The following is a 141,035-nucleotide window of genomic DNA, read 5'->3' as shown; positions in this document are numbered from 1 at the left end:
CTAAGACTCTAATTTCAAAAGTTTTTAGGGTTTTAATCTATCTAAGAGTAGTCCATATATATGGATATACACCGCAACAATGATCTACATGTATAATGCCAGTACCAGTATCTATATATTCTCTATCGCTATCTATATATCTATTTATACAATTTCAAAATAAAAATTTTATTTTGATCAATTTTCAGAATTTTCTTTAAAATCAGAATATTTGTTTGAAAGACTTTATTGATAATTTAAATTTTTTAAAAACTCAAAAAAATGAGAAAATTCTATATATAAATGAAGTATTTTAAATCTGTCTGACCGGGCCCATCTCGTACATTACTTATATATATTTGATATCTATTATATGCTAACGATAATTCCTCGCTCACGAGGACCGTGCTGAACCAGACAAACCATCTCTAGGAGCGGTCGACATGGAGCGAAGAAACTCAGAGTTGGAGAACTTTTCTCTCAGTGCCAAAAGACTATTGCGACAGTTACGGACTTTGTGGAGCATATGCGAAGTGCCAAACAGACGAGCTTCCCTACTGCATTTCTCGACGAAATTCCCAGACAAGTGGGACGCCAATTATTAATTGGTCTCAGGGGTGTGTTCAAAATAAACAGTTGAGTTGTGAGAATACTGTCTGTAGAAGCTTGGACCTCAAGGAATGTAGGAGTAGATGCTTGAGCAACTGTACTTGATGTGGGGGTGGTAGCAGGTGCGTGATTTGGTTCGGTGATTTGATTGACATGACGGAGTTTCCTAAAGGAGCATGGCAGGATCTATATATTCCGACGCCTGCTTCAGGAATAGGTACCTTATGGCATTTTCATTTTGTTAGTCGGTATTAATTAGTGTTCTTCTACATCTAAAAAAACCTTACCGGGTATTGTTGATGATATTAATCTCACATGAAAAAAATAAAAGAATATCCATTGATTTATATGAGAATTTGATACCAACACTTAACAGTTTGAGCTTTTAAGTGGAAATGAGCTCAGACCCGTATAAGTCTAATGGAAATTTAATAGGTATGCTATCTGTCTTGGTAAAGATATCTTTACATTGCATTTTGGGAAATTTAAGCATGCCAAATATTTCTTCCTTTAATCTGTTTGTCCTGCAGATAAAAGAAAATTTCTTTACCCTCTATAGATTTGATTTCAATATAATTTCTAGTCCAAACTGGTATATGCCACTAGATCTTGTACTCTCGTCCGAGGATCAAGAAAATCATTGGCCACAGATCACTAAGCATTCGAGTGTTGCTGGCCCAGATGAACATAAACAAACTGATTTTGCTTTGTTACCTTTCCCGTCCTTGGAAAGAAGAGAAGAATGTCCAAAGATTTCGGATTTTGGCATAGTAAGAATGTCCAGAGGAAATGAGATGGAAGGAAACATTGTATGTGTCTTTTCGACTCTCTCCATCTTAATATATTCTTACCTGGTTTCTAATTGAAGTGGTTACATGGCACCTGAGTATGCAATTGATGGGCTTTTCTCGGTTAAATCAGACGTCTTCCACGTTGGCATTTTGGTCCTCGAGAGCATAAGCGGGAAGAGGAACAACGGTTTTTACGAATTAGACCGTGACCTCATCGGACATGTGGGTAACATTTATACTTCTTTGGCCCTCTTCATAAACAGGTTTGCGTTAAGCGCATGGCAATGTATTATATATTGTTAGGAAAAATCCACAGGGCTTACTTGAGACTCGGGCCCATCCGCAACCCAAAAGCTTAAGCCAATGGGTTGCTAGACCATTATCTCTTATAAACCTATGGATTTCCTCTCAATTTTTCCATGTGGGATTACTTCCATCACCCGCCCTCATCATTCTCCATATAGGAGAGAAACCGGCCCAACAATTCCCCCCATTCTCGACTATATGGAGGACTTCGAGCCGGGTTTTTTTACTTCCGAACTCGGATACCAATTATTAGGCCCTTACCATTCTCCATATAGGAGAGAAAACCGGCCCAACAATTCCCCCCCATTCTCGACTATATGGAGGACTTCGAGCCGGCCTTTTTACTTCCGGACTCGGATACCAATTGTTAGGTCACGGCCCAACAATTCCCCCCCATTCTGGACTATATGGAGGACTTCGAGCCGGGCTTTTTACTTCCGAACTCGGATACCAATTGTTAGGCCATTCACTAGCCACGAGTTCCACACTCGGGCCTTGGCGCGGTGTGGGTTTCCACGCATAGCGTGTGCACTTCTCCAGGATCATTACCTTGGGCTCTGATACCACTGTTAGGAAAAATCCACAGGGCTTACTTGAGACTCGGGCCCATCCGCAACCCAAAAGCTTAAGCCAATGGGTTGCTAGACCATTATCTCTTATAAACCTATGGATTTCCTCTCAATTTTTCCATGTGGGATTACTTCCATCACCCGCCCTCATCATTCTCCATATAGGAGAGAAACCGGCCCAACAATTCCCCCCCATTCTCGACTATATGGAGGACTTCGAGCCGGGTTTTTTTACTTCCGAACTCGGATACCAATTATTAGGCCCTTACCATTCTCCATATAGGAGAGAAAACCGGCCCAACATATATAGATATCATCCAGGCATGGATGCTGTACAAGGAGGGAAAGCTCTGGAACTGATCGATGCTTGCTCGATACCGCAAGTCTCTCGATCCTGTGCCTGCACGAGCATGCTGGGGACAGGCCAAGCATGGTATCGGTGGTGGTGAAGTTGACCAGCGAGGGGAAGCTTCCTCTGCCCCGAACATCCTCATTTCACTGAAGATTGAAAGCAGTACGGGGAGAACTCTTTGTCCAGCAGCCTTGGACTGTGTTCGAATGAGGTTACTCTCACACTTATCGAGGGCCGAGGCTCGGTAGAGGATCCCGTGAGAATCCTCTTTCCTTTCCTTCCCATTCTCTTTTTTGGGTACATGTTCTAGTCTATGTATCTGTTAGTTATTGTTCAGACAGCGAAATTGGCGGGTTTGTTTACAGCTCCAGCGTTAGAATGCCGTTGACAGTAGTATAGGTTGAACGGGTTGATGCAAACGTACGTTGGCAACGTCGAATGCGCGTTACTGCTGGAACCGGTTTTCTGGCAGCGAACAGTGTTTGAACAGCATTTGTTCCAAGTTCGAAAAAGTGTTACTCTGCGATCCAGATTGATTTCAGTTTCGGTTATCTTTGAGCAATGCAGCACTGTCTCGTAATTCTACAGCAATTTGGAAGCAAATCTGACAAGCCTAGGCATCTCAACTTCCATGATTGTCGGCACTTTTCAGCTCTATATCAGATGTTGAACTACTTTTCGTGACATTCTTAAGGAAATGCTATCAACACGTAGCGAAAACGAGACCGAACTGCTCGAACATTTGAACGGAACTGTGAGATACTGGCGGGAAGAAGAGTTCACGAACGAAGAGAGGAAACTTACCATTGCCAGAAGTTGGCACCGATCAGAGACCGGATTCGAGATTCAACTCGTCATCTTCCTCTTCATCTTCGCAGATCACAGAGATGCAGAGATTTCCTCTTGTACTCAATTGTTCATCCAGTAAGAAGTTGATTTCGGACCCGTGAGTTCGACTGGATCAGCTGGGACCCGCCGCATCCGGTTTGCTTTTCGAGGGAAAACGATGACAATTTTGGATTTGCGGTTATGATACGGTTCGTATCGACGGATCGAAGCTCAACTAACGAGGCCCATCATGGTGTTCATGGGCCGAGAAAGAAAAATAAGGCTTAGTTAGGCCTTAAAAAATAGAAAAATGCTATTCTTCTTCCCGATGATACGCGAAATGCATGGGACTAAAAGGGCTAGAGGAAGGAGAGTTTGATCGGTTATTTCAGAGTCGAGAGCACTGTCACCGCACTGAATTCATTTTTTTCTGTATAAATTATTATTTAACTAAGCGGTTCCATCAACTTTGATCGTACACATAACGAATCTACTTTGATAGTACATATAATAAATCTATGATCATACCCCAAATGAATCTACGACCACAATCTCCCGTGGGGTCATGATTAACCTTATGCATTGCTGGCGGCAGAACATTCCGTGGTGTTTCGGGTATCTGTCGATTTTATGCATGCCTCTGTCACATTGATTCTAGTGGGTCACCTGTTCCTTTTCATTAGCAGAAAATAAGGTAATGCCCTGAGGATTCTTTACAGATACAAATAAGAAAGCTTCAGCTTATACAAGAAGACATTTTGGGTGTTCAACCAAAGCAAAAACTGGAGAAGACAACACATATGTGAACTTTCCACATCTGTACAAACTCTTTTCATCCTTATTATCTCCAAACAACAAAAAATTCGCCAATCTACAGCACGAGTGATGGAACGGAAAACTTTTTTCTGATCAAACGGTGATTGCTCCTCGGGCTAATTCCCCATGGAAGACGTACCGGAATGTGGAATTCTCCGGTAACCAGTTGATGTATTTATCGAGCCTGCCTCCCTTCATTCCTGACTTGATGGCTTTCTGCTGGACTTCTGAGAGACACTCGTTCACTGTCTCCAAGAGCCCAGAAGTCGGAAGAGCCATGTCTTTTGCGAAGTAGTAGAGGATTCTTGGGAGGAATATCTTCATCTCCTTGTGGATGTACACGTTCGCTTGGATGAAGTCTTCTTTGGCAAGCTTCAAATAGAGGAATATATTCTTCGCCGTGTAAACTCGGACCTGCAGCCATAGATTGCGTGAATAATCGTAATTTAGTGGTACTCAAAATATTCTTTTGTGGCAAGTATCCCAGCTAAGGCAAGAGAGGCAGTGGTTAAAGAGTAAGCAGATCTTATTAAGTTTCACGAAGATTGTCGGAAGGGACAGATAAATGAGAACTATACCGGTGGGTCTGAGTATGCCCCAGAACAAAGAGCGAAATGAACTAGTGGCTCGGCGTATTCCAATGCGTAGACATGTCCTGAACTCCCATTCTTCGATTTTCTCGAGGGAGAAAAGAGTGTCTGTATCCACTGCACATATTCGTGTGGAGAAAAGGTAGCAGGATCATAACATGAAGCAGAAACTGTTCAGAGAATACAAGAAAGTCCCATATAGCAAGCCTGAGCTTACCGGCGAAGAGTTGTGAGATCGAATTCCAAGTATTGAGTTCTGTATCACGTAAGCGTTTATGCAGTGCCCTCCTATGCTATAAGCTGCCTGGGAATTGAGATCACCGTGTCATACTACAATAGAAAATCGATAACAAAGTAAGGCACATTTATTGGTAGATCTCCTAAGCAAATGTTACCTTCAAGATCGTGCTGCTCTTCACACGAGTGCCCGTTCCATAAGCTAAGTATGCCTGGGGAAGAGAAGATCTCTTTAAAGCCACAATAAATACGCAAAATTACTGTTTTCTTTCCAACTTTAATCCGCGTTTAATTAGAAGTAAACATCTCAAAATGATATGGCCATAGGAGAACTGAGGCTTTGATAATTGAATCCACAGTGATGCACATTATATGTCTCTTTACAAATTAAAGTAAGCTTCGATTTATAGGAAAGAGCCGTACATGCATCACCAAGGCATTGTGGATGTTGATCCAGAAAGCGAGCTTCTCCTCACGCTTCATCTTACTCGGGTCAACCTTCTCAAGACTCCGAACCAGTGACCTGTGAGAGAGGTAACACAGTAAGCAGGGAATTCTTTCGAAATTGAAACATTAATCATAAAAACCTCGGCTGCGATGGAGCACCTGAATTTCTGCAGCATTGCAGCAGCAAATTTGAAGCTATCATCATCTAAGCATATCCTGAGAACTTCCACCATGTCATTATAGGGTCCGTTCTCCTCTCTCAACACATGAAGTTCACGATGCATTGAACTGTCCTCATTCCGGCAGGGGCTCCAACTGTCGCGGGGGTTGTGGGACGAGAATATGCTCGAGGAGGAAAGTGATGAGGTCGGTGAAGAAGTCGAGAAGCCACCCTGCGTGCTGGTAGGGTTGGCGAGCTTGCAGTATATTGAAGATATGCATCTCACTATGTCCTCGGAGAGTCGGTCTGGAGAGATGAGGGAGGATTCTAAGCAGGAGGGTGAAAGGTGGTCTGCAAGGCTACGGTGGCCTGAACTTGCATTCTTGCGCTCCTGCAGAGGCTCATGGGTATCAGACAAGAGTGTGAATTAAGGTCAATATGCAATTCACGTAATTATGATAACGGAAAATTCGGGTTAGGGGAAGCTCCAAGCAGCACTTTCTGTTGATGGTGTCATTTATTGGTAATGGAGAGATCTCAATTCATGTAAAAGCTTAAGCAGCTAAAAATAGTTTTAAAAGTCAAAAGAGAATCCACTGAGAGTTGTGGAACATCTATACATTGTCTACGATTGCTTAAATATTAGAAAGCAGTGCCAGGGGCAGTGCAGACATGCTCACCCTGGTCAATGTTGTTTTAAAACTTGAAGCACAGCTCTGAGTATCTGAGCTGACCCAGCCGTGTGCAGGGGAAGATTGGTACTGACGAAGTAGGCTTCTCCTAGCGCGAGGCTCTATTTTCTGAGAGATTTCATTTCCGTCCCCAATCTTCCGTGGTGGCGATCTCATCTCACTGTTCGGCCGTGTTTCTGAGATGCTTGACAAGGAGGACATATGCTCCTCGAAAGCTGTTCGGTACAGCGAGAGAAGGTACTGCTCCAACCGCATGATCTCAGCCTCAAGCATCACGATCTCCTTCCTCAGTTCCACAGAGGACTGCATGATATAAAACCAAAGCTCAAATCAACTAATAAAAGTGACTTGTCTAACTATACAAGCAAGACTCTCAGTACATCATTGTGGTTGTAGGAAGGTTGAGAAAATACCTTATGACTCGGAGTTGCAGTAGTAGGAATATATTCTCTCGAATTACACCCCATCATTGTCTCCTCGGAGTCCCAATGCCACGTAGCGTGCCCACGTAGCGTCCTCTCCAAATGTACAATCTGCTGAAAGATTCGCATTAGTAAGAAAAGTCTCTTGACATCTATTCAGATCCAATTAGATGATAGAAATAGGAATATTCAAGGCAGCTCATGTTTCTGTCTTGTCGAACTAGAAGGAAACCATTGAGCTGCAACTTCTTGCATGCTAAAGAAACACACTTCGGAAGTTCGGATTACTCACAGGATGCGATTGGGATGACACTCGAGGGGACATGTTTAGCACAGTTTTTACCACCTCAGTCTCCGCTACGCTGCAAGCAAGACATGTCACCATCAACTATCTAATTTCTCAACAAAGCATGGAGTAATTCAACAACAAGTACAATACTAGATCTTTTCAAGCGTCCGGCCTCACCTGTGGTAACCCGGATGCGAAGGTGAAATGCAAGACGAGGACGAAGTCCGGCAATTGACACCCAGCATTGTGAACCTCAGCAGGAAAAGCTCCAGCAACTACTCACATAAAGAAACAGAGTCAGAAAAGGACTGCTTTAGACTGAAAAGGGAAACCAAAAAGAACATGAAAGATAAAGAAAAGGAAGAGAAGGTAACCTGTCAATTCAATTGGGTCAACACATTTTCAAGAATGCCTCAGTGGGTGATGTATATATTGTGATCTGAAATGGAGAAGAAGAACAAGAAGAAGATGATGAAGAAGGGGATCAAAGATTAGAAATCCTAGAATAATATAAAGGAAGTCAATGAGCTGACATTGCTAATGCAAGTGAAGTGAAAGATGGGTCTCTACCAAAGCAATCAAACAAGCAACCCAACCCACACAACAAATCCCCTTCCAAAAGGGTTATAAAAGCAAGTAAACATAAACAAATCGATAAAACAAGAGATTTGCTAATGCAAGCAAATGAGCGAGCGGGTGGCCGGCCCAGCTTCAAGACATGGAGTGGGTGTACTATCATGTATTCCTATTCCCTCCTTACAAAAGAAAAAGAAAAGGACACATCTTTTTGCCCAAAAAACACATTTTTTGCACAGAAAAACGACAGAAAGGAAGGGGAATGGAATTGTTTACCAAGAGCTCTCAAGATCACAATCAGAGAGCAATATCTGTTTCTGGTAGGGACAAACAGATGGAGGGAGAAAGGGGAGGTGAAGAGGTTGAATGGAGAAATTAAAGAAGGAGACTAATAATGAGCCATGAGGAGAGCAAATATTGCTGTCTGAGGATATCATCATCATCAATAAACAAAAGAACCCCTCAATACACTCATTAGATTAGGTGGTGGAAAGTAAACGGCCATGATTACTACTTTGCAGACTCCCTTTCTATCTCTCTCTCTCTCCCCCCCCCCCCTTTTTTTTCTTTTGTTGGGGGGGGGGGGGGGGGGGGGGGGGGGGGGGGGGGCGGCTTCTGTTCTGTTCATCTGCCTGCCCATGATCCAACTCATCACCCAGAACATTCCATGGCATGAATAACCCATCAAAATTTACCGTAAAAAATCCAAACTTTCAAGCATTGGGCTCATACCCAGAAGGCAAAAATTGACATTACACCAGAGCAATGGCCTCAGTAAAATTACAGAAGAAGAATGGGGCAGCCCTTGGAAAGCAGTTGTGGGGTGTGTAATAACAAAGAGAGTGTAAAGAGAGTTCATGGAAGGAGATCAGGGGAAGGGATCCAGTACATTACTGATTGCTCCACAACTGCATTTCCTTGCATTGAATGCAGAGATACAGAGAGTGAGTGAGGGGTCTAAATAGCCTAGCAGAGGAGGACGGATCGATCAAGTGGGCCTGAACTGAAACTCCTCTGGTTCAAGGAGTTGAAGAGGGTCTGATCTGATATATGTGCAGTGCCATGGTTTTCACTACTGTTGATGGTATGGAGTCCGTGATTGCAGAAGACGATGAAGATCGCTTGCACTGTGCGTTCATGGATCAAGAAATGGTAGTGATGTTTGCTTAAGTGTCCCAGTCAAGCAATATATGGGAAAATAACAAATATTTTAAAAAAAGAGAGAGAAAAGAAAGAAAAGGAAATTAAATGATGGCAATAATAGTTCTGACTTCTCCGTCTTCACTGCAGTCGGAGCAGCTGTGTAAAGACGGTGAAAGATTCTGCCTCACCACCTTCTTCCCCATTTCCGATTTCCATTCCTTTTTTTGTCTCTTTTTTGTGCTTCCTTTAGAAGTTTCTGCTTTAAGTTTTTTTTTTTTTAAATATATTTCTTTCGGTTTCCTTTTTCTCCGGCATATTGATAATTCGGCACTGGATAAAACGAACAGAATCATTTAGTGTAAAACGAACAACCAGTTGACATTATCGAGTGAATCTCTTCCGAGAGATGGTTTGAGACTTGCAATGTCCCCCTGAAGAATGTGGATTTCGTTTATCTTATAGGCTTCCCTAAGGCACGAATGATCGTCTCTGAACCAGATTATGCAGTAATTTACATGCAAAAGTAATATCTTCTTCTTTATTTTGGTGTTCGGAAGCCTAATTAAGTTTCGACTAATCTAATTGAATTGAAAAATGCTTATTAAAGGGAAATAAGCGACGAGCTGCTTAAACGAATCCACGTTGATAGTAATATCTTTCTTTATATTTTCGTATCATATTTATCAATATAAGAAAATTGAATAAAATACTGTCACGTTAGTAGTAATATCTTTCTTTATATTTCCGTATCAATATAAGAAAATGAAATAAAATACTGCGACACATTTTTCCTATTTATTAATTTAATAAATGACGCAATGGAGCATGCCCTCCAAATTTATATGTTCTTATCAAGGTGTCTTTACTGCATCCTATTTTTCGGATATAAATGATGCCTAAAACAATGAAAGATAAATCTTCTTAGATAATTAATAAAATGCACGAATAGCTTCACTAGGTATCGAACTTACAATATTTAAGTCACCGTGTAAAAGTATGCACCATTACACTACACTCTCTTTTGATTATTGCATTTTTTACATATAACAAAGATGGCACTGCAATAAATTTTCCAAATTTCTCCATCTTCGCCATGACAGTATCATCATTATTGCATCATCACACGAAAGCAGGCAAGAAAATAAATAATTAAAATCCTTATAAAATAATGTGCTCGTGTACTCAGAATATCATTTAGAATATCAAGAAATCCAATACTTTTTAAGTCCCAAATTAACTTATATAATAATTTCTTGTTTCTCTGATAACCACTGAATATCGTCGCATTAAAAACTGCCGACAAAATTAACTGGATTTGGAAATAAAATAACTGTACAATATTGTTTATTGTACATTCGATTATTCATTTCCTATATATATATATATATTTATGTAGAAATAATAAATGGGGCTTGGCCAGTCTCGAGATGTCAAATGCATAATATAAAAATGGGACCCATCGTGATCTGACGCTATTGGAGGAACAGATCCCTCTGCTTATGCTCGAAGCATTAAATGAGGGGAAATTTTGGGCCTTTCTGAGTGGGCCCAGCCCAAGGCTTAGGCCAGTCTAAGATTTTACGTGCAATCCATGAAGGCTTAGAAGAACAAATGGTATGGGTGTGCTCTTCCTGATACCAAAGAGCTGAAATATAATTATTTAAAAATAAGTGTTGATTTTTAAATAAATAAAAATATTTGAGAGGTAATAATTTGAAATTATTAAAATTAAAATTAATGTTTAAAATAAAAAAATAAGCGGAAGCAGTTTTTATATATACCTATTAAGTTGCTGGAGAAAATCACGCTTCTAACCGTTAAAATCAACAAAACCATGACTTTAAAACAGTTCACCAAACACTATTTTTACGTTGAAAAGAATAAAGAAAAAAAAAACTTACACAACTGTCACTAAAACTGAAACCTCACGTGGGAGGAGAAATGTGGTTGTGGAAAGCAAAAATATCTAATATTTCTTTCATCTTAAATTTCTATGAAAAGAAAAAATAAAAAAGAAAAAGAAAAAAATAAGAGATTAAATATAGCCCCAGCATTGTAAGGTTAATCCATAATATATATATATATAAGTAATTATTCAAGCATAATATGCGGCATCGTCACTTACATTGATCACAGAATTATTATTCATAACAATGATGTCGCGGTACGAATCTAGCTAGTGTAATATATTTCACGGATTGAGTACCTGGAGGGGGATCTTTTCCTTATTGAGACATCACTAATTATCAGGAAAAAGAAAAAGAAAAAGAAAATAAAGAAACTTGATTTTTATTTCATGAAATACAAACAACCTCAAGAATACATTTAGAAGGGCATGTCTCGTCTTAGAGCTATTAATTGGACTTAACTTTCACAGGTGGGTAGTCAAGGTCCTTGCATAATTTTGTTAAGAGCATTTATTTGCTCTCATTACCAAGATTTTAAGTTCATAAAATGCCAGGAATTAATATTACCCAAAAAGTGTACCATGAATCAATTAAATATGCCATTAAGAAGGGAGGCCCCTCAAGTTACCTCCTTCTGTGGCAAAAGGTGTTATCAACTTCTGTTCGACGGAAATTTTTCTGATGCATTAATTAAGATATCTAGTTGGACTTATAAAATCATTTCCTAACCCAATATATATCATTTCCTAACCCAAATTTGGCACCATAGAATTGAGATATCTAGTTGGACTTATGAAAATTCAAAACTATCTAGCAATACTGTCGAACCGCAAGCTTCTCTTGAATCGGTCTTAGACCAATATAGACGAAATAGCACCATTGAAGTCATTAATTTGCCTAATCAATATATATCATTTCTATGATATTTCTCTATATAAGAAGCTGAGGAAGATGTTATATCATCAATTGATGCAACTACAAGGAGAAGAAGAGTAGGTGATGAGGGGAACTGAGCAATGTGGGTTTGATGGATCTTTTTGGGACAGTTGATGGGTATAGGTTTTGGCAATTAATGATATTAATAATATTATGAAAAGGAAATGGCTGAAGAATGGGTTTCATTGGCTTCACCTACTTCAAGTTCATTACCCCAATAACGAGAGGAAATTCTATATGTATATAAATTAATATCTCCAGTTTCAGAACGACGAAAATAAAGGTATTGTTGACTTTGACATATCATTGACTCCTCTCGAGCCACCAAAACCACTAATCCTAAAGAAGAGAGGAAGGATTTGCATTCTCGAAATGCCAAGGGAATTAAGGATTCGACTCTCAAAGGATTCAAAAAAGAGGAGTCAATTGCTGATAGAGGAAGTATGCGTGGTAGTAGTTCGTGAAGTGGCGGATTATATTCACTTGAATCGCGAGTAGGTGAATTACCGATTAATGATTCGTACTTTTCATTTGAAATCAATTTAAATCATTATATAAAACAGATCGATACGACTAAGGCTCTTATCAAATATCACTATGGCACGAAAAACAAAAAAAGAATCCATGTACATAAACTATGCTATACCTATATGTATCATTGTACTGGCGTTTTTGAATACGTATTCTTAAAGAAATAGTGTTTTGAAAAAATGGGTTTAACGGCATCATACTTGACTCAAAATCAAGTGGTCTCATGTCATAATTTTCTCTTCACTCGTCCTCTAATAGGTTTATAAATATTCATTGTAATTGAAACTTTTTTTTTCCCAGAATTTTTTTATTCTATTTTTGGTTTTCTTAATCTTTTCATTTTTGGTTGGAGGGTAGCCCAAAAATTAGAAGCCCTCCCTCCATAAATATTTCACGGGAACAGCAAGGGCATCTCGAACTAATGAGAAGGCCCAGAATCTCACAACTAGGACCACTGTGCCATGTGGTTTACCCTTTACTCCATCCTAAATGTTCATAGATGGGCTTCAAATTAGAAGCCCTCCCTCCATAAATATTTGTCATATTATTTTTGAAAAACATATTGTATGATTGGGAAAGTATATGATAAAATATAATATTTCCACGTTTGGTATGAAAAATAGATCGTACGGAAAATATGAAATTTTACTTTACTACCCTCATTAATAAGGTATATATGCGAATAAAAATAAAATAGAATTAAACTATGCAAATTGCACGCTGAACTTTATCTTCTTCTTTTTTTCCATTTAATAATGTTCACAAATATATGTAACTCTGATATATAAATACATTTATCTATTTATCAAGTACTTATAGCTACTAAATTATTGATTTAATACATGAATTGTATAAATTTAATTATTGATTTGTTTTAACTTGAATTCCTTTTTTGCGTTTAAAACAAGTATAATACCTTTAATAAGTGACCTTTTTACGATATAACTAAAATTAATATAAATGAATAAATAATAAAAATAGTAAAATAAATAATTAAATAGAAAATGTTTGAAGAAGGTGACGTCACTAACGTGGATCCTTTAGCTTTGGAAAGTACCATGTAAAAACTCTACTTATCCAGTGTCAATATGATCTTCAAAAATCAGTTGTTGAAGTTATCTTAAGCATGAAGATGATTAGAACATGAGGAAGAGCATGTGGATGAGGAGAAAAATGAGAAAGAGCATGAGGAAGAGCAAGTGGATGACGAGGAACATGAGGAACCTAAATTGTCGTTGGTTTTTTTCCGTTGCTTGTCATCTTAGTCAATTCACTTTGTTAATTTATTTAATTGATTTTTCTTTTAAAGCCACATCAATGACCGTTCAAGGACAATTGTGCTTCTTATTTAAATCATTTGGCTACTGGAGCATCCACCTATTTATTCATCTATACTAAAGCTGGCTCTCCGGGACCGAGCGACAAGACGTCTCCATTCTTCCGACAATAGTGCCACACTAGCTTTTTCACTTCTTTCTCAGATTATCATCAACTGCAGAGCACCTCTTCGTCTCTTTCAATCTCTCCACAACTTCTGCCCTCCAAAGGTCCCGTGTGAAGAATGAGAGCTCCTACTTATAGGTGTGGAAGATGGAGCATTCAATCCTCGTGCTTGCATCCCATTGGTCAATCCAAAATCTATTACTTAATTTAGACCACAAATATTGCTTGTATGAAGACATTTCCAAATTTCATTGGATATATTCTTCTCGTTGCCCAAGATTACCATACATGGCTTTTTGACTTGTTTGATTTCCATGTATACGTAAATCTTGACATATTTTGTAGGAAATATTACCCCATTATTTTTAGGAAAACTTGAACCTATTCGGCAACGATGTCGAAACTCAAGGTCTTCCTAGAATCTGTCTGAGAACGATATATTCGAAATAGCACTATTGGAAAGTAGTTGATGGCCTTATCCATATATAATTTCTATCATAGTTTTCGGTAATTAATAACGAAGTTGAGGAAGATCTCATCATCAATAGAAGCAATGACAGGGAAAAGGAGAGTAGGTGGTGATGAGGGGAACTGAACAATGCGGGTTTGATGGATCCTTTTGGGACAGTTGACCGGTTTTGATTTTGGCAATTAATAATATGATAAGGAAATGACTAAGAAATGTGTTTCAGTGGCTTCACCTACTGCAAGTTCATTATCCCAATGAAAAAGAATTTCTATATGAATAAATATCTCTAATTTCAGCAATGCATGATGAAAATAGAGGTTTGTTGACTTTGACATTTCGTTGACTCCTATTCAGGCCACAAAAACCTTTGCACCTCCTTTGGAATCAATTCTTGCAAGAAATTATTTTAATTCAGTTCATTTCAGTCCAATTAGATTCATTTCAATTCAATTGTGAATGAATTATGATGTTTGGAAAACTATGGAGTTTAACTGAAACGAATTGAATAATCTCACTTGGAAAGCAGTTTTAAATAAAGTAATATTTAAAATTAAGTTTGGTGATTACAAATGAATTGAATTCTAGTTGAATCTTATTTATTTTGGCCCGATTTGAAATCCAACTTAAATCTTATATTTTTTAAAGAAATCATGTGAAATTTGCATTTCAAACAACAGAATTCAATTCAATTCTTGTGAAATGAATTAGATTCTCGCATTCTAGAGGATTCCAAGCAGAATGTACACCAATCCTTGAGAAGGGGAAGGATTTGCATTTTTTCTCGAAGTGCCCGAGTGTACTAAAGGATTCGGCTCTCGAGGAATTCAAGAAAAGGAGACAATTGCCGAGGAAGTGTGTATGGTGGTCGTTTTAGTTTACGAAGGGATGGACTATATTCTTTAGAGAATTGCGAATAGGTAATCGTTCATATGAATGAATATCGTGGTATCGATACTTTGGAAACTTTTCATTTAGAACGAATGAATATCGTGATATCAATACGACTAAGACTCTGATCAAATATCACTGTGGCACGAAAAATAGAAAAGCGGTTAGGTACACAAATTATGCTATATATATATATATTTGTGTCATTATATTGACGTTTATGTATGGAGCATGATCCTTAAAAGGGGAAAACTATTGCAAAAGAGAGCTTGATGGGAATGTCCTCGACTCAAAATCAAGTGATCTCATCTTATGTTCATTGTTTTCTCTCTTCCTCTACTATATAGGTACTTCCATTGTAATTGAAACACTTCTCCTTTTCCATTTTTTCTTTTTTATTTTATTTTATTTTACCTTTTCTTTTTGGGTTCTTTAATCTTCTCAATTTTTTGGTAAGACCCTAGCCCAAAATTGGAAGCCCTTCCGACCACTATGCGAATATCTTTTACTCCATCCTCAGTATTAGTAAATGGGCTTCAAGAGACTGCCTCATGGGCCGGTATGCCCATCTCGCCAAAAATAATATTAGCCAGCAAAATATTTGCTTTTAGTTGTGTTAATAAAAATAAAATAGAAAGAAAAAATGGAGATGGCGGAATCTAATTATATGTATGAGTTTGTGACTCTCGGAAGGAAGAGGCGGGTCCGGTTATTTGTATAATATCTACTGTTATCTCTCATGAACAATGGAAGCCGAGTTCGGACCTTAAACAGATACCGTCGACAGCAACGGCTATACAGATACAATATGTATGTATGATGTGAAATGGGAATGTTTTGCCTATCCATTGAGATCATTTCAGTTAGTGTTGGTCCATATTGAACATACATGCATTGTGATCTTGACTTGATTTGATCAAGGGCGGTATGTGTATATAATTGAAATCCGACAAGGCCGGGAGTGGCCCACAGAGCCTCCGATCAAAGGGGACGGACACATGCGTGTTATTGTCCTCTTTCGGGTGGCAGTATTGCATGCATGAGCATATAAGATACGATCTTAATGCGACTCATCGGGCACGGGATATGCGATGGGTGGACCCCACGACGAGACCTGCGATGCTTTGGCAACGGCTGTTTGGGGGGACGACTCGATGAGATGAGACCCCTCGTGTGCATGTCCGTTTTCTTGAGATTTTATCCACCTTTCTCGTGGATAACCAAACGCATATATAAGATGCGATTCTCATTCTTTTTCATCATTCTCACAGACGGTTTTCGATGATTTCTTCCCTCGAAAATTGGCTCACTTCTTGTAGTGTACATGCATCAAGTAGTTGTATATATGGTATGAAGAACTAGATCGACTACACTCGCATATAATTGCTATACGAAGGGATAAATTTTTCAATAATCCTGCCTCATCACATAACATGATAAAATATCAATTGCATTAGAATAATGAGTGGAAAAAATGAATAGCACTAATTAGTAAAATAATTGTGAAATCATTATTAATTTGAATAGATTGATTGACTCTTTATTTACGCCACTATACTGCGTGAGAGAATCATCTAAAATTTTCTCATACGAAAGAGTCGTGTTCCGTATATATGGTGAGCGCGTTACGTCTCGTTTCCAGTTTCACGTAGAAGACATGCACTAAGCGACTAACAAAGGTTGGTTGGTCATAAAGATCATGAGCTATTAATAACATCATTAATTATTTGATCAGGAGCCGTTTAAGTGTTAACATCATAAAGTAATACACTCAGAAAAAAAATCATAAAGTATTGATTGGTCGGATTTATTAAAAGCAAAAAAAAAAAAAAAAAGCACGCGTGCGTGCGGTGGGAGAGGGCCCAGCCAAAAAACATAACAGCTGAGTTGATGCGAGACAAGACCTATTGGTTCGCTTTTGTTATTTTTCATGTTGGCGTTTTTCCCTTTTTCATGAAGCCTCTGAGAGGCAAAATAATTTGGTCGGTATAAAAATTGGAACGAACACATATGACTTATCATTCGGTTCAATAATAAGTGTACATCGCGCCATACCGATCGCGGGCAAAATAGGGGTCAAACCCGATGACCCTCGATCCATAGTTGTCCATCGAGGTGGCGAGGGCCATGTTTTTCAGTGGCAGAGAGAGGGCCATGCATATTAAATTCCGTAAACTAGTTACGAACAATAACCAATCTATTTAACGATTGATACTTGGACCGGTCCAAGGAATCGAGTTTCGCTAAGACCAAAAGATCTTGCTTTTTTGTAAAAAGAAAATAATGATCCCTTGTAGGGAGAAAAAAATAAAGTTTGTTGTAGACTTTTTTTTTTAGTGTGCACTTTATAATTTGAAAGTTCAATGTGTCTCATGAATCGAATTGATTAATTAAAGAATAAAACCTTCCAAAATAAAATTTTTATATTCATAAAAACTCGAATCCCATGGCATGTAATTTGTGTGGTTAAACGTCAAAGATGGCTAGCTGGCCGATCATTCTATATAGCTGGCTTAATACAGCTTGGAGCTACCAATAATTTACAAATATCAAAGAAAAAAGTACATGAAAACTCGCAATCGTAGCAACGGTTTAGCTTCACATGTCACGAATTTCGTGCTGAATTGCGAATAACATATCGAATTATACGCTTTATTTGGTCTATGGCCACGATAAGTCCGTGCATGAGAAACATCCAATAAAATTGAGCGTTCATATATCAAAGAATCTACCGTAAAGAGCGATGGGATTGATTATGGATTTATCTTACAAGAGGTAAATGAGACTATTAAAGAGCAATTGGCGAACTTTTGGGGGGACGGGGCAGTGTTCCCCTTAACCGTCCCTCGGTCCATTCCTAATTTTGTAGTTAAACTGAAGTCTGAATGAAAGTAAAGTGTCTGTCAATAAATTGAGTTCACTTAATTAAGTTTATGGTTTCATCGAGAAAAAAAGGGTAAAAATATTTCTCAACCAAAATTAGAATTAACCATATACTAAGTGAAGATTCTATATATATATATATATATATATATTGGCAAATAGTGAAGATTCTATTTAAATATTGATCAATACATAATAAAATCTTTTTTCTTGATCAAAATCAGAGACATTATATATTACAACATGGCGGGGCTATATCAATATGCTTTTCATTTCATGCTAAATAAAATAAAAAACATCTGTGGGCCCACCCTCCACGTCATGACCGCAAGAGAAAGATGCTCAGCTCTTGACCCGAACTCCCGACTGGGTTTATCATGTGGAACGACTCCAAATCAGCCGACCCGACAACCCGCTCGAACCCGGCCCGCAGGTAGAGCAGGTCCCCGTCCTCGCCGCTCTTCGGCCCCACCGGGAGCACCCCGGCCCCAGCGGACACGGAACGCATCAGTCTCAGCACCGCCGCGTCACCACCGCCCACCTGACGCCTCACCGCGAACCCCACCTTCCTCCCGTTGCAGTACATGGTCCAGACGGGGACCTCGAACAGCGGCCCAGCGCCGCCACCGACAGCCCCGGCCCGGCGGTTGCACTCGAGGGTTATACGGAGGAAGCCGTACTGCATCTCCCTGGCGAGGTACGAGGTGGGGACGGCGAACTCAAGGAGGAGGAGTGGGGAGGAGTTGCGGGTGTCGTCCTGGAGGCAGAAGCTGACCCTTCCCCTCCGGTAACCGAAGAAGGTGCCGGTGACGGTGGCGGTGGCGGTGGTCGGGGAGCAGTGAGTCGTCGTGGACTCGGCAATGGAGGCGGTGGAGAGCGAGTCGGAGTCGTCGGAGGTCTGAAGACCGCAGCAGGGGACAACGCACTCCACGAGGGAGCGGAAAGAGCGACGGTAGCGAACCTCGCGGCCGCATTCGACGGCAGTAGCGGTGTCGATGACGCCCAATGGGCCTCTTTGGTTGGCCAAGTCTATCATCCTCATGGTGGCACCGCGGCAGAGGATAGTTATATGGTTAGGACAACTCTGCTTGGAGAGTGGAGTGGGAACGAGGAAGTGAATGAAGGTGGCCGTCGAGTACAAGTAGGGAGGGAGGGAATGTGTTAAAGCCTATAAATAAGGGAAAAAGAAATAAATTAAAAATGAAAAACAATAAAATATTTTATTTAATTTTTTGAAGAAAATGGAAAAGTTTATTGGACGGAAGGGCAGTGGGCCGAGGAATCAGGGGGGGCAATAATTCTGCCCACGAGGGCACGGGCGGGGCCAATTAATTTTTGGTGCACTTTGGGTCGTGGGGCACTGCGCGTGACAGCGGAGAAAATTCCGTGGTTTTCGCTCGGTTTGGTTTTGGTTTGGTCTTTGAGACCGGTTCTAAAGCGAGCAATCACTTTAAGGGGGAACTAAAATAGCCTGGTCTTGAAAAAAAGGGTATGGTGCAGTGGCTAACACTCTCACCTGGTAACTTAGAGGTTTCAAGTTCGATTCTCATCAGTGGGACTACCTGTGCTCATTTATTTAGATTTTCTTTTCATTTCCTTGTATTAGGCCATGAGCATCTTATGCTAACCGAAAATAGCATGGTCTTTGTAATCGGAAAAAAAAAATGGTTCGATAAGTACTCGTAATGCAGCGCAGAGATGGCTCAATTGAGAATGGATTTGGACTTGGGTTGTCACCAAGCCATGATAAGAAGTAGTGGCTAATTGAGAAATCGGTCGTTTGTCATTTCAGTCTTCGAGGTTTTTAGCTCACATGCTATACTAGCTTGATACGACCTTGATATAAGTTTTTGACGTTCCATCTAGATTAAAACTTTTCAAAAAAGAGGAAAGTACTTATTATAGAACAATATTTGGTGATCTTGTCAAATTCAGCACGACTTTTAAAGAGTGCATTGGATGGCATTAGGATTTTTCCATTGAAATTTGCCGGTTTGGTTTTGTTGATGGACTCTACATCTTGGAACCAAGTTAATTTTAGAGCAGTTGCATGATAACGGAACCAACCAACTAAAAGCATTAAGACTACAAAGAATAATTCATGGCGACACACGTACACATGGACAAATGGTCTGTTCCATGTGTACGTCTCAGTAAAATTGTTAAATTTAAACGAACAAATCGTGATGTACAAGATTTGACACAAAAATCAAACATTATGACATACAACACACTTTTTAAAAAAAATTGTGTTAAATTTGACAAAACTACCAAACATTGTAGCATACGAAATATATTTTCCCTTTCCAAAAAAGGCATTGGTGGCTACGTCAGAATTCTTATTTGTATCAGAGAAAGACGAGAAAGCAACCATTCATTTGGATATTTTAACTAGAAATTAGACTAGATTGCACCAAAGAAATTGTGGTCTTGAAATATCCGTGGCTTAAATTGTTCCTGTCAAAAATATGAATTCGAAAAGGTAGCTGCTAGCTGGGTGTACATGCACTTAGTATTAACAACTCCTCCAATAATGAACATATATACAGAGAGTTAGCATTGCCAGTCGGTCAATAAAGTGCCATCTTATTGCAAAATTTGTAATATATAAAGAAAAAAGACACAAATGATTTCCCATGGTTAGTGGTAGGATAACCTAAATAGTTTTTTGTATTTTTTCGATTAATAAAAAATGACATATAGCTAGCACAACAGTTCCTATTCCCGAATCCCGATATACAAGTATAAAATTTTGGATTCTATTATGAGTTATGAGCTATTTTGTTTAATTTTAGAATAAAAATTTTACTCTATTCAATTTAACCCCATTCTTTTACAAATTAAACATTACAATCATTATTATTTTATCTTTTTTTTTTCTTTTGATTATAATATCTCACTCATATTTTTAAAAATTATTTTTATAATTAATTTTTTTAATAATAAGTTATCTATATACTTTACATCTATATATTCATACATATATATATATATATATTCTCACACATTCATATATTTTTCAACATTTATAATAATTATTTTTTTTTTAAATTGAACTGAGTTGAGTTAAAATCTCAACTTAAAAACCAAACACACCATAATTTCTTTTATATTCTCTTGTCTCTCCATGCCGTGTTATTAGATTGCGTATGAACCTCTCATTGTCGCAAAAGCGAAATTAGCAAACATGTAATATCAAATCTAATGGCAAGATTTAAAAGAGACGAGGATGAAAAAATTTGGGGCATGACTAAATATAAGGAGGGGACAAGACAAGATCGTGAGAGAAATCTATGAGAAATTTTTTACAGACAAGGGAAATGGGTGACAGCATAAAGTACATGGAAACAGGCGAATATTGCAATTGCATGGTCAGGTCAAGTGAGGTGAGGTGGAAAAAAGTAAAATCAGACAATGGCACGAGGCAATGATTGGACTTCCTCAGTCATGCCTTGTCTCAGACTTTGTTCCCTTCCCGCCCGGACTGACGTCGACTTCTTTTTTTCGATCCATGTATAAAAAAGAATTAATTACAATCAATAGTCTGAGAAAATATCGTAACGATGTAACCTCACAAAATAAAAAAAAGTGATGTTTGAATTGCTTATTTGTGGGATTTTCGTTGGCTATTGAGAACTTGTGATATCGGTTTTGCATGTCAAAAGCACATTATGGGCATTTTGAGGAAGTTGTATACGGGATACTAACTTTGAGATCCTAAGGGTGTGCAAGAAGAAAATTCAATTATAAAGAACAGAGACATCCCGGTGGCAGGCTGATCGAGAGTGCATCATCATTCTTGAGCTGACAAGTAATAGGATTCCCTTCCCCTAAACATGGCGAAAATTTTACCTGCCATGTATGGGTTAGAATAGACCGGGTAGAACTCAATCTTTCATTGTGGAAGTAGTTTATATATATATTGGATGAATTACGGGGCCTAGGCCCGGAATATATGAAGATACTGAACTCATCATATATGAATGGATGATCGAATGGATTATGAAGCCGGCCATTATTAAGTAATGATAAACATTTGAGAGCTAATTCGAGTGGGTTTAATTAATAAATTGATTATTGGAAAGCAAAAGCAGGGAAAGTGGCCAATTTATGTTAATGATTGGAATTGGATTGGTACATCTAATGACGGTTCATGGGCACTTAAGACTTAGAGGACCACTCACTAATCTCTTTCTAAACATGGCACTTAATTAGTAGTAGTATACCTTGCAATATATAATATAGGGTTAATCGCCTAAAAAGCACGACATTTGCGCTTTTTCTTTAAATAAAGCACGAATTTTAAAAAATAACATAAAAAAGCACGACATTTGGATTTTTTCTAAATATAGCATGACCTCTAAATAGTAGCACGGAAAGGCATGGCATTTGCACTTTTTCCTAAATATAATATGACCTTTAAAAAATAGCACAAAAATACACAATTTTCAAGTTTTGTTGGTCATCTAACACAACGTTAATTATTTCGCCAAATTGTAATGATAACGGCTAGTGTGGAGCTAACGATGTTATGTGCCACAATATTTTTTTTATTTAATTAAAAAAAATATTTTTTAAATTAGAAGAAAAGAAAGGAGATTCAACTTAATAAGAGGAAAGGGATAGGGCCGACGGTCGCAGCTACGTCGGTAGCTATCATCCCCCTAATTAGAGTTGTCGGTCGCGGTAAGATCCCAATTATGTGGGTGGTGGCAGTAATCGGGGCACTCATCGCTGGAATCGAAAGAGCCCCAATTGCGCCCCCGCAATCTACAATCCGCTCCTTTTTTTAAGAAAAAAATATTCTTTTTTTTAAAAATTTAGAATTATTTTTTAATTAAATAAAAATATATGGGACCCATTCGTCTAATCATATTGTGCCACGAGATGCCGTTAGCTATTACCCTTTCATTTGATGAATAATTGACGCCGTACTAAATTAACAGCTAAACTTGAAAGTTGTGTCTTTTTGTATTATTTTTTAAAGATGGTGCTCTATTGAAAAAAAAAAAAGAAAAAAGCCATGCATTTATGTACCACTCTCAAAGGTCGTGCTATATTTAGAAAAAATGTAAAAGTCGTGTATTTTTGTACTATTTTATAAAGGTCGTGTGCTATATTTAGTAAAATGTGCAAAGACTATGCTTTCCTAGGTATACATGTGTACCTATTATGATGAATTTTGAATTGTTTTAAATTTCTTTTAGGGAAAACTTAAAATATCTTATCGAACAAAAGCTAGCTAGCTAGCTAGCTTGCACTTCTTTAACAATCATGGAAATTTAATTACATATATATCCATTCCTTCTGGTAAATGTATATCTATATATGCTGTAGTATGGAAAAATGTAATCGATTAATTATTATTTGCGTGCATGGTATGCTTGTCATGCACAAATATGTAGCACTTGTATAGAACGATCCTCGTACATCATAAAAGCAGCACAGAATACATACTTTGTTGGATCGTAACATAATGGGATGTATACATGCTTTAAAGATTTTCTTTCTTCTTTATTTCCCGAGATAAATTATTTGATCCAGTCGATCACATTCACCACTCAGCTGCCATTAGTTTGGAATTAATCTATATAGATGCTGGGCATAATCAATTCAGAAATAGAAAAGGTAGTATGCGTAGGTTGATTTCCTTATATATTTCTTGATGCAGGGGGGCCTCGTTTTCTCTGGTCCAACAAACGTTCTTTTTCTTTAAGAAAATGCCACATCTAATTCATCATCATGATTGACCAAAAAAAAAGGAATTATATAATTTATTACAACATAGAAATTGTTAATTTTTTTTTCGGTAATGAGAAATTATTAATTAATTTCTCGAGGCATTCAAAATTTGACAACGAATGTATCTCCACCTGCTTTTCGTACACACGAAGAAAAAAAGCATAATTTTTTTTTTAATTTAGAAAAATAATATAATGATAATAATTAGGTGGCAATCATATCTGTGGTCCAATCAAGAGGAGAAGTGTGCTTGTGCTTATTACAATAATTGGCGCATGAGAATATATATACTCATTGATTGATGGGGATATATGCTCCATACATAAAATTATTTAGCATTGCATCGAGTATGTAATATAAGGTCATCATCGTGATGATGTTCACTTCTCTATATTCGTGTGTGTGAGTGAACATATATATGTAATACCTCTTCTGAAAAGCATGCCAAAGGAAATGATGATGACGTGTTTTATTTTGTGCTTTTGGAAGGATCCAAATAACAAAAAAATTTTAAAAAAAATGCAACTAATTGAAGTTGTGCAAAAGGCATTAGTTCCTAATCAAGGGCTTCTACGATATTATAAAATGGACCACATGTACTGTTTCATCATAGTTCCATTTTGTGTGTGTGTATATATATATATGTATAAATTATCATCTGTAGTTGTGCACTTTATCAGTGTATTAATTCCAATCTCAGAGTATTAGATATGTAAATATGTATGTATATAATTGGCCAAAAAAATGTCTATGTAATAGGGCTTTAATGTTATTTTAGAACGGTTCCTAATTTGGGGCATAAATTAATACATAACACTTTCTCATCCTAATTAATACAAGCGAAACTGCTTACCTAATTACACACACAAATATGTGTGTATAGATTTGAATTATATTTTACATGTATTATATTTTCTCATCTAGTGGAGTGAGCACTTCATCATAGATTATATATATGTATGTACGTTAGATCTATAATTCTCTGTTTTCAAGTCAAATGGTGTACACATAATCGATGCCACTTAGACCATGGAGGGATTAGACCATTATAACACACGTATATACATAACAACACAGGACGCACAAGACAAAAAAAAAAAAAAAAGCTAAATTAGTCGGCCAAAAAACTAAACACTTTAAACAAAAAACACTTTTTGTGTGTCCTGTGAGCTCCGGAAATTAGTCGGATAAAGTTTAGACACCTTGGGTTAGAAAAAAAAAAAGACACCGGACACGCAAAAATATAGTGGCCACAACCACTTTAAAAATCGCTATACCGTGCAAACAAGTAAAATACTTTTTTTAATGAATAACAAGTAAATTACTTGAAATTATAATAAAATTGCTTAATTTTAACTAAATTGCACGTCTTTTGAGTAAGCTATTTTAAGATTTTAGTCGGTGTGAATTACTTACTTCCAAAGTTAATTCTATGGATTTTAAAGAGTTTTTACTTACCGTAATTATTAAATTATATGGATTTTGAGAAAATTTTAACTTCAATTTTTAGTAAAATATTCAAGTGCATTATACCACCATTGGTGGTTGCACGATAAAATTTTCAAAAATTATATTTATATGTATGTTATCCATAAGGATAATTAATTGATTGGGCATTATTCCTTAATCATTACTATTTCTTTTTTTTTTAAGGAAATGGAGAGATATGATTATATATTTTTTATGATTAACAACTGATGTGCTTGCAAATCATTTCACAGATTAAATAGTGATTATTGCGCATTAGGAGCGCAACCCGAGACACATAATTTTGACTAAAATTGCAATTTCGACTTTGAAAAGTGAACAAATTGAACATTCAGTGAGGGCAGACACTTTCAATAGCTTTCTGCTTTTTCCTCTGCCAATTTGGTAGGAGACACATAGTTAGTTGGTTGAGGTACGAAATATGTTGTAATTGATAAATTGTGCTTGTTTAGTGTGATGTAATCACCACGATCATACGATGCCCAAGTAGTATCAATCTCGGCTACCTAGTTGAGTACAATACGTGACCTCGCCTTTAGATAACTGTTGTTGTTTGGTCTTACTTAGAATAATTCCAACACGACATAACATGTTCTGAGGTAGCCCTCTTGCCCAACAGATGGAGAGACCTGGACAAATTACATTCTAAGGGCGAATGTTGTGATTGGGATCATTTGCCCCTCGGATCCTATCATATGAGGACGAATGAGATCAGTTAGTCAAAAGACTAATAATAATTAAATTGATAGAGAACTGGATTGGGATTTGAACAAGTAGCCTTGCTGCCAACCCGATAATTGAAATTCGCGATGCCTAGTTTACCATTTGGAAACAAATGGCCAAGTGGGTTCATCATCTTTAAAAGTATTGTTCTGAATTTGATTCTTGTAAGTAGGATTTTAAGTTTTCAAGATTTATTTCTTTCTCTCTTTAGTAAACTCTCGGGCACGGGCCATCTGTATGACCGGGAAATTAAAAAAAGAAAAAACGAAACTAAGATAGGCAAAATTAGCTAAGATTGTGATATTTGCATCCAGGGAAATTGAAAAGATGGCCCATATTGACGAAATGTTAGCCCATTTGAATGATGTTTGAGGTCTCGTTCCACCTTCGCACTAATGGGACCAAGCCTTAGGAATCAAATCAGCCCAATATGCAAAAATTCAGAATATATATATATATATATATATATGTATGTATGTATGTATTATTAAGCAAAACATACATGCAATATGCTTTATTGTAGAATATATCATTAACGATCTATTATAGGGATTTTCTTGCCACAAAGGGATTGTTTATTGGGAAAATTAATTTTCTTTGAATCATGAGATTGACCGACTACATATCTCCCCATGTGAGGGCTATTTGAACATGTCGGGGCATGAATAATCTGATTGCTACGGATTGCTATGACTGAAACGTGGAACATCTTTCCCATGTTTGATGAATATATATATATATATATATTTTTTTTGCGACAATATCTTTTCAAATAAAACTGAAAAAGTCAAATATTCGTTATGTATTCCCAACGGAAATATTTCTGGCAATTTTATTAAATGATGATCAATCAAATCATACCACCTAGATGAACATATATATATTTTCAGCCAAACAAAAAAAAGAAAGAAAGTTGAACATCTGTATACAAAATATAAAGCCGATGCAATGCATAGGTGCCACGTAAGATGAGTGTAGGCTCTTATTACGTTACTTTTCGAATTATAGCTTATGCAAAAAAATATTTTTTTGGTTAAAAATTAACTTTTAGCGGAAAAAATTGCTAAAATTCTTGAAGTATTTATATTATTGAAACTATTATCGATATTTTGATACAAATATAGAAATAAATATGTAAAAGATAAGAAAATGTTCTTTTTAAAGGTCCTACAACCTAATTTACATTTTTTTATTGTACATATACTCAATACCTAATCATTTCAAAATTTATTTATATTATGAAGAAAGAAGAAAAAATGGAGTTTTAGAATAATTTACTATACAAGTCCCATATGTGAAACTTGGCGAAAAGAGAGTTTCCTTAACTTAATATATAGATATATGTATAGGGATATAAATAGATTTCTTGTGGATCGTCCTGTTTTTGCCACATGTGATTATCATGTGAGCAGGCCTTGCACAAGTATCATTTTAAATTAATATTATAGACAAAGTGAGTATACTGCAGAAAATAAGTTTATTCTTTCTTTTGCTTAAGAAATTAAAAATTAAATATAGCAACCTAATATAATATAGGTTACATTCCAGCAATTTTCTATATGCAAATTTCACTAGATATATTCTTTCATTTGCTTATGAAATTAAAAAGAAAAGAAAATAAGAAAAAGAAGAACAGAACTTTCCATGAAGACTTCCTACTTTAACAGATACTAGAAAAGAGGACGGTGTATTGTCGCGAATAAATTTCATGAGATAATTATACTTCAAATTATTTACATTTAAAATATTATTATTACTATATTCTCCTAATAAATACTCAAAAAATTCTCCTAATTCGAAAATCCTATTAACAATAGTATACGATACGATTTTCGCAATTTTAAGGATTATTTAATATATGTGAATATTAAGATGATTATTATGTACATCTTTTAGATTGATTTAGTATCCTTGTTAGAATATAAAAAAAAATCGAGTTGAAATTTTCGGAACTTTTTATCTCTTGTTACATTAGTAATATAATCTCCCCTATATTTATTTATAATTCTATTCATTAAATAAATGAACAACATTATGCTATCTAAGGATAAAATTAATATTAAAAAATTAATTGGATATAATAATTAAAAAATGTGTAGTTGGGATTGAATACAAACATAGCAATATGTCAATAGAATTTTAGAAAAACTTCAGAATTATAGAACATTTATATTAGTAAAGACAGTGATTGGATAACTCTAATTCGTTGAAGGCATCTCATTTTCATTTTGTAAAACTATTTGCATCTTCTGATAAAGCCAACTCATAATCTCATAATTTGTTTTCTCTTTCATGGTTATTGCAATGATATAACTTTATAACAAAAAGAACTCAATTCGAAATTACTAAAATTAAAATTAATATTTGAAAGGGAGAATAAGTATAAATATTTTTCATAAGTACCTATTATTTGCTAGAAAAAAAATCACATTTCTAACCACATAAATTAATCAAATTATGATTTTGCAATAATTTACCTAACACTGTTTTTGTCTAAAAATTAGTAAAATAAGTACTCTTGCTCTTTGAACAACTAATGTGCCAAATCATTCACAATTAAATAGTGACTAGCGCATTAGGAGCTGAACCCAAAAAACATAATTTTGACCTAGATGTACAATGTCGACTTTGAAAAGTGACCTAATGGAACATTTAGTGAGGGCATACACTTAAAAAATTATTTTGGCTTTTCATCTGCCGATTTGGTAGGAAATAATATTGGTTCTTTGAATTACAAAATTAGTAAATTGGGTTTCATGTAAATGTTAACATAATATTTGAAATTTACTAAAAACACCTTATTAATATGAACAAGTGATCGACTCTCGAATGAGATTAATCCCACTTAACGGATTGATTATAGCCCGTGATCTCTTTATAAAAGTTCAGTTGTTCTTTAGTCCTTAGAATATTTCAAAAACAAAAAGAAAAGGAAAAGAATAACACGACACATCATGTTCAGAGGTGCCCCCCCTTGGCCAACAGATGGAGACCACCTGGACAAATTACATTCGAAGTGTCGAATGTTAATTGAGATCAATTGCCCCCCGGATTCTTTCTTACCAGGACGATTGAGGATAGATGGTCCATATAGTAATGATTAAATTAGTACTTTGATAGTGAAACGAATGAAAATTGAAACACAAAAGTGTGTTTCAACTTAATCAAAATAAATGTTAATTACAAATTAGTTATAAGAGAAAATAAATGGAAAAAAAAGAAAAAAAAAATGAGAAATGAAGTTCTATTCTACTTAATTATTAAGTAAAAATTACTTAATAAATTAAGTTAAATAAAAATAATTGACTCAATGAAATAAGTTTTTTTAATTTATTGATGCCCTTTCTCCTTTACAAAATATATCATCATCCTATACATTTTTTTCTTTTAACTAATTAAATGTTTAATTTTTAAGCACTGAACTTATCAAACACTAACAAAGTCTTACTGCACAAATTCGATCTGATCATAAATATGATTCATGATGGGTAGTTCATCATTTGGAAACAAATGGTGCAGTGCCCACCAAATTTTAAAGTATTAATAGGTTTTCAGGTTTGAATTTAATCATTAGAATTTCAAGTACCCTTTTAGTTCTCTCTCTCTTTATTAGACCTGTCGGCCATCCCTGTTACCGAAAAAACAAAAGTAAGAGATTGAATATTAGCTAGATTGTGCCATTGTATATATAGGGTGACAATGAAAAGTTGGTCCATTTTGACCAATATGTTAGGTCCATGCGTATATGAATGAGGCCCGGTTCTACTTTCGAATAAATGGAACCAAGCAAGGAATCAAATAAGCCCAATCTGCAAAGTTTCACGAGAAGAGAGCCCATGTTACTAAACATCCAGTAAAGATTGAATAAAGAATATAGATAAATTATCAAAATAACATATGGTTAAAGAATATTTGGAGAGCATGAAAACCTTTCTAACTCTTCCTCACAATGCTAAAAAATATGCAAGTTTATATGTTTGTATGGGCAGGGTTAATTTTGATATACGCCATATAAGTTGATGTCGATCTCAAAATGCACCCTATAATTTAATTAGTCTCAAAAAATTCCATAGAGATAGTCAAACCGTTTCAATACATTCCAAGTTGTTAATACCGATAATATTTTTGGATGTGCGACGACATTCATATTTAGGAAAAATTCCATAGAGATAGTCAAACCGTCTCAAGGGATTCTTAATCAAGGAAAAAATGAAATTTAACAAATATCAATATCTATATAATGCAGAAAGAAGATAATATTTTAAAAATAAAAATAAAAGAGTTGTTTGTTGCGCATATGTTATGCTCAATGTTATCAGAACCAGACCGGATATCGAACCGATCGAGGTATGGGTTCATGGGTTTATGGGTTCAACCGGGGATTTAATGGGTCGGACTGCATATTTAATTATAAAATAAATAAATATTTATTATTGTAGGAAAATTATATAAAATACAAGAAAATAGTAATAAATGTTAGATAATAATTAATATTTGTCCAAAAAATGTATTTGCATCTGAGCCCGTAACAACATTATAACATAGTAAATAAACTCCAACGAAACTATACTCAATTACTCATGGTTCCATAAGAGCAAAAAGAACAACAAAGGGCTGATTTGGGACCAACCTGTAATTTTGCACGTCAGTCACCTGAGAGGCTTTGAGGTCGATCTTGCCTCGCAGGAGTCGGTTGGAACTTCTCTTGCTCAGTCTCTCTGTCGATTAAGTCAAGAAAAAGAGAGAATTATTTATTGCAGTTTTCAGATTGATTACTTTGAGGATTAAACAAAAATTGGGCTTTGCAAAAGGAAATGCAGGGATATATATATCTAAACTGAACCTGTTTTGCTTTTCTTGATCGAGCATGGCTCCGGCTCTGCATAGATGTCCCCCCATTCTTCTTCACCGCCTGAAAAAGAAAACCCATGAAGCCGATTAAAGCTATTTCCAATGTATATGCATCACCACATAGAGATAGAGCAGAGCCCAAGAAAGGGGCAAAAAAACAATTTTGCTCAAAGCAACAGTGCTGGGGAGAAATCCCCATTGCCATTCATCGGTAAAAGCCAAAAAACCCAATCAAGGGACCAAATTGAAGCTTGAAAATCCTGCAATTACACAAGAATGTGTGTCTGAAATCATGGAATCATGAGAATCACCTCCATGGACAACGTCATCAGCTTCAAAGTCCTCAGATTTGCCCCTGATGTTGAACCATTTCTTGACTATCTTGGGCCATGAAAGCTTCATCAGAATCCGCAACGAGAAACAGTCAGAACCCAGAAAAAAACAGGGACCCCAGTGCGGCAAATTCAAGATGTTTTTCGATGAGATTACGGGTAATTGCACAATGCAGGAGAGGAACGGGAAAGTATGTCTCCATCTTGCGATCAGATGAAAATCATACCCGGCCAGTTTGTTACCGTGTCGTGTCGGGATCTTCACCACCAGATTCCGGTATTCACGTGCCGAGAAGAGACGGAAGGAGAAGAGGAAGCTTGAACCTGTTGCAATCTTGCGATACTCAAAGGAGAAGAGGAAGCTCGGCCTCCAGCAGAACTGATGAATCTGAAGTTCTATTGTGAAGAGTGAAGACGAAGAAGACTAGGGTTTCACTTGATTTTGATTTTGATTCAACCGTGCTCGTTTTCGGTTACGGGTTTGGGATTTCGGATTCCTTTAAAATTTTATGAACCATGCAACTGGCCGGTTTGAACAGGTTCGATGGGTTCATCTAAAAACCGACTGGTTTTTTGGGTTCACCGATTTATTTATGCATTTTCGATTTTTAAGCTAACCGGACAGGACAGGGGTCCAGTTTTCGGTCCGCCCGGTCCGGTCCGGTTCTGATAACAGTGGTTATGTTCTTTAGTAAAATTTCAACAAGTTGAGGTTCGAAAGGGATAAATGTTAGTGATATGTCATAGAGCCAGTTTTACGTATTTGGATAATTTCTTTTATAACAATTAAGTTTCTTTTATTATTCATATATTGTCTGTGTTTATTAGAATAAAGTCCATAAGTTATTTTATGAATGCTTCATTCTTAAAGAGTTAAGAATATGAGTGACGTGGTATTTCGATATTAATATTTTTTAACTGTTCACGATCACAGGAGATTTAACTGGGCATTATCTCTTCGGATAGATCGTCGCCTCTATCTGTATTCATGATTAGTATAGAAATACTAATGAAGATTGAGTAATGAGTCTCATGCTATCTTATAACGGTTTTCAGGTAGACATGTGGACACTTATGAGATAAGTGGGTCGAACGTGACGTGTAGATATTGTTCACATGGTATCTTTACTATTGTTAATAAACATTATCTAGATTATACTGTTGTATGTAGTCCTTAGACCTGAAATAGCACAACTGCCTCATATATAGGTGATTAGGATTTACTACTGCTTTTATGATTATGCTCTGCACGGGTATCCAGCAGGTGCGGTACTAGTTAGTTGTATATGGAAACAAGTAACCGATCAAGACGGGATTTACTAACCTGAGTAAGCAGGGGAAGGATCCTATGGATATGAATTCGATTCTGGATCAAGTAGTCCTTGGCCAAGGCAATTGAACTTAAACAAGAAAGAGTTTTTGTTTTAAATCATATCAATCTAAGAATAGAAGTTAAAGATTCATCTGATTGGCTACAGAGTTTGGCATTCACCATGACTCTAGCTTGATCGGGATTCTACAATAAAGGGACAGACATACATATGATGCATAGTCATTGGTTCATCAGAGTGTATTAATTGTACATTCATCACTGTTATGATTATCATGATATGCTGCTAGGTTTCGCTTATGACCTTTGGGAGCCGAAGGGTATTTTTGGAATTGTGCTTTTGGTTTCGGAAAGAATTTCTAGTAATGTCAAAGAGTTGATGTTATAATCCTACTGCCTCTTAGTGATGAACCTAGTGAATCACACCAGAAGATGTGTGAAAGCCAAGATCGATTATCGAATACGACTTGCAATGTGATTGTGGGGGTGCTAGCACATCCCGAAGTCGATACCAATTCATGGGTGAGTTCTTCATGAGGAAATACAATAGTTTCCTTACTGGAAAAGTTCCTAAAATATAATGTCTATAAGTGGAAACTATAATCAAGGACATTATGGTCTTTTACTTGTATGGCTCGAGAGGCAAGTTACTAGATAACATATAATGCAAGGACCTAATAGTGATTAATCAATTAATAAAGATTAATTAATAAATGCTATTTAGTCCTTAGAGTTATGTCAAGACTCTATATATAAATATAGTCGTCTTGCGTAACAAGTTGATCGAAGATCAATTAAGTAAGCCACCGAGAGAGGGATAGGAAGAGTCGGCCGAACCTTAGCCCTAGGTGCCCGTCCACCATAGCCCAACCCGAGGATAGATGCGACCTTCCAAGGCCCGCCCTTGGTCGTTCCTTGCTCCTTGACCACCCCTACTCCCTCCTTGCGCCCGTGTAGCTCCATTTGACTAGGTGACCGTAGACCAGAGTTCTAGACTCGTGTGGAGAGCTCTCTTGGTAAGTAATCGTTTATGTGGACGAGCTAGAGGCCGGGCGATTGAACGGTTTGTTGCAAACCGATCAATTCAAAAGGGTAAGTGAAGCTAAACCAATAGAATCGATATCTTGTTGTCTAATTCGATAGAAGTATTTGCTAGATCGTTTTATTACAATTGTGTTTGATGAGATTGAACTAAAATTTTAAAAATCATAATTCTCTATTTCCGATGCGTTCGATGTGGAGTATTCTAACAATAACGAGGAATCCACTCTGCAGAGGCTATTATTAGCAGTATGACTGAAATGAGATCTGAAAGAGAGAGAGATCAATTATAAAAATACTAATATGGACGCAAGTCCTCACAAAAATCTCTTTTAATCTTTGGTTCAATATTTTCCCTAATAAAAAATAACTTAACTTGCATATAAACCTCTTTCTATTCCAATCATTAACGGATGTTAACCTTATTTAGACGGTTTGATATCTCTACGGAGTATTTTGTGATGAATTTGATAGAAAACCCTAGATCGTACGCAGCGGGAATATAAATTTATGGTTTTAAAACTGTAGTTCGATCTCATTAACACGTGACCGTAATTTACATCAATCTAGTAAACACTTCCATCGAGATAGATAACAAGAGAAATCAATTCAACCAGTTTACCTTGTCTTACCCTTTTGAATTGATTGGTTTGTAACAAGCCATTCAAATGGCCGGCGTTACTCGCCAAGAGACCCTCCACACGAGCCTAGGAACTCCGGACTATGGTCACCAACACGGTCGGAGCTTCACGGACACGAGGATGGAGTCGGGGCAGTCGAGGGCAAGGGACAGGCCGAGGGATGGCCTTGGTTGGGCGGGGTTGGCCTCGGCTCGGGGAGGTCTACAGTGGCCTAGGATTTGCTCTAGGACCGATTGGCCGGCTCTCTCTCTCTCTCTCTCTCTCTCTCTCACACACACACACACACACACACACACTTGACGGCTCGCTTGATTAATTTCTCGATCGGGTTTAATGCAAGACGACTATATCCTTTATATAGACTCTTGCATGACCTCAGGGACTAAATAATAAATAATAATTAATCTACATTAATTACTTAATTACCATTAAGTCTTCGTAGTTTAAGTTATTTAATAACTTGCCTCACAAGCCATACAAGCAAAAGATCATATAATATCCTTAGCTATAGTTTCCACTTATAGACGTTCTATTTTGGGAAATTTTCAATAAGAAAACTCTCGTATTTCCTCATGAGGAACTTACCCATGCATCGATATCGACTTCAAGAAGTGATAGCATCCCTACAACCACATTGCAAGTTATATCCGATAACTGATCTCTAATTAACTACCTTAATTAGAATCCATTCGATCTTGACTTTCACAAGTCCTATTGTGTGTGACTCACTATGTTCATCACTAAGAGGCAATGGCATTATTACATCAACTCTTTGACATTACCTGAACCTATTTTCGAAACCAAAAGCACAATTTCCAAAATGCTATTCGGCTTTCAAAGGTCATGAGTGACAATTACTAGCATATTATGACAATCCTAACAATGATAAATGTATAATTAATACACTTTGATGAACCAATGGCTATACATCATATGCATGACTGTCCCTTTACTATATAATCCCGATCTAACCAGGGTCATGGTGAATGTCAAACTCTATAGCCGATCATATGGAATCTCTTATTTTCATTCTCGGATCGATATGACTTAAAATAGAAACTCTTTCTTGTTTAAGTTCAACTGTCTTGGCCAAGGACTACTTGATCCTGAATCGAACTAGTATCCATAGGATCTTTTCCCTGCTTACTCAAGTTAATAAATTCTATCTTGATCGGTCACTTGTCTCCATGTACATCAACTAGGACTACACATGCCGAATACCCATGCAGAGCACAAGTATATAAGCAATAGTAAATCCTAATCATTTGTATATGAGATAGTCGTGCCACGTTAGGTTTAAGGACAACATATATCTAGATAATGTTCATTGACAATAGTAAAGATACCATGTGAACAATATCCACACATCACGTTCGACTCACTTATCATATAAGTGTTCACGTGTCTGCTTGGCAACCTTTGTCATATAGTATTAAACTTATTACTCCATCTTCATTAGTATCTATATACTAATTATGGATTTAGACAGAGGTAACGAATTCCTAGTTAAAATTCAACAACACAACTCCAACTTCATTTATACACAATTATTATTTAATCATTACTTTATCTCAACTATTCGTTACTTTTTCATACTTTTTCTCATAATTCAATTATACAATCATTACTTAATTATTACTTTATCCAAACTATTCATTACTTTTTAATACTTTTTCTCATAATTCAATATCACAATCATTACAAACCAATTAAAACCAAAACTCAACTCAACTCAAAATCCAAACACATTCTTAAGTCTTCTATGATCGTGAACAGTTTAAAGATATTCATACCGAAATACTCCGTCACTCATATTCTTAACTATTCAAGAATGAAACATTCATAAATATTTTATGAAATTTATTCTAACAAACACAAACAATACATGAATAATAGGATAAACTTTACAATCATAAAAGGAATTATCCGAAGATAAAAATTGACTCTAGGCATATCACCAATATTTGAGATTGGCTTCAAGCTTCACAGTGTATATCGAATTACGGTAACATATATATATATATATATATATATATATATATATGGTCGTGTATATTATATCATTACATGTAATATATATATTTTTTCCAATATTACTTGTAGAATTAAATACATATATTTAACTAATTGTGATAATTAACCCTTTTTTTTTTGGATTGAGAGACCGACCATTTATTTCCCACGTTAGGGCTGTTTGAACATGTCGGGATTAAATACATATATGTTTGATGATTGTATTCAAATATAATTGAAAAAGTCAATTATTCGTTATGTAGGTCCAACAGAAATATTCCTGTCATTTTTATTCAATGATAAATTAAACCATGCGATATACCTGCTTGAATATATAGAAACAAATGCATCCAGAGAGAATTATAAAGTACTTATTTATATATATTTTTCTATCATCATTAGTTAGTACTTCTAACAAAACAATTCGATATGGTAAACTATCAATTTTTATATATATGCATATATACATCCGTGTCTAGATGCGTTTCAAGAAAATTCATGATAACAAATACTGGCATGTGTCCTAGCTCAAAAAAAAAATATGAAAAGAATATATTGGAGGAATTCATGTTGTTTTTTGTCGGGGCAATTGTCAATTGATGATAATAACAATTGGTATTCTCGGTTTGGAATTGAAGAGGTTAGCTATACGATCTCCATATATAGATAGTGTTTTTTCCTTTTCTGTGTGATCACCTTGACTATTTAAAACTCCATGTATTGTGATTAATTTGCATATATATATATATATATATATTGAAAGGAACAGGTCCATATCTTTAGAGCCGGCCACAATATATATGTTAGTTGCTTTCATATGGCTAATATTTGATAATATGAAAACGAAGGCTATTCCTTCCTCACGCCGCGTGCATACAATTTCCAAGCATTGGAGGAGACAGAACCGAACCAAATCAGAGAACCAACTTGGCTTTTAGGTTTCAACTTTCAAATTCTACTGGCAACATGGGGTGGTTCCTGTTTCGGAACCCGGAAAGCTTTTACCAAGTATACGTATTGTAAAATTGGAAGTATGTGTAAGATGACTAATCTATGCATACGTTAGTGAAATATATTCTCAATGTCCGCAACGCTTCATATAATATTTGATATTTTTACCAAACGATTGCAATATCTAATCTTACTTTCCTTTTTTTTTTTATTGCAAGAAACCTGAACCCCGACCAAACTGAGCCAATTTTGTTCAGTTTGGGATTTTATAGTATGTGAGAGATTTGTAACTCGAGTTCCGGTTCACAAGAAAAAAAGAATCTGGAAATCTGGTTTAATTCCGATTTTTCCCGAAAATTCGAAATGGACCACTTTGTGAACAATCCTAAATTTGACATTTTTTTACTAAAAAACAATATATCAAAATGGAGACATACAAAACAACAAGGTGATATATATATATATATATATATATATCTTGCAGCGGAATCATGTACGAATATTGAACATGTGGGTAGATATTTCTATGATTACAGTATGAAATGAAATTTAAACTTTTCTAGGGTTCTTACGGGGATGATAGTTGAATTTGTTGCCCGGGAAGAGCGCGTCAAGTCTTAAACTACTGCAAGTGGTGCTCTGTTGTACGGCCTGGACGATAGGAGTCCTTACGTCAAATTGCAAAGAAGAGTAAAAGACAGAGAAAAGGAATCCATTTGATGATTTGTCACCACATGACCAACTTGCAATTTTTTTATACAATCATTTGAGATTTCCTTTTACAATCATCGTACGGTAGGTCGATAATGGTTAGAGCATCGGAAAGTTTGTTACAGGAAACGTTTGGTGCCATCTGAATCATAAAACGAGACTTACCTAGTAGCCGCTCAAGGCGAGATGAGCCATACTCAAGGATCGCTATATCGATTTTCGCTAAGCTGCCCGACTTCGATATTGTGAAAAGAATTTTCCTTTCTCCAGTCGGAACGGCATTTTTTTCTTCATTCTTCTTTTTTTCCCCGATGTAAAAAATATACGGCACAAAATACGGGAAGGGGAGCAGAAAACCGCAGGAGGGCAGCAGGTACATATACAGTACGACCTGTACCCCCCAAGCATCCTCGGAGTTCAACCCACGGGAAAGAGGGGAGAAACATTAATGTAACCGCACAGCTCACACTGTCGTATGGAACCGCGTCATGGGCCCCACCGGCCCTTTGACTTTCAACTCCCACAAGTTCCCAAAACGACTCTTTAAAGTCCACCATCCCCTGTCAGTCTCTTAACGGTACCTTATCTGTCTCTGTCTATCCTTCCCTCCCCGTGAGAAATCTTCCGCTGCATCCCACCTCACGTGCATCCGGTGGGGAATCTTAATTGCACTTCGCTGTTGTTTTTACTTTTCTCTACGCCGTGGACCACGCACTGCAGTCAAAAAGAGAGCCCAGTTGACAAAATGCTCATGATGTACATTAATTGTCTATCGCGGAGGTAATTTGGCCGTATAAAAATAATTGTCAAAGATGTGAAAATTCATCCATATTGTGAATTGATATCTTTTGTACGATAAGATTATATATATCAATGTTTGACATGATTTGATGTCTATGCACATATTGATCCGTGGAATTACTTTTTCTTAATGGAGCTCGGGCTCCGAATATAATATGGTAACCTTCGTATTAGGAAATATAACTAAGAATCTCCTTTATTTGATAATTATGAGAATCTAATTAGATTTTCAGCCATATATATGAAATTCTGGATAAAAAAAAAATTAAATATAACATTACCCAATCGAGAGGGAAAATACTAATTATTTCTATGAATTATGTCAATTTTTCACCAATAAATTTTTTCCATGTGTAGTGAATTTTATAACAACCTCTCCGACATTTCAGTGATTGAGCATCGAGAGCCGCATCCGACCAGCAACGGAGGAGGAGCTTCCAAGTGGCACGCAAACGTGATGATTTTTCAAGCATGGTCTACAGGATGTGTAAGATCATTGATCGGCAGCTGAATACAAAAGTGACAGTGGGGAGAGATCAGGGTGCCACGCGGCGAAGAAGCACCGCAGGTGCAGCATACTTTCCGTGGATGCTCGCGCAGGCAAGCATCCCTCACTCCCTCAAATGACGGCCACGTTTACGCCAACTGTAACCCTCCTCTCTCTCCATTTATAGGACACTTTCTTTCCGCATCCTTCACTTTCTTTCCCTCTCTAAACTTCCATAAACTCAACTCTCTCTCTCTCTCTCTCTCTCTCTCTCTATCTCTCTCTCTATAGATCCTGGAAACGCCGCCGTCATGGGCCACTGCTTCTCCGTTCACGTCTCGGTCGCCGCCGACGACGAGCCCTCCTCTCACTCCGCCTCCTCGCCCACCGCCAAAGTCATCTCCATCAACGGCGATCTCCGCGAGTACACCCTCCCGATCACCGCCGCCCAGGTCCTCGACTCCGAGACGTCCTCATCGTCGTCTTCCTCCTCCGCCTGCTTCCTCTGCAACTCCGACCGCCTCTGCTACGACGACTACATCCCGGCCCTGAGCCCCTCTGACGGCCTCCTCCCCAGCCAGATCTACTTCGTCCTCCCGAGGTCCAAGCTCCAGCACCGCCTCGCTGCCTCCGACATGGCTGCCCTCGCCGTCAAGGCCAGCCTCGCCCTCCGCGACGGCGCCGATGGCGGAAGCTCCCGCCGCCGCCGGCGGAGGCGGAGGAGCAGCAAGAATCAGATATCACCTGTGTTGCTGGTCAACAGCAACAACGGCAGCAGTAGTTTTTATCAGGGGTCCTCGGCCGAGGTTGGTGGTGTTTCCGGATACGATACGACAAAGACGGTGAAGACCTTCAATAGTAAGCCGCCGACCGGAGTTAGTCGATCGGGATCGGTGAGGAAGATGCAGAGACTGTCGTCGAGGAGGATGAAGCTTGCGGTCCGGTCATTCCGAATGAGGCTGAGCACCATTTACGAAGGATCCATTTTGTCGTAGATATTGAAATGAACCAAAAAAGAAAAAAAGACAACTATTTCAAATTAGGTTAACGAAAAAACAAGGTTGTCTTTTTTTTTTTTTGGCCATTTTACAGTTTTGTAAGCGGAATGGAAAGATCTCCCGCTGTACAAAGAGAAGAGAAACGGGATATTCCCATTTTGCGTACTACTAGCCTTTGGCAAAGGTCAGAATCCGCGAAGCTCGTGATGCTCGAGAAGAAAGTCGCTACGACTTCCATGCCTCCGATCAATTTGGTGCGGTTTTCTTCAATGGCTTGGCTTGGCCAGATGATCAGTTACGAGTCATACCACAAGCGCATCCATGATGGTGTCAATGTGAATAACACAAGATTTGGTCGAACTTTGTACATGAACCTTCTGGTGATTTGTATGTGTGTTATATTTATACTTAATACATGTGTGCGCGCATTATATGTTACGTTACATGTTATGTTTTGCTGGTATAATGTCTATTATTAAAGTGATGAAACGGCTATAATAGAATTTGCTATAGAGTGGTTTGGAAAAAAAAAAAAGGACGACTATAGATGTGGATGAACAAAACCCACCGATGAACTCAAAGAAGTGTAATTAGAGTTTGTGTTCACTTATCAATCGAGTCGCGTATAGCATGAGACATGCAACATGGTACAATAATAATAACATATGGTTGCATGACCCATGCAATGTGTGGGAATAATAATGACATTGACCCATAAGTGAAATTGTATACAATTATTGTTATATTTTTAATTATTATTATTTAGTACTTGCATATATTAATCCTATGGCATGATCTTCCAACATGGAATCCCATAAGAAAAGACAGAAAAATCGAATCCACGTGCCGAGGAAAATTATTAAACCGATGATGTTTCCAAAATAGGTGAACTCATCGGGGGTCGATCTTAATAATATAAACCACTAAAAAGGGGTCCATTATTTATTTATTTATTTATTTGCAGTCTTTTTCTCCGATTAATGTCACTTTTTTCTTTTCCAATTTTCTTGTTTTAGCTTCTCTCTTTGAAAGCAACGATTGCGGTGCATACCCGGAGGCTCATTCCGTATATAGTACATGAGTCATTGTCCTCTAATTTCGTACGCTTACGGAATTTATTTGGAAAAAAAAAGAGGGGGAATTTTCTGTGCCTGGAATTGAAATCGCCTTTAGGTCCACACTTTATGCTCGTGCCATGAGCAAATTTTGAATTAGAAATTATAGAAACAATTTGCTTGACCAGGGACGTGATCAAGGTGGGATCAGTAATCGATGGAAGCGGAATTTCGAAGTACTAGAATTTAGAACCAGCCCGATCGGAAAGGATATCATAAGTTGGCAGGAATAAAAGAGAATATATTGATGTAGATATCGCGAACAGAGCAGAGTCAACAAAATTGTCATAGCAGCAATAGTTGTGCGTTGCTACAACGTTAATATTGTATTGACAAATGCTGATTATGATCGTTGTGATCAACGTGGGGAAAATACGACCGTGTTATTATATATGGGCATATTAGTATTATTAATCACATCGCATGCATGCAAGGCCATGTACATACTCATAATTAAGTGGATGCTCACACATGCTCGAAGTCAAGCTTTCACTTAGTTACGGGGTTGAAAGCAGGGGCGGAACCATTAATGTTGCGTTTGATTTGTTAGTAATATTTTAAAATCAAATTTTGATTTTAAAAAAGAGTGGTATAAATGATTATGTATGGGTCCATCCTTTAATTTTGTACGAGTAATGTGATTTTAATTTTGAAAAAAAATGATATAAATGGGTCCACCCTTTGACTTTATATAAGTTATTTTATTTCATTGCTGAATAGAATTAAGTTAAAGTACTTTGAATCCAAATGAAGCATAAGGATCCGGGGGGGCAATTGCCCCCCTGACTTTTTCATTTCTTAAGAATTTCACATATAAATTTGTAAAAATTTCAACTTTTGCCCCTAAAAAACCATCAATGCCCCCTTGAATTATTTTATTATTTGACTTTTACCCCAAAATTTTTAATTTGCCCTTCTTGAACTTTATTTTTGACTCTGCCCCTGGTTGAAAGATAATGCTTCCCTTTCGTCCTATCCATATTGCAATTGCAAGTCAATTCTGTCAGCCCGCCAACCAAATTAAAATACTTTTTATATACGTTTTGAGTCCATGAGGACTGTCACGAGGCCCACCACGTCGTGGGCCGAGCCCATGAATCCTTTGCTATGTATCGACGGACAAGTTCTCTGATGGAGTCCATGGAAATTGTCTTTCAGCTGTAAAGAGATTCGATCGCCATTGGCGAATGGCGATTTCTCCTAAAGCTCTCTATTTGCAATATACATACATACATACATACATATATATATATATATATACACAAATTTAACTACAATTTCCCTTGTCATTGTGCATGGATCAGAGAAAAACAACCATCTAATATTTTCGTAATAGTACGGAGTATCTCGTGGTCAGAATCAAACCAACTTTCGAAGGGGAAGAATAATTGTGCAAGGCTCAAACAATATTGAAACTCCTCGAGGATGTCTAGATGGGACGAAAATGGCAAAGAGACAATGATGATTTGGACCCAAACCAATTCTTTCGCTCACACCATCGTTCTCACGGATGCGTGTGTTACATACGTAAATACATATACACATAATACCATGCCATACCGCCATGTTTCGCGTTCGTGTCCCGTGCTTCCGTTTAATACAAAATGTGTCGTAAATACATATACACATAGTACCATGCCATACTGCCATGTTTCGCGTTCGTGTCCCATTTCGCACAAATTTTGCACTTCCAAGGTTCGAGAAAATCTGACAAAATGATCTCGCGTGGACTACTCAAGACGAGTACACACTTTATAATTATGCATGCATCACGAACTTCTAGCGTTCGAAGAATCTGTATGGTAGAAGGTCGAAATCTCGTGACGAAGGACAAAATTGGACAAGTCAATGTGCTCCTCGTTGTGTGCACGTTACAATGCTCAATCTCGTCCCTTCGTCAAAGTTGTGCGGACTTGATAGCTCTGATGGGTACACGTACTTCGTCACCTGTCACTTACAAAATTAAATGTTCTAATAATGACATACTGATATCCATTCAATTCAACGTCACATCCAATTTTTTCTAACTTCAACTCCTTTTGTCTTTCATAATTCTATGCGCAAATCCAAAGACAATAATCGAGAGTATTGGGCTAGAGACGGGCCGAACCAAGCTACATTATTACACACTCTATGATAACTTTTTGGATGCACGGCCTGATAAATTTCGTGAATTTTCCGAACGTGTAATTCGTTATATGTTCTTCGACATCAATGCGCTGCTGTTAAAATAGTTAAATTTTGGTCGATCCTAGTATGGCAGTGAACTGATTCATTCGAGAAAGTAGCTAGTCAAAGTTGAACCGCAATTTGTCTTTTGAGTAGATAAAATCATTAAATAGAGACGTCCCACTTGTTAGGGTTTACCAGCCACACGTAAGATTGGAAAAATTAATGGGCAAGTGGGCCGATGTTGTTGTCAATAAAAGCAAAACATGATGGTGCCTTCTTTAAGCATGATTTTGTTTTTATTATCCAAGTGTAATATAAAATAAACGAGCCGCAGCAAATAATAACTAATAAATAAAAAAAAATAATAGGAAAAAAAATTGAATAGATAAGTAAGAGGGAAGTGACGACATGCCTGATGCCAGGTCGAACATCCACCTGACTAACTAAGCCTTATCTTCTATCCGATTCCATAGGATTTCTCAATTTTTCTATTTCGTCGTTGTCCCTTCGACACGTCAAAATTTTAGACAGAAATTTACAATACTTTTACTACAATATATATATATATATACACACTATATAAAATAAAAATTTTGTAAGTATAGATGCTATCTTTGCTTTCTTTGTACATTTTTCTTTTTCTTTTGTGTTCATCATCTCATTATATTCATCCGCCTAAAGATCATTGAATGTTCGTTATAAACTTCTCGGGATTGATCGGGTTAAGTTATATACGCTGTGCCCCGTATAGAACCGAAATGCGAGATACTCTGTACTGTGAAGCGCTGGTATCTTCTAGAGAAGCTCGTGACCTCGACCCTTTGAATTTTCGGCCTTTCCTATTTTCCTTTTTTACCATTTTGAATTAAGATGTTTTGTAATGAACAAAATGCATGGAAAAAGGTCCTCAATGCCAAAACGACAGGGTTGGGGCTGCCGAGGCGACAGCACTGATGGCGACCCTGTCTGCTCGTGGAACAAGAGGATAGAGTCGGGGACACATCCCACAATTGGCCCTAAGGTGCCTTGCAACGTGTAAGGTCGATATTGGTCGTGTGTTCTCGACGTGGCAGCCCCTCCTTAACTCGAACTAAACCTTCATGTCTAGGTTTCCTTCTCTTCCTCGTGTTTCGCATGCAGACTGGGGTTCGGATTTATGGGCAAGCATTGTCATCTTGTTCTGGCAACACCAATGGATCGATACGGTTATAACAGTTTGAACTGAGATAGTTAACTTTGATGTAAAGGAAATGGCTGTCAAAACCTCAATGTTTTATAGCAATTGGCTTACCAAGTCCCTTAATTGCTTCTTTATGTACTTTTAAGAATATTAGTTTTTACAATTTTAAGCTTTCGAGTTATAATCCGCAAGCGATATTTAAACAAAAAGAAAAAAAAAAAACCAATATGACACTGCTCAATGCGCACGCTCAAGACGGAGAACATACGTGCAATCAAATCGACCGTCAAATTTGAATTATGCCGGTAAATATAAAAAACAGTCGCTTTAAAAGTAAGAAAAATTATTCGCATGTATTGGTTGAACTGTAATCGTTTTAAAACCTTAACTAGTTAGTATTATAATATTTGAAGGTCGTGAAGAATGAATGAATCGATTTCCATTCGATGACGTGGTAAAGAGGATCATATGCGAATGACAAGTGTTACTTCGAAATGTCTTATTTATATACGTACATACATAAAAATCTTGCGAGGGGTTTGGATTTTATATTGGAAAAGTAAAAAAAATATCTAGCCCAAGTGTAGACACTTTACACTCATAGGGGGCCGATTTTTTTGGGAAAAGTCGCCACTACTGACTCATCTGATTGCTCCATAAATTCGTCGCAACACAAACGAACGAACTTCTTTGTATAGTTGTTATTAGGAAAATACTTAATAAGCAATTACTGGTACCTTTTTGATAGATAATAAATAATTATTATATTATATAATCATGAAAAAGACAAGAGGATGAAAGCAAATGCACGAATCGAACTCATCGGATGGCTGCAGTCTATTGATAAGACCAAGGCCCTTCCAGATTCCTCACGGCTCTCATCTCCTAATCCACTTTCTCTTTCTTTTCCTTATATTCATATATTTTGTGGTGCATTTTCCCTTATTCATTTATTTATTATATTATATGTTTCTCTAATAATAATAATGACGACGATTTTGTGACATATAATGTTTACTGTTATCATAATTCTTGTTATTATCTGTTTAAGAGCGGTTAATTGAATTCAAAAAAAAAATTCATCATAGGATCAGAACACTGCATCGCTCGAACTTTTGTATTAAAAATAAACTCTCGTCACTTGAGTGATTATGTAATATCGAAACAGACAAAATTTTTAAACTGCAATCATAATATTCCGGAACATACATATATCTGATAATAATACAATTTGATTTTTTTTCACTTTGGGTGGACGTACGATTTGCTAATTAGTTACTGTTAATATGAACAAAAGCATCTGCCATCAAGCTCTGTACAATATTTGCTTGTATATTATTATGTACAAAATATGAAAAAGGAAATACTAATCTCTGCCACATAAAAAGAGAAATTAGTACATGCACATGCATGACTAGTTAACCATTTCTGGCATCTATTTCACTGTATTTCAACCCTATAATCCAAACTATATATTTACACGGAAGTACATAGAAAAAGCGAAGCCTAGAATATTGTTTTTCCGCACATATTTTACTTCTCGTATATTGTTTTTTTTTTTTATTGCTTTCTTTTTCTTCTTCTTTTTTCATTCCTATGATGATTTTCTTAGAAGGGTGCCCGGTGGGGAATGCCCTTTCTCCTGCGGGCATTGCTGTGGTTGTATATAGGAGGAGTAGACGGGGACAGGTTTGATGAGGAATCATCTCTGCTGTGGTCCGTCTTGTGGGAGTCATCGGAGAAGACGGAGAATCCATCCATCAGGTGGCCGTAACTGCGTGACGTCTTGACCTTCTTGGGCGTGGACGACTCATCCGACTCGGATTCCCCGAGGAGGGAGTCCCTACTGTGCTTGGCTCTCACTGTGAATGTGAGGTCCGGGTCGCCCCTCTTCATTGCATTAAGCTGATGATCAATGCGAAAAACGTCAGTTTATCAACGCAGATAACATTATTGAGCTCATCGCGTTTTGCCATCGAGATTTAATAGTTGCAGACCCCATCCGGTAACCTATAATCAAACAGAAGTGAGAATAATTTGCCAGTCCAATCAAACCTTGAATGTGGACTTTAAGCATATACTAATAGCCAAAATGGTCCAAATTAATGATCTGCAGACTCTTCAAATTATATGTATAGGAGACTGAAAAGTCTTAAGTTGAAATGTGTGGAGGGATCATCTGAGCAACGAACAAAGGACAGGAAAAAAAAGCACGAGCAGACGACTATGATCAAATTTCTGAATTATATCGACTCCAATGGCATTTATAAAAACAACATTGTTACGCTAAAATCACAAACCTTGCATCCCAGGGAGCAAAACCGGAAGGCGTCGAGAAGGCTCCTGCAACAGATCTCGCAAGTGTTGGTGACACCCTTCCCTGGCCTCGGCTGTGGCCTCTCATTGAGAAACACAATCTTCGCGCTGTTGATAATGTACGTCTGGACGCAGGAGATGTCGAGGTACTTCTGAATCTCGTTCACCCTCACCACATTGTGGTACGACGATCGCCTTATCTGGAACCAGAAGCTAGAACAATCAACACCGACACGAGTTGTTGAATCATCACCGTATTAAGCAATGCCCCAATAAAAAAGCCTAACTATTAAGTAGTTGAATCGGGCCTACTCTCGTCCGACGGGATTCAGAGGCAAAATCAAGACAAGCATGACAATGTCCGACATTCACTCACATATCAAAATCCAATCTAACTGGCATTGCAATAATAACATGTACAGACCATGTCGATCACTACAACACGACCAGGATCGATAAAGAAGCCGGCTTATCGGCTGACCAATCCAAACCGAATACGGTTAATGCGATTATGGAGAATTAACCATTTTTTGCACAGAATGTAGCAGCTAAGGCTTTAGAAGATGACACTGTGACATGACCTCCAATCACCATTTATTCAAGAGCTCCAAGACCAACAGAGGAATCCGGGTTATTCGAACAAAAGGGTATCAAAATGAACTTATATCGGGCAAGAGGAATCAAGAACTCACCTGAAGAAGATGGTGATCCCTGTGATGGACCAGGCAGTAAGAACAGAGAGCATTCCCCATGCAGTCCAAGCAGAACATGTTGCACTCGCTCTTGGCGGAGACGCCGTGGACTGGGCACGGCGTGAAGTAGCTCGCCCGCAGCAAAGGCTTCAGCCATGGCGGGCCGATATCTTCTTCGCTCCCCATTCTGATCACCTGACTGACCTGCACAGGCACGCACACATTGAAATTCCCCATCGATCAATCAGAGAATCAGAGACCCTTTGCACCGAAAGACAAACACGGGACTGAAGCGAACAAATACCATTGATGATTCCAATTGATGTTCTTCGTAGGGATTGAGACCGAGGCAGAGGAGAGCAGAGCAGAAGGGAATGGGGGCTCTCTGCTGAAGCTAAGGGACAGTGGCAGGGAGGAAAGAGGAAATGGGAGGAGAGAGCAAATATCAGATGAGGAAAGTAATAAATTTATTTCCATATTACATTAAGCGGTCACTGAATTTATATATATATATATATATATATATATCAATTAATTGATTATATTTCTGAAAAAAGAAAATAAATATTTTTGTGTGCATCAAAAGGGGTAGGCGGGTGAGGGAAACGTGCCTGTTTCTGTAACTGCTGGATTCATCAGACGGATCTAAAAGGGGACAGCGGTGACAAGATTCTCCACATTTCCTTCAGCGATGATGAAAGCACGAAATATTTGCGGTTCATCAATTAAAATTAATTTCGTTGGATGCAAAGTTCTATCAGTCATTTCAGTCGGATGTCCCTAAAGGTTAAAATGTCATTAGTAAATAACGTGATTTGTTAACTGCGTCACATATTAAGGTTTAATTACTTCGTTGATATTAGACATCGCGGACTGGTAGTGCTGATGATAACGACTATGGTTATTTTTCGAGGCACGCTAATAGGTTCAATTTCAAGTCTCTCCACTTGGTTTTTTCACTTACTCGAAGACTTTGTTGATCTTAATAAACTATACTCATTTATGTGGAAATCGGAGCTGAAGTAATTAAAATATTCTCAATTCCAGACAATTTCAGTGAATTCTGAAATTTTACCTTGCAAATAAAAGCGATCGAAGTTTCAACTCAATTGGGGGAATCTTGTTACCGCGGTAATTGCAAGGTGTGGACAGCATTGACCGGTGGAGACGGGGGCCAGTGCCGTGGACGAACCGTGTGATGAGACGGCCAGGGCCCACAGCTGTTTGATCAGGACGGCGACAAACGTAACGCCGCCTTTTCGGTTTTTTTTATTTATTTTTTCTTTCTTTGTAATTTTAGTTTTCCCCTTATGTTCCCACGTGTGCGGCGTGCGCACCGCCCACCGAGCGAGCCGCACCTTTTCCTCTTCCTTTTCCTTTTCTGTTTTTATTAATCACAGGATGATTATACATTATATATATATATATATATGTAATTGTACTTCATTTGGAAGTGAAGCGACGCTTTAATAAGTACTTATTTTATTGAATTTTCAATTAAATTTCCTAATATATATTGTAACTGTCTCGCACGTGTAAAACAGGCACTAGATTACCATCAGTGGCATGTTGTATAACTCGATATTGATACATTTTGATTTTTGTAATGAAATTGGAGAATTTTTCTCTTTTAAATCTGACCATTGCATATTTCACCTATAGATATTTACACTAAAGTAAGTAAATAGATTTTTCTTTTTACCCTGAGTTTGAACGTAGAGAAATTTTCCGATCATTACAATATGAGAAATTTCCTTTATTATTTACCCAAAAAAATCCTTTATTTGTATAATATAGGCATATATGTATCAAATATAGAAATTGATACAATTTCATTGTAACGCAACTTCATCCCTCGACCGCAAGTATTCCCTATGCATATCCTCGATCTGAAAATGTAGTGGAGTTAAATAATATATCAATAAAAATTCTACAGCAGTTAACACTAAAAATAAGCACCACGATTATTTTATTCTCAATTTAAAATCATGACGTACAAGTGTCCTATACTTTCTATTTTGAATATTCACTCATGATATATTGATTATTTATAACTTCGGCCATGTATCTTGTCGTCGACATTTGATCTCGCCCGTGAACGATCGAATCCGATTCGATATAAAACCGACTGAATTGCACCGTACGGTCTTCATATTATGTTAGGGGATTCGACAGTAAATGGTGGTTGTTTTTGGGTGCCAACAACAACTACTGTAACGTCACCCTTACATCAATGAGCTCGACCCAAAAAAGGAGTTCACGTCCACTCTTTTTGTTTCTTGCTTTCTTATATGTTACATCTTGCAAGTACCGTGAATAACGAATCTGTCTTGGATATTTATAATAAAAATGTACCGGCGCAATCTCTCCTTTTTTCGGCTCGTCGAAACAGTTTGTTCATATACTTCGTGTTAGGTCCTCACGGGGATCGATTGGGATAGGATACACGAAAAGTGCATTTGATCATGCTCTAAAGTATATTCACAATCAAGACCATGGCAATATCAAGCTTATCTCTTTGATTACCTTCTCCCCACGGGTTTGACCGGGTAGACACATGGAGCCCACACCTTCACACTTTTGACCAACTACTCCCATCCTTCAGCAACTCTCTATTTCGCAGGGCATTTTAGTCCACCTAAATTTATTATCCATTACGTGTGGAAATTGTTGCGACAAAATGAAAATTACATTGGATGAAATTTCTGCCCAACGACAAGGGCAATGTCGGAAATATACGTGATTTTCGGTCCCGGAATCTGTTTTACGCACTAAGCACGGTACTCGGTTGGCCTTTAGATTCTCGGGGGTCTTGTTAACGGACAAAATTTTGGGGGACCGTAACGTACCGGAGACGAGAACCTTTGCATATAACTTGGACTAATTTAATTTAAATGACTCCCTTAGAATTTGTATTGACTGATGTATCAACTCCATCTCAAGCAGGGTGATGGATTAATGAGGCCCAAATGACCAGCGCAGTCGCTTTTAAGGCCTCTTAAGCTGGATCGGCCCTCTACCTTTTGGGCCGGTCTTTGCTATGTGCTAATGGGCTGAAGGCCCAACATTGAATCGAAGGGGCTCTTTGGTTTTGTATTTTGGGATAGCTGTTATGGAAGCTTCTGGGCAACTCGGAGTTCCAAGAATAAACGCTGCGTAAATTCATCTCGTGACTCCTATGTATCATCTTCAACTCCCAATCTATCTATATATAAGTAAAATTTACTTGAATAGTAATAAATGCTACTCAATAAATGCTCTCAAATTAATGCAATTGAAAGAAATCAAAAAGTAATCTTTAATTTTTGAATACTACTTAAATATACATCGCATGTGTAAAATTGACTACCTTTTACAATAAATGCTATTAATAAATGTAACAATTATGCTTAATATTTTGAAGCATAAATAAGTAAATATTAAATAGATATGGACTATTTTATATTCCAAAATTATTAGTTAAAATTTTGTATAAATCATCACAAGGACACTAATTATACAAATTTACTAGTTCATTATGCTTACGATTATACCATAAATATCATTTTCGTTCTGTTAAAAAATAAATTTTATTATGTAAAAATAAGGATTTTGATTGCAATATTTTAAAAAATGCAAAATAAAATTTACATATCTAAACGGGGTGTCTTCAATACATATTTGAGTTATATTAACAATACTCAATATGTATTGAATAAAATATTACGTTACCTATATGTAGAATTTCCAAAAACAATTAACGCATGACTCTAATTCTACTAATCATGGTTACATAAAAAGTAAATATTTAATTAATGAAAGTAAGGAATTAATAATATAGTATTTAAAAACAATATCAGCAAAATCAAATTTGTATACTTGAACTTTATATTTGTAGTGAATCCGAATAATGTTAACGATTAAATAAATATGCAATGCAATTAAATAGGAGAATATAATAAAAAACTTGCACTAAACTATTTAAAGTTAGTCTAATATATTAGGTTTGCAATTCAAATATTCAGTTATTGTTAAAAATTCTCATTATACTTGAAAAATAATTCTTAAATAAAATTATGAATAATTCTGTTGAAACATACTTGTGCAGCATATGTCAGAACGCTAGTCTATATCTATACTATTATACTAGATTTTTAGGCCTGTGTGATGCATGAGGTTTTTTTTTTGGTATAAACCCTGGTATACAAAAATCGAATGGCCTTCGACTAATCCAGTCGAGTCGAGTTAGCCCATTAAAGGGTAAAACTCTCCCAATATAGATTTTCTCCATTAACAAGACTTGAATCCAAAACCTTACTAAAGAGAAATAAACGTCGAACCGCTTAAACCTATCCACGTTGGTGATGCGCGGGTTTTTAGTTAGTGTATTTTGTTAATAGTAAATTTTAACGCAAAATTTATTTTAATAAAAATATTAACTTTTTATTTTTTTAATATTTTAATAAAAGTTAATCTAAACTTTATCTTAATATTTACTATCCAACCCTATTAAATAAGGTGGGAGATAAATATAAATTTTTCTTTTCTTTTTAACTTTTTAATAAAAATTAACTTAAAATTTATTTTGGTATTTACGATTCTAGGTCTATTTAACAGGTGGGAGATAACTTTATTTACTTTTCTAACCCTATTTAATAGAGTTAGAGACAAATATAAATTTTTGTCTTTTCTTTTTAATTTTTTAATAAAATTAACTTAAACTTTAATTTGATATTTATTTACTATTCTAACCATATTTAATAGAGTGAGATACATCACTGAGATATTTTTCACTATCTGAGAAGGGATTGCTTCGTGCGAAAGAAATTTTAACGTTTTAGAGATCCTATATTAATATTAAATACACCTAAAAATTAAAATAATAATGTCATTATTAGTATAAAAATAAAAATATATTAAAAAATAACTTTATGCATTAATTAATGCAACACAAACACACACACACACACATATATATATCCGTATTTTCACTTATAGTAAAATAATGTACCACTGGAGAGCGACATTGGTTTAGTCTAAAGGGGAGCAATACGTAGTGTGTGTATTATTCAAACATTAATGAAATTTCTTATATATGTCTTCTAACGATGATTTTCTTATTTTTCTCTTTAAAGACCTCACTCCTAAAGTTTAAATCCTACATCCGTCCTTGATGGATACACCTCTAAACTCCGAATCCATGAAAATGATGTGGGTTTATGAAAACCTTTTTTCGCTATATGCTACAATGACATAATCCAATTGTCAGGCACAAATTCCTTCTCTTTTTTTTTTTTCCCTTTTGTGAGGTTACGAAAAAGTTACGAGGTTGGTACAAAAAAATGAAAAGTTTAATAAAGTACACATATGGCTGTTTAGAATTGAACCTAAATCTCTTGATTCTTTTTTTTTTTTCAGTGGATAAATCTCTCGATTATTAAGTAAAGGTATGTGTCACTATTCTAATCAAACAGTTTTTCTCGGTAAAATTTTTATTTTAAACCGTGGATTCCCTTAATAAGACTAAGGATTTCCTTTAATCATAATGGTAGGTCTAATTAAGTAAATTAAACGTATTTCTAGTAAATTGTACGTATTTTGAGAAATTAAATGAGGTAAAGTACTAAGATTATCAGCTATAAATTGCCTACACTTGAAGTAAATTACATGGATTTCAAAGTCTATATTTACACCGTAAGTTTACCGTATAAATTTGATTTTCGTTTTGGCTATTGCCTGTTTACCTACTATTATATAACTTTTGCAGAAAGTTTATACTAACTTTTTGTAAAATACTTGAGTGGACCATGATATTATTTTTGTAAATTACGCCATAAAATTCTTCATAGTTGGCACCTTTTTTTCTTTTTTGTTCCTGATTCCCAATGGTTAATGGATTTTCGTGGCAATAAATGGGTTTTAGTGCTGTGCGTGATTCTTGACATGGACTATGCAGTCCTAGATTCAATTTTTAGTAGTGGAACTTTTTTTTTTTGAGTGAGTTAGTGGGACTTTTTATATTATTAGACCCATCGGTCTCATCGTTTGCAGGAAAAGGAAAACGAAAGGTAATCTTCATGTGGCTTACAACCGGGAAAAAAAAAAAAAGGCTTTCTGTGCCCAATTGCACGATCGAAGTTTGCAATCTAACGTTAGAGCAGACGACTACAAATTTGATAGGTTGAATGTATCTTTTCGTGAAAAGTAAATGCCTAATGGACACCTCATATTGCAATGAGACTGGTTGGTATCATCCGAATCTAGTGAGCAGGACATAGCAGATTATCGATATCTAGTCAGTTAACCAACCGGAAAGTAAAACAGTTAATTTGATGTCCATTGATTGGTATATTAGTCTTTTCTTTTTGTATTTAAGAAAAAGTTCAATATATGCTGAGATGGATCAGTGGAGTTTATGAATGAGAAATGGGGTTTAATTTAGTGATATACTTGCATGCATGTATTCTCAAATCAAAGAGTTCTTTATGAATAGAAAATTTTGTCTAACAAATGGTTTTTGAATCAAAATTTTCCTCTACCCAACTCAACTCTATTTTTCTCGTATTCAACACTATAATTATTAATGTTTTATACTTTCTTTCATTTAATAATAATAATTTCTCATATATTTTTCTAACAATTTATACAATTAATTTTTTAATAATAAATTCTTCATCTACTTTCACATTTATATATACATACATATATATATTCTCACTCATCCATATATTTGTCAACACTTACAATAATTTATTTTAATCTTTTATTATTCTCTAAAATAGAGTTGAGTTGAGTTGAATCCCGATTGAAAAATCAAACACAAGCTAAGCAATTGTAAATGATATAGAATTTGCATTTTAGAGCATGATCTATCGGGATCTACATAGATATACACAAGAGATTAAATATATTTGGATAAATTTTTCATGACATGTTTCTATTTTCTGTGAAAATATATATATAGGATTAATGATGGACTTTATAAAAATGAAAATATTTGCATATTATAAATTTACGAAAAATAAATTGATAACGAAATTAATTTTCATCGCTGGGTCATCTAGATAAAATATTACTTGTAATTAAAAAAAGTACGTGTTTAATTTATATAATTTCTTAGAAAGATATAATATAAACGAAGAAATTCAATGTTTATGAATGAAAAAATTTGTAAGAAAAATAAAGTATATAATATATGTACAACTCTTAAGAAAAAGATAAAATAGATAGAGAAAATAGAGTTAAATGTATTATGTCAAGTCCTATAGTGATTGGAAAAAATGAGAAAAACTTGTACATCATATGGACAAAAAATGTAATATTATATTTTTTTTAAGAAATAATTGGTCTAGCCATAGCGATCAGACCATTTGACCTGGTTGATCGATTGAGTTACATCGCTACCTTGTCGGGTCAAGTTTAAGAAATACTCGATGAAAGAAGGAAAATAAAAAAAGGAGAGAAAAAGGGTTCCACACTCACAAACTAATATCATGATTTGTATATCTAGTACTTCTAATACGAAATTTTTTCTAATTTTTCTAAATAATATCTTTGGTAATGGTCCAACTATAACGATCGCATTATTTGGCATAATGCGTCGGCCATTTTGTGTAGTACCTTATTCAGGTCGAATTTGAAAACACTGAAAAGGACGTGATGCGTTAACCTAACAACTGGATGTTGGCATAACACGTCGATTGAATTACATAAAACTTTATTCGTGTCGTATTTTAAAACACTAAAAAGGTGTAAAACGTAGACCTAACAATCAGATTGTTTGGCATAACGCGTCGATTGAATTACATGGAATATTATTGGGGTTGGATTTGAAAACACTAAAAGGGCATAACGCGTCAATCAAATTACGTGAAATTTTATTCGTGTAGGAGTTACAAACACTAAAAAGGCCTAATGCGTCGATTTAATATCGAATCTTTAGCATAAAGTGTCAATCAAATCACATGATACCGATAACGTGTCGATTGGATTACGTTGTACCTTATTTGGATTGTATTTTGAAAACACTAAGAAATTGGAGGAAATTTAAGAAATTAAAAATTATAAAAGAAATTGAAAGTTTTTTATTTTAAAGGAAGTGGCTGCGGTTGGGAAAACCCCACCCACTCGCCACCTCCTATCAACGGACCCGTACTCATATCATTAGAAGATTAGAAGATAGAAGATTTTATTAAATTCAAATAAGTACATCAAAAAATTTCTAAAAATTTCATAATTTATCATATTAATACTTTTCGGTAAATTATTACTATGAAGAATAGACATACGGAAAAGACGAATTTAAGAAATTGGTAAATTCATAATCATAAACTAATTATAGCATGAGTTAATATAAGAAAGTGTGATGAATAAAAATTATTTATCTTTACTTACCCAAATTTTTAAAATTTCCATTGATACCTTAAGTGGCGTTTGATAATTGAGTAACGTATGATTCTACTTAACTTCACGGGATGAAGACAAAAGTAGTTGGGAGAATTTATTATGAAAAAAATTAGTGTAATAATGGTTAAGAAAAATATGTAAGAGAATTTATTATTAAATTTAAGAAAAAGATAAAATAAAATAAAATAAAAGTAATGATTATGTTATTGAATTGAAGGAAAAGTAATAAATAGTTAATGGAATTTAGTATTAAAAATTATTTGTAATAATGATTAAGAAAATTATGTGAGAGAAGTTATTATTAAATTGAAAAAAAATATAAAAGTAATGATTGTATTATTGAATTAAATAAAAATAAAGTGAAATTAATTGGAGTAGAATATGACTCCATAAACAAACAAGGCTTAAAATCAACCAATTATACTTAATATCTTTGATTTAATAATATACATAAAAATATTCGTGTAATAAATGTTACCCGGAATTATTAGTTGAATCGCCTGTTTTAAGTCACAACTCATGGCATTGCCTGCACGAAGCCGGGCTTATTTACTAGTATCTATATATCGTGACATCGGAAACGGAGGATTACCTCCATTATCTTTGGCGATAGAGAAAAGAGATTTTTCTATTTATTTACTCCTTAATAATAAATTTTATTTCTTCTTTATTATATATGAAGGAAAGAGAGGCTGAACATATGCCTATTATAAGGTTATAATAAGGTATACGTGTGAGTATCTTTGAAATCAAAATATGAAACAATTATACATTTACTATTTCTAATAATTTATAAATAAAAAATATCTATCTTGATAATCATTTTTGTTAAAATTTTTATAAGAAACTAAATAATAATATCTTATTTTTCTTTAAACGCAAGCTAGATAAGTTTTTTTCTTTTGGTTTTTAATCTTAGTTATAACTATAGCATGCAAATATGATATATGTAATTCACTAATTTATTTAAATTACAACTATATAAAAATCATAATTTTTTTTAATTATAATAAAAACCACAATATAATAATCTAAATAGGTGATATGGTTTATATAATTTTAAAAGGCATCAATTGAGGATGTCCTTTACAAGATTAAAAATAAATTTGGCACAATACGCAATCTTATCAACTAATTGAAAGGAATTCAGGACTCCCGGCTATCTCGATTTCGAAAATGGAGCAATGTCTTAATCAGCAATGAGGCCGATGGAACGCTCCAGGTTGTCTTCTTTATACATTATGCACATGTATTAATGAAGTAAATATATGAGTAAATACAGCAAATAAGAATTTAGAGGGGAAAAAAAAGTTTAAAGTTAGTAAATTTTGTTTTCGTGCCTTGTCCGGAAGCCACCGAGAGAATATTCTGCGTACATATAAGTCTACAAAATATGGCCCAGAAAATAGTATTTAGATTCTCAATTTGACTTGAAGTTCTTCGATTAATTAGAAGCTAAGGCTGGCACTTTTTTTCTTTTTTCTTTTTCTTTTTTCCTTCATCAGTCACAAGGAGTAAGTTACAAGGAAGGTATGCGAATTTAGAAGAGGATTACTTCAAGAAGATAAACAAATAGACATGAGAAGGTTTTATTAACAAGACTCGAACTCAAAATTTCTTATTTATAAGCGATAATATGTGTCACTATATTATATTCACTTTTATGGCGGCTCGTATATTTGAGAGATAGGAGGAAAAGCGTACGTATACCACTTTGGCAACCGAGTCAAAGAATTGGATTTCTCTTTTGCTTATCTTTTCTATCATTATTACTCATGGTGGGGGAGAGCTCTTGCTAGGGAGTTTCTTCACCTGTCGCCTCCCCGATGAAATACATGTATAGCAAGGAAAGAAAGAGTTTCTCGCGATATTCGATTCCGTAAAGGTAAAGCGATATCCCGTAGTTTAAGCCACCTCTTCCTGCAACATTATTCTTCAAAGAGGAGCATACGTAGAATTTTTACTGTAATTAAGAAATGCCCACGTTCCTCATTAATCAAGACAGAAAGTGTCTTAAACAGAGCAAATCAACGACTCTGACCAACTGTAAGAGTTGCGAATTCAGAATGATCTGAACCTGCTTGGAGAAATTGATACATGCATGCATCCCATCATCAGAAGGGTTTCTAACTTTCGACAAATCTTCGCCCGATCCATACGGGTTTCGTGTTCGCGAGTTAACCCCGGGGTCCATTGTGCCCATGAAGTGTCTCGGAAATATCACGTCTCTATTGGTTGTGGGGCATCCTAGTACAAAGATTTCAAAGGATGCTCTCTTCCTGTCTGTCACTCGTACCTGATTAATAGTTTTATAATGTGTTGGCAGTGATTCCCATGCAATGATTGTACACTCCCCCACTTATGCCGCAATCATATTGTAATTATACAAATCTTACTCCAAATAAAAAGGGAGATATTCCTCTGATCCATTATTTTTTGACTTAGCCCTAGAGAAAAAAAATATATATATATATCTTAGTTTTATATCTGTGGTTACATTGAAGATGTGATCATTTCGACAGATTGCCATTTTTCCATCTAGTTTGGTGAGAATCGATTCATGGCCAAATCCTAGCTCCTCCGTTTTATGTGCAGGGTCCAACAATTCACGGTTCCTCGAGGTCTTCAGTCACCATAGTGCTCGTCATCTATGGTCGCGTCTTGGTCACGGTGGTTCAACTCTTACCGTTTTGGATCCGATAGAGAGCATTTCGAGAGTGGGTTTTGCTTGCCCTGCAACTTTGCTCTCTATATAACCGCGCGTGTGTGTATTACCAACTTACAAAAGTGGTCCCAAAATTTATGATATGAAATGGTCATTATATAGACGACATACCAAATTATTATGGTACATACGAAAGACCCTACATAAAAAAGTTTATTTTTCAGGTGCCAGAAGTCCATGGAACCGTATATCATAATATGAGAACCGGGCAGCCATTCTGTTGGCCAACGCAGTCCCGACAAACCACGGTTTAGCATGTTGCAATTATACACTGAGTGGTATCCTCCCTATTAGGAATGAAAAAGAATGGAAGCAGTTGTTTCCCTAAAATTTTAACTTTTTAATTTATCAAATATTTTTTTAACATTTTAAGAAAATTTACTTAATATTTAATCAAGTTTTGATGAAATTTCTTATATTTACCCTCTTTTTAATAGGAAAAAAATATCATCCTATTTTTTCTGATGTGAACAATAGTATTAGGAAACCCAATCGACCTCGACCAATCCAGTCAAACCGAATCAGCCCACTAAAGGGTAAATCTCTTTCAACGTAGATTTTTTCTATCCACAATACTCAAACCGAGACGTTAAAAGAAATAATCATCGAACTGCTTGAACCAACTCATGATAGTAAACACCATCCTATTTATCTCTTAGGAGCTACCTTCAATCCAAATCGTGGGTTCGTCCTTCTATCTCCAAGTAGCATTGGCCCCACTTACCTCTCCAGCATAAATATACCCTTCCCCTACTTTCAACATTACGCTTCTCCTCTTTCATCAGAACAACAGAAACAATCTGATACTAAGAAAGATGATGAGAAACAACGATAGAGCCATCATAAGATCAAGAACATTCCACGACCAAGCTCCCCCACCTTCCGCATCGACTACAGCTTATCCCCCCTCAGTCCCAAAGAGTCAGCCTACGCCGGTCCCAAACCTGGTTGAGTTCCCAACGTCCCCCCAGAGGAAGGTCGGTGAGGACATGCTCCATTTTGGTCACCCGCAGCACCCTTTGGCCCACATATACCAGCCCGACCTATTCACATGCTCTGGGTGCAAGGAGCACGGGGCTGGCAAGAGGTTTTCCTGCCAGCACTGCGATTACCAGCTGCACGAATTCTGCGCCGTAGCCCCTCAGGCACTTGAGGGCCACCCCCTCCACGTCCAGCACCAGCTCCTCTTCTACTCTAAACCAGGTGATTTAAGTTAATTGACTAGTCTGTATCTTCAAGTTTGTTCATTTTGTTAATTTATCGGTCCATGTATGTCGTATGAGTCCAGAAGTCGGGATTGCTTCAAACTAGTATACTGATATACCTCTTCTTTCGTAACCAGTGAAGGGAGGGATGACAAAATCGAAGTGCGAGGCATGTGGGAAGTCCATAAAGGGCTATGCCTTCAGGTGCGTCCCATGCAACTTCCAGCTCCATCCTTGCTGTGCAATGCTCCCCCAAGAGATCATCTTCTCCGCCCACCCCCACACCCTCAGGCTCTTGCCCGCCCCCGCATCATCATCATCCACCACCACCGGGGCAGACCCCAGCTCTCTCTGCGGGGAGTGCAGGAGGCGGCGCCCTGGCAGGTTGTATCGCTGCACAGCCTGCGGCTGCGACTACTGTCTCCATGCAGTCTGCGCAAAGGTGATATTCAACGGTCTCTATGATACCGGGATAAAGGACCCGGAGAAGAAGCAGCCCAGCGTGCTTGCAGCTGCCGCCAGTCTGGCCTCCAAGGTGGTTGCAGGGCTCTTTACGGGAATCGCGGAGGGAGTGGGAGAAGGCGTTGGGGATCTGATAGTCCAGAATATCATCACTGGGAGCACACTGGTGGTTCCTAAAAAGATCGAATACAGCTGAAAGGTACCGGCTATGAAGTAATAAGTACCGAACGGAAGCTAAGATCATCCTGATCCATGTAACGCTTCTGATACAAGACATTTCCGTGTCTTCATACCCGAAAATCATATTGCTTTCAAGTATATGTTGGTATTATATCGAGGATGCTGTATCTTCTTATAGCCGTACTTATAGTTATAGGGCTTGTATGTGATTGTGTAATTTTTCATTATATTTAATCATTTGTTCCTATCAGTTAAGTTGGGCATACAAGAATGCTATCAGTTTATGAACCATACGAACACCTACATATTCGAGATATACTCTTACCACCACTGCATCGAGCACATCTCATACTGTAAAGCATGCACCTCATATTGTAAAGCATGACCCATACAACTATATCCCGAGCAAATCATCGTATAAACAAATGAATCAATGTATTAGGGTAGCAGAACATCCAATGTAGTCGAACATATACTTCCACTGATAAATAATGCAGCATCCTAACATGACCAAGTAACCGACTTTACATTGACAAATTGAACTCATTGTCACCATATAACTTTGGATGCTTAGCTACAATCAAGTCATAATTGAAAAAAGAATCAAGATACAAACTTACCATTATAGCAGAATAACTAACTTAACGAGTCGGTATACCCTCCAATCTGCTTCCATCTCCATCACATCTCAATCATGTCAGGTCACGTACTTTATAAACTTCACCCGATCTTCATTTCCAACCTGAAGAATTCATTACACTGAGAACGGCTACGTGGGAATAGTCATCATCTCCATATCCCACTCATCAAGAATGAAAAGAGTCAATATGTTAGGTCCCTTTAGGTTTCTCTGAGGATACATAAAGCACAGAAATTCCGCTCTTCACATAGTTGTCCTCAAATGAGATAGTCTTCACCGATCTCTTCATATGCACTCACTCTTCTTTTGCACTCAGTGCTTACAATGGGCCGTAGTCCAGATTTTCCCACTTGAAAGGAGCAACGAGACCGACCTTAGGGGCCCCACGGAGGAACAGGCAAACACAGACGCAGACAGCAGCAATCACGAGCATAGAGTGTATGTAGGGGCGATGAAGCACTCCCGGGCCCTTCTTGATTGTCGTTCCGTACGGCCTCATTGCAACCACTGAGCATCGACCACAGGACACCCGCTGCCTAACAGACTGTGGGCCCCCTGCATTCTCCTGCTCTACAATCTCAAACCCTCTGATCGTCAGAGAAATCTGACCGTCTCTCCTGTTGGAGAGTTTACGCGCCACCAGTTCATTATAGGAGTGGTTGTTCCTCATTGCAGCATAAGAGTGAGGGGACTGCCCGCTCGCATCCAGAAGGGTACTCCAAGAATTCAACCCGATCTACAACAAAGAAAACAAAAGAAAATAGGAAATGACATGGAAAGAATATACAGAAGAATATTCCTGATAAATGATAACAATTAATACCTCCTGCGGATCATTTGTCAATGCTTCAATTACATTAGTTGAGCCAGAAGTACAAGCAGCAAGATGCAATGGAGTGATCCCACCGGGGCCTACCATATTCGGCAGGAAAATATATGTTCTAGAAGCATCGGGACCATGATTCACGGCATAATTTATAAGCAACTCCACCATTTTTGTGCAACCCCTTCTCACTGCCCGATTCAAGAGCTGAACCTCTGATAACGCCTCCAGAGACTCCTTTGTTGGAATACTCTCATCTAAGTTGCTCTCCACAAATATATCAAGAAGCTTCTTGACCAAATAGCACCAATCCCTTTCGACTGAGAAGGTAACCAAGAACTTGAAGCGGCGGATGGAATGATTCGGATCAGGAGGAGTAGAAGAATCCTTCCTCCTCTGAAAAAGCCAACCAAGTTCGTTTAAGAAGTGCAGGACTTCCTCCCTCGAACTGTTTTTCCGTTCCATTAATTCAGATTCGAGAGTTCTCAGCTCACTGCAGATTGTAGCATCGGCAATTATCAAGGGGAAACTATTTCCCTTCAAGCCATTTTCCACCTGATAATGTCAATAGACCGACATCATTTAAAAGTTATCGACAACATAAGCCTTGAACTTATGCCGAAAGGAATATTAAAGCGAGTTGAGGTTACCTCGATGAAACAACGACCTAAAGAAGGGGGCGCTGCAACTCCATCACCAATTTCAAAACCCGTTATTCTGATCTCATCGCAAGTAGACTTCTCACAAGTTAGCTCCGCGATTTCCTTCGACATATATCCACCCATATATGTGCAATGGATCCTGCATAAAAATCCCATTCCAATCTTAAGTTTATAAATACAGAACATAGAATAGACAGATGAAAGAGTCTTCCCGTCTATTACTCACTTGGTCCCGGGATCGACTAGATTTCTACCCTGTAAGACGAGCTGAGCGATCTCTTCCCCAACAGCAAGTGCCAAAGGTGACACCAATATCAATTCTGGAGAACTTGTTCTCCAAGATTTGATTAGATGAATTTTTCCTGAATATTCCAAGAAAATAGGGAAAATATTAAAATAATTATACAAGCATCAAGAAAACGGGAACAGATATAGCAAAGGATGGAGCCTCTTCTGACCGTCATTATGAGATGCAAATTTTCGGCCTGTATGTACAAGAAACCTCCCATTCTTCCAAAAACTGGACTCTGAACCCTGAAGCAACGTATGAAGGCGTTCGAGAAGATTTTCCTGAAGCTGCAAAATTGTGTGCATATGTATTAAGTCACATGAGCTAAAGGAAATATACCAATAGCTACGAATGGCTGATCATATTATTTTCACTCACTTGCTCCCAGGCAGCGCAAGGCATCGAGAGATATATAGAGAGAACCAAACAGCCGGGCCTTATGTAGCTTTCCATTTCCAATGGACTATTAGAAAGCCAGTTGTAGATCTGAATGAAAGAAAGACAAGTATCAATTGGTAAGCCAAATGGGGGAAATATATAAATGAAACTGCTGCACCAATCAGAGTAACCAGATTAAGAGGATAAGGGAGGTATGAGCTCTGTACCTGTGACCGCAGATCCCCCGGCAAATGGCTGGGGTCCTTGTCGAAAAGCTTGAACATTATTCTAACAGTTCGCTCCTGTGCAAAATTCAAATGGAAATTTTCAAATTTCAACCCAATTTAACATGATCAATTTACAAGACGGAAATGAAGGGCAGCTACTCAATTTTACCTGTGTGTCCAAACTTAAGCTTGACGGTGAATGGTCGGATCCAGAAGAGGATGTATACCCAGTCTGATATGGGGAACCCTGAGACAAGCCTCGTCCTGGTCCCTTATCGTAATCTCTGAAGAGCTCGAGTGGTGCAATGTGAGCTCGCTCCCTGTTCATCTCGGCATTTCCATTGACCTCCCTGATGACAGATGTCTCAGGTCTTATGGCTTCTTCAACTGAACTCTGCAACGGGAACAACCTCTGCACCACAGGTGAAGAAGATGGGGACCGATCTTCAGTCCGATTGCTGCTGCCAGAAGAGAAGTACTTCCTCGAAGCAGGTAATTTTGGAAGGCTGCAATTTTCTGGTGAGGAACTAAAGAGCTGCAATGGTAAATTTGTCCGAGTCTCTAGGACATGGCAGTCTGAATCCTCGTTAGGAGAATGGTAGCTTGAGCTGCTTCTCTCTCCACCGACTGAATTGATCTCAACCATAGGCTTAGGGTCAGCAGATTGGTCTGAGAAATTAGCTACCTTACTCTTCTCAGACTCCGTGATTTGTCCATTCTTCTGAGACAGCAGAGTGGCAGAGAGAACAGTGAGCAAATCCATGGTGGAAGGGGATGAGATCGCACCACTGAATTTGGTTAGATGGTCTGAAGGGGCTTGGCCAGATGCCGCACCATTCAAATTCCTGAAAGAGGCCAACTTCGCAGCAAGATCTGTGGGCAGCGCTAAGGCATTTATCTTGTTAAGGATCTGAAGGATCTGTTCTCTATCAGGTACCGGTGAGGAATTGATACTCTTATCCTCGATCTTCCCTATAGTGTCAAGGGGGTTTATTTGGCATGAGAAACAAAGCAAGAAAGAAAGTCAAAGTTGAAAGGAACATTCAGAGCTCGATAATCACCTTGTGCACGAGCAAAAGCAGTCAACAAGTTGACTATATCTAAGTTAGCATCAGCGCTGGTGTCCTTGGCCCCAGGGGATAAAACCCTGCTACTGGCATCCTCAGCTTGAGTTTTCCTCCTCCTCCTGTTGTGCCCAGCAAGTCTTCTTCTGCAACTTCTTTTGCCCTCGTCAAATTCCGAAAGGGGGTGGAACCTGTAGAAATCAGCAACTTTCACATTACATTCCGAGAAGATCATCCGTTTCGATTATACAACCACTTTATGCCATGGGAACTTTCAAGGCTTGCACCCCCTCTCTCTTTTCTATCCTGGTAAACCTCATCATATATCTCCAGTCATGGAATCTATCTCAGTGAAATCGAGAGCACTTATATACCCTGCTTTTCCAAAATAATCAAACCAAAACCATTATGATGAGAAAGGAAAATCTTTGCGATGTTTACATCAGGAAGAAGTTTTCTGTTTTCTTGCCTAGAAAGTGTATTTATGTTCATTCTATAAACAGCTCCCCATGAATGCAAAGGCAATTCTAGTAGTTGCCAAGCCCCACACTGGTTACCGTATTAACTATTTACTCCGCTTATTCATATAAATGAAACATCTAATTGGGACAGTTTCAAGAAATACTAAGGAATGCTCAACCTGCTACACTGTTGGCAAAACCTCTGCATCTGCTTCCCCACTAGAGCTTTCGCCACCTTGCTATGACCCTCGCAGACTTTGTGCCTCCGATGGTAGTCCTTGGCACTCGAGAGATCTTCGCTGCAATCATCGACTTGACACATCGGGTAGTTGCTGCCCGGAGATCCTGATCTGACCCTTTTGTTAGGCCTCGGGACAGGCTCCTCCAAGGACTTGAGCCCGCCCCCAAGATTTAGCTTCAGGCTTTCGTCATCTTCATCTCTAGCTGCACCCTTTTTCAACATCCCAGGTACTCCATTAGCAGCAGCCCCTTCTCTCTTCTTTTGCTCCGCAGTCACAGAACCAAGCCGCAGAATCTCCGATTCGACCGGCTTCGCGACGAATCGGACGCTGTCCCAGTCCCAGGAATTCAGGTTCCAATTGGCCCGAGGATCCGATGGGTGCTGCAGATCCTGAGCCTGGTAATTAAGGGGTTGAACCTGACTATGAGGGTAGTCTCTCTTTCGAGCCATAAGAGGCGATTCGCAGAATCTACTCGAAAGTGCCCCATGCATGAATATCGGCAGTGCTACCTGTGCACCGGCTTCCTCCATTTCTCAGAACCAAGGAGACCTTGCAAATCCGAAACCTGGAAAAGGGGGAAACGAAAACCATATTGATTCTAGATAGCTCAAGATAAACACCCAGAGATGGGGAAAAAAAAATCTGGCCTCAAAAATAGCATTCAAAAGTCAAGATTTTTAGACAACCTAAGAGTATGAAAAGAAAACTGATTCCTCTGCTGCTTTGAGACATCAAAAAATGCTGCAGACATTGATTAAACTTACAACCAAGGGGAGTATGTTCGTCGAGCAATTTTTCAGGGGGCAGAGATGTAAAGAACAGACGAGAGATTTATCCGAATCACACAAAGCTGATGATGTTCCATCAAACATCCAGGAATCACTCCAAAGAGTCCACACCAGAGAAAAAATCTGAACCGACAAACAAGCAAAATACCTCGGTGGAATCACAAGAAAACCGGCCACATCTTCTTCTTCTTCCTCTCCACTGAGCTTCCAAATCGACAAAACAGTGCAAACCCGGAAGGGAGTCCCAATAAGTCAACAGCCAAAACCCAGATCTAGAATCACAAGAACCGCCCAAATCTGAAAATCCCAGAAGGGGAAACTCCCGGAGCTGCAAAAGTTTTCCAAATCTGGGAACTGCAAGTTGACCAGTGAGCACTGTCAGAGAGTGGTGAAGAACAATCAATCTGCTGCCATAACGGGCTGCTGTTCTTCCTCCTCCTCCCTCCTTCCTCCTTCCTCCTTCCTTCCTTCCTTCCTTTTTCTTCTGAACTTTTCTTCCGCTGTCTTCTTCACCTTCCTTGTAACAAACTTCTCTTTCGGTGGGGAGGGCAGAAACTGTAAATTGAAGCAACAATCGGGTCACTTAGACTAGGCCGCCCTGAGGACTAACGAAGAATCCAAGACCCGTCTCTCCCTCTCCCTCTACCTCTCTCCACCTCTCTCTTTATCTGTGTGAATTTCTTTCGCCATCACCAAAAAAAAAAAAAAAGTTTTTTTTCTCTTCGAGAGGAAAACAAAGCCAAGAATTTGTAAAAGCTTACCATTCACGTAAAAATCTCTCTCTCTCTCTCGTCTATGTCTTCTCTCTATGCGAGTGTCTGTCGCCATCCTTTTTTTTGGGTTGGGGTGTGCGTACGTACGACCGTCCTGTTAGTGGACGCAACAGCACCCCCCAAGTGGGCGAAGAAGTCCAATAATGTCCTGTTCTGGTAAGAAACGCAGAAATTACCAATCTTTAAATTATGTTTAATTATAATTAATAAAAAGTAAATTTAATCATCTGCCTTCAAAGATTACATCACTCTCACTTCACTTAATTAAAAAAAAAAGTAAAATTGTTTACCTGGGTGTGAAAAGGATTTAATTTTGACCATGTAGACTTCTTTTTTTTTTTTTGGACTAAGAAATTTTGACCATATAGACTTGGCGTTGCAGTTGATAGCGAGAAGAATTTTTTTGGTAAATTGTAAAAAAAATAGAATAGAATTTTTCAAAACTTATAAAAAAAAAAGGGGGCTTTCAATTTCAATTAAAATATAATCCTTCACTTCAATAGCTTCAATCTAAAAATTCTTTCCTTGTAGCATAGAATAATCGATAAAACTACAGTAATACAAACCAAGTGGACGATAGTTGAAGATTCGTTCTTTTTGCAGCATTCCATCATTAGACGTAATGATATTAAATTTTCTAGTTTTCACAATAAAAATTCACATAAAAGAGAAGAAGACAAAATCCGTGGATGATAATGTAAGTTTTAGATGATAAGAATAAGATAGTTGGAAAATTCCCGTTTGAAAAATGGGCAAACAACGCAAGATCATTTTCAAGGGACAAGTGAGCAGGCAAAATGATTTGCATTGGATAATTGGAAATTTCTCATTCGAAATTAGAAGAGTCAATATTCTACACTCTCTAGATGAGAAAAATTTTACCTCTTTCTCATTCTTTTTCATACCTACATCTCAACGATTAAGTGCTAGGGTAATGCTGAATTCACACTTCAATATGTCAGGTTCGGAAAATTAATCACAATACTCCCATTAATAACGATATATCCATGCATATATGGTAGTCGTAATTACCCAAATAGATTTTTGTGTTGGTATCGCGTTATATTACAATTTTATGTACCCGAAGGGCAACATAATAAACTCGAAAAAAGAATCAATTTAGAAATCTTTATGAGTTTCTCGTTGATACTATTTTACTTGTGCTGGCCAAAAAAAAAAAGTGATATATAATTGTGAATATCTTATATATGAGAAAGTGTCAAAAGTCAAAAAGTGTAAGAATATGATAGAGAAATAGATTAATCAATCCGTTTATTTATATGATGGATAATTCAGTGTTCCTTAAATCATTTTCATGAATTTCATTAATACTTTTTTGGATTAATAAAAAAAATATAAACTTTTCACGTGTTAACAATTTTAATATGAATACTTTTTCTTTAACCTAAAAGTGCATAAACTTTCGATTTGATAATAATTTTAGCACGGTATCTAATTTTTTGTTAATTTGGACGAAATTGAAGCCACAATGAGCGCAACCGATCTCAATAGGGGGAGGGCACCGACGAACCCAATCGGAAGGGTGATGGCCAGAGTCGTGACTCCAGCCACCGGAATAAGGGGAATTCCCAATTTGAGAGTTCTCCCTATTCCGGGGGTGAAGACTTCGATTCTGGCCACTACCCTCTTCATTGGAGTCGCTGGCGCCCTCCCCCAGATTGAGCATTGCGCCTTTTGTAGCCTCGATTCAGTCCAAATTAACGTAAAAATTGATGTCGTACTAGAATTATTATCAAATCAAAAGTTTGTGTATTTTTAGATTAAGGAAAAAAGTTCATGCTATAATTATTAAAATGAGAAAAGTTTGTGGGTTTTTTTTTATTAACCCTACTTTTTTTTGGATAAGTTAGACTGAAATGAGAGTCCTTATTGACTAATTAACCATGACATGGTCAGTTTGACCATCTAAACAATGTCCATCTGGATTTAATCTGGCATAATTAATAGGGGCATTAACTTTAACTATTGACTTCCATACTTTGTTTGGAGCAAATGGAAAAGGGAGAGTCCTTCTATATATATATATATATTTATTTATTTCTACTTTTTTTTATTTTTTGGATAAGTTAGACTGAAATGAGAGTCCTTATTGACTAATTAACCATGACATGGTCAGTTTGATCATCTAAACAATGTCCATCTGGATTTAATCCGACATAATTAATAGAAGTATTATCTTTAACTATTGACTTCCATACTTTGTTTGGACCGAATGGAAAAGGAAGAGGAGGAAGGGGTTTTTTTTGTATAGAAATTTTCAAAATTTCTATACAAATTTTTCTTCCCATGCTTTCGTTTTATTACATTTCTCTCCATCCAAATAAAGGATTCAAGTATAATATGTAGTGGGCTATCGACTTGCCCTTTGTTTTAGGGCAAACTTTAGGGCGATTAGACAGTGCAGAATTTGATGCCGGCAGAACTAAACAAGCACATTGAAATCCGATTAGATGTTTGTAGGTTGGATCCACATTGCTTTATCATTTGCGATGAGTTCGGGTTGCCTCACCCATGTCGGCTTTCCGAAGGGACCACCCGAAGGATTTGATTCTCGCGCAACAATATATCAGTAACATGACCAGACATAGAGTGAGTAATTGATGAATTACACCTAATCAAAATGTCTATAGATCGAAATACGTGAGATCACTATGAGCATAATTTATTACTTAAATGCATTATGATTGGCTGAATAACACTCACTAATATTTGTTCAAATAAGTCCCCCGGATGCCTTCAGTAACAGTCCCCCTAAAATTTTATTGCCTAGATTATATTTATATGAAATTCTCTCATTCTGCCTATATGCATTCCCATAATTTGATCCTCCCTATTGTATTAAAATTTCTCGTGTCTGGTGCGAGACTCGTCAAAATATGCCAAACTGATGGCCTGACCTGTCATTGGTCCGTCGATTATATATGTAAGAGTTACTCACGAACTCTTTAATTCCATGCGCTAGCACACAAAAAATTCCATGAATGATAGGTCACCATCTATCTCTAGTGTAATGTAAACGGTCTTATCAATCGAGAGACCAGAAGATTGCTCGATCCTTCGCCGTTGATCACGTCCCGAATTCGGAAAATTTCGCGATCAAAAGTGAGAAGAAGCAAGTTGTAACGAAGGGGGAGTGGGGTTGGGGGTAAGGTACAAGATTACGTAGGAGCTGATGTGGGAACACTTCTCTCGGTCGCATGCAATGCACCCAATGAAGCTCTGGTCCAACCCTCCAAAGCCGGTAGACCCGACTGTGGGCCCCGCTCTCCAGTCGGTCCAATCTAATCCGGTAAGTACTCGGCCCTTAATTAGTCAAAAAAAAAAAGAGAATATTAGAAACCGATGAAGTCTAACACATTTAATAATCAGCGAGATGTTAATTGTTCATAATTAACAGGAGGATACTAACATCATTAGCTGGCGTTGAAATCTAAATGTAGAAGGGATGCATTTGGAGTTAAACAAGTGTTCGGCTAGAAAATGAAGGGCTGTCGGCAGCGGAACATATACATCTTTGTTCAACTCGAATTATGTTATAAAACAAATAATGGTTATTAACCTGTAATAATTAATTTTGGTTGGCTTTTTCCGAAAAAAACATTTCGTGTTTTAAAGAAATCATTGTTATAAAAATTAACTCTACCGTTACCTATACATAGTAAATAACTTTTTTTTTTTGATGAAGTAAATAGGATTCTCTGCTAACTTAGTCGAGCCAATCAACAATCTTAAAGATAGATTATCACTATACTAATTTCTCGATGAACCCTTACAATCTGGAAGCTGGCATGGCCGTCTCGATGACTCGAAACCATTAGAAGGGATGTCCCGTTTAACCGTGGGTAGTCTCTCGTCCAATTGTTTCGAAGGTTCTAAATATAGTCCAGTCTTGAGATAGTAAAATTTTGTTAGTTTTTCAAAATGATAAATTACATTGGTGGTCCAAACAGTTTTATAAATATTTCAATATGGTACAAAAGATTTTTATGCTACTTGATGATATAAAATGTTTCAAAATTGTTTAAATATAGTACAAATCGTTATCTCGCCTTTGACGCCGTCAAGCCGATACTAATGGTGCAAAATCGATTTTTATGGGACGTTACATGATGGTGCAAAATGTTTTGAAGTTGTAACTTAATAGTACAAAATGTTTTACGTAAGTTATATGATGGTGCAAAATTTACAGTCTTGTAAATGATGATTTGACGGCGTTAATAGCGAGATGACGGTTTATATTATATTGTAACGATTTTGAAACATTTTGTACCATATTAAAATATTTGTAAAAAAATTAGACCAAGTGCAATTTATCTCATTCAAAATAAAAAATTGTGAAGATTCCTTTTTTTTTTTTTGATAAAAGAATTATTTTGGGGAAGTGGTCCTCCTAGTCATCTCTGCTTTCTCCATGAGTCGGGCCCATGGGGGCATGCCATGCGAAGCTCTCCAAAATGATATGACGTGGTTGGTGTACAAAACGACAACGCAATATATATATACATATAATATACACGTGTCGTACAATCCCACCAGAAACGGAGGTGGGGCCCGCTCCTACGAACCCGGACCCACCCAACTCCACAAATGAGGGGGGCTCCCCCCGGATAAAAAGTCCACAGATTTTAGGCAATTATTCACCTTTTCCCACTACCCATAATCTTTGGCAAATGTTATTTAAATAATTATGCATTTTATATCTAATTAATATTTGTAATTAAGAAATGTAATCAATAGATCATTATCGATTATAATATATAAAAACTTAACAACAATTTCGTGGGGGCGTAACTAACTCTAAGCTCATTATTAATCGTTTTTTCAGTTGTTCGGAGAATTTACCTCTAAATTAAAGATTCGTGAATTTATTCATTTTTATATTAATATTTTAATAGTACATTGTCTCTAATGTACTTATGTAGAATACTAAGAACACATTTTTTACCTTCAATGTATGTAAAATATTGACTATAAATTTTCTTGATTTTTCGATTATTTTAATTTTAAGAAAATTATGACGCTCAATTATTATCTTAAAAAATGTGCGTAATTTACATAATATTACGAGAAAATATATGTTGATATCTATACTTCATACCTTTAGGATAACAATTTGGGATTTTTACCTAAAATGACCCATAATTTGTCCGTTTTATCAAATTTATCATATGTTTTTTTGTCAAATCTATCATATGGTTTACTTTTTGTATCAAATTTATCCCGGCGTTATCTTTTCCGTCAATATCTAACGGCCGCGCTGACGTGGCACGTGGAGAGATAGTGGGCCACACTTACCACATAGGCGCCACGTCAGTACGGCCGTTAGATGTTGACGGAAAAAATAACGCCAGAATAGATTTGATACAAAAAGTAAACCATGAGATAGATTTGACAAAAAAAGCATATGATAGATTTGATAAAACATGTAAATCATGGGGCATTTTAGGTAAATATCCCTAACAATTTCAATGCAATTTCCAAATATAGTAATTAATGTAAAGATATTGAAGTCTAATTGATCAAATTACACACCAAATTAATTTCCTTACACTTTCACGCAAAACGTGAACTTGCATTTAGTTACTGATAAACCTAAAATAAATTTGAGAAAAATTTACCAAATTATATTTTTAGAGGAAGGCGGATATATATTCACAAATCACTTCTTAAGATTTCTCAAAAGATTAAAATATTAAAAAATCGTAGTGCGAATGCACTAATCTAACATCATACAACCAATACAGATGGAGATAAACTCAAGAAATAACAAACCACTCTAAATATGATTGCTAATATTGAAGACACTCTACACGACTTGTGGATTACAAGTTGTAGACACACACTCACCCACACTATTAAACATTTCATGACACTACACCTGTAAAATAATCTTAGTGCTCTATTTATAGACCCGAAGGAAAACTCTAGATTAATTCTGAAACCATCCTAGAAATACATAACCAGTATTAATAACTCACCTAGGAAAACTAAGGGTGTGTTTGTTTTCGGAACAATGTTCAACTCAACTCAACTCCACTTATCTTCAATTCAACATCACAATCATTACTTTTTTTTTATTTTTTAAATATTTTTAACCATTCAATTTAATTTTTAATATTAAATTCTCTCAACTATTCATTACTTTTTCATAATTCAACAACACAATCATTACTTAATCATTATTTTCTCTCAATTATTTATTACTTTTTCACACTTTTTCTCATAATTCAACAATACAATCACTACAAACCAATTAAAACCAAAACTCAACTCAACTCAACTCTCAAACCAAACACACTCTAAAGATTTTGTTTGGGAATGGAGTGGAGTTTAACTCTACTCTTATCCAAATAAAATAATTATATTTAATTGGAATTGTAATGATTGTATTGTTGAATTATGAAAAATAAGTTGGGCAAAGTAACGAATAGTTTAGCGAAAGTAATGATTGTGTTGTTGAATTATGGAAAAAATAATGAATAGTTGAGAGAATCTAGTATTAAAAATTGAATTGAATGATAGTTAAGATAAAAAATTAAATAAAAACGAAAAAAAAGTAATAATTGTATTGTTGAATTGAAGATAAGTGGAATTAAAGTGGAGTAGAGTTACAAAAATTACTTATTTGCCAAACAAGACCTAAGGTGTTATTTAGAAATGGAAACTCCACTTCATTCTAACTATAAATAATTATATTTATTTGGGGTTATAATGATTGTATTGTTGAATCATGGGAAAAAGTATGAAAAATAATTAATAGTTGACAGAAATTAATAATTGTGTTGTTAAATTGTGAAAAAATTAATGAATAGTTGATAAAATTTAGTATTAAAAATTGAATTAAATGGTTAAAAATTGAAGAAAAATGAAAAAGTAATAATCATGATGTTGAATTGAAAATAAGTGGAGTTAAGTAAAGTGGAGTTAAAAAAAATTTCAAAACCAAACATACCCTACGTCACATAAATTATATTGAAACTCAACCCCTATCCTAGGACGTCTAGAAAAAAAAAAGAATCTAACATTAATTTTCAAGTAAATCAACTTTAATTCTTAACATAAAATTGGTGAAAACATTACGGAAAACAAGAATTTTCAAATATTTTTAAGAGTAAACTAACAATTTGCCCCTCAAAATATTGATATTACTCAAATCTGACATCAAGAAAATTTTTACATTAATTTTGACATTGACCTATTAAATATATATCGTATTGCCCATTCCGTCTGTATGCCGTTAAAAACTTGACGGAACCCTCTGACTGAAGGGGCAATATGATGCACATAAAATAGGTCAATGTCAAAATTGATGTAAAAAATAGTAAGAAATAATGCAACATAAGATGTTTTTGTCCACTATTGGACGGCAAGAGAATGAATAGATCATCTGATGTACACTTAATCTGTCAAGGTCCAATTTGATGTAAAAAATTTATTGAGATCTGATTTGATGTAACATCAATTTCTCAAGAAGCAAATTATTAGTTTACTGTATTATTAATTAGCATATCTTCTATCGATATCTTATATTAAAAAAATTTAACATGAATTTGTGCCCGAACAACAGCATTTAACATTGTGTGTGTGTATATATATATTAAGGTTAATTATCTAAAAAAGTACCACATTTGTACTTTTTTAAAAAATATAACACGACATTTAAAAAATAAGATACAACTTTTACATTTTTCCTAAATGTAGCACGGTCTTTAGAGAGTAGCATATAAAAGCACAACCTTTGCATTTTTCCTAAATATAGCACGATTTTATGTTTAGTTACGTATTTAGCATAATGTAAATTATTTAGTCAAATTGTAACCATAATAGATAACGTGGAGCTAACAGTACAACGTGACAGAACATGATTGGACGAGTAGACCTTACATGATTGGATGATAATAGCTAACAATGGAACTAACGGTGCCATATGCTACTCGTTCAATCACATTGTGCCAAATTGCATTATTAATTGCAACTAACTATTAATTTGACTGAATGATTTATATTATGTTAAATGCGCAACTAAACCTAAAAGTCGTGATATATTTAGAAAAAATTGCAAAGATCATACTTTTTTAGATAATTAAGCTTATATCTGATAACCCATAATGAATCTTGAGGGACCTGCACGGTCCAAGTAGCTTCGGCCAGGTGGGTGAATTATAGAGGGGTGCCCCTACGGGGTTCAAAACATGTGTGAAAGTGTTTAGTCTCGTCGACTCAGCGAAACATGTACGAAGGTGTTTATACTGGTAGACCTAGCAAAAGTGTGATAAGCCATCGGGCTATCCTTGGATCTATTATTGTTAAGTATTTGAAAAAATAAATTACTTTTCAACATATAGATCTTTGTTGCATCATATAGAAAATTGTTCTTCAGATAGGCATAATCAAATTCCAATTTCATGTATTAATCAAAGGAAATTATAAATAATGAAAAATTACACAAATTAATGTTCTAAAATATTTTTCAAATAATGTGTTTTTCATGTAACAACTAGCATAAACATGAGAAACGGGCCGAGTTAGGATTTTTTTTCGGTAGCGGCATAATATAAATAAATGTATATAGGTTTTTCAGATGGATAAAATCCTAAAAAAATTAGAATTTATAGGTAAAACATTTAAAAAGTACAATTATTATTATTCAAATTCAACACTGCAATTATTATTGTTTTATCTTTTTTTCATTTAATAATAAATTTTCACGCATACTTTTTTTCTAATAATTTTTATAATTAATTTTTTAATAATAAATTCTCTATTTACTCTCACGTCTATATATATTTTTATTTATCTATATATTTATCAATACTTGTAATCATTATATAAAATTAAGTTAAGTTGGATCATGATCCAACTCGAAAACCAAACGCAAGCTAAATGATGCTCGGGGCAGTTTGGATTCAGAGTTAAAGTTACTTTGATTTTGATTTTGATTTTGATTATGGAAAAGGACAAATGAGATGTAATTATAAATTTGACTTGAGAAATGTGTATTTTTATTGTGTAGTGTGTTGAGTTAAAGTTAAAATCGAATTTCTGAGAATACAAACGGGCCCTCAATTTCCCCCTCAACCAATTGTGGCTCGGTCTCTAAGAATAATCGTATCTTATCGGCTAGAGCGATTGGTGAGTAAGAGTTAATAAAATTTTAGTAAATCGATAAGGTAATTTATAAATACACGAGATTAGTTTTTTCTTGCACGTCACTATAACCATTTAATAGATGAAGACAAAACGAAGGGAAAAATACGTTTTCTTTCCCAAAAAAAGGTAAATAAATCCGTTTTTCCCCTTTTTTTCTTCCCATTTCTCACATAAGCACAACTTCTTATCTCCTCGCGAGATGACACGTCACACCCGACTCTTGGCTCCCTCTTGCCTGGGACATATTCCGCTGCGGCCATGCGTGCCATACAGCCGCTCCACGGGCGCACGTCACGTCCTCATCCCTTCTGGGGCGATCCAACGGCTACAGAGGACGGTGGGCGATCTGCTGCCATCCACGTGGCGTGACCGTGCGGGCGCGTGGGGCTCAGTGACCGAGGCTTGAGAGGACAACAGGGCGACAGCTGTAGGGAGGCTAGGTTCCGGTGCGTACGTTCTGCTCTTTGAGAGCTGAGCACTTGATGAGGACCGTACGATCTCACGTACTCCACTAGGTCGCATCGTTGTAATTACCGTCCAATCGTAGGCCCCGCCACCCGGGGATCCCGTACGGCCTTTGGGTTGCTTTCCCGCCCATTTGCTAAAGTTACGTCGTACATTTTGTCATGAAACATGAACGCTCGGTTTGTTTTCAAATTCGTGATTTAAGATTTTAACTTTAACTTTAACTCAAAACACTACACAACAAAACACACATTTCAAAAATCAAATTGGTGGGCCCCATATATTATTAAAATGCAATCCTATTATAATTAATTATCTATACCTTCTATTCATTTCATATTTCAAAAGTCAAACTGGTGGGCCCCATATATTTTTGTCTTCTTCTACAATCACAATCACAATCACAAATTCGTGACTTTAACTCCGAAAACAAACGCATTGGAAGGTGGGAGGGTAACTCGACTTCCCCCGATTTTCCATTTTTTCATTATAAAGCTATAAGATAAAAGCTAAAGAAATTCCTTCTTTTTTTTTTTGGGAAATTAGATAAATATGGGCAAGATTTTTCTTCTAAAAAAATTAATCGCTTTCAAAAAAACCTACTAATATTAAATATCTAATAATTGAGAACCGATGATTATGATTGCTCAAAAATGTCACATCTCCTATATTACATTAATATGCTTGAGAATTTCTTTTGAAAAAAATTATAGAATGCATATTTTTCTGAGTCGTCGAACGTTTTGCTATGGGATACATCTTTAGGAGTGTTAATTGACTGTGCTCGTTCGTGTCTTATTTCCATGGGATTTTAAAATGACCCCTAGACATAGTTTTTGCTGTGTGATGGTAAACATCATAGTTTGCATCATGGAAGAGTACAAAACCTAGATGAATAAATAAAGAGCGGATAAGAAGGTTGATTGAAAGGGAAAAAGGAAAAAGTCCAACGAAAATGATCAATTTCCGTGTTATAATACGGACTAAACAATTGTTTTCATAAAATAAAATAAAAACGTCAGTTGATTTAATTTGGAATATCCTCTTTTGGATATTCCCTGTGATGGATAAAATGATAAAATTTAATTTGAGATATATATATCTATTTATATTATTATACAAGGAGAATGATCTTTAATTTTATTTTTGTTTTCAGAAATTATACATATTATATATAATTCAATTAATAAGAATTATAAAATTGAGATAAAAATGATAAATTTCGTAATCTTAACTATCCGCTAACTTTTAACCCACTTCTCATGGCACCTAATTTTAAAGGAAGCTTTGTTTTTTTTCCTCCCTTATCATCCTTTGACTATGTAAATGTATAATTAGCAAATTAGCGAAGAAAATGTTCAACCCAAATAAAATAGTTCCATAAAAATATGGAGTCATTCGATATTTATTTAATTTTCAATTCCTTTTATATATGATTTCAGCGGATAGTACCAATTGTCTTTAGTATATTATCTACTATCTCTTTAAGCGTTTATATTGAAATCGGTTAGTACCTCAGCTTAGTAGGCCGGCCAAAGGGACCGAGCGCATGGGAGTTGGATGGTCGAACTAGCCATGGCGACTAGCGAGAGCCGACCCTACCATTGCTAAGATAAAGCATGCCTCGCGTCGATGGGCATCAAGCTCGATGATGCAAGCTCGCCCAAACGCTAGTGGGCCCTAATGGCCAGACCGAATTTATGCACGATAGGCACATTCGTTACATTCCGTGTCACTACAAGAAATAAAAGTTAGACCGGTGAAAATACTAAGTAGAATTTCTATACATAATCCTCATAAATATTTCAATAGTTCATACCGTCTCAACGGAATATCACTGGCGCATCAAAAGGAGCTTCTAGGAAGACATTCTCGATCGCCCCCTACACCTCTTCCTCTTGAGTCAGGTTAGGTTCCAACGATAATATAAAGTTGAGATACAAAATGTTTACTAACGAAAGGTTTTCAATAGTGCTCCGGATTCGAGATTCTCGTATTTTTTTTTTTTCCAAATGCGCTTTATCATCTATCTATGAACTTGTGGGGATGTCTAACCTTTTTATTCCCGTGCCATCTATCACGCGTAGTGCATGTGAAGTGAATTATAAATTGGTTTCAGATTCGAAGACAAAGTTCCATGTCAATGAGGCGATAAAAATAACATGACACAAAGTCAAAACCCGACCCATGGTTCACGTTAGGTGGAGAGCCAAGCTAATTAAATTGTGACAATAGTACGAGTGAAATATTTGACTTCCAATAGTTATATATTCCCATTCAAGGACCTTAGAAATTGACAACATCAAATCCAATAATGAATTAAGAAGGGCAAGATAAAATGCTTAGGATGACGAAAGAATCGGTCGTGCAAAAGAAAAAGCCTCCGGTTTCTCAGTTTTAAACCATCGTCCTGATGCTCTTAGATTCAGAATCTCAACCTCCAAGACAAAGGGTAATTAATGTCTACTATATGTTAGTACATGTTACGCCGATTATTCCCATCTGCATGTCATGGTCAAGTACAAGTTAACGATGTCCGTCGAATGATGCATGAGCTGTTAGTGGGCTGTAATGTCGAGGGTCTCGGTTGGGTCCAAGTGGGCCAAAACGGGCAGGTAAGCAAAGCATGTGAGACAATTTTGTACGGTCGATCATAATTCATGGTGATTAGGGGAGTGGGAGGTTGGTTATTTATGGTATCGACAGACCAAAAATTGTAAAGATCATCGCGTCAGCCCACAAGATTTGGATCTCTCAACGTTTGTGTTAGACAAAGGCAAAGGCGACTCTTCCACTCGCCACTAATGTTGGATACTTGCCATAAAGAGGCATGTGAAGCATGTGAGGCTTTGGTCCCCGAAGGAACCTCGAACATTCGCGTACACGCGCTGCACAATACTCGTTTGAATTTAGTTCTATTACGGACGTTCGATTTATCTGGAGACTTGCAAATAACCCGATGTATAAGAATTCATTCAGTTGGTTCGTAATTCTCAATGCACAATTTTGCGTGAGTTTTGATTGTTCGATAATATATAGTATGTACGGATATCCATTACTTTTCGTTGCTAAATTGTATACGCGAGGAACTCATACATATATAGTCCATTTGTTTTCCTTTTTGGGTATTCTCCATATGCTTCCCCAAATTCTAACCTCTATCCCCATCTATATGACCTATGGCCCGACCATCCTGATCAAGCTGCCGCGGTTTATGCATTCACATGAACTGAGAATATCCATATCGATAATTTAGATTTTAACTCAAAAGCAACACGTGTTAGTCGGCCGTATCAGGCTCCTCGGATGATTTTCCTATCGTTAAATAGATGGTCTCTCCAACTATTCTTCCATCGGAGTAGTTCAACTGATTTTGTCCATCGTGCAGACAATTCTATATATTTTACTCATTAGAATACGCTACATAGGTACGAGTAGTTGAATATATGCACATGATTTGGTCAATGTATTAAGCTAGTGTTATGAGCTTAACGTGATTTGCGATAATTAATCATGTGAAGCAATCCTAGCACTAATAATAATTAATGTTGGCCGGATGAGTTAAATGGAACAATATATAGCTATTCAGATTCAAATTATTCATTTGGGCAAAAATATGAAAAACGCCCTTCAGTTCTAAAACACAATCAAGAAGCGGCCCAGCCCAGTGTTATTAATCACCATGAGAACAAGATCAGCAATCATGACCCGAACCATGTATTCGTGGGTCGAGCCGACCAGTATTGCAAGTCCCGTAATAGGTAGCGAAACCGGTATCCTGGTAAATTCCCGTGGCAGTGTATCAGTTTGGGCACATTGATATTCATGTTACGTATGAAATTCCGACCTTCCAACTCGGTTGGTTTTAAGTTATGTTGACGCCGGGTTGGCCCGTGACGAGGTGGGTCTTTTCTAACTCGAGCAAGATGGGCATGGTCACATATTCAAGCCTTATCAGCACAGGATGGGCTTTAGCAGCCACAGCTGAATACAAAGCAGAATTGTGCCTAAACATTGTAAATATAACATCTCGATTGACATCGACATATATTGATTCATAGATATGAAAATACGAGAAAAACTAATTTATAAAATCGGGACGAGTAGGCCCTCAATGAGTATATCGACGAACACTGATTTATAGACATGAGAATATGACGAGAATCTATATACTAGTAAAATTTACTTGGGTGAATAATATGAGTGCATCATAAATGCAATAAAAATGGGTGCATAATAAATACAATAAAAGAAACTAATTACAATTAAAATGAGTGTTTAAAAAATGTACCTCTTAATAACATAATTTACTATTCCAAGGAAAATAATAATTGATTGCCTTATTAAAAATAAAGAAACTAAAAAATAAATGTTCGCCTTCTAGATTGAATAAATTTGAAAATAAACAGAAAATATTTTTTGGTCAAATACAAAAAGTAAGTAGTAAGTTATTTATCATTAAATGACAAAGTGTTACTAAATAAGAAAGAAAATCAACCAATTCCAATATACTTATTTCATAAAATATAAGAAAGGAATTGAAAAGAAAATAAAAGCATATTTTAATCGTTCAAGGGAAATAATAATTGACTACCTTAAAAAAACAAACGAAAAATAAATGCTCTCCTTCCAAATTGAATAAATTTTAAAATAAAAGGAAAATAATCCGTGGACAAGTACAAAAAGCAAATAGTAAGTAATTAATCATTAAATGACATGCATTCCAAATTGAATTAATTTGAAATAAAAAGGAGAATAGTTTTCTGTCAAATACAAAAAGTAAATAGTAAGTAATTAATCATTAAATGACAAAGTGCTATTAATTAAGAAAGATAATCAATCAATTCTAATTTGCCCATTTGATAAAATATAAGAAAGGAATTGAAAAGATAATAAAAGCGTATTTTACTCTTTTAAGGGAACCAATAATTGACTGCCTTATAAAAAAATAAATAAATAAAAATTAAGTGCTCACTTTCCAAATTGAATAAATTTAAAAATAAAAGGAAAATAATTTTGGTCAAATACAAAAAGTAAATAGTAAGTAATTTATCATTAAATGATAAATTGTAATAAATTACGAAAAAAATGTGGCCGAAAAATTATTGGACGAATAAAAAAGAAACATATAATAAATTGTTGCCGTCCAATGAATAGATTAGAAAATAAAAAGGAAAATAATTTTATGATTGATTAAAAAAAGAACATTAAATGCGCAAATAGTAAATGCTCACCTGACAATTGAAAACTCAATTATATATACAGAGGCTCACATATAAACAAACCTGCATTATATCATAATTTTCTTATTTTGATTTTTTTTACTCTGATTAATGGCTTATGCTATGAAGTACCTAAATAAGTAAGTTCTCACTAATTTCAACAAATTTTTATATTCAATCATTTAGTTTATGGAAGTGTAGTTTAGTCAATTTTAATCATTGATTAAATTAAATTTGTTTTGTTCTTTTTGATGATTTGCAATGTAGCACATATTACATATATATTTTACTAATAATAATATTCTCTCTTCTTGATAGGTTAGCTGATGTTCAAGGATCGGACGATGCAGGAAGAGACTCTTTGGATGTTCTTGAAGATTAAAGAATTGATTTCAAAGCTCAAGATTTATAGTAGAAGTCATATTACATTATTTTGAATGTAGGTCAGAGTATATGATATATTACTGCTTCTTTGCATATATATTATCTAAGCATTAAGTTGTTCAATGTTACTTGCTTGAATATCCTACATACTTTCCACCGTGTTTTTCGATAGATATTTGTAAAATATATATATCCCAAGTTACAACATGTTTTGGGAAACATTTATTACAAGTTTTGTAGGACCTAAAGCCTTACTGCCTAGAAAGGGAACTCACATAAATTCCGCATATCGGTGACAAATGAAAATTAAATACACTTATTACAATATGAACATATGGACTATCCACACAAAAAATATATAAATATATGCACTTTCTACAACATAAATAGAAATTGCGCACTATAATGAATGCCCGGAATAAATTAAAATAAATAGATTGAAATATAATAAGAAAAATAATTTTTGGTCCAAAAAAATATAAAGAATAATTATTTAATCGCTAAGTATTGTGAAGCGTCATTAATCGATGAAATTTTCCAATTATAATTGTATAACAAGGAACAATAACAAAGAAAACTAATTATATTAAGAAAGGAAATTGACATAATTTCAATCTACCCTTCTAATCCAATCAATTGACATTTCATAGAAAAATAAGAAAGCAATTGAAACAAAGTGCACTTTCTACAAATAAAGATAAATTTCGCATATATTGTCAAAGATATAACCTTCTAAATTGAATAGATTAGAAAATAATAAGGAAAAGTTTTATATGGTTGAATAACAAATAAAAATTAAAATAAATATATTGGAAAAAAGGAAAATAAAAACCTTTAATCGATTGTCATCTTATGGAAAAATAAGATGTAGTCGCCATGCTCTTGGCATATCTCCTTAACTCCATCTCCGTTCTCTATCGAGCCCGGCAATACGAGCACTATCTATGATGACTCCAACGTTGGCAGAGGAAAAGAACACCTGCTGTTGCATTGATTGAACCAGACATTCCCAAGTCTCTATCGTGTCGCAGCAGTCTCGTAGAAGAAAATGGATTTTTGTCTCCTCTTTCTGAGATCACCGATTACAGGTACCGGAATTTTCAAGATTTTATTATGCCAATAGGAGTCGATCGTGCCCAAAAATCCATTGGAAATTATGTAGTGTGTTTAGTTTTCGAGTTAAGTTGAGTTTTGATTTTAATTGGTTTGTAATAATTGTAATGTTGAATTATGAAAAAAAGTGTGAAAAAGTAATGAATAGTTGGAAGAATTTATTATTAAAAATTGAATTGAATGGTTAAAAAAACTTTAAAAAAAATGAAAAAGTAATAATTATATCATTAACTTTTGTTATATAGTGAGTAAAATTAAAATTAAAATTAAAATTTTAAAATCAAATTGCGAAATCAAACGAGTAATGAATTCTCTGAGCTCCACACCAGCTCCAGACTAATTTTTCCATTTTCATCTCTTATAGTTCGCAGTACATCTACTACAAATTCCCAAACATGATGAAATTTTACCCGAATAAGAGACCGATGGCAGAGCATGTAACCTTAAGCAACTCTACGGGCTAACAATTCGGCACACGTGGCTTCCTTTGGTTTTTGAGTGATTTATCTTACTCAATCCAATTCATCACCATTTTTTACAAATTCAATAATAGGATCATTACTTTTTTACATTTATTTATCTAATTTAATAATAAATTATCTCACATACTTTTTTCTAATTATTTTTATAATTTATTTTTTAATAATAAATTTTTCATTTACTTTTTTATCTATATATAAATAATAAATTTTTAATAATACAATTTTCATCTACTTTCACATTTATACATACATACGTGTATATATATATATATTTAAAAATTTATATATATATATATTCTCACACAACAATACATTTATCAACACTTACAATCATGATACAAAATCAAGTTGAGAACTCGAAAACAAAATGCAAGCTAATGTTGGCATATTTCGAGGAAGCAAAATCAGCAAGAGAATCATTTTGCATACGACTGGAAAACTTTTTATATTCCTTAAAAAGATTTATTTACATAGGATCAAAAGGGGACGCAAACTTTTTACATCAGTTTCAGGGTTGAAAACAGGTTGTTATGTAAAGGATCGGAGATGTGCTCGAGGAGGTTCTCTATTGGGCCCTTTCCGGTCAGAGCCGCTTGGACATAAAAACCAAGCCAGGCAACCATTGCTAATCGGCCGTTCTTTATCTCCTTCACCTTCAGCTCCTCGAAGCCCGCAGGGTCCTTGGACAGATTCAAGGGATCGAACAGGGCCCCTCCCGGGTAATTTATATCACCTGGCAAGTAAATTCCCAGTGGCTCCAGAGCTGCGATCCCGCAGTATCTCGCGTACTCTGGACCGACCTTCTCAGAGAAGCAACAAAGGTAAAAAGTGATTATCATCATCAATCTCAGGATTCCAGTTATAGATGGGATGGTCAGGCAAGTGCTTGATCATCGAACAAAACAAAATTGAAGAGATATAATGGTTACCATTAGGAGGAATTGGCATATAGCAATCACGATCACTCCCTGACTTCCCGCTACATGGAGTCCCGGTATCCCTAGGTAGTCAAGTGTATCTCCCTGGAGATTTAATCAACAAGAAGAAGATCTAATGCCTATCTTGATAGTTAATCTTCCTGAGTTCGGACAGTTTTCTTCTGAGTAGAATGAGAAAAAAAGCTGGCACAATAACACGCTGAAATATTTACTGAGACAGTTGATTATTATTGGATAGCTGCAAAAAGCGCATTCCGGCAATGTTGCAGAGTTTCTAAATTTCATGAGTGCAAGCCAAGAAAGAATCCAGTTTTAATGTCGAAAGCAAAATGGAAGGTCTTTGACTGTAATGTTAATTGACAGACCCAGTTGCCAGGCCATTAACCAAAATGAAGTTATTCAGTGCCAATGGCCTTAAAAAGAGTTTGTTGGATAGGCTATCTGTTATATTCCTCCATCCAAGTGATCAGTCACTGCAAATGGATAGAAAGTGATAAACTCGTGGCATCACATCTGGCATTAATGCTACTGTACTTATGGAAAGATGGAGACCTTAAGCTTCGAATATCCGACTCGCCACCAGACCGGCTCAACAAAGTGAAAGGCTCCCAGCAGATCTAATACTTCTGGAACAAGAGCGCCTAGAGCAGCAAGCATTGCCCAGCGAGCATGCAATATCTCAAAGCTGAGATCATACAAACATCAAACTGGAAGCACAAAACAGCACAATTTACCATGCACCGTGCTTTATCAGGGTCAACTACGAATTGGAAAATTTCCTCGTTATGACTGCTAGTATCAGAATAGAAGAGCATTTTTTATTTTTAGTAAGTGCAGAGTAATACTACTGAATGTAATCTTCAGCAGAGGACAACTGTGTGATCTGTGTTTTCAAAAGATTACAGTGCTTCCGAGTTCTGAGCTTCCAGAGTTCAAGCAAAAAGAGATTCCATATCAAATGTCTAAAATGAAATGGAAAAGCCTTTGATTGCAACCACACATTTATAGGGGGAATAGCTGCAGTAGGAGAGAAAACCGACCACTACGTACTTGAAATACTTCTCAAAAGCAACAGGATCCTTTGCAAGACCTGCAATATCAAAGCCATAATCCCCCGGATATTCACCAGTAAGATATTCGGGATAATCGTATGGGATTGGACCAAGCCACTGGGGACGCTCTTCCCCGTACCAATAGCTGTTAGCCACAGAATTCATTGCATTAAGTACACATTAATCAGTGCAGTCCAAGCAGATAACAAGTAAAATAGATCAACAATGACGGTGATATGGTCCCTAAATATTAAGCGGTGTTCTTGTGAAGACATCGATAAAATTAACTGGCAACACAACACCAACCAATATCCGGTTAAAGTTTTATATCCACAAGAATACAATGAAGCAGTTCATATTGATTCATATCCAGGAGAGGTTGCGGCCAAAATGGGCTCAATTTACGATTTACACAACCAGATTAATTAATGTATGAGCACCATTACTCCGCCAGCTGGTACTAATATATCATCTCTTTGTGTTCTAGCTATAAGATGGATCGAAGAACTACTCTACTGCCTAATATAGCAAAACAGCTCCCGAACTTCGGCATCAGCGTTCCATTATAGTATGCCTCTCTAACTCCGACATTATTCCGCCTCTAAAGATGGAAACTTTGGCGTAATTCGACCAGCGAGCAAGCATGAAATCGAACACGGAACCCGGGCATAGGCTGTCTCATCGGCTTACCGTTGGAAATTACCTCTCTTTTCTCGCCTTCTCGGACATTGCCTTGAATCTGGCAGCATTCTCCGCCGCGAAGCTCTTCCTCTCCTCGAGTCGTCTCTGCAGCGACTCACCTAGGGGACTGTTCGCGATGGCCTTCACCGCCGTGAATGGTATCGCTGAGAAAACAAGGACTCCCGCGAGCTTCAAAGCAAGCAAGCAAACAATATCAGAGGCCGATTCTTCACCATAATCCGCAACCAATGACAACGTCGCCGACGCACCTCTTGCCACGCGGCTCTGCAGACTGAAGCGCGCCTGCGGAGACTCCTGGGAGGCTGAGGGGAAATGTGGAAAAGAGATAGGCCAGAGAAGGAGGAGGAGAGGTTGGAGCTCAGCTGCAACGGGGCCATGGCAGGCTGGTTGCTGGAGAGAATTTTTGCCGTCGTCTTCCTCGAGGCTGTGAGCTCTTTCTCGGAGCTTCGCTTCTGTTCTGTGGCGGGGCGCTCACCGCCTCACAAACGTCCTCCCATCTTCAGCTTTACTCGCCGCCATTAGAAAACCAGAGACATAAATATTTTTTTTTTTTAAAAAAACAGAGAAATAAATAATAAAAATAAAATAAAAACCACTAATTAAACTATTTATTAATTAACTAATATTATTAGTTAGGGATAATTGCCCAAAAGTCATAATGCCTTCTTTATTAAATTACACATACATACATCACCGTGTTTCTATTATTTCAAGGGTAAATTACATTGGTAGTTCAAAAAATTTTAATAATGTATTAAGTTGGTTCAAAATTTTTTTTTTTGCTACTTGATGGTACAAAATGTTTCAAAGTTGTAACATGATAGTTAGCCAACGCTGATGATGCAAGACTGGTTTTTGTGGGATGTTATATGATGGTACAAAATGTTTTGAAGTTATAACTTAATAGTACAAAATGTTTTACGTAAGTTACATTATGGTATAAAATTTACAGTTTTATAAATGACGGCTTGACGGAGTCAATGGCAAGCTGATGGTTTGTACTATCATGTTACAACTTTGAAAGATTTTGTACCATCAAGTAACAAAAAAAAAACTTTTTGAACTAATCTGATATATCATTAAAACTTTTTGAACCACCAGTGTAATTAATTCTTATTTCAAAGAAGCCTATCCAGAGAATTTGTTCCTTATATTATCAAATATAAAACCGATTATTTGAAGGATAAGATGGGTCACCTCCAATAACTCTGGTCTATTTATCATCAAAGCCTATTGCCTTCAAAGACCTTATCCCAACTTTGGGAGGATAATATTAGTCCTACAATTATCATTTATGTTACATTCGGTGATGTCGTACAATTCCAGTATATCTATTATTACAAATTAAAGAATGAAGTTAGTTAGTCTAACTTTCTTTTTTCAAAATTAATCTTCCTCTAATTCCTTCGAAAAATAATAACCATTATATCTAAAGTTGTTTTTGATAATTTTATCTTTCCATATTTCTCTCTATCTACTTTTCTTTCTTCTATAGCTTCTCTTCCATATATATATATATATAAGGGTGACAGAAGAAAAAAAGTGGAAGTATATATATCTTCTCGAATAGTAACCATTAGATCTAAATTGTTTTGCATTAATTATATTTATTATTTGCTTATTTTAGCTTTAAAAATCAAATTTCTTGAAATTCGCACTGTAGACATTTCTTTTTGGTGAATAGTAAAGTTTTATTTAACGTCAGAGTAATATACATGGGGTGAAACGCCTGAAGAGATATCTCGGGACATAAAGATGTCTGGAGAGGCATCCTGAGACAGAGAAATGCCTAGAGAGGCATCCCAAACAGACAAATACTTGAAAAGGCATCCCGAATAACAGAATAGTTGTCTAAAGAGGCATACAAGACAAACCGCGGATAAACGTAGAGTCGTCCATTATTGAAAGTAAATACACAACAAACCTCGCATTAAACAAACTAAAATGAAAAAGCAAGGAAATCCGAGCTATTCAGTCGCTAAATAGCCCAAACCAAAACTAGACATACATGATATCCGAAAATCGAGAGACCGCCAGTATGTCCATCAATGGGAGTAACAAGCCGAATACAGAAGGTTCTTCGGGCTACGTCGGTAATATGTCGACGGTCAAAGCCTGAGGAAGCCAAGGTTTTTGTTGTGGGGAGTGGGCATGAGGACTGTGTGAGAGGCCAACACCAATATTCTTCGGCGGTACGTATTGAGAAGTCCGAGTCTGGGATGAGATCAAGGCTAATCAACAGTAGATTCCTATGAATAGATCAAATCTAGACTGATCTATTTTTATATGAGCAGATCAAGGACAGAAAATGCCGAATCTAATTCAAAGTTGGCGGTAGGGGTGGAATCTGACCCAATCAAACCAAATCGAGCAGATCTACGGTGGTGGGGCCGCGGCCGGGAGGTGAAGCGGCTGTGGTGGGATGATGGCGGTGGATCGAGATCGGATTGAGATGTTAGCAATGAAGAGATGGCTGAAGGCTGTGGTGGAAGTAAAAGAGGAGCAGGTGGTGATAGATAGGGCGGTGATAGAGCAGGCTGGTGGTGGTGGAGACGACAGCGATTGGGGAGAGTCGCAATGGAGCTGTGGCTGGAGGTAGGGATGAGGAGATGGCGAGGATAGAGGGAGGAAGAGAGCGTGACTGTAATTCATACAGAATTATTATATTGCATTAAATAATAATTTATATTTTGATGACAAATTCAAAAAATGGAAATTAATCTAGACAACAACATATTTAGGGCCAATATAGTTTTACCATAAACATCACGCGTAGAGCGGTCGCTCTCTAGTGTGTGTTTATATATATATATATATATATATGTTTTACATGCTTTTAAAATTTATATACATTCACGCACTGTCGGAATCTCAAGAAAAGTGATAAAAAAAAAACAATGGAGAATTAATGCAATCCTACATTAGAAGTACCGATCTTGTTTTAGAACAATTCTTTAACGAGACCAAACGGTAGGACATTTTATATGTGATAATTAACCCTTATTATTTTTTCGCCAAAAAAATTCTTGATTATTCGAATATTGATAATCGCGTTTTATCAAATTTGGGCTTAGATGGGCCAAGTGCTCGGCCCACGAAGGCAGCTTGACCCAACAGAAGGCCCAGATCCAAATCAGAAAGCCCTAATCATCATCATCATCATCAGCATCATCTCAATCTAAATTCTGAAGTCGGTCGAGGCTCGGGAAGGCGGTTCTGGCCGGACTGCTACTTATTGGACTACCTCTCCAAACCTCTCGTTATTTGATCCCTCAAGGAGGGAAAATTCACGACATCTGTTCTTTTTCCAGCGTCTCTTCAATTTGATCTTAAAGCCAAGACCGTAAGCTTTCCTCTCCAATCTCTGCTCATTTCAATCGAATCGCTTCAGTGTTCGTTTTCGCTGATATGTTCTTGAAACCCTAGAAGCTAGCAAAGACTGATTGGTGCTTTTTTTTTTTTTTGGGGGTTCAGTTAGGGTTTTGTAGGGTTTATACTATCATTTCGAAGAACAATGGCGCATCTTGGAGGCGGTGCTGAGGCGCACGCTCGCTTCAAGCAGTACGAGTACAGGGCCAATTCGAGCCTGGTCTTGACCACCGATACTCGACCACGTGACACCCATGAGCCCACCGGTGAGCCCGAGTCGCTGTGGGGGAAGATCGACCCCAAGAGCTTCGGGGACAGGGCCTACAAGGGCAGGCCACCTGAGCTCGACGAGAAGCTCGAGAAGGCCAAGAAGAAGAAGAAGGAGCGCGACCCTCTCACTGAGCCCCCTGCTGCCCCGAGGCAGAAGCGTCCTCGCCTTAGGGAGGAGAGCGTGTTGACTACCACCGAGGAAGGTGTTTACCAGCCCAAGACGAAGGAGACTCGGGCGGCTTATGAGGCTATGCTGAGTGTGATTCAGCAGCAGTTGGGTGGGCAGCCATTGAATATAGTGAGCGGAGCGGCGGACGAGATATTGGCTGTGCTGAAGAATGATTCGGTTAAGAACCCGGACAAGAAGAAGGAGATTGAGAAGCTGTTGAACTCGATACCGAACCCTGTGTTCGATCAGCTCGTTTCGATCGGTAGGCTGATCACGGACTATCAGGATGGAGGCGATGGGGCTGGTCCGACCACAGCGAATGGGGATGAAGCACTTGATGATGATGTTGGTGTTGCTGTTGAGTTTGAAGAGAACGAGGAGGATGAGGATGACAGCGATCTTGATATGGTACAGGAGGATGAGGAGGAGGATGAGGATGTTGCTGAGCCGAACTATTCTAGTGCTATGCAGATGGGCGGGGGGATTGATGATGATGACTTCCAAGAAGCAAACGAGGGGATGGGCCTCAATGTTCAGGACATTGACGCATACTGGCTTCAGAGGAAGATATCTCAGGCATACGAGCAGCAGATAGATCCCCAGCAGTGTCAGAAGCTCGCCGAGGAGGTGTTGAAGATACTTGCTGAAGGGGATGACAGGGAGGTAGAGACGAAGCTGCTGGTGCATCTTCAGTTTGATAAGTTCAGCCTCATCAAGTTCTTGCTTAGGAACAGGCTGAAGATTGTATGGTGCACCCGTTTGGCTAGGGCTGAGGATCAGGATGAAAGGAATAACATCGAGGAAGAGATGATGGGATTGGGCCCGGAATTGGCAGCGATAGTGGAGCAGCTGCATGCCACGAGAGCAACTGCCAAGGAGAGGCAGAAGAATCTGGAGAAGAGTATTCGGGAAGAGGCCCGTCGACTGAAGGATGAGAGTACTGGAGATGAGGACCGGGGTAGGAGGGGATTGGTTGATAGGGACAATGAGAGCGGTTGGGTTAAGGGGCAGCGCCAGTTGCTTGATCTCGACGGCCTTGCCTTTGAACAAGGTGGTCTTTTAATGGCAAATAAAAGGACTGATCTTCCTCTTGGGTCTTTCAAGCACCAGAGCAAGGGCTACGAGGAAATTCACGTGCCTGCCCTGAAGCCTAAACCGTTTGATCCTAACGAGGAACTTGTCAAAATATCTTCAATGCCTGATTGGGCTCAGAGTGCTTTTGAGGGAATGAAGCAGTTAAATCGAGTGCAGAGCAAAGTTTATCAGACTGCATTGTTCAGTCCCGAGAATATTCTGTTATGCGCTCCCACTGGAGCTGGGAAGACCAATGTTGCTGTTCTCACTATACTTCAGCAGATTGCTTTGAACCGGAACCCGGATGGCTCATTTAACCATGGAAACTATAAGATCGTGTATGTTGCACCCATGAAAGCTCTTGTTGCTGAAATTGTTGGTAACCTGTCTAACCGTTTGAAGCACTACGGCATTACAGTGAGAGAATTGAGTGGTGACCAGTCACTTACGCGCCAACAGATTGAGGAAACCCAGATAATTGTCACCACTCCTGAGAAGTGGGATATTATTACCAGAAAATCGGGAGATCGTACTTACACGCAACTGGTGAAGCTTCTAATTATTGATGAGATTCATCTCCTTCATGACAACAGAGGACCAGTGCTTGAAAGTATCGTGGCTAGGACCGTCAGGCAAATTGAAACCACCAAAGAGCACATTCGACTGGTGGGGCTGTCAGCTACATTGCCTAACTATGAGGATGTTGCGCTGTTCTTGCGAGTTGACTTGAAGAAGGGCTTGTTTCATTTTGATAACAGTTACAGACCTGTTCCGCTGTCTCAGCAGTACATCGGTATCACTGTTAGGAAGCCACTCCAGAGGTTCCAGTTGATGAATGATGTGTGCTATGAGAAAGTGCTGGCCTCAGCTGGAAAGCATCAGGTTCTTATATTTGTCCACTCCAGAAAGGAAACTGCAAAGACAGCTCGTGCTATACGAGACACTGCCCTCGCTAATGATACTCTCTCCAGATTCTTGAGAGATGATGATGCAATCCGTATGATCTTACAGAAGGAAGCTGATAATGTGAAGAGCAATGACCTGAAAGACCTTTTGCCGTACGGCTTTGCCATTCATCATGCGGGTATGACGAGGGGAGACAGGACCATTGTGGAAGATCTCTTTGCAGAAAAAGTTGTCCAAGTTTTGGTCTCCACTGCAACTCTCGCATGGGGTGTCAATCTGCCTGCGCACACTGTGATAATTAAGGGGACGCAGATCTACAATCCAGAGAAGGGTGCATGGACTGAATTGAGTCCTCTGGACGTTATGCAGATGTTGGGTCGTGCTGGAAGGCCCCAATATGATTCTTATGGAGAAGGAATAATCATTACCGGTCACAGTGAACTTCAGTACTATCTCTCTCTGATGAATCAGCAGCTTCCTATTGAGAGTCAGTTCGTGTCAAAATTGGCTGATCAGTTGAATGCAGAAATAGTCCTTGGATCTGTGCAAAATGCTAAAGAAGCTTGTGGCTGGCTCGGGTATACTTACCTGTATGTACGTATGCTGCGGAATCCTACTCTTTACGGTTTAGCCCCTGATGTTCTCACGAAGGACATAACTCTGGAGGAAAGAAGGGCTGATTTGGTAAGTATCAATCTCAATCGAACTTCTCTTTTATTCATTTTGGTGTTCCGATTGGATAAAGTAACTTTCCCTTCTTGATTTCTTGATATTATGGACTTGTTGATTTGATGTTGATATCAAGTCAAGTGATTCGTCTTGCTATTCTTGCATTGGTGTAGCATGAAACCTTTGTCGTCTATTTCTACTTTCTGATTAACATATTGTTGAATACCTCTGGTAAAATCCATTTAAGATACTGTTTATTATTTTGTAATTTTGTTTTCTGATTTGAGATGATTTTTTTATAGTCCAAAGTGGGGAAATTTATTGGTTCTGAATACATATATTTGGTCCCTGTTTACATTTTGATAAGTTGGTATGGTAGTGTTAATGTTTGTCCTGCTGATAGTAACAATGGGTGCAAATTTCTCGTATATTTTCCTGTACTGGGCTCTTTCTTGAGTGTTCTAACGTATTATTCTTCCTTCCTGTTTTTGGCAGATCCATACGGCTGCAACCATCCTGGACAGAAATAATCTGATTAAATATGATCGGAAGAGTGGATACTTTCAAGTTACGGACTTGGGGCGCATAGCGAGCTACTACTACATTACTCACGGGACAATCTCCACTTACAATGAGCACTTGAAGCCAACAATGGGGGACATTGAGCTGTGTCGGCTATTCTCACTCAGTGAAGAATTTAAATATGTAACTGTGAGACAAGACGAGAAGATGGAGCTTGCAAAGCTGTTGGATCGTGTTCCTATTCCAGTAAAGGAGAGTCTCGAGGAGCCGAGTGCCAAGATCAATGTTCTGCTCCAAGCCTATATCTCACAGCTGAAGCTTGAAGGGCTTTCACTGACATCTGACATGGTTTTTATAACTCAGGTATGTTTGTAAGTTCACATGCTGTAAAATTAATCTTTTTTTCCCTTGAATCTTGAGGTGTATATTTAATGATTGATGTGCCCTTATTTTGGTTTATTTTTTGGTTCAGAGTGCGGGGCGTCTTATGCGAGCCCTTTTCGAGATTGTCTTGAAGCGAGGATGGGCGCAGCTTGCAGAGAAGGCTCTGAACCTCTGCAAGATGGTGAGCAAGAGGATGTGGAGCGTCCAGACTCCCCTTCGCCAGTTTGCTGGTATCCCCAGTGCGATTCTAACGAAGCTGGAGAAGAAGGATTTGGCTTGGGAGAGGTACTACGACCTCTCAGCCCAGGAGCTGGGAGAGCTCATTCGGGCGCCAAAGCTGGGACGGACCCTTCATAAGTTCATCCACCAGTTCCCGAAGCTGAACCTTGCAGCACATGTCCTCCCTATCACTCGCTCTGTCCTGAGGGTGGAGCTCACAATCACGCCAGACTTCCAGTGGGAGGACAAAGTTCATGGGTACGTGGAGCCATTTTGGGTGATTGTGGAGGATAATGATGGGGAATACATTCTCCACCATGAGTATTTTCTGCTGAAGAAGCAGTTTATTGACGAGGACCACACTTTGAACTTCACCGTTCCAATCTACGAGCCAATCCCTCCTCAGTATTACATCCGTGTTGTGTCAGATAGGTGGCTCGGGTCACAGACTGTGTTGCCTGTCTCTTTCCGGCACCTTATTTTACCTGAAAAGTATCCTCCACCGACTGAGCTTCTTGACCTTCAACCATTGCCCGTGACTGCATTGAGAAACCCAGCTTATGAAGCTCTTTATAAGGATTTCAAGCATTTCAACCCAGTCCAGACCCAGGTCTTCACTGTTCTCTATAACACGGATGATAATGTCCTCGTTGCAGCCCCAACAGGGAGCGGGAAGACCATATGTGCTGAGTTTGCAATTCTGAGGAATCACCAGAAGGCCCCGAACAGTCTTATGCGTGTAGTTTACATTGCTCCTCTGGAAGCTCTTGCCAAGGAACGGTTCCGTGACTGGAGCAAGAAGTTTGGTCCGGAGGGTCTAGGGATGAGGATGGTCGAGCTAACTGGTGAATCGACGACTGATCTGAAACTGCTCGATAAGGCTCAGATCATCATCAGCACTCCAGACAAGTGGGATGCATTGACTCGACGGTGGAGGCAGAGGAAGCAGGTCCAGGAGGTCAGCCTCTTCATTGTCGATGAGCTCCATCTTATTGGGGGCCAGGGAGGTCCTGTGCTTGAGGTGGTTGTCTCGAGGATGAGATACATTGCAGCCCATGTGGAGAACAAGATCCGAATGGTAGCTCTTTCGACTTCTCTTGCTAATGCCAAGGATCTCGGGGAGTGGATTGGGGCGACTGCCCATGGCCTCTTCAACTTCCCTCCTAATGTCCGCCCTGCACCCTTGGAGATCCACATTCAGGGAGTTGACATAGCAAACTTTGAGGCAAGGATGCAGGCAATGACCAAGCCCACTTACACAGCCATTGTGCAGCATGCGAAGAGCGGAAAACCTGCCCTGGTGTTTGTTCCCACCAGGAAGCACGTGAGGCTGACGGCTGTTGACTTGATGACCTATTCGAGCGCCGACATTGGAGGAGAGGAGCCTGCATTCCTGCTTCACAATGCGGAGGATTTGGAGCCCTTTGTTGAGAAAGTTAATGAGGAGATGCTGAGGGCCACTCTAAGGCACGGGGTGGGCTACTTGCATGAGGGTCTGTCAAGCCTCGACCAGCAGGTTGTGATGCACCTGTTTGAAGCCGGGTGGATTCAGGTATGCGTGATGAGCAGCTCCATGTGCTGGGGGGTTCCGCTCTCAGCTTATCTGGTGATTGTGATGGGAACTCAGTACTACGATGGGCGGGAAAATGCCCACACGGACTATCCTGTGACTGATCTATTGCAGATGATGGGGCGGGCTTCTCGCCCCCTGATTGACAACTCTGGCAAGTGTGTAATTCTTTGCCATGCGCCAAGGAAGGAGTACTACAAGAAGTTCTTATTCGAGGCCTTCCCCGTGGAGAGCCACATACAGCACTTCGTGCATGACAACATTAATGCTGAGGTCGTGGCTGGGACCATCACGAACCAGCAGGAGGCGGTAGATAACATAACATGGACCTTCATGTACAGGCGGCTGATGAAGAATCCAAATTACTACGGCCTCCAGGGGACTACTGCAAGGCATCTCTCTGACCACCTTTCTGAGCTTGTGGAGAACACCCTCAGTGACCTGGAGGCGAGCAAGTGCATCTTAATTGAAGATGATATCCAACCGCTTAACCTTGGCCATATCTCTGCGTATCACTATGTGAGCTACACCACGATAGAGCGGTTCAGCTCCTCATTGACCTCCAAGACGAGGATGAAGGGTCTGCTTGAGATTGTGGCATCAGCATCGGAGTACGATCAGCTTCCAATCAGGCCAGGGGAGGAGGAAGTGGTGCGGAAGCTCATCAGCCACCAGAGGTTTTCATTCGACAATCCCAAGTGCACAGACCCACACATCAAGGCGAATGCACTGCTGCAGGCCCATTTCTCGAGGCAGCATGTGGGCGGCAACCTGGCACTCGACCAGAGAGAGGTGGTTGGTTTGGCCATTAGGCTGCTGCACGCGTTGGTGGATGTGGTTGCCACGAGTGGGTGGCTCAGCCCTGCGCTGCTTGCAATGGAGATGTGCCAGATGGTGACGCAGGGCATGTGGGAGAAGGACGCAGTGCTCCTGCAGTTGCCCCACTTCACTAGGGAGCTTGCCAGGAGGTGCCAAGATAACCCGGGGAAGCCCATCGAGACAGTGTTTGAGATAATGGAATTAGACGATGAGGCTAGGCGGGAGCTGCTCCAGATGTCCGACTCCCAAATGCAGGACGTAGCGAGGTTCTGCAACCGATTCCCGAACATAGGGGTCGATCATCGTGTTGTGGGCGCAGAGAGGATGAGTGCAGAGGATGACGAGGATCACGTGTACAGGGTGAGGGCAGGGGATGACGTGTACTTGGAGGTCAACCTGGAGAGGGATATGGAGGGGCTACCGGAGGTTGGGCCAGTGAACGCCCCAAGGTTCCCAAAGACCAAGGAGGAGGTGTGGTGGCTTGTCGTGGGGGACACGAAGACGAACCAGCTGATGGCCATCAAGAGGCTGAGCCTCCAGAGGAGGTCGAGGGTGAAGCTCAACTTCACGGCTCCCTCGGAGCCTGGGTCGAGGCACTACATGCTCTACTTCATGTGCGACTCCTACTTTGGATGCGATCAAGAGTACAAATTCTCCCTCGATGTTGGGGAGACCATGGACATGGACGGTGACAACAACGATGATGGTGGACGGGAATAATTTAAGAGCAGCTTCTCTTTTCTTTTGATGAGTTTAAAGCAGTAGCTTATCTTGAATTGTTTCTGCTCCTCGATTTCCTTGACTGACTTGTTAATTAGGCTTTCCGAATCCCTGTGATTGTATTTTTGTAGTGCTCAGCTGTGATCAGTGGCGAGTATTGCCCCTTACTGTTCTGTACACTAGGAAGTTCCATTATTTGTTTGTTTTCGAGCTGCGATGCTATAGAAATCAAGTAAACGCAAAGCGAGCTTTGATTACAGACTTATTTAAAGGTTATTCGATGCGCGGATTGGGATTGATTACAGAAAGCAGCGTATAGTCGCAGTGGATCGGAGACTGATTACAGAAATCAGCGAGTCTCTAGTGATGATAACTATAGTGGTTGTGCATCGGTTGATCAGTCCTCGTAGATCCGGCACTCCTCCGTCTCGGGGTTGTCCTGGCAAAAGGACTCTAGTGGGTCGAGCTTCTGGACCTCGAGCTTGAGGCGGAGATCGGCCTTGGCTTGGCTGACCTCCTCCACCTCGTCCCACGCCACCTTGCACTCGTCGGAGGTGGCGTCCCCCTCGCAGACCTCCTTGGCCTCGTCTACCTTCTGCTCGATCATCTCTGCCAGTCTCGTTTCCCTCATCTGCGTCCCCTTGTACTTTGGCCCTGCCATCGCCTTCACCGCTACAGCTGCTGCCGCCACCTTCTCCCACCTGCTGTTGCCGCCACTGACATGGCGGAAGGCGGAGAGGCCTGATCTCGGAGATGGCGAAGGGGAGAATGAAGGTAGGCTCACCATGTTGAAGGAAGAGGATGCCATTGGCGAGCTCTCTCTATAGTGCGGCCGCAGCTTTTCGTCGAAGAGATTTGATTTCTTCTTCTTAGTTGCTTATTTAGCATGGCATTTTTTGTTTTTGTTTTTTTTGGGTTTTTGTAAATGAAATTTAATATTTTAAAAAATAAATGGAAAGTTATGCAATTATTGGTTCATTATTGCCAGTTTTTTTTTTTTTTTTGTAACAATGTGTTTTTTTTTGCTATTAGTTTTATGTCAATTCAGTGGGGGGCTATTTACAAGGGATAGAGTCAACAAAGCACATAATTAACATCGACAAAGGCGCGAGGGAAGCGGATAAGCTCTAGGCGGTAGGTGCTCCCAATTATTGCTCTTATCCTCGCCGAGAACACGAAAATAAACAGAGTAGATTACATAATAGAATTTGACATTTGCAGTCAGTAAATGATAATATATCGAAGCTTCTAGAATACGGAGCTGAAAATCCCGACTATCTCGAGCCTGTCGTATTACTGGTCATCGAAAAATAGGATAGATTTTTCAGCCGGGACACGGTCGATGCCGAAACACTCGATCGAGCAATCGAAAGTAGAGTTAGGGTCTCTTCTCGACCTTTTATAGGCTTTTGGTCCCAATTCGTTTCTCTGAATTATTTGGGCCAACAAGCTTGGGCTGGGCTTCGATTAGACTGTTCTATGGGTCCTTCCCATCGTTGACTTTCCGATCCGTTCAGACACTTGTCAACAGAAGAGCCCTTTTGTACACGTGGTTAATTTTGATTGGTCCGATGACGGCACATACTCTTCTCTGAAAATAAAACCGGCAGACCCGCGTTGTCTTCTTCTTGTTCCTTGTCCGACAAGCTTCTTCGTTCTCTACGAAACCTAACCGAAACCAGAACGAATCCTTCTCCTTCCATGGAGAAGATGAAGATACTGACTTCTCTTCATCTCCTGTGAATCAAGCCCTCCTCACTGTTAAACTTTCCCTAATCGTGGCTTTTAGCAGCCATGGAGTTTGTGGAATTGCCGGACGACGACCTCATGTCCCAGATCGACCTGGATTACTTCTTTTACGACTTGCCGGACGATCTGAGCCGCCTCGGTACTGGCGTCTTCGAGACACCTTCCTCGGACTCGGCCTCTCTGTCGATCGACGAGATCGAGAACATTCTGATGAAGGACGACGAGGGTGCGGCTGCGTCTGAGACCGGCAAGGAGGTTTCCGATGGCTTCTTCGCGGACCTGCTAGTCGATTCGCCCTCGGATGGCTCTTGCGATGTCTTCGATGGTTCGGGCGACAAGGACTCGGAGAGCGGTGGAGTCGGCGATGAGCAGGTGGGCGCTGCGGAAGCGGTCAATGATGGCAAGAATGTGGATGATCCGATCGCTAAGAAACGCCAGAGGTAATGACGATGTTGGGAATCGATGAATTTGGCATTTGGTCTGATCATTGTGCAATTTAAATTTCCATTGACTGTGATATATAAAAATTGCTGCTTTTCGAGTTTTTCGGTTACGATTGTGCTGTTGGGACTTGGGAGAACTGTATAACTATGGAAATTATATGTCCGGATGGTGCCGCTCTTTCTCGTTCGTGGATAGTGGATAATGACTTTTGCCCTTGTGCTGAATGCATGGCATTGATCGATATCTGAGGAGCTGACGGCTTGTTCATTTGATGCGCTTTATGCGTTTCAGGCAGCTGAGAAACAGAGATGCTGCTCTTCGTTCGAGGGAGAGGAAGAAGATATACGTGAAAGACTTGGAGATGAAGAGCAAATACTTAGAAAGAGAGTGCTTGAGACTAGGGCGGTTGCTTCAGTGCCTTGCAGCTGAGAATCAAGCCCTGCGCTTCAATTTGCAGAATAGCAATGCATATGGTGCTTCCATGACCAAGCAGGAGTCTGCTGTGCTCTTGTTGGGTATGATAATCGAAGCTCTACTCCATTGTCTACTGTTATTGCTTAAATCACCAGCCCGTGCCAGTTTTGCCCGTTTGAAACCGGTCTTGTCTTTTGTGGCCATAAAATGAAATCGGTCTCGTCTATCAAATTGATCACCTTTATACTCGGGGGAACATCTGCTGAGGTCTTTTCCGATGGATATTTATTGATCTGTAGTGCATGGATTTTTGCCCACTAATCGTAATTCTATTGATCCTCCTCAGAACTCTCACGTAACTGATGTGATCAGTATTCCATACGAGCTAGCTAGGTAAATAAGACCTTAATGTGGTTGTTCTGTCTGCAGAATCCCTGCTGCTGGGTTCCCTGTTTTGGTTCCTGGGCATCATGTGCCTGTCTACCCTGCAACCGCTGCTCCGGTTAACTCTGGACGCGGCAAACGCCGGAAAGAAAGATCTGGAAACTCAGGCTCCAAACGGAGCAAGAAATGAGACTAACGGATCCTATAGATCATCACTGTCCCTGTTGTCCATCATGGGCCGAAGATGCAAAGCGACAAAGACGAAGATGAAGACCGAGTTTTCTATCCCTAATGCGCCATCCCTCCTAGTTGCTAGTTCTATTATCTCCTTTTGATCCATATATATATTAGCAGCGACCGGTTCCTGTTTATTTTTTGTGGATATAATGTAACTGATGTATGATAGGGTATTCGGGGGATATCTAGTGGTCTAACGATGTCTCAGACCAGAACCATTGTGTTTCTCGGTTAAGTCCTTAAGTCCTTAATGTGGAATGCGATTTCGGATTTTCTTATCCTTTTATGCCTTATGGAAAAAGGAGGTAATGTCTTTTGTTTGAAATCAGACATCGCAGTCTATAAACTGATTATGCACGGCGCCGCCAACACTCGGCGGCCACGCCCGGGGTGTGGCTGTCAACTGATTCAAACCTCCTAGTCTTCTCAATGAGAAGATGTTCTGGAACGATGATAAGAATTAAGAACAATAACATTTGACATCATATTGAGTGAACATTGCCCCGTCCCTTCACCTTGTACATCGTTAACGGTGCATAAATTTCAGTCACGAATTCCTTGATAAATCCTCGTTTCCGATGGTTGAGAAGGTCGGCTCGAGGTGAACTCTTGCATTACGTGATAGTGTTAGAAGGTCCTTCTGATGAAATTAATGTACAAAAATCGCTTAACGGGGGGCAAATGATCGGGTCGAGGGCAAATCCTTTTATTCAATATGGATGCGTTATTGCAATTTCAGGGAATAAAATTTGATTTGAAAGGACATAAAAGGACTTAATGGGAAAGCAAGGGACGGAGCGGAGAAAGCACTATGGCAAGTGAACTAATCAAGGGCTTTTGGGTAATTTCAACCACACCCCGGCATTTTGAATTTCAAAACATGTTGCCGTTAGCCAACGATTGGCAAGTCAAATCATCTCCGGCCCCAACGGCTATATAGCCTTCCCCCGCATCGTAACCCAAACACTTCTTCCATTTCCAATCGTTATCTCATACAACGGAGAGAGATCAAGACAGAGAGAGAGAGAGAGAGAGAGAGAGAGAGGAAGAAGAACATCGGAAGATGGAGAAACAGGCAGTGTCTGCGATGGATGCTTTCGAGAAGCTCGAGAAGGTCGGGGAGGGAACCTACGGGAAGGTGTACCGGGCCAGGGAGAAGGCCACGGGCAGGATCGTGGCCCTCAAGAAGACCCGCCTCCACGAGGACGAGGAGGGCGTCCCTCCCACCACCCTCCGCGAGATCTCCATCCTCCGCATGCTCTCCAGGGACCCCCACATCGTCACGTTAATGCCCTGATCTCTCTCTCTCTCTCTGTTGATTTAATCTAGATCGGGGTCTGGGTTTGATCTTAGCCAGATTCCTTGTCGTGATTCTTCACTAACCGAGATTTTGTTCGAAATTGTTCGTGTTTTCTTTGCGGTTTCTTCCGGGGTTTTCTCATTTCGCCTTATCTTGTTCGAATTCCGGTGCTCAAGAGGATAGATTCCCAACTTGCGAGCAATCTAGGGTTTTAGCGATTCAAGATTGTATATGCGTATCAAAAGATTAGATTTTTGAAGCAGAAAGGCCACTGATTTACCTCCGATTTCCTTCGATTTCTCTATATAATTGGAATTTCCGTCGCCCTGAACTCACTTGTTGCTGTAATTCGCAGACTGATGGATGTGAAGCAAGGGCAGAACAAAGAAGGGAAGACTGTGCTCTACCTTGTATTCGAGTACATGGAAACGGACGTGAAGAAATTCATCCGGAGCTTCCGCTCCACTGGGGATGACATTTCCCCCAGGATCGTTAAGGTTTTGACTCGAAAACCGAATAAGTCTTCTCCGATTTTTCACTTCCATTGCAGTCTTCTAAGTTCTCATTGATATGTAATTACAGAGCCTGATGTACCAACTGTGCAAGGGTGTTGCTTTCTGCCACGGTCACGGGATCTTGCACAGGTGCAGATATACAAAACCTCCTTGGATCCTCTTATTTGTGAATTACGATGAACCTTTCGTGCTCATTTCTCGCTTTGCTTTGATCCAGGGATCTTAAGCCGCACAATCTCTTGATGGACCGAAAGATGATGACCCTCAAGATAGCCGATCTCGGGCTAGCCCGCCAATTCACCCTCCCAATCAAGAAGTACACTCATGAGGTAAACCAAGCTTCACCATTTCACCAACCCTCCGAGTTGTCCTGTCTTGTGTTTTACTGACTGCTTATGAAATGAACTGATGCCTTGTCACAGATTCTGACCCTCTGGTACAGAGCTCCCGAGGTCCTCTTGGGCGCTACACACTACTCTACTGGGGTAGATATGTGGTCTGTCGGCTGTATTTTCGGTATAATCTTTTCTGCAGAAGATACAATACACAGCGTTCTTTTGATATCCCACTAAGCACTAACCAGTTCTTTTGATTCGTGTTCTGCAGCTGAGCTCGCCACAAAGCAGGCACTCTTTCCGGGAGATTCCGAGCTCCAACAGCTCCTCCATATCTTTAGGTCAGCGAAGCCAAGCCATTTCTTGTCTGCTTTCAGCTAAAAGTCTGAATTTGCGTAATTTCTGATTTTTCCGATTTCGTAATGTTGAAGGTTGCTCGGGACTCCAAATGAGAAGATGTGGCCAGGAGTCAGCAAGCTGATGAATTGGCACGAGTACCCTCAATGGAGACCTCAGGACCTATCTTCAGCTGTCCGAAATCTCGACAAGGATGGACTCGATCTCTTAGCGGTAAATAACAATCACGAATCTTTTTTTTTTGGATAGATCCAACCAATTACGAATCTTGCTTCTCTTCTCGGTTGATACTATCTTACAGCACTAACAGATGAAACCTGAATGCGACTGTGCAGCAAATGTTGCAGTACGAGCCTTCAAAGAGGATCTCAGCAAAGAAAGCTATGGAACATCCTTACTTTGATGATGTTGACAGGGAGAACTTGTGAACGTCTCTCCTCAACTCGACAGTGCATTAGCTTCTCATGGGCGAAAGTTTGTGATTTGTGATTGGCGTCCCTCTAGCATTTAAGTATGCTGGAGTTCTAGGATGAAGATAGATAGTTGTTCAGTATATTAGCTTGTCGATCGCTGTTTCTTAATGGTCAAATCTAGCAAGACTCGTTCTTCGTGCTGCCGGGTTTGTATGTTTCAAAATCTGATATCGAATTGAGTGTTCGACTTACATGTTGAATCAGATTCATTCAATCTGATCTAATGTGAAAGTTTCTGATTTTAATTCTTTACCTAATATCTAGAGTCATTCATTCTGAAGGACAACGACACACTTGATCGAAAGTCCGTTCCTCGACAGTACATTTTGCGTCCTAGCCTTGCTAGTGCAACATAGACGCGACACGACGCGACGCGGACGGGCTCTGGGTTGGCCAGAGGTTGGTCTTCGGCCCATTGCGACTTGTAGTCAGATGCCTTGCTGGGCCCCATTTTGACCAACCCGATTATTGAGCCCGAACTCTTACTGGGCCCACCCAAGTTTTTCCTCTTTGTATTCTATAGATGGGCCTATGAACCGAAGTTGCTTTGCTCAGTCAGGCCCTATCTACCAAAAACTCCTCCAAATTATTGGATGCATCGTAATGTAGTTAACGGGAGTCGGCATTCGCATTCCGGCAGATCAGGCAGAGCAGTGCCGAGACCGGCTGGGAGAGGTCCGTCAGAGGTTCTGAGGTCGACGGGCGTAAGAGATTCTTAACATATAAAATCAGACAAGAAAGAACTATATATTAGACAGATGAAGGAAAATGCACAAATCAATGACAAAGCTAAAGGTAAATATTCAGACAGAAGTTGCAACTTTTCACTTATCCGAAAAAATTTCCAACTTCCAAGAACATTAAAATCAATGCCATATTCTCTTCTTTTTCGAATTTCAAAGAACAAAAGTAATTAATTTCTTTTTTGGTTTAATTTTTCTACTTCAAAGATACTAAATTAATCAAAAGAGTTAATTCACAGGTATTAGTTGATTTTTTATCGTCGACGCAAGCGGACATTGTATGGCATGGCTCTCTTCTTCGAGTCATTAGGCATCTCATTCATCGTGATTGGACGGTTGATATTCGGCATACTTATCGGGAGAGAAATTCTCGTGCTGATTGATCATCTAATTATGCTTTCTCCATTTTGGTTGGGGTTCATCAGTTGAGTGGTTGTCCTTTGGGATCGAGTCTTTTACTTTTTTAATTAGCAATGTGATTAGGGTTTTCATACCTCATTTATGTACTATCTAGTTTTATTTATAGCATATAGGACTTTGGCCTCGTAATAATTTACTTAAATTCTTTTCTTATTAATGGAGGTATCCGCGAGTCCAGTAAAAATAGACATATGTCAAGTAAACAACATCGGAAAATCTTATCAGCGAAAGTTAAATATATTATGATCTTAATTTTAATTCGAAATAAGTATTACTATATTAAATCTCCTCTTGAGAATATATATTGCTCTTTATCGTGTTTCGAACTGGCCATGGGAGGGGAAGTTGCATAGTAAAAGTTTATAAATACGAGACAACATGACAGTTGCCCGCACAATTCAATTAACTCCTGCATGTATGAGACTTATAAACAAGATCCCTTTTCATCCTCTCTTTTATTTTATTTTTTTTTTCCATTATCTTTTGAAGTTATTACTGATCGGTAATAGAGACACCATATTTACAATTTCAATCTCGTGAGGGAGATTATTATGGGTTAACCATTAACATTCATGTGCACATTGGCCGGCTAACAGGAGCTATCCGAGAAGTGTTATAAAGTGACTGAGAAGTGGAAGTAAGCTATACTAATTAAGATCGACGCGGAACACCGGCGCTGTGCGGCACAGATATTGTATAGCTCGGTCGGCGTTACTAATGTTTACTCTAGGCTTCCATTACTTCACGTCTTGTCGAGATATATATAGTATTAGAGCGCTTCTCGTTGGTGATTACCCCTCTTTGTCTTGCTTAATTTCCCTTTTTAAGTTTTTCTTTTCTGGACATTCGAACCCATTTCATCAAGAAGAAAAAAAAATGAAGGCTAGATGCATGGAAAGGATAAATTCATTCTTGAATCTTTAAAGATTCTTCCTTTGATTTCAATTCCAGAGAAAAAAAAATCAGAATTAGGGTTTAGTCGTGGAATCGAACAATTTCTCAGCTAAACGGATGATATGTTCATAATCGGAAAATAATTCAATCATAGAAGAGGGCATTAACATTTTGGAGGCACATTCTCAAACATATATAGGTGATATTTTATTCACAAGAGAAATGTCGCGTAACCCAGTTATGACTCAATTGAATTGACAAAACAATCGACCTCTTCTGATGATATGTCAAACACGATGATATGTCAAACAGAAGACATTGTCGGTGATGAGGAAATTAAAGCAGTTGAATAAACCCATAAATCTTCCCTTCTTTCGTCATCGATCATCCGCCAATGAAATTACAAAATGAACACAGAAAAAGAAGGGACATCTAACAAATCATAGAATTATCTCACGATCATGTTAATTAAGACAGTTTGGTAAGAGAGGGAGAGACACACACATATATCCTTGAAAATCATCATATATATATATATATATTTATACGGCTATGTTCTTCCACATATAATTACATCTACAGCTGCAGCAGAATCTACTAAACCGGTTCAACAAGGATGAGAGATGACCAAGAAATTGAAGGAACATACATTCTCTGTACATTGATCTTCAACCTACCATTGCATATGGTTTGTAATTTTCCCACCTCAAATTTGGGCTAATCTTCACCAAAACGGTCATCCAAAAACTCGATCGCCTGATCGAGTTTGCAAAATCTAACATATTTGGATTATGTGCTTTGATCACTGCATGACTGTGTATCTAACATCTCCGGAGATTCCGCACGAGCTACCAAAAGAAAAGTTATGAGAGCTTATAGAGCGCGATCGACTATATGGTTATGTATGCTCCCACAAATATTCATTTCTTCAAGAGAGTAAGATGACGGGATCGTCACTCATTACCGGATTCTCTTGTTTAATTCAAGCAGATCCACTTCCACCTACGCCGCTGCCCGTGGCGCCCCATCCGAACAACTCACCGGATAATTGGTAGCCCCCCATATTGCCTCCGACATTGAAGAAACTGCCACCACCTCCGCCTCCACTGCCGCCTCCTCCTCCCCCAATTTGCCCACCGTTCCCACCTCCAGTCACTCCCGAAGACTGAGAAGCCGTGCTTTGTTGTACTTGAGCTCCGCCGGCCGGTCCCTCTTGATCTTGATCATCCGCCAAGGGCAGTCTCTCGAAGACCGCATTAGAGAAAGATGCCGCCATTAGAACTACAGGGCCTGAGGCAACGAGCGGTCCAGCCACACTCCCTCCGACCACCTGGCCTTGGCCACCTGAGAGGAATATCGACAGCCCGCCAGAGCCAGGTGGGGCGGGGGGTGGGAGCACCGTCCCGGTGAGGGAGAGTATCTCGAATCGACCGTGGAGGGTCACCACGCTCCCAGCCGGTGATGCGGGCTGCCGGAGAGTTACGTTGCCTACTGTGCCGCTGCCACTGAGGACACAAATACCTTTCCCTCTCTTCCGGGCGTAGCTAGAGACACTCTCGACTATATCGGACCCTGCCGAGACCTCAAGGACATGGGACCGGAGTGCGTTGGGGCTGTCCCGGGTCACAATTATTGGGGGCTTCGGCTTGTTCTTCGATCCAGGAGGGCGACCCCGTGGCCGGCGGGTGTTTGCACCGGAGCTCGTGGCGGCGGCACCACCAGTGACGGTTCCACCCGAGTCACCGCCACCCTTATCATGATCCCTCTCAGAGGAGTCTTCCTCCGGCGAACCAGACGATTGCTGCTGCTGCTGCTGCTGCTGATGCTGGGGAACCAGCTGCAAGGGCGGCTGCGGGATGGAATTAGGCCCGATTTGCAAGTGGGGATGCGGCTGTCGGAACAGCTGCTGGACGTAACGAGAGCCGGCATCGGGATCGGGATCATACCCTGCCATCGCCGCCGCATCCACCCTCTCCCACCACTTATTTGCCAGCTTTCTATTCCTCTACTCTCCCCCTCTCCCCTTCCGTATCGCCTCGACAGACCGAGAAATCCGGAAGCCGATAAATGCTGTCCCGATCCGTCTCGATCGATCTACAACTACGACTCCAGAGAAGACCCTAAAATCTAGAAGACTTCCAAGCTTCCTTCCTCCTATCAAAACTAAAGCCAAGACAGAGACAGAGACAGAGAGAGGTTGAGCGGCTACATATATGTAAGATATATATTTGTGTGTATGTATAGGTAGGGTTTACAAATAGAGCTAAGGCTTGGCTAGGGCTTCTGAGATAAGCTCAGTTCAGTTATAACCGCCATTAAACTCTCTCTCTCTCTGGTCTTCGCTCCACAGTAAATTCTGTCGGAACAGAGAGACAACTGCTGTAACTAAAAGCCTTCTCTCTCTCTCTCTCTCTCTCTCTCTCTCTCAGACAGACATTAATTACCTTAACAAAATGGAACCCTTCTTGGGGTTATTACTGTTGGTGGTTGTCTTCTTCTTCTTCTTCTTCTTCAGCTTCGAGAGAACTGTGCGTCCGTTGAATGAGAGCTCAAGAATCATGCGAGCCTGGCCTGAACCTGACGATCATCATTATCAGTCATCACCTTCTGCATACAAAATCTCAGATCTTGAGTAAAGGGCAGGGAGAGAAGGCTGTGAAATTAATTTATATATTTGTATGCATGGAATATATATATATACAGGTCAATAGGTGTTTTATGTATGAGCTAGCCAGGTTTTTAGGTGAAGGGACAAGTGGAAGAGAGGAGAAGATGAGAGTTTTGAGGAGGGGGGAGAAATGGGGTGGAAAAACTGTGAAGTTGAAGCAGGAAAATGAACTTATCAATTTCCTAGATCAAATAAAGCACCCTCGATTCACAAAAACATGAAAAAGAAAAAAATTTCAATAACGTAATCGATACTCAAAATTTTAATATTTATTTTATTATTATTAATTAAAGAGGAAAGAAAAATAATAATGAAATACATCTGACGCTTCTTAGGAGCGCGTGACGAAGGCTTCGCAAGATGGTAATAGTGTATATTAGTACACGCTTGAGTTGGAACTAAGAGATTTCGGGTGTCATCAATTTTTGACGATGGGATTTCTAGTCCACATTTATTTCTCGATTATTACTTCTTTAATGCTTTAGCGGAATAATATATCGACACAGCTTTGTCTAATCAAAATACAGTTATGGCGTTACCCTGAAAGAAAAAAGAAATGCAGTTGTGGCAATTCACCCCTAAAAAAAAAAAAATTTACAGCTGTGGCATAATTTTTTGACGTGATTAAAAAATATATATATCAATATTTGTTTTTGTGGAGGGAATGTTCCAGAAAGAAGTAGTGAAACAGAGGATTTTGTCCTTTTTATTCTTATTCTTTTTCCTAAGATGGAAATAGTACTAGGTTTCGTTTATCTTGTGGCTGGCGATCTTTTTTGTAAAATTAATATAGTCAACTTATATAAAATTGCCCTAACTTCACTTGTTATGGCATCTGGCCAAAAAAAGAAAAAATTGTTATGGCATGGGACTATCTTAAGAATAATATCCTATAATATCTATCTATTTACAAATCATTTGTAACATATAAAAAAAGGTTATAAAGCAACACATGCCGGTTCAACTGTTTAATCTTTTGCTCTTTAAAATATTTATTTTATTTATTTTAGTAGTAGTAAATTATAATAGTATTATATTGTATTAAAACTTGCACATAAAATTAATAATCTATTTAAGAATGAATTAAAATATATTTTTCAACAATATTCGGACCTGTACTTAGTTGGTTAGTAATTTAATAAAAATTGTTCCGAGAAATTTTAATTTTTTACCTATTTCAGCGATCACCTTCTAGACGTTTATCATTTGACTTTCAACTAGTAAAGGGTTAGGTAGAACCCAATTATACTCGGTCTCAAAAGTTGTCCTCAATGAATGGATCAAATAATTGATGATCACATCATTTTTGCTTCAATCAATCGAGCTTACATCAAAGTTCTTCAATTTTTCCACAATATTGTGTTTATCTCTCGATCAATTTTCAAGGTAGAGATAGCAACGACGTAAATAATCAAATGCGTGTCGATAGATATTTACGCGGGACATATATGTGACCCTAACTTTGGGATGCCACGCCTTTTAAACTTGCAGATTAGGGAAACGTCGAGAAAGTGACCCTTCAGGACCGGGGGAGGCTTGCTTGACTTGACTGCTGATGGTGTCGCTGTTGCATGCGCGTGTTCTGGTCTCTGTTCGTATTCATTCATTTCATTCACACGTGCGGTCAAACCGGGCAGCGCATTGAGGGAGGTGAGATGAGGGAGGTTGTCAGACCACGCGGCGGGAGCTGTCGGGACATGGGAACTCGTCTCAACCTTATCCGCCGGACCCGGCCGGTCCTCCTCCCTTAAAACCCGGGGAGCCCGGCTGCTGGCTGGCCGGCCGGCCGGCCCGACCGCCCGTCATTTTAGTTGGATCGATCAGACCGGGACAAATGTTAACTCTTCGTTGCATCATTAATGTCGATCGATCGAGTCTGCGGACTAATCTGCCCAATTCACATGAAGGCTCGGCAGAATTTACTTTATTATTTTTATTTTATAACAAGGGTGTTTGAATTCGATTTGTTAATATCACGATACATACAAACTCACACAATGCATGTGATTTAAGAGGGAATGTTCTTCTGCATAATTTTTGGAATAACTACAATTTGAAATTTTCTCGAGAAAGTCACACGCTCTTACCACCAAGATCGACTCATTAGATTAATTATGCAGATTTTCTCGCATCTGCGAAATTTTGAGGCAATTCATGTTAGGATTTGCTCATAGACCATGAAGCTGTTGTCGGATTAGTGGACTTGTATTGTGCCCATAATCATAATTAATTAACAACCACAGCCAAGCGGGAAATATCGTTAGTTGGACCTCTTGAGAGCGTCCTTCTGAAAGCTCTCTTTATCGAACATATAATAAAGAGATTGATCCAAACTCTTCGCCTTCGTTTCTTTCCATTGATTACTTAAAACTTTCAGAATTCTATTTATTTATTTCGGTGAATGTCGCTCCAAATGATGACGAAAAACAGGGTTTGGACACACGATCGATTTGTGGAATGCATACCCTAGTGAAAGTATCAAAGATCATATTCTAGTCTAAGAAAGCAAACTATTCTCAACAAAATTTATATTATCTAGAAATCATTCCTTGAGATCAATCCTCAAAATTATTACGAATATATAGTTTAGGGTAACCTTAAACCTAGCATGGAATAATGTTCATGCTTTTCCCCTCTTTTTCTATCCAAACATAAGCGAACTTTTGACCTATACATACATATACATGCATGTATGTAGTGCGTTTATATATATATACATATATATATGTATATATCAAATATATATGGTATATTTTTATATAAAATGAACATATTATATATATATATATATATATATATACATGTAAAAGGTGTTGAAAGCAAAAGACAGCAGAACCCCATCCACAAGTTCAAGGAAGGGGGACACTAGATGTGCCCATCAAGGCATGTGTGGTCGACAATGGCTGTCTCCTTTGTTTCGCGAGTTGGCGGCGCCCGAAATGGGAAAGAAATTGAAGACGCCATAATTTCCAGCAAAAAAAAAAAACACAATCATTAATGGAATCGACATTATGTTATGTTGGATTCATTGAATTATCTCTCCTCTCTCTCTCTCTCTCTCTCTCTCTCTCTCAAGACCAATATACACATATTATTTATATAAATCAAGGGCAAGGCAAAGCGAATGAGCAATTTATGTATTCTGTAATTTTTTTTTGATTACAATAGGAGACGTATGATCTAATATAAGAAAATAAAAATGAAATCTAAATAAAGGAGTACAGGTAGTCTCGCTTATGAGAATCGAACATGAAATCTCTAGGTTACTAGGTGAGGGTGTTAGTCACTGCACTATATCTCTTTTCTCTTGTATTCTGTAATTCGACCTTCTAATTTATCATTTTCTTTTTTTACCGTGTCGGGTTGATCCTACGCTAACCGCTTTTATTCGAACTACTTGAAATGCCCCGAGGGCAGAGTTCGATGCTTCGAAGACAATCTCGCCGTCTCTCTTAAGGAACACAACTGCATAAAAGGAAAGGATATAGGTGGACCGAACCGTATATATTATTACCAAAAATATGTAGTCTACTATATGTCTGGTAAAAATAAAAAATAAAAAAAATTACCAGAAAAAGATCTAAAAAACACAAGTATGTTATTGGACTCCCCCTAACCTTAAACGTGAAGTTATTTCGCTCATATGGATCGCAATGAATTGAATGATTATTCGGATTGATTGCACCACCCTATGCGACCATGAACATGAATTTGTCTGTGCAAAATTTTAGGCTTTGTTTGTTTTCTAAATAATAATTTTACTTAATTCAATTCAATTTTAATATTTATCAAATTCAATAATATAATCATTATTGTGTTGTTTTTTTGCCATTTAATAATAATTTTTAACTCATATTTTTATCTAATAATTTGAAAAAATAAAATTTATTTTCTAAGGAAATTTTCTGAAAAAGTAAAAAAAAAATGTTTGAGGGAATTTCCTTGGATGATTAAATAGATGTATTATTAATTTTTTGAGGGAAATTTATCTGGAAATCTCCCTAAAAATTTTAAAGTAATATAATTATACAGGTTCTAGCTTCCGATATTGATGTTAAGGGTGCAGCCACATTGATCACGAATAAACCTTTCCCACAAAACCCAATAGTTATTTTTTATTTTAATTTATTTTTCTTATAAAATAATACTTTTATTCTAAAAAATTTACACGACAATAATTTGGCGGAAATTCAAATAGCAAGACTAACGTAGACTTACCATAATTGATAAAGCAATTAAAGATTGAGGAGAAAAGCAATATTTGTCTCTAAGGTCAACTTGATCAATTGTGTGGAATGTCAATTTTTTCATGAAGAACTGGGTGGAGTGTCATTTTTCTTAAGAATGGGGTGCAATCACATTCAACTATACCTCAAGAAAGGGGAATATAATTTCCCCATATATTTTTATGTGTGTACTTAGATAGTTCAAAACCAATACATTCCGACTGCATAGACCTGCTAAGAGTAAAGTTGTCCTAGAGTAAATTTTTCTCATTTACAAGACTTAAAACCAAGTATTGCTTAAGGGGAATCGACGTTGAACCACTTATATCAATCCACATTGGTAATTACATGTATGTTTAACCAATTTTGCCTTTATTTTTCCGTTACAACTTAACTTCATTTTTAGCTATACTTAAAATTTATTATCCCATCACTTTTCTAATGAAAAAGAGTAACAAGTTTTTTAGGAAAGTTTTCTGAAAAAAGAAATGCTTACTTAATTTTTATACATTCGTATGTTATGATCTTGCATTTTAAGTGATTAAATTATCATTTTTCATACATTAAAATTAACATGTATGTGCTTTATAAATATTGTCTTCACGTGCAACACACGTGTTATTCTATTAGTATTTATATATATGCACATATAACATCGAAAGTACGTATATAGGAGGAACGTGTGAATTAATTATTTTATTTATATTTATCAAGAACATTGTGGCGTGATAGATCCTTCAAGCTAAGCCACCGCGACTGGTAATCATATTTTCAAAACAGTAATTATTAAAAATGTTTTCTTGAGAGCCTATAAAACGTTTTTGACGGTTGGATAAAACCACTCATTATACGTAATAGTTTATTACCATTCCTTTTCAATGATTAGTTCAGGTGTAACTGTGTAAGAGGTTGACAAAATTTTATTATATAATTATCTATATCTATCTATGATATAATACACCCAGATATATATGTATATTTATATATACTCTTTTCCAAAGGGGGAATCATTCAACAAAAATTATTTAACGTAGTTTTTATCCAATCACGTACCATAGTCATCCAACCATACATATACTACACTTCTTGTCCAATAGCGATCAACTAATTTATTTATTACACAAATTACAGAACTATAATATAAATTAGTATTATTATTTTTTACGACTAAGTTATTAGGTCATATAATATTATTACGGACAAATAGGGAGATCAGTTAACTACAAATATAATGCTCTGCCAATTTTGATGAAACGTCTTTAAGATATAGAAAATCATTTCCTCTTATTTTTCCTATAATTTACTTCGATGTTTTCTGTTTAATATAATTGCTTGTAATTAATTAAGAAGGGTGTTTATATATGAGAGAAGAGCGTTTTGAATATGTATAATGTACGTACATTAGTGTTATACTTATAATTAATTATACACGTGAGTATAGATTCTTTCTATTAGGTTGGTAAATTTATAAATCTAAATCATGTTTAGTTAAAAAATTTAAAGTTAAGGATATTATTCTGATGAACTTTACCTTTGTGGGGTACCATAATCACAACTAGGGTTTCAAGTGGCCCTTTTTGCTATAAAAAGGTCGACGCGCTACCATTATGCATTTCTAACTGAATTCTTCACTGAATTACACCATGCAAGAAAAAAATACATATAATATTAGACAGGTTAATCATAAAAATCAATCCCAACGTTTAAAATATTATCGCGCAATCAATCACAAGTCTAGTCACAAATAATGCCACCAATTACAATAACATATTACGTTCTAGTCACGAGTTGTACACTCGGGTGCAATATTTATAAATATGATGCTTTTTTACTTTAAGTCAAAGATTCAGTTTCACATTCGAACTACAGTTCATAAATAACATATTTCTTACATTACAAACTGAAATTTTTTACTTATTAACCACTTATAAGATTAATAAGAGGGACCATATAGGACCCAGCACACAAAATCCATGTACATATAATAATTGATTTTTATGGAAAGAACAAGTTGATTTCTCCTTTTTTCTTCTTTTTGCTTCAATTTTATCTAATACCTATGATTACTTTTCTATTTTCATCATTTTATCAAATTTTTATTGAAAAATTTGAATTTTGATCATCAACCTTTTGTAATTGCTTTTTTAATCCTAAATCTTTTATTTGTTTAATTTTTCCTTAATAAACATTTTGTTTCTTATAATTCTACCACTCAATTTTTCATAAAAAATGTCCACATGATTCTTTTTGAAATAAAAACAATTGATTTTTCAATTTTTAAAATAAAAAACATAAATTAAAATAATAAAAGGAAAATCACGAACATACTCGAGAGAATGAGTGCGAGCGAGCGTTTAGGCCATATGTAATCTTGGTAGGGGCAGTGACAGTTTGCATTGGCAACAACAATACTTAAATTTGCGAGCAAAGAAATAGAAAATTATAGGAAAAATAAAGGCAATCGTGACTCAATAGCCACCAATCACGCTTATGAGGTTGGCCATGATACTAAGTAAGGACATGGTGACCCTGATTTAAGGAATGATATCGTAAAGTGTAATGGTGAGTGTAATTGCGGAGAGTAATGTTAACAGATCTATAAATGTCGGCCTAAAGTAAGGTGGTGGTGCCCGTCGTTTTCCCCTACCACCGCCTCTCTCCCTCTCAAGTTATCATCCTCCTTTTAATTGGTGATACCACTCAAGTGAGGTTACCAATACCTCAAGTTTCGAGTAGGTTTAGAAACTTCACATTACGATTTTAATTGTTATCATTTTATTTTATAATTTTGAAAAAAATAAATTTTTATTTCAAGATACGCTATGTCGATATTCTTTACAGAGATAGAGTGATAGAACTATGAGCAACAAGAAGTTTAATGTTGAGGCAAAATTAAATAAAAGAAACAAGAATTCAGACAAAAGAAATAGCAACAAAACGTTGATGACCAGAATTAAAATTTTTCCTACTAATTATTTAGATAAAAGGATCTAAACAGAAATGCAATCTTGTGTATTGGACGAAATCGAATCAAGAAAAAGGAAAATGATTAAAATAGAAAAATATTCAAAATATATAATGTAAATAATAAAACAAATAGGAAAAGGACTAAAACAAAACAGTAGTCAAACTTAATGGACCAAAAGTATAGTTTTCCCATAAATAAATCAAACCCTCAAAAGCTGGTTGCGTTTGTTTTTTAAATAGAAATTCTATTTTATCTAACTCAACTATATTATTCTCAAAATTAAACAGTATAAACATCATTGTTCTTTATTTTCTTTCCATGCAATAATAATTTATCACTCATACTTTTTCCTAACTATTTTTATAATCAATTTTTTAATAATAAAATTTTCATATACTTTTACATCTATATATATACATTACATATATATTCTCACAAATTCATATATTTATCAACATTTACAATAATTATGTTTTTATCTTTTCTTATTTCAGACAATTGAGCAGAGTTGAGTTGGGATTCATCTCAAAAACCAAGCACAAGCTAAGTCAGGCCGCACTTAAGGTCATTCGCAATAGAATTTGGAATTAGGGACTAGATCTTTAAGGGTACAAATAAGAAAATATTTTTTCTAAATTAAGGGATGAATATAAGAAATTTTATTTAAACTTTAAAAAATAATACATAATTTTTTTGAAATGTCAAAATTTTAGAGGCCGACGGCTCCCCTTGGTCCATTATGGGACCCACTGAATAAAATAACCACTTAGGAGCAATATTTTCAAGCTTCACCAATATTTTCGTCTCAGCTGCTCCAATATAATACCAGTAATCATATAGTCATGTTAATGTTAAATAAATAGAAAAAGCCAAGCAAGTTGAGGGGATTGAGATTATTATATTAATCCCTTTTTGTTTATAGTAGAGTGGGCCACTGGTTGATGCCTCCTCGGCGCAAATTGTCCCGTGGTGGCTCGCGCTCCTGTTTGTTTTTTTTTTTTTTTTTGCGAATCTTTTATTATATCGCAATCAACCAGACAACATCCCTTCAAATCAGACATCAACCTTTAATTTTGGTTGACCTTAACCTAATCTTCGTCGCTAGTGCCGACTGATCAATGGAATATGATAGATGACAAAACCTAAATAATTATGAATTTTTTAATGGTTAATGGGGATTAATGCCATGCTAAACATGCAACTTTTGCTTCTTGGTTAATATATGGTGAACCCCACTCACCTTTTCAAGGGGAAAAAAAGAAAAAAAAACATGGTTATGGTGTTTATTTCAATCACTCAACTATATTTGTTATATATACTTGGCAAAAGGGGGAAAAAAACTATAATGTTAGATATAAACAAAGACCACACACACTCATTTGTCATAGGCTCAAGCCGCTCAACCATATTGCTTATAGGCATTACAAGGATATCTCCGATTCCGATCATATCTTCGTATAACATTCTAAAACCCACAGAAGAAGCCTCAATATCTACTCAGACTTCAAATACATAATATACAAGGATCGATACCTCGGCTTGGGATGCCGATGAATAGCAGGATGACTTGTAATTCAGTTCACTTTCTTCAATTGATCGCAAGAGCAGATCAGCAAATCTCCTCCCAATTTCATTGTCATATACTCGTCTTCATCAGTTTGTGCTATTGGGCCTATGGCTTGCATGTATTGTTGGGCCGATCCAAAATCATTTCCAAGTCAATAGCTAAACCAATGGGCACAGTTCAGGCCCAGGAAGACTGTAATAATGGGCCGGGCTGAAAAGCCCAATGGACTGTCTGATGGAGTCAAGAAAGGTTCCTAGTCGTTCTTGAATCTTAGGTTTTCATATATCCCATCTTTTTTTCCTTTTGGCCACTGTCATATATCATATCATTTCCCTTCTCTTATGCATGATTAGCACTAGGGATTTGACAGAAAAGGGATAAGCCATCGCCATGTTAGATATTTAGTTTACAACAATTCCAAAAATGAATATTCACAAGACTCTCCAGTTTGTTATTTTTGAATTCATATTGAGAAAAATAATTACCCTATCCATATATTTTAGAGGAAACTATCACTATCATCTCTTTACTTTCGTCGAGCCACCACTTAAGTCCCTCGTCAATTTTTGCCATCAATTTGGCTTACACGTTAGGGTTCCATTGATCAACTTAGTCCTTGCCGTCAATGCCACTAACGGATGTCTGATGTGGATGCCTTGTTAGACAAAACGGTGTCAAAAAAATAATTTTTTAATATGAATTCCCAAAACAACGTCGTTTTAACAATTTTTTGAAACAATTAGTCATTACCATTATTATTTTATTTTTCTTTTACGTTGAGGGAAGAGGAAATAGTCACTGTCATCCTTTTACTTTCCCCGAACCACCGCTTTAGTCCCTCATCATTTTTTGCCACCAATTTGCCCTAAATGTTGGGTTCCGTCTATTAAGGGGGGCAGTGGCCGGTCGGGGAAGCCCCAGCCGGTTTCCCCCCTTCCGAATCCCTCTGTTACTCTTTCGCTGAGGGTGATGTTGTTGATCGAAGGAAGAGATGCATTAGCTTGTTGGAGATGAGGAGGCTGCTCGAAAGGGCTTGTGGCTGAGCTATTACGATGGAGGAACACCATAAAGGGATTGAAGAGATGACCTGAAACTCGCTATAGCTCTCAGGTAAGGGAAATTGAGGCTACTCGATAGAGCTGGACATGAGGCTGAACTAGGGGTCTAGTCCAGGCTTCCTTAAACCTAGTGCTCTGCTTTCCTCTAATTCAGTTATTCCTCTACCCAACTCCGAGGTAGGCTCTGTTAAGAGCTTCCTCGTATGCGCAGTAACGATGCCTCCTATTTTACAAAGGGAATGTCCTTTCCTGGTAACCTTTGTCATCGTCGGTTCCAAAAGGGACCAATCCAAGATCATATAGTTTCTCGACAATAGCCCCCAACATAGCAACTAATTTCCGAACTAAATAACCGCGAAATCATCAAGAAAGGGGCGCAATACCTCATTCATGACTCTAATGAATGTCGTCGAGTAATATCCTGTATTTTTCTTTTTTGTTAGTGAAATTCTTTTTCCAATCCATGAATATAATTTGAATGGACGATTCACGAATCATCGACTTCCCCCAAAAACCATTGATTGAGAGCTAGCTTGAAGAAGCGGAGTACACTGAGGCGGCGATATACTAGGTGGAACCGAACTTGGCGGTTGAGATTGAGAGAGAACTGAGAGAGAGAGAGAGAGAGAGAGAGAGAGAGAGAGAGAGAGAGAGAGAGAGAGTTGGAGGAGGGCTTGGTCGGAGTCCCACCGAAGAAGATGAGATGAGGTTGTCAAGGTGATGAAGTCGTGCCGAAGATGCCGCTAGAGTTCGAGTGCCTGGCCGTTGCCCCCTTGATAGATGGAACACCAATGTTTGGGCCAAATTGGTTGTAAAAATTGATGAGGGACTAAAGTGGTGACTCAAAAAAAAGAAAATGATGACAGTGACTGTTTTCTCTTGCCTCAACTTAAAAGAAACATAAAAAATAATAATGGTAGTAATTAATTTTTCAAAAAATTGTCAAAACAAGGTCGTTTTGGAAATTCAGATTAAAAAATTATTTTTTGACACCGTTTTGTCCAACAAGGCAGTCACATTAGATATCTGTTAGTGGCATTGACGACATGGACCAAATTGATCGACGGAATCCCAACGTGTAAGCCAAATTGACGGCAAAAATTGATGAGGAACTTAAGTGGTGACTAGGTGAAAGTACATGAATGACAGTGATAGTTTTCACTATATTTTATCCAAAAAATCGAAAATTATGCCGTGGTTCGCTTGAAAGTGGTTATTATGACGATAAGGATTTCATTCATATGCGTGGATTTTTCTAGTGGTCCCTAGTAGTAATAGAAACCCTGTCGATTTATATATATATATATATATATATATATATAAATTAAGATTGAAGCACTACTATATATTTGAAAAGGCAATTAAAAAAGGAAAAAAAAGAAAGACAATAAAAAGAGGAAAAGAGAAAAGATTTTCGTTTTTGCTATATCACTTATATAAGTAGTTTGTTTGGATCGAGAGTTAATGGAGGATTATAGGAAAAGGTAAAGAGGGAGTTTTTTCGTGTTTCATTTATTCTCTCTAATCCGCGCGATCTAAACGAGTTGGCTAAGGAAATTTCCAGTCCCTGCTGCCTATACGCGCGCGCGCACACACACATATATATGTGTATGTATATGTGTGTATATATAGTGTATAAATTGTTATTTGTAAGATATCTGTACATGCACATACATCCATATTTTAAATCGCCAATCCTTTTACAGTATCACGAAACATCCTCTGTAAAATTTGTTAGACCATTTACTATTCTAATTAGCTACAAATTATTTCGATGAATTTCGAATTTTTACACACATAAAATTCGATAGTGCGATTAGCCAGTTGCGTAGTTATTCAAAATCATTTTTAAGTTCATCACCTATGAAGGTGCAAAGTATCTTTTTCTTGAGAAAGATACCGAAGAAGGAAAGAGGATCATTTCCTTGAATGTCCAGACAAATATATACAGAAATCTCCATCCATTGATTATTGATAATCGATAGTGTATAGCCAATTGTGGAGATTTTCAATTAAGCATTCATGTCTCGTCCATGGACAGTCGAAACCAATGAATCCCCCTCGAAATCGATCGATGCGTGTTACCATACATACATGTAGGTTAATGCATCTTTACTGCAGAACAATTGTGAGATTCTTGTCGATATTATGCTCTAATTCAACTGACGTATTATTCTTTTGGTTGATCTAATGGCCATATTATTAATGTAAAGGGAATAAAACAAAAACGAAAAGGTGTTTTCTTCTTTCTTTGTTTAATCCCCAATCCCCACCACCACCAACTAATCCACAGTGCTTTCCGAGTAAAATTATGAACTAAATCAAAGAAGATGTAACGTAATAATAGACGTCATTACTTAATAATTAAGAAATTTCATATCGGTACCAATATTCTTTTATTATTAATTATTATGATATTATAATTTTTATTTTATTGTATTCAACTTGTGAGTGTCACCTATATAACCGAGTAAGACACCTATAACCGAGTAAAATTACTGAACCATCCCTAATACCAATTAAGCTAAAGCACCATTTGACAGACGGGGAATCATTTCGGAATCATTCTCCCTTTTGAGGTCCTCTTCGTTGTTTCTTCTCTGTAACCCATGTGATTGCTTGAGGGCCTACCCGCAATTTCCTTTGATTTAGATCGAGAGAATGAGTGAAAGGGTCATTCCAAAAACAGAAAGCCGGGAGGCGACTAATTTTCAATGTACAAGAGTCAATGATCTTAAATTATCAAATGATTAAAGCGATTCGGTACATCTTTTTCTGAAAGGGTCATTTCAGAGAAAGAAAGGATCATTCCAGAAAAAGAAAGCAGAGATGTGACTAATTTTCAAAGTACAAGAGTCAATGATCTTAAATTATCAAATGATGAAAGTGATTCGGTGCATCTTTTTCTTAAATAATAAAATATTGAGTTTGAATGTAAAAATTTAATCTACACTTGGGAGAGTTTTTCTCTCAGTGATGGATTAGATTCAAATTTGAATTAATAATGACTTATTGAATTTTTTGATATCGAGTGGTGCTGATGGAAAAAAAAAGTACGTTTAGAATAAGAATGTGTAGTGTATAATACATTTTTTTCTAAAGTCAATGAGTTTTTGAATTCAATTTTCGTTAATAGAACTTTTCTTACCCTTTATTTTCCTTTTATTTTCGTTAAGACAAATGATTCATGGTTTTGTATGGCTGACTATCAGTGACAACCTCTTATGTTACATAATCATGTCGCGAGATGTACTTGACTCTGCTGTGACGTGCCATATTGCAAGTAAGATGTGATACTTGATATATATTGATCGGCAATAGGTATTGTTATCGTGTTCTAGATCGAAGCTCTCTGGTAATTTTACTCGATCATGTACTCGGATCACCGAGACCGTGCAAGCAAACTCAAGATGTCATGAACCAACTAATGTTTCTTGAATTCATCAAACTATTGCTAGTCATCTCCATTTCAAATAGACCTTTTAACAAGTTCATGGTGGGATGTCCTCAATAATAATAATAATAATTTAATATTTATCTTTTTATAAGAGATGTTCATGGACCAATACGAGAACTGCACTTGCAAATTGTTGATTAACTAGGTTATTCTTTTTTTTTAAAAAAGTATAAAGTTAATTACGTCAATCAAAATTCGTCGGGACCCAAGAAGGAGATCGGCCACTAATGCATATTCCAAAAATTTTACCAAAAAAGTCTAATAACATTCAATCCTTGCAAAGTTTAGGAGGGGGCCCCACACAGTTCTGAGATTCAAGTGGTGGGAAGAAGGAAATCAAACCAAGCCACAAACAAGTCTTATAGGATTTATCACATGCGCGTCACGTGAGGGGTCCCGCGTGAGCAACGACCTAAGAGGGGCACTATACGACCGACAGTGGCGCACTCGCTTCGCCCGCCTCCCTCCCGCGTCACACGTGGCAGCCCTTCCTGGGTCCCGCCACCCTCGCCAGGAGCATCTATCAAGAGAAAATATTGGATGAGTAAATTACCCACCCAATTTTTTCTCATCTATCAGGTGGTTTTGCTTCGCTGACTCATCATCCTACCGCGAGTAGCAGGCCGTCACGTGGACCAGTTGTCAGCGCATTCCCGTTGGTGGACCGCAAGTTCAAGCGTAAATCGCAGCAATTGGCTGAATCAACGACTGCGTTGAACAGCTGGAAGCACCGGATTATTTCCTCGTACCTATAAAGGCTCCTCCCGGAACTCCTTAGCTCCCGTCCATTCCTCCCCGTCGCCAGCTCACATCCCCTCCGGCTCCGGTTTCTCTCCCTCCCCGATTTCTCCCCTCTCTCCGCCCTTCACCGCCGGACCCGGCAATGGACGTCCGCCGGAGGCCCCCGAAGCCTCCCCGGTCCTCCACCGCCGCGCAAGGGGCTACGCTCCACCAGCACCGCCGCAGCAACCACCAGAGAAGCTCGTCGTCCCCCGCCGCCCTCGATCCCCCTTCTCCCAAAGCCTCGGACGCGCTCCCGCTCCCTCTGTACCTCACCAACGCCATCTTCTTCACCCTCTTCTTCTCCGTCGCCTACTACCTCCTCCACCGGTGGCGGGACAAGATCCGCAACTCCATCCCGCTCCACGTCGTCACCTTCCCCGAGATCGCCGCCATCGTCTCCCTCATCGCGTCCTTCATCTACCTCCTCGGCTTCTTCGGGATCGACTTCGTGCAGTCCTGCATCTCCCGAACCTCGCACGACGCCTGGGACCTCGATGACCTCATCGACGAGCAGCCACCCTCCAACCTCTGCTGCACCAACGCCATTTCGCCACAACCTCCGATGCCCAAGCTAATCGACCCTGAACCGATTGTCTCCACCATCTCCTCAGCTGAGGATGAGGAGATTGTGAAATCAGTCATCGATGGGACGATCCCATTCTACTCTCTCGAGTCCAAGCTCGGGGACTGCCACCGCGCTGCCTCGATCAGGCGCGAGGCGCTGCAGAGGATGACCGGCCGGTCCCTCACTGGGTTGCCGCTTGATGGGTTTGACTACGAGTCTATTTTGGGGCAATGTTGCGAAATGCCGGTGGGTTATGTTCAGATTCCAGTGGGAATCGCGGGTCCGCTGCTGCTCGATGGGTTTGAGTACTCGGTCCCGATGGCCACCACTGAGGGGTGCCTCGTGGCTAGCACGAACAGGGGGTGCAAGGCGATCCATGTGTCCGGTGGGGCCACGAGCGTGCTGCTGAGGGATGGAATGACCAGGGCGCCAGTTGTCAGGTTCGGCTCCGCGAAGAGGGCTGCGGAGTTGAAGTTCTTCTTGGAAGATCCCGTCAATTTTGAAACCCTCGCCGTTGTCTTCAACAGGTCAGCTTTCGCCCATTCTGTCCTTGTCTCGAATACGTTCTGGATTTTATATTCGCAGCTGCTGACAGGTTACATAGATTTTCCCGTGAACTAAGTCTTACGTTGTTGGCTTCTTATTTGGGGACATGATTGGGATCTACGGTGTTTGTTGGCCATAAAGGGTGTGAAGATACCAACGAAAGTTTAAGCAACCTGAAAGCAATTATATGTTGCTTTGAGATTTTATATCTTGGGGTTGTTCTTTTTCCCTGCTGATTTTCATTTTCAATCTGATTTTCTTTTTTGGGGAATTTGTGGTAGCTGAATCTTGCGTATGAGGCGGCTTGATTAAGCCCCACACTTGGGTTTGATAGGATTTGACTGACATTTGATAATGACGTAATTTCTGATGTTGACATTTAGAAGTTGGTGAGGATGTTGATTTCGCAGCAAACTTCGGACTCTGTAATTTAATCACCCGGGAATTATAGCTCAGATTGAATGAAGAAATGAACTAATCCGATTTCTTGTTTTCATTCTGCAATTGTATTTAGAGCTTGGGCTATTGTTGGTGTGGAATTGATCGTCGATTCCTTTTGGTGCAGGTCAAGTAGGTTTGGTAGGCTCCAGGGTATTCAATGCGCTCTTGCTGGGAAGAATCTTTACATGAGATTCAGCTGCAGCACGGGTGATGCCATGGGGATGAACATGGTGTCAAAGGGAGTCCAGAATGTGCTGGATTTCCTCCAAAGTGACTTTCCAGACATGGACATCATTGGAATTTCTGGTAAGGTTTCTGCTTGTCCTGTTTTGACATTTTCAGATCGCTTTCTTGTTTTGAATTGATTGCTGGCTGTCAAATCTTCATATCTTGGGCACTAGCTGTTATTCCTCAATGTGTGTATTAGGTTAAGAGATCTTTAATCCAGCCTGTCATGGTCAGCAAATTTAGCAAACGTGGATTACTTTTAATATCTAATAAATGTGGTTCTGCATTTCCTCTGGGCAGTAATTTAATTGGTGGTTGTGGGAACATGGCATGTGGCTTGTATTATTGAACCTTTGTGGTTTTTCACTGCCCGGATTGTTCCTCATTTTGTCCACTGCAGAAGGGCCCATATTTCTATTAATAGTTCTTGTTATTGGTTTATATGGTTCTAATAAACCAACATTAAATTCTATTATCCTAAATAATGTACTATGCCAAAAAAAACCTCTTTGGAAATGTAAAGATATTTCAGAAAATGAGAATGTTGTCTTCTCCAATGTGTTAATTCTTTCGCTGTTCTTTAAGGGAGAGATCGATATGATCTCAAGTTCGGCCAAAACATAATGATTATCGTTTACACTATTCTTAGCCTGAAGTAAATATAGGGACCATTGAATTTAGATATGAGGATTAGCAATAAGATTGGCATTTTGTCTTAGACATTAGTCGCTGTCCATCTGCTCATCCAAAATGGATGGTCATCCTTTCATGGTTGTAAAAGAAATGTTGGGTTTTTTTCCATCGCTGTTCTAATGGTGATATGATAATGCTTTTTATTGATTAATAAGCTTTTATTATTTGAGCTCCATGTCTACTTCTTGATGTTGATGAGATTTGACATCAGAACTTACATTGGTAAACAGGTTCTGATGCTGCAATTTCACCATTGTCCTGATTTTCTTTCCTTGTTGAAGCTACTTGGCTATCACCATCACCTTCAACTTTGACCTTGTTTTACTTGGTTTTCATGGTTAATGTATTTCCATTTGAGGGGTACTCGAGCTGGTTTTACAACGACCTTCTTAGTAGTAGACTAGTAGTTCTGGTTCTTTTTCTCAGCATTAACCTTTATCTATCTAACAGGCAACTTCTGCTCCGATAAGAAACCTGCTGCCGTGAACTGGATCGAAGGGAGGGGGAAATCAGTTGTTTGCGAGGCAGTAATCAAGGAGGAGGTGGTAAGGAAGGTGCTGAAAACGGATGTAGCTGCCTTAGTTGAACTCAACATGCTGAAGAATCTCACAGGTTCAGCTGTAGCTGGCGCTCTTGGTGGATTCAATGCTCATGCGAGCAACATCGTGTCTGCCATATATATTGCCACTGGCCAGGACCCAGCCCAAAACATTGAGAGCTCTCACTGCATTACTATGATGGAAGCTGTCAATGAAGGAAAGGATCTCCACGTCTCTGTCACCATGCCTTCTATCGAGGTCTAGTAGCTGAGACTTAATGCTTCGTGCTTTCTGTTTCTCGAACCATATGAAAGATGAAGTGAGCAAAAATGGGAGGTCGCATTATAGGATGTGTTTTCATATGAATTGTTTTCTCTTCTCTTGGAATCAAAATAAATTCGAAGAAAAGTGAAATTTGGATGCACATTGTCGCTACTCACTAGAGAACACAACACATTTGAATGTAGATAGTCCTGTTAAATGAGTTCCCAATCTAACAGTCTAATGGCTCCTAACTGTTATAGGTTGGCACAGTCGGAGGGGGGACCCAGCTTGCATCTCAGTCTGCTTGTCTGAATTTGCTTGGCGTGAAGGGAGCAAGCAAGGAGTCACCCGGAGCTAACGCGCGGCTCCTGGCCACTATTGTGGCAGGGGCAGTCCTTGCAGGCGAGCTGTCCCTCATGTCCGCAATTTCTGCGGGGCAGCTCGTGAGGAGCCACATGAAGTACAACCGATCTAGCAGGGACGTGACCAAAGTCGCCGCCTAACTGAAGGGGCGAAAAAAGGATTCGGTCCTCCGGAAAATCAAGCGAATGGAGACGTAATAATGTGATTAAACGATAAACAGAAGGCCTAGTTCTCAGAGCTGAATCCTCCATGTGAGTTCCCCTTATGTCTCTCTCATTTAGCTGTAAATGCCTTAGAAAGAAAGAACAGCCTCACATGGGCTAGTCGTGTACTGCTTGGCTCCTCCCTCCTCTCCCCTCAAACGAGCATATCTTAAACCAGCCGCACCCATGACCGTGAAGGCCGTAGCCGCCCCTGCCAACCCCGAGTTGTCTGTAATTCTGTCAGTGACTGTGTTGTGTGTTATTAATTGTTCGAGATTTTTTTTTTAAATTTTTTTTGTTTCCTTCGGTAGCTGTCGTTGCATCTGTACTGTTGTTATATATGTACTGTAGTTGCGATGTTTTGTGCAGTTGGGGACCATATTTTGAGTGTTTTTGGAACTGCTCTGATTGATCGTATCAATTTGGGGGAACCATTCTCTTCTCTGTGAGATTTCATTTATATTTCTTCACATGTCTTCTGTCCCCCCATCAGTTTCTTGTGTAGATTTCTTTCCGGTGTTCCCGCTGGAATGTGTCACTGATCCATCCGTGAGGTGGCGGTCTGGTCGTCTAATGGCATAGGCTGTTAAATGAAACGTGAATAATGGGTCCTGATGGGATCTTATGCAAATCTGTGTCCACCGCTTGAATATATTTGGTTATCCGCTTTGCATTTTTTGCTGTAAATCTTACGGATAGGGTCAGAGTCGATCCAAGTGAAGATCTATCCCTTAGCCTGAATTTGATTCTAATTAAATGAATAATCTGCAGTCTGTCCTGTCATAGGAAATGAGCTCATTTTCAGCTAGTTAAAATTTCACAGATTCGGGAAAAATTCGAGACAGTTATTCTTTTTCTTTTTTTGTTTGATTTATTTGAATGATCTTAGTCCATCCCTCCTCTTATTTAATAAGATACATATTAATAATAAGAAACATATCATTAAAAAATTTATTATTTTAAATATAATAAGACTCTGATAAATAACGAAAATTATCTTACTAAACAGTAATAAGAGTCTCCGTGAAATTCATTCTTTTTTTTTGTTTTTGTTTTAAATAGCCTCCGTATTCTAGCAACACTCTTCCATGTGAGAGTGCAAGTGGACAAAAGTGGCCGACTCCTCCATGTGAGAAGGGACCCACCTACTGAAACTAAGCGCAATCAAAGTGAATCCATGTCAGACGTTACGTACATACATTACATACATAAGGTCTGTCAACATAATCGGCATTCAATGTCGCAACTGTGCCTAACGGAGTGGTCAAACCATCGACTGATCAGACATGGACTGTTGGAGCATTGTTTGATCATAAATACACGGCATTAATGAATCGACAACCATTATAACACGTACGAGTTGCAGGCTGCTGCCTTTGGCGAATGACTGATTCCTTCAAAAGCTTCCCAACACTCGGCAGATGCTTTCCGGTTCTTATGGAGCACGGCGGATCGCGAGCTGACCCATAACTGATGTGTTTTAATAAGATTGACAAGTCCATTAACAAAGGCCTGGAGAGGCCGAATAGATCTCTTGCAGTGGCATTAGCCTTCACGAACAAGGTCATTGAATGATCACGGTTTGCCGTTGGCCGTTTTTGGCATCAGTTTTTTCCCCTGATAGACATACCTGATCTAGAAAGTCCGCAACTGATCTTCCCTCATCTATATCATCAAATTGCTCAAAATGTCTAGAATTCCCAATCTTATGCCCTGCAGATTTGGAGGAAATCGATGTCTACGCACGTAAATCCTGAACTTGCAAACCAATGACTGGTTTTATACCAGCCCGGGAAAGGAAAAGAGCGGTAAAACGAAAAATCTAGTCCCATTAGCTCTTTTTTATTCTTTTACGGTCACACCTTTATCTGGTTGGCTCTGGTTTTTCCGAGGGACATGCGAAGTGTACTTCAGTCGATATATTTTTGTTACAATGTTAAGTCCTGCATAATTGTTTGTATATTTGCTTCTTTCCCCAATCTCCAATTTACTGAATTTCTTTTATCTTAACATATTTAATTAATTAATTTTTGAACGCGACGATTTAATTAAATATTTCGGGGGAAGACTTATTCTACTTTTTCTTTTCATTGGATAAGAAGTGAAAAATTATTTATTTACTTAGTAAAAAAGGGTCACCATTCACCGATGCAGAGATGCGGATAAGAAGGTTGGCAGCAGACAAGTTGTCGTTAGGAAAATATACAATACAGTACCAAGAGGCAGAGAGACTGTTGGCAACGGAGATGGAAATGGAGATGGAGAAGAAGAGAGTGTGCGTGACGGGTGCTGGAGGCTTCGTGGCATCGTGGATTGTCAAGCTTCTCCTCTCTAAGGGCTACATCGTCCATGGAACCGTTCGAGACCCCGGTGAGTAACAGTAACCTTCTTCTTGTTCTTCTTCCTCCTTCTGTTTCTTTACCTTTCGTGCTGTGGCGGTGCTCTGCTGTTTGAAACATTTAATGTGTTGTGGGTGCAGGGGAGGAGAAGTACGCCCACTTAAACAAGCTCGAGAGAGCATCCTACAACCTTAAACTGTTCAAGGCTGATCTGTTGGACTATGGCTCTCTCGTGTCAGCAATTGCAGGATGCACCGGTGTCATCCACGTCGCCTGCCCGGTCCCTACTTCCACTCTATCCAATCCCGAGGCAAGATCAGCCAAAAACAATTGGCTTTGCATCCCGAGTTTTCTGATTAGGACATAAATTGAGAAATGGCGTCTCGTGCCACTAAAAACTTGAATTAGTAAAAGGACGCCCATCTATATCATAACTGGCTTGGACTGACTAGGAGCTGTGGGAAAGGAAAGCTGATGCCGTTTAACTCTTTCTACATACTTCCTTTGTAGGACATTTGGTCTATCTGTTGGCTCAGGCCATTTAGGATTTTAGATGGACTTGCAAGTTGTTACCAGCATTGTTGATAGCAGTATGCTCGGTAAGGATTACATTTTTCTGTGTTTTCTAACACCGGCAACTTGTCACAGGTGGAAATGCTTGAACCAGCCGTAACGGGGACACTCAATGTTCTCAGGGCATGCTCCGAAGCAAAAGTTAAGCGGGTTGTCTACATCTCTTCTACTGCTGCTGTGGTGAAGAATCCTAAGTGGCCCGAGGACCGGGTGAAGGACGAGACTTGCTGGTCTGACAGAGAATACTGCAGGGCCACTGAGGTTAGAACTCGACTATAAACTCGAATTTCCATATTTTTGCTTGCCGAGTTATGTTCATTTGCCTCTATGATTTTTGGTAAATTTTTGTTCTTTTTTTGGCTTGTTCGTAGAACTGGTACTTCCTTGCCAAGACTGAAGCAGAAAGCATCGCTTTTGAATACGGGAAACAAAAGGGGCTGGATGTTGTTGCAGTAAATCCAGGCTTTGTATTTGGGCCAGTTATGCAACCTATATTGAACTTCAGCACCTTGCTCCTCCTAAAGTTTGTGAAGGGCGTCTATATTCAGATCGAACCAGGTATTTTTGCAATAACTGAGCCTATCACGCGCATTGATCTATTTCCTTGAAAAGTTTATACTGGGCGAAAAGATCTATGCACATGGGTATTAAACAAAGTTTAGTCTCATTAGAAAAAAGAAAATCCGGTTGTACATATGGGCGTCTCACTTGGGAAGATCTACAGGTGACGTGGATGGTGTTCCCAACATGCTCTGGGGCATAGTGGACGTACGAGATGTTGCTGATGCTGTATTGTTGGCGTACGAGAAACCTGAATCAGAAGGCCGATACATTTGTGTGGCATACAATATCACGATCAAAGATTTGACTGAAAAACTGAAGAGTCTGTATCCGGACCAGACTTACTTGGAGAAGTAAGTTTCTCCACTCGATATGTATGAATTAGTCTATCTATCAAGGAGCCTCGTTGCAGATCTTCTGAAAGTCTAGGCTAAAAGACTGTTGATCTCCTTTTTGGCAGTTTCGGTGAGGATGATTGCAAATACAGGGTGACCTCCGAGAAGCTGCAGAAGCTGGGGTGGACTTACAGGCAGCTTGAGGAAATTCTCGAGGACTCAATCGAGAGCTACAAGAAGGCAGGACTACTCGATTAATTATGAAACTTCTCCAGTCGGTCGGCAAATTTCGGGAACTTCTTTTACTGCTCTGTCCTATATGTTGCCCTGGCAACAAAAATGGGATTAATGTTTCTTAAGTTAGAAGTCTGATTCTAGTCTCTTTTGGCGATTCTCTGTTACTTATGATTTGAGAAATGAACAAAAGACAGTTAACACGAACGATAGGCTTCCAACTTCGAAAGGCAAAGTATTAAGTAAAACGATCCGTCAACAAATTGGCCTCGACTGCTGCCTCCCTAATTGTGTCCCTAAAGCAGTTCCTCGATCTGCCCGAGTAACAATGGACGGCGAGGACAAGCGGCATGGCTTTGCTTTTGGTGAAATATGAGGTCGAGCAATTGAAGTAACATAATGGCATTATAATTCGAGCATATTGTTATCATAGACATAGGATGGATGAACAGACTGTTACAATACATACAGTTATGTAGTTAACTACAGATACTGCAGTGCAGTTATTCGAAAATGGAATTATAGTAAATTACAAACGTAATCATGTGGTTAGCTAACTATAAATACAATCAGCCGTTAACTGAAAATGGTCTCATGCAATCTCAGAATTAGCGTAATGTGGGTCCTGATGGAATCTTCAGCAAATCTTATGGATGGGGTCAGTGTCGATCCAAATGAAGATCTATTCCTTAGACTGAATTTGATTCTAATTAAATGAATAATCTGCAGACTCTCCGTCATAGGAAAAGAGCTCATTTTTAGCTAGCTAAACTTTCACATAATCGGGGGAAAATTTGAGACAATGATTCTTTTTCTTTTTTTGTTTAATTATTGAATGATCTTAGTCTATCCCTCCCCTTATTTAATATGATACTTACTAATAATAAGAAACTCGTTATTTTATAAAAATTTTTTTATTTTAAATATAATAAGACTCTTATAAATAATACAAATTATTGTAAGAACCTTATGTGTTTCGGAGGAGTTTCCGTGAAACTTAAGGAGCCTTCGTATCCTAGCAACACCCCTCTATATATGAAGATAGTCGGATGGGTTAGTCTCAGATGGCAGCTTGAGCCTATATATCCCTATAAGAGTGCAAATGGACAAAAGTGGCTGTCTCCTCCATATGAGAGGGGACCCACCTACTGAAACTAAGCGCATTCAAAGTGAATCCATATCAGACGTTACGTACGTACATTACATACATGCGGTCTGTCAACATAATCGGCATTCATTGTCGCAACTGACAGCTGTGCCTAATGGAAGTTCCTTGATCGATCCTGCCAAGTAACACAGATGGCTAGGGTAGGACCATTGGCATAACGAGTGGTCAAACCATCGACTGATCAGACATAGACTGTTGGAGCATTGTTTGATCATAAATACGCAGCATTAATGAATCGACAGCCGTTATAACACGTATGAGATTCACCAGGATGTCAAGCATAGTCACACGGTAGACTACAAACATAATCACCATCAGCCGAGTGGGAAATTTCCAAATTAGCTTAAGACGAATCAGATCATAGTATACGTATAGGTTTGATATGTCAGAATATAATGAAATCTCTTATCTGAAATAAGATATAATAATTTTGAGACAGAAAATGTGATTTTTTATTTTTTATTTTTGTTGAACTTCAAAATATAAAAGAACTTAACTTATATTTACCAAAAAAAAGAAAGAGCGTAACTAATTAATATATTGAACAAATTTACTAAAATGTCATCTAGTTGAAATGGTGGAATGATCATTATCTAACTATTTTGGAAGAAATGCTCATTTCAACAAGCCGATCAAAAAATGTTAACATAATCGAATGTACATTTCAACTTACAAGAATGACACCAAATATGTACCAAAAAAAAAAAAGAATGACACCAAAAAAGAAATAGAATCGAAAATGGGTAAGACCGTTCCATTCCAACCTCATTGGCGTTCATTCATGCGCACCAAATGCAATCTAAATGTGTGGCATAACAAATGCAACCTAAACGGAAAGAGGATAAAGGGATTCACCGTTGCACCAGATGCTCTCTCTTTACGTCGGATAGAGAATGAAAATGGAGATGGAGATGGGGTGGAGAAGAAGAGAGCGTGTGTGACGGGTGCGGGAGGCTTCATTGCTTCGTGGATCGTCAAGCTTCTCCTCTCTAAGGACTACATCGTCCACGGGACCGTTCGAGACCCCGGTGAGTATATAACAGCAACCTTCTTATTCTTCCTCTGTTTCTTCACTTGTAATGCGGCGGCTGTGCTATGTATGTTCTTTGAAACATATGATCTATTGTGCGTGCAGAGGACAAGAAGTACGCCCACTTGAACAAGCTCGACGGAGCACCCGACAACCCTAAACTCTTCAAGGCCGATTTGTTGGATTATGACTCTCTCCTGCCGGCCATCGCGGGATGCGCTGGAGTCATCCACGTTGCCTGCCCGGTCCCTACCTCGGCTCTTGCCAAACCCGAGGCAAGATCACACAAAACCGTTGTTTGTTTATGTCGGTTTCCAGTGTAAAGACAGCATCTCATGCTTCGTGTAGGCGGAGTCCTACATTTTCTGTTTTATAACGGGATTGAGATGGGTGCATAGTACAAGTAATCATTTGAACCTGCAATTGTGTTATCATCATTGTCGATTGTAGTACGCTCCATACGTTCACATGCTTCTCTCTGCTTTCTAACAGGCTTAACTTGCCACAGGTGGAGATGCTTGAACCATCCATGAAGGGGACACTCAATGTTCTCCGGGCATGCACTGAAGCGAAAGTTAAGCGGGTTGTCCACATCTCTTCTACTGCTGCTGTGGTGAAGAATCATAAGTGGCCCGAGGACTGGGTGAAGGACGAGACTTGCTGGTCTGACAAAGAATACTGCAGGGCCACTGAGGTTAGAACTCGACTATAAACTCGAATTTCGATATTTTTGCTTGCCGAGTTATGTTCATTTGCCTCTATGATTTTTGGTAAATTTTTATTCTTTTTCTGCTTTTCCGTAGAACTGGTATCTCCTTGCCAAGACTGAAGCAGAAAGCATTGCTTTCGAATACGGGAAACAAAACGGGCTGGATGTTGTTGCAGTAAATCCGGGCTGGATGCAATCTATATTGAACTTCAGCACCTTGCTCCTCCTAAAGTTTGTGAAGGGCGTCTATATTCAGATCGAACCAGGTATTTTTGTAATAACCGAGCCTATCACGCTCATTGTAACATCCCAATTTTATTCAACTCGGCATATGTACATTTGTATTTTCTTGAAGATTTTGTTAATTACAATTTTTTTTATATAATTATTAATTAGTATTATTTTTGCTTCCGTATAGATAACCTTCGAATTTGCTTTCCATGTGTCCTCCTCTTGTTAAGCTTACTCTTTAAACTCTAATTGGCGAATTTCTTCCGCCGCCTTACTCTTCTCTTTTAAATGGCCTTTCGTCAACTTTTGTAGACAAATTCCATTTTCACAGCCAAACCATTACAAAGAGAGACCTTGAGAGAAAATTGAGGGAAAATTATGGGGAAAATTGTAGAAATGGAAACATTCAGTTCTTGATGTTTGATGTTCGGGGGACTTATCGATGTGAGTAACTTATTCTTAAACTAGTATTTTTATTATCATTCTGTTAGTATTTTGGAACTGCATTGTCATGGCCATGTCAGTGTCACGGATCATGCATGTATTTTTATACGATTGATCATGATATTTGGAAATGAGATAGTGATGTTTGAGTTGTGCAATTGAGATTGATGGGAGTTAGTGAGTCCTGTGGCGTCCTGAGCCAGTTTTAAGCTGAGCAGTAGGAAATGGTTGCTTGGAGCAAAGAGGTTGCCAGTGTGGAGACGCCACTATGGTCAAGAGCCGGGAAGGGGCACAAGGATGATCTGAGTTCGGAAAATCTCGACGATATTTTTATGATATTATTGAATCCATGCTGTGATCCGACTAGTTTAGGTTGTGGTTATTTATTGGGCGTTAAGCTCACCCCCAAAAATATCTTTTCAGTTGTTTTACTGGTCGAAAATGGCGGTGGACCGTGACATTTTATCGGGATTTTTACTCGTCTAATAATTTGTAATTTTTTTGAGTATCCCTAATTTGTATGAAAATTCATTTGTATTTATTTATTTTATGGTGTAATTTTTTTTTGGATTTTACACTCATTGATCTATTTCCTTGAAAAGTATATACTGGGTGAAAAGGTCTATGCACATGGGTATTAAAGAAAGTTTAGTCTCATTAGAAAAAGGAAAATCCGGTCATACATATGGGCGTTTCCCTTGGGAAGATCTACAGGTGATGTGGACGGAGTTCCCAACAAGCTCTGGGTTGTAGTGGATGTACGAGATGCTGCTGACGCTGTATTGTTGGCATTCGAGAAACCTGAATCAGAAGGCCGATACATTTGTGTGGCATACAATATCATGATCAAAGATTTGGCTGAAAAACTGAAGAGTCTGTATCCGGACCAGACTTGCTTGGAGAAGTAAGTTTCTCCACTCGATAAGTACGAACTAGTCTATCTATCAAAGAGCCTCGGTCGCATTTGTTTAGGTTTTGGCTAAAGATTTTCTGTCCAATGACTCTTGGTCTCGTTTTTTGGCAGCTTCGGTGAGGATGAGCACGACTACGTGGTAGGCACCGAGAAGGGCAACCTGATTAACCATGGAGCTCCTGAGGAAACTCTCATCGACTCTATCGGGAGCTGCAAGACCGCAGCAATACTGGATTAACTTATTCTACTTTTTTTTCTTTGGATAAGCGGTGAAAAATTATTTCTGTAACTATACTTAGAAAAAAAGGGATCACCATTCACCAATTCAGAGATGCGGATAACAAGGTTGGCAAGCATACAAGTTGTCTTTAGGAAATTATATAATACAGTTCCAAGAGACAGAGAGACTGTTGGCAATGGGGACGGAGATGGAGATGGAGAAGAGAGTGTGCGTGACGGGTGCTGGAGGCTTTGTTGCATCATGGATTGTCAAGCTTCTCCTCTCTAATGGCTACATCGTCCATGGAACCGTTCGAGACCCTGGTGAGTAACAGTAACCTTCTTCTTGTTCTTCTTCCTTCTGTTTCTTTACCTTTCATGCTGCGGCGGTGCTCTGCTGTTTGAAAAATTTAATGTGTTGTGCTTGCAGGGGGGGAGAAGTACGCCCACTTAAACAAGCTCGAGAGAGCAGCCTACAACCTTAAACTGTTCAAGGCTGATCTGTTGGACTATGGCTCTCTTGTGTCAGCAATTGCAGGATGCACTGGTGTCATCCACGTCGCCTGCCCGGTCCCTACTTCCACAATATCCAATCCTGAGGCAAGATCAGCCAAAAACAAGTGGCTTTGCATCCCGAGTTTTCTGATTAGGACGGTATTGAGAAATGGTGTCTCGTGCAACTAAAAACTTGAATTAGTAAAAGGACGCATATCTATATCATAACTGGCTTGGACTGACTAGGAGCTGCGGGAAAGGAAAGCTGATGCCATTTAACTCTTTCTACATACTTCCTTTGTAGTCCATTCAGTCTATCTGTTGGCTCGGGCCATTTAGGATTTTAGATGGATTTGCAAGTTGTTACCAGCATGGTTGATAGCAGTATGCTCAGTAAGGATTACATTTTTCTGTGTTTTCTAACACCGGCAACTTGCCACAGGTGGAGATGCTTGAACCAGCCGTGAAGGGGACACTCATTGTTCTCAGGGCATGCTCCGAAGCAAAAGTTAAGCGGGTTGTCTACATCTCTTCTGCTGCTGCTGTGGTGAAGAATCCTAAGTGGCCCGAGGACTGGGTGAAGCACGAGACTTGCTGGTCTGACAAAGAATACTGCAGGGCCACTGAAGTTAGAACTCGACTACAAACTCAAATTTCCATATTTTTGCTTGCCGAGTTATGTTCATTTGCCTCTATGATTTTTGGTAAATTTTTGTTCTTTTTTTGGCTTGTTCGTAGAACTGGTACTTCCTTGCCAAGACTGAAGCAGAAAGCATCGCTTTTGAATATGGGAAACAAAACGGGCTGGATGTTGTTGCAGTAAATCCAAGCTTTGTATTTGGGCCAGTTATGCAACCTGTATTGAACTTCAGCACCTTGCTCCTCCTAAAGTTTGTGAAGGGAGTCTACATTCAGATCGAACCAGGTATTTTTGCAATAACCGAGCCTATCACACGCATTGATCTATTTCCTTGAAAAGTATATACCTGGTGAAAAGATCTGTGCACATGGGTATCAAAGAATGTTTAGTCTCATTAGAAAAAAGAAAATCCGGTTGTACATATGGGCGTCTCACTTGGGAAGATCTACAGGTGACGTGGATGGTGTTCCCAACATGCTCTGGGGCATAGTGGACGTACGAGATGTTGCTGATGCTGTATTGTTGGCGTACAAGAAACCTGAATCAGAAGGCCGATACATTTGTGTGGCATACAATATCACGATCAAAGATTTGGCTGAAAAACTGAAGAGTCTGTATCCGGACCAGACTTACTTGGAGAAGTAAGTTTCTTCACTCGATATGTATGAATTAGTCTATCTATCAGGGAGCGTCAGTTGCAGATCTTCTGAATGTCTAGGCTAAAGACTGTTGATCTCGTTTTTGGCAGCTTCGGTGAGGATGATCGCGAATACTGTGTGACCTCCGAGAAGCTGCAGAAGCTGGGGTGGACTTACAGGCAGCTTGAGGAAACTCTCGTGGACTCAATCAAGAGCTACAAGAAGGCAGGACTACTCGATTAATTATGAAACTTCTCCAGTCATCGGCAAATTTTGGGGAGTTCTTTTACTGCTCTGTCCTAAATGTTGCCCTGGCAACAAAAATGGGATTAATGTTTCTTAATTTTGGCAAATTTCGGGAAGTCTGGTTCTAGTTTCTTTGGGCGTTTCTCTCTTACTTATGATTTGAGAAACGAACAAAAGACTGTTAACAAGAACGATGGACTTCCAACTTCGAAAGGCAAAGTATTAAGTAAAATGATCTCAACAGATTGGTGTCGACTGTTTCCTCGATCTGCCCAAGTAACAATTGATGGCGAGGAGAAAGCGGCATGGCTTTACTTTTGGTGAAATATGAGGTCGAGCAACCGAAGTAACATCACGGCATTATAATTCGAGCATATTGTTATCATAGACATAGAATGGATGAACAGACTGTAACAATACACAGTTATGCAGTTAACTACAGATACTGCAGTGCAGCTATTCTAAAAACTAGTGGAATTATAGTAAATTTCAGAAATAATCATGTGGTTAAGCTAACTATAAATACAATCAGCCGTTAACTGAAAATGGTCTCATGCAATCTCAGAATTAGCTTACCCAGATGGTACATGTAATGAGAATGTTCGGTACAATGTCAATGATAGCTGAGGGGCATCGTGTGTTAATGTCCTGCAGAATTGCTTTGATCTTTGTTTCTGTCACGACCCGAAATTTCAGTAAGGTTTCCCTTGTATTTCCTCGAATCCATTATCATATAAGAACTGTTCACATAAAAACTTGAATCCCATAAATTTCCAAAGTACATAACCAATCCATCAACTCTAATAGGTCTATACACTTTTCCTGAGATTTCTTTTTCGCTCTCATATCAGTGATACAACTAAACAAAATTTTCAGGTCGTAACATTTTTAAGTCCATCCTATACACAAGAAAATCTTTCAACTAACTAAGGATTCCTACCTAGTTCTCCGAGCTGATCCCCGATATCAAAAAGTGGTTCCTCCGCGCAATCAGAAGCTATCTGGAAAAACGTATACAGGGTGTGAGCTGCATCTCAGTGAGCACTATATTCCAAAGCAAAATGAATAATATTAAGTGATAAATATATTTTAGACAACCAAACATTCATATAGATAGAAGTAGCATAAGCAAATATTCACCAACACGGCATATTAGACAATACATATAAATGATTACTAAGTTCATTCATCAACAATCAATTGCCCTTATAACCATATAAACTATTATTAGAATTAACCATTAACCAAACATCATCTAGGTCTCATAGCCTAACTAAATCAATTTAGCAAACAACACGGCTTCCACGTAATAATTCGGACAATCATAATAATCATCACATTTACAGCAATCCAACCAAACAAACAATATACAACCCAACCAAATCAATATAGCCATAGGGTTGCGTTCCCTCGCAACAGAGTTGTGACGGTACCGTGACCTCGCACTTCTCACACATATCATTCTCAACTCCCAATATCCATATCTCATAAGCGGGGGCCGCCTATTAACCTCTGGCGGTAAGAGTTGACCTCAATTTGTATTCCGCCGGGTCTTAGCGGCCGATCATGTCCCTTTTTCTACTATGCCGAGTCCAGCGGCCGATCAGGCCCCTATTTATATTCCGCTAGGTCCAGCAGCCGATCATGCCCCTATTTATATTCCGCCGGGTCTAGCGGCCGATCGGGCCCTATTTGTATTCCGCTGGGTCCAGCGGCCGATCTGGCCCATTTTGTAATCCGCCGGGTCCAGCGGTCCCATGACTATAGTCAAACAACAATCACAAACACAATCAGTTGCAACCAGGCCATCACACATCATAAACCCATACCAAATTCTTATTCGCAAATTACCACAACTTCCGTATACACAAATAAATTCCCATCATATTCCCAATTGAATCACATTATCATCATATATTTCTTACACAATCCACATACTCAATCACACTGCATATCCCAAGTTAATGTAAATCACAAAGGCCATATTGCTCATATCCGTTCACACAACATATCAATATCGATTCCTTAATCTAACTACCCCTACATTCATCTTAAATAATTTCTATAATTATAACACACGATTTCACAAGAGAATGGAGTATTCACATATCGTACATACATATATATATATATATATATCATTTCACAATGGAATAAAGTACTCACCGATAACTCCCAAAAATAAATCACGTAGTTCAACTCTTCGAGATACATGGCTTGGGTATACTCCATCCCTGACATATATTAAATTTAACAAGACCAATTTATAAGCATATATCACACCACCAAGTAACTAATCAAACTCTTTGACAGTACGTTTGTTCCTCCTAAAAATTATAAATTATATTACAAACTAATTCTCCATTTCAATATATCTTAGAATAATTTTCATGAAAAAGCAATCCAATACTAGCCTCTAATATGTTTATCTAGCACAATAATAATAATAATAATAATAATGAAAGAAGCACCCCATTAACCTCCATGATCTCTTTATAGTTTTATCTTAGATAAATCTACAGAATAATGCTTCATGGAATGATGCAAGTTATTACCCAACCTTTCCTAATACTCAATTCACCCTTTGATGTCCTCACAATTAATTTAAAAATCTTAAATTATTCCCAAACAAAACCAATTAATCGCATAACATTGTAAACAGTAAAATGAGCAAATTTATAACTAAAATGTTAATAATCTTTTTCACTACTCACTTAATCTCCTCTGAAAACCCATTATCAAGTATAAATAAGTATATGCTTATATATTTCCAACTTAATCTATCCATGGATTTCTCATGATAAAATTCAACTTAACAAAGATAATTTACACCGCACCACTTCCCCTCCTTGCATTTTCATGTATCACGTTATATATATAATGTATATGAGAGCGTATAAGATGCAAGATGTTCGCATAGTAATCATCAATTCACACTAATGGCTAGCCATTTAATTCACCTAAATTTTCAAATGAAATAGTTGCCTAAATCCTGACGAACAGGACCAACAATATGTAACACCTAACACATCAATAATTAAACTGAATTCAAGCTCAATTCTTGTCTTAAGTATGGCTAATGATAAAGGAATCAAAACAAATAGAATCTGAATTTTGTCAAGTCAAACTCAGCTAATTTCCCATGAAAATTGGCCGAGGAGAAGAAACAAATTAAAGAACTGATTACCAAAATAAAAAAAAATTCATCCACTATTATTATTCATCTAGACCCGAACCAACACCGTATTCTCCTTTAAGCCTCACCCCCAGCTTTTACTGCACTCTCTCACTTCCTCCTGCTGCATATTCTCACTTCCCTTTTGATGTCCTGTTCCCGTTCATCTCTGTTCAATTCTTCAATCTCCACCTTACACTTTCTTTTCCACCATCTCTAACCTCTGTTATCTTCTTTAAATTTCCCTTAAGTTGAGCAATTAAATATTCCTTATTCCCAACTCATCAAAGAAAGGATGCAACAAAGTACATAAACTCAACACAAAATTAAATTCAAAAATCTTCAACACATACCTTACTAATAGTCACCCAACAGCCCTAAATCTTCACGTACTCCCTGGTCTGTATATGCCCCCTTTCGAACTAGGCTCAAAGCTCATTCACTCTCTTTTTTTTTATTTTTCCCTTCTCTTTCTCTCGCATATTCTCTCTCTCTCTCTCTCGTGCTCTGTTTCATCTTGTTTTTCCCCACACAGAACAGAAGAAGAAAGAAAAATAAGGAAGTCAATGGCAGTGGGTTTGCTGGGGGAAGGGAGGAAGACCACGTGGGGCCCTTTCTACTTTTTTTTTTTTTAATTGGCTTCAGCAACATATATATATATATATATATATAACGTATGTCTATATATAGGTATGTAAGTGTATGTGTATACATGCTATTTGGCATAAGAAAAAATCAGATCTCACAGTTTCTTTTGCCAATGTCCAACTGCTGAATTAGCACGGGGGTTTGGAAATAATTATTCGTTGGGGGCAGCTCGAGGGCTTTGGAGGCCTAAGGCGAAAGATAAAAACAAGGTTTTTTTTGTTGTAAATAAAACTAGATGAAAATCCGCGTATTGCGCGGACAATTACTAATTAAGGAATTTAATAATAGAAATCCTGAAATATTAAAAATTATTCGTATTGTTAATTAATGTAAATTTTGACCTTAATATATATATATATATGTATTAATGATTAAAGGATTTTCAATTACTAAAACAACAATCATACTAAAACTGGAATAAAGGTCTCATCAAAACAGTCAATATCGAAAAATTAGTTTGAAAAAGAAATTAGTTAAAAAATTCATTCTACAAATCAAAATTCAACCTAAGAATAAGAATAAATAAGAAAAGTTTTATCGTTACTTAAGCGACGTTCATAATGAAACTGGAATAGAGATCCTATCAAAACAATCAATATTGAAACATTCAATCTCAAATAAATTTCATTCAA

At 38.2% G+C, this 141,035-nt stretch overlaps 16 protein-coding genes and 2 long non-coding RNA genes across 33 annotated transcripts; 8 read left to right on the top strand and 10 right to left on the bottom strand.

Annotated features, from left to right (window-relative positions):
• Positions 1-4,082: 4,082 nt before the first annotated feature.
• LOC116215566 lies at positions 4,083-9,042 on the bottom strand. Of its 7 annotated transcripts, XM_031551320.1 has the most exons (13): positions 8,935-9,042; positions 8,553-8,790; positions 7,462-7,526; positions 7,265-7,362; positions 7,091-7,160; positions 6,790-6,912; positions 6,365-6,679; positions 5,684-6,075; positions 5,501-5,600; positions 5,236-5,289; positions 5,058-5,144; positions 4,829-4,957; positions 4,083-4,664 (listed from the first exon to the last, which is right to left on the bottom strand). In XM_031551320.1, the coding sequence occupies exons 4-13, from the start codon at positions 7,330-7,332 to the stop codon at positions 4,344-4,346; spliced, it is 1,659 nt and encodes a 552-aa protein (XP_031407180.1). In that variant the 5' UTR covers positions 7,333-7,362; positions 7,462-7,526; positions 8,553-8,790; positions 8,935-9,042; the 3' UTR covers positions 4,083-4,343. The 7 variants fall into 7 exon arrangements, with proteins under 7 accessions (XP_031407180.1, XP_031407179.1, XP_031407185.1 ...); XM_031551319.1 differs by lacking the exon at positions 8,935-9,042 and having other exon boundaries at positions 8,553-8,899; XM_031551325.1 differs by lacking the exon at positions 8,935-9,042 and having other exon boundaries at positions 6,790-6,909; positions 8,553-8,899.
• An 8,972-nt stretch (positions 9,043-18,014) lies between these two features.
• On the bottom strand, positions 18,015-19,018 carry LOC116212900 (protein MIZU-KUSSEI 1-like). Its single transcript, XM_031547639.1, has one exon. The coding sequence runs from the start codon at positions 18,903-18,905 to the stop codon at positions 18,183-18,185; it is 723 nt and encodes a 240-aa protein (XP_031403499.1). The 5' UTR covers positions 18,906-19,018; the 3' UTR covers positions 18,015-18,182.
• A 10,429-nt stretch (positions 19,019-29,447) lies between these two features.
• On the bottom strand, positions 29,448-33,292 carry LOC116214552. Its single transcript, XM_031549943.1, has 6 exons — positions 33,167-33,292; positions 31,157-31,423; positions 30,979-31,063; positions 30,660-30,728; positions 30,447-30,534; positions 29,448-29,625 (listed from the first exon to the last, which is right to left on the bottom strand). The coding sequence occupies exons 1-6, from the start codon at positions 33,290-33,292 to the stop codon at positions 29,484-29,486; spliced, it is 777 nt and encodes a 258-aa protein (XP_031405803.1). The 3' UTR covers positions 29,448-29,483.
• A 5,884-nt stretch (positions 33,293-39,176) lies between these two features.
• LOC116213060 lies at positions 39,177-40,433 on the top strand. The gene has a single exon (XM_031547864.1). The coding sequence runs from the start codon at positions 39,286-39,288 to the stop codon at positions 39,967-39,969; it is 684 nt and encodes a 227-aa protein (XP_031403724.1). The 5' UTR covers positions 39,177-39,285; the 3' UTR covers positions 39,970-40,433.
• Positions 40,434-45,740: 5,307 nt separating this feature from the next.
• Positions 45,741-47,937, bottom strand: LOC116215382. The gene is made up of 4 exons (XM_031551073.1): positions 47,752-47,937; positions 47,448-47,651; positions 46,740-46,955; positions 45,741-46,344 (listed from the first exon to the last, which is right to left on the bottom strand). Exons 1-4 carry the CDS (start codon positions 47,752-47,754, stop codon positions 46,048-46,050), a joined length of 720 nt encoding a protein of 239 aa, XP_031406933.1. The 5' UTR covers positions 47,755-47,937; the 3' UTR covers positions 45,741-46,047.
• Positions 47,938-59,269: 11,332 nt separating this feature from the next.
• Positions 59,270-60,695, top strand: LOC116212896. The gene is made up of 2 exons (XM_031547634.1): positions 59,270-59,760; positions 59,900-60,695. Exons 1-2 carry the CDS (start codon positions 59,373-59,375, stop codon positions 60,418-60,420), a joined length of 909 nt encoding a protein of 302 aa, XP_031403494.1. The 5' UTR covers positions 59,270-59,372; the 3' UTR covers positions 60,421-60,695.
• Positions 60,696-60,801: 106 nt separating this feature from the next.
• LOC116212895 (squamosa promoter-binding-like protein 14) lies at positions 60,802-66,627 on the bottom strand. 2 transcript variants are annotated; one of them, XM_031547632.1, is made up of 11 exons: positions 66,127-66,627; positions 65,128-65,755; positions 64,485-64,678; positions 63,593-64,395; positions 63,424-63,498; positions 63,197-63,304; positions 62,988-63,105; positions 62,756-62,891; positions 62,518-62,668; positions 61,868-62,422; positions 61,364-61,780 (listed from the first exon to the last, which is right to left on the bottom strand). In XM_031547632.1, exons 2-11 carry the CDS (start codon positions 65,718-65,720, stop codon positions 61,364-61,366), a joined length of 3,150 nt encoding a protein of 1,049 aa, XP_031403492.1. In that variant the 5' UTR covers positions 65,721-65,755; positions 66,127-66,627. The 2 variants fall into 2 exon arrangements, with proteins under 2 accessions (XP_031403493.1, XP_031403492.1); XM_031547633.1 differs by lacking the exon at positions 66,127-66,627 and having other exon boundaries at positions 60,802-61,780; positions 65,128-65,720.
• Positions 66,628-83,912: 17,285 nt separating this feature from the next.
• On the bottom strand, positions 83,913-86,803 carry LOC116212696 (chlorophyll a-b binding protein 7, chloroplastic). Of its 2 annotated transcripts, XM_031547338.1 has the most exons (6): positions 86,529-86,803; positions 86,282-86,448; positions 85,577-85,723; positions 85,079-85,211; positions 84,518-84,610; positions 83,913-84,388 (listed from the first exon to the last, which is right to left on the bottom strand). In XM_031547338.1, the coding sequence occupies exons 1-6, from the start codon at positions 86,655-86,657 to the stop codon at positions 84,086-84,088; spliced, it is 972 nt and encodes a 323-aa protein (XP_031403198.1). In that variant the 5' UTR covers positions 86,658-86,803; the 3' UTR covers positions 83,913-84,085. The 2 variants fall into 2 exon arrangements, with proteins under 2 accessions (XP_031403198.1, XP_031403199.1); XM_031547339.1 differs by lacking the exon at positions 85,079-85,211 and having other exon boundaries at positions 85,567-85,723.
• A 1,301-nt stretch (positions 86,804-88,104) lies between these two features.
• On the bottom strand, positions 88,105-88,944 carry LOC116212701. Its single transcript, XR_004157897.1, has 2 exons — positions 88,633-88,944; positions 88,105-88,494 (listed from the first exon to the last, which is right to left on the bottom strand). It is a non-coding gene; the product is annotated as an uncharacterized LOC116212701 (long non-coding RNA).
• Positions 88,945-89,464: 520 nt separating this feature from the next.
• On the top strand, positions 89,465-97,228 carry LOC116212695 (DExH-box ATP-dependent RNA helicase DExH12). Its single transcript, XM_031547337.1, has 4 exons — positions 89,465-89,623; positions 89,755-92,752; positions 93,233-93,622; positions 93,732-97,228. Exons 2-4 carry the CDS (start codon positions 89,795-89,797, stop codon positions 96,969-96,971), a joined length of 6,588 nt encoding a protein of 2,195 aa, XP_031403197.1. The 5' UTR covers positions 89,465-89,623; positions 89,755-89,794; the 3' UTR covers positions 96,972-97,228.
• LOC116212700 (calvin cycle protein CP12-3, chloroplastic) lies at positions 97,189-97,864 on the bottom strand. The gene has a single exon (XM_031547344.1). The coding sequence runs from the start codon at positions 97,777-97,779 to the stop codon at positions 97,369-97,371; it is 411 nt and encodes a 136-aa protein (XP_031403204.1). The 5' UTR covers positions 97,780-97,864; the 3' UTR covers positions 97,189-97,368.
• Positions 97,865-98,588: 724 nt separating this feature from the next.
• LOC116212699 (bZIP transcription factor 60-like) lies at positions 98,589-100,492 on the top strand. Its single transcript, XM_031547343.1, has 3 exons — positions 98,589-99,160; positions 99,456-99,679; positions 100,008-100,492. Exons 1-3 carry the CDS (start codon positions 98,766-98,768, stop codon positions 100,295-100,297), a joined length of 909 nt encoding a protein of 302 aa, XP_031403203.1. The 5' UTR covers positions 98,589-98,765; the 3' UTR covers positions 100,298-100,492.
• Positions 100,493-101,159: 667 nt separating this feature from the next.
• LOC116212698 (cyclin-dependent kinase B2-2) lies at positions 101,160-103,431 on the top strand. The gene is made up of 8 exons (XM_031547342.1): positions 101,160-101,483; positions 101,855-101,996; positions 102,082-102,143; positions 102,232-102,343; positions 102,437-102,530; positions 102,621-102,690; positions 102,781-102,919; positions 103,042-103,431. Exons 1-8 carry the CDS (start codon positions 101,263-101,265, stop codon positions 103,132-103,134), a joined length of 933 nt encoding a protein of 310 aa, XP_031403202.1. The 5' UTR covers positions 101,160-101,262; the 3' UTR covers positions 103,135-103,431.
• Positions 103,432-105,743: 2,312 nt separating this feature from the next.
• On the bottom strand, positions 105,744-108,065 carry LOC116212697 (AT-hook motif nuclear-localized protein 25). Its single transcript, XM_031547341.1, has 2 exons — positions 107,681-108,065; positions 105,744-107,399 (listed from the first exon to the last, which is right to left on the bottom strand). The coding sequence occupies exon 2, from the start codon at positions 107,188-107,190 to the stop codon at positions 106,219-106,221; it is 972 nt and encodes a 323-aa protein (XP_031403201.1). The 5' UTR covers positions 107,191-107,399; positions 107,681-108,065; the 3' UTR covers positions 105,744-106,218.
• Positions 108,066-121,949: 13,884 nt separating this feature from the next.
• LOC116213536 (3-hydroxy-3-methylglutaryl-coenzyme A reductase 1-like) lies at positions 121,950-126,275 on the top strand. The gene is made up of 4 exons (XM_031548526.1): positions 121,950-123,055; positions 123,640-123,821; positions 124,887-125,233; positions 125,500-126,275. Exons 1-4 carry the CDS (start codon positions 122,064-122,066, stop codon positions 125,740-125,742), a joined length of 1,764 nt encoding a protein of 587 aa, XP_031404386.1. The 5' UTR covers positions 121,950-122,063; the 3' UTR covers positions 125,743-126,275.
• A 1,671-nt stretch (positions 126,276-127,946) lies between these two features.
• LOC116213539 (cinnamoyl-CoA reductase 2-like) lies at positions 127,947-130,054 on the top strand. The gene is made up of 6 exons (XM_031548535.1): positions 127,947-128,175; positions 128,285-128,454; positions 128,793-128,978; positions 129,089-129,275; positions 129,442-129,631; positions 129,739-130,054. The coding sequence occupies exons 1-6, from the start codon at positions 127,962-127,964 to the stop codon at positions 129,869-129,871; spliced, it is 1,080 nt and encodes a 359-aa protein (XP_031404395.1). The 5' UTR covers positions 127,947-127,961; the 3' UTR covers positions 129,872-130,054.
• A 1,608-nt stretch (positions 130,055-131,662) lies between these two features.
• Positions 131,663-136,835, top strand: LOC116213537 (cinnamoyl-CoA reductase 1-like). Of its 8 annotated transcripts, XM_031548533.1 has the most exons (8): positions 133,328-133,429; positions 134,136-134,333; positions 134,454-134,885; positions 134,992-135,161; positions 135,499-135,684; positions 135,795-135,981; positions 136,148-136,337; positions 136,445-136,835. In XM_031548533.1, the coding sequence occupies exons 3-8, from the start codon at positions 134,759-134,761 to the stop codon at positions 136,575-136,577; spliced, it is 993 nt and encodes a 330-aa protein (XP_031404393.1). In that variant the 5' UTR covers positions 133,328-133,429; positions 134,136-134,333; positions 134,454-134,758; the 3' UTR covers positions 136,578-136,835. The 8 variants fall into 8 exon arrangements, with proteins under 8 accessions (XP_031404389.1, XP_031404394.1, XP_031404387.1 ...); XM_031548529.1 differs by lacking the exons at positions 134,992-135,161; positions 135,499-135,684; positions 135,795-135,981; positions 136,148-136,337; positions 136,445-136,835 and adding exons at positions 131,663-132,043; positions 132,151-132,320; positions 132,554-132,739; positions 132,849-133,020 and having other exon boundaries at positions 133,298-133,429; positions 134,144-134,354; positions 134,454-134,582; XM_031548527.1 differs by lacking the exons at positions 134,992-135,161; positions 135,499-135,684; positions 135,795-135,981; positions 136,148-136,337; positions 136,445-136,835 and adding exons at positions 131,697-132,043; positions 132,151-132,320; positions 132,554-132,739; positions 132,849-133,020 and having other exon boundaries at positions 133,298-133,429; positions 134,144-134,333; positions 134,454-134,746.
• Positions 136,836-137,297: 462 nt separating this feature from the next.
• Positions 137,298-140,308, bottom strand: LOC116213544. Its single transcript, XR_004158109.1, has 3 exons — positions 140,109-140,308; positions 138,747-138,814; positions 137,298-137,581 (listed from the first exon to the last, which is right to left on the bottom strand). It is a non-coding gene; the product is annotated as an uncharacterized LOC116213544 (long non-coding RNA).
• Between the last annotated feature and the right edge of the window lie 727 nt (positions 140,309-141,035).

The sequence above is a fragment of the Punica granatum genome, chromosome 7 (genome assembly GCF_007655135.1).
Source record: "Punica granatum isolate Tunisia-2019 chromosome 7, ASM765513v2, whole genome shotgun sequence".
In the NCBI taxonomy this organism is placed as follows: Eukaryota; Viridiplantae; Streptophyta; class Magnoliopsida; order Myrtales; family Lythraceae; genus Punica; species Punica granatum.
This window is presented reverse-complemented; position numbering and strand designations above follow the sequence as displayed.

Coding starts and splice junctions, on each gene's coding strand:
- LOC116212697 (XM_031547341.1), bottom strand. CDS start 107,190: ATGGCAGGGTATGATCCCGATCCCGATGCCGGCTCTCGTTACGTCCAG.
- LOC116214552 (XM_031549943.1), bottom strand. CDS start 33,292: ATGGAGCTACACGGGCGCAAGGAGGGAGTAGGGGTGGTCAAGGAGCAA. Junction 31,424..33,166: donor GACGGGCACCTAGGGCTAAG/GTTCGGCCGACT, acceptor GTGAAACCCTAG/TCTTCTTCGTCTTCACTCTT. Junction 29,626..30,446: donor ACTGACGTGCAAAATTACAG/GTTGGTCCCAAA, acceptor GAAACTTTGCAG/ATTGGGCTTATTTGATTCCT.
- LOC116213537 (XM_031548527.1), top strand. CDS start 131,755: ATGGGTAAGACCGTTCCATTCCAACCTCATTGGCGTTCATTCATGCGC. Junction 132,044..132,150: donor CGGGACCGTTCGAGACCCCG/GTGAGTATATAA, acceptor TTGTGCGTGCAG/AGGACAAGAAGTACGCCCAC. Junction 134,334..134,453: donor GACCAGACTTGCTTGGAGAA/GTAAGTTTCTCC, acceptor GTTTTTTGGCAG/CTTCGGTGAGGATGAGCACG.
- LOC116212699 (XM_031547343.1), top strand. CDS start 98,766: ATGGAGTTTGTGGAATTGCCGGACGACGACCTCATGTCCCAGATCGAC. Junction 99,161..99,455: donor ATCGCTAAGAAACGCCAGAG/GTAATGACGATG, acceptor TATGCGTTTCAG/GCAGCTGAGAAACAGAGATG. Junction 99,680..100,007: donor GTCTGCTGTGCTCTTGTTGG/GTATGATAATCG, acceptor TTCTGTCTGCAG/AATCCCTGCTGCTGGGTTCC.
- LOC116213060 (XM_031547864.1), top strand. CDS start 39,286: ATGGGCCACTGCTTCTCCGTTCACGTCTCGGTCGCCGCCGACGACGAG.
- LOC116213536 (XM_031548526.1), top strand. CDS start 122,064: ATGGACGTCCGCCGGAGGCCCCCGAAGCCTCCCCGGTCCTCCACCGCC. Junction 123,056..123,639: donor CTCGCCGTTGTCTTCAACAG/GTCAGCTTTCGC, acceptor CTTTTGGTGCAG/GTCAAGTAGGTTTGGTAGGC. Junction 125,234..125,499: donor TCACCATGCCTTCTATCGAG/GTCTAGTAGCTG, acceptor TAACTGTTATAG/GTTGGCACAGTCGGAGGGGG.
- LOC116212700 (XM_031547344.1), bottom strand. CDS start 97,779: ATGGCATCCTCTTCCTTCAACATGGTGAGCCTACCTTCATTCTCCCCT.
- LOC116212696 (XM_031547338.1), bottom strand. CDS start 86,657: ATGGCCCCGTTGCAGCTGAGCTCCAACCTCTCCTCCTCCTTCTCTGGC. Junction 84,611..85,078: donor TCGGATATTCGAAGCTTAAG/GTCTCCATCTTT, acceptor TTAAATCTCCAG/GGAGATACACTTGACTACCT. Junction 84,389..84,517: donor TATGCCAATTCCTCCTAATG/GTAACCATTATA, acceptor TTCTCTGAGAAG/GTCGGTCCAGAGTACGCGAG.
- LOC116212900 (XM_031547639.1), bottom strand. CDS start 18,905: ATGAGGATGATAGACTTGGCCAACCAAAGAGGCCCATTGGGCGTCATC.
- LOC116212695 (XM_031547337.1), top strand. CDS start 89,795: ATGGCGCATCTTGGAGGCGGTGCTGAGGCGCACGCTCGCTTCAAGCAG. Junction 92,753..93,232: donor AGGAAAGAAGGGCTGATTTG/GTAAGTATCAAT, acceptor TGTTTTTGGCAG/ATCCATACGGCTGCAACCAT. Junction 93,623..93,731: donor ACATGGTTTTTATAACTCAG/GTATGTTTGTAA, acceptor TTTTTGGTTCAG/AGTGCGGGGCGTCTTATGCG.
- LOC116212895 (XM_031547632.1), bottom strand. CDS start 65,720: ATGGAGGAAGCCGGTGCACAGGTAGCACTGCCGATATTCATGCATGGG. Junction 63,305..63,423: donor CGGGGGATCTGCGGTCACAG/GTACAGAGCTCA, acceptor TCTTTCATTCAG/ATCTACAACTGGCTTTCTAA. Junction 62,423..62,517: donor TAGGTCGTTGTTTCATCGAG/GTAACCTCAACT, acceptor TGACATTATCAG/GTGGAAAATGGCTTGAAGGG.
- LOC116215566 (XM_031551320.1), bottom strand. CDS start 7,332: ATGCTGGGTGTCAATTGCCGGACTTCGTCCTCGTCTTGCATTTCACCT. Junction 6,913..7,090: donor TGTCATCCCAATCGCATCCT/GTGAGTAATCCG, acceptor CGAATCTTTCAG/CAGATTGTACATTTGGAGAG. Junction 5,145..5,235: donor AGAGCAGCACGATCTTGAAG/GTAACATTTGCT, acceptor CTCAATTCCCAG/GCAGCTTATAGCATAGGAGG.
- LOC116213539 (XM_031548535.1), top strand. CDS start 127,962: ATGCGGATAAGAAGGTTGGCAGCAGACAAGTTGTCGTTAGGAAAATAT. Junction 128,979..129,088: donor AATACTGCAGGGCCACTGAG/GTTAGAACTCGA, acceptor GCTTGTTCGTAG/AACTGGTACTTCCTTGCCAA. Junction 129,276..129,441: donor CTATATTCAGATCGAACCAG/GTATTTTTGCAA, acceptor GAAGATCTACAG/GTGACGTGGATGGTGTTCCC.
- LOC116212698 (XM_031547342.1), top strand. CDS start 101,263: ATGGAGAAACAGGCAGTGTCTGCGATGGATGCTTTCGAGAAGCTCGAG. Junction 102,531..102,620: donor GTCTGTCGGCTGTATTTTCG/GTATAATCTTTT, acceptor CGTGTTCTGCAG/CTGAGCTCGCCACAAAGCAG. Junction 102,691..102,780: donor CAGCTCCTCCATATCTTTAG/GTCAGCGAAGCC, acceptor GTAATGTTGAAG/GTTGCTCGGGACTCCAAATG.
- LOC116215382 (XM_031551073.1), bottom strand. Junction 46,956..47,447: donor GGGATCACCATCTTCTTCAG/GTGAGTTCTTGA, acceptor TTCTGGTTCCAG/ATAAGGCGATCGTCGTACCA. Junction 46,345..46,739: donor TTTGCTCCCTGGGATGCAAG/GTTTGTGATTTT, acceptor ATTGATCATCAG/CTTAATGCAATGAAGAGGGG.
- LOC116212896 (XM_031547634.1), top strand. CDS start 59,373: ATGATGAGAAACAACGATAGAGCCATCATAAGATCAAGAACATTCCAC. Junction 59,761..59,899: donor CCTCTTCTACTCTAAACCAG/GTGATTTAAGTT, acceptor TTTCGTAACCAG/TGAAGGGAGGGATGACAAAA.